At 40.4% G+C, this 124,753-nt stretch overlaps 9 protein-coding genes and 1 long non-coding RNA gene across 18 annotated transcripts; 4 read left to right on the top strand and 6 right to left on the bottom strand.

Annotated features, from left to right (window-relative positions):
* Positions 1-271: 271 nt before the first annotated feature.
* LOC131104639 (heparan-sulfate 6-O-sulfotransferase 3-B-like) lies at positions 272-17,325 on the bottom strand. The gene is made up of 2 exons (XM_058052014.2): positions 16,511-17,325; positions 272-4,472 (listed from the first exon to the last, which is right to left on the bottom strand). Exons 1-2 carry the CDS (start codon positions 17,032-17,034, stop codon positions 3,746-3,748), a joined length of 1,251 nt encoding a protein of 416 aa, XP_057907997.2. The 5' UTR covers positions 17,035-17,325; the 3' UTR covers positions 272-3,745.
* A 7,685-nt stretch (positions 17,326-25,010) lies between these two features.
* dzip1 (DAZ interacting zinc finger protein 1) lies at positions 25,011-33,662 on the top strand. 4 transcript variants are annotated; one of them, XM_058052241.2, is made up of 20 exons: positions 25,011-25,135; positions 25,632-25,763; positions 25,962-26,555; positions 27,416-27,500; positions 27,607-27,722; positions 27,796-27,835; positions 28,326-28,435; positions 28,520-28,636; positions 28,707-28,769; positions 28,844-28,972; positions 29,235-29,283; positions 29,357-29,407; positions 29,604-29,663; positions 29,847-30,010; positions 30,162-30,366; positions 30,579-30,753; positions 31,431-31,798; positions 31,920-32,041; positions 32,106-32,283; positions 32,552-33,662. In XM_058052241.2, the coding sequence occupies exons 2-20, from the start codon at positions 25,761-25,763 to the stop codon at positions 32,638-32,640; spliced, it is 2,718 nt and encodes a 905-aa protein (XP_057908224.2). In that variant the 5' UTR covers positions 25,011-25,135; positions 25,632-25,760; the 3' UTR covers positions 32,641-33,662. The 4 variants fall into 4 exon arrangements, with proteins under 4 accessions (XP_057908224.2, XP_057908227.2, XP_057908226.2 ...); XM_058052244.2 differs by having other exon boundaries at positions 25,632-25,813; XM_058052242.2 differs by lacking the exon at positions 25,011-25,135 and adding an exon at positions 25,169-25,481.
* Positions 33,234-36,406, bottom strand: cldn10d (claudin 10d). Its single transcript, XM_058052246.2, has 5 exons — positions 36,020-36,406; positions 35,766-35,927; positions 35,604-35,685; positions 35,418-35,525; positions 33,234-35,321 (listed from the first exon to the last, which is right to left on the bottom strand). Exons 1-5 carry the CDS (start codon positions 36,249-36,251, stop codon positions 35,135-35,137), a joined length of 771 nt encoding a protein of 256 aa, XP_057908229.1. The 5' UTR covers positions 36,252-36,406; the 3' UTR covers positions 33,234-35,134.
* Positions 36,407-37,787: 1,381 nt separating this feature from the next.
* cldn10e (claudin 10e) lies at positions 37,788-40,376 on the bottom strand. Its single transcript, XM_058051709.2, has 5 exons — positions 40,046-40,376; positions 39,799-39,960; positions 38,588-38,669; positions 38,391-38,504; positions 37,788-38,314 (listed from the first exon to the last, which is right to left on the bottom strand). The coding sequence occupies exons 1-5, from the start codon at positions 40,275-40,277 to the stop codon at positions 37,942-37,944; spliced, it is 963 nt and encodes a 320-aa protein (XP_057907692.2). The 5' UTR covers positions 40,278-40,376; the 3' UTR covers positions 37,788-37,941.
* LOC144901742 (uncharacterized) lies at positions 39,884-40,986 on the top strand. Its single transcript, XR_013629833.1, has 3 exons — positions 39,884-40,009; positions 40,112-40,299; positions 40,817-40,986. It is a non-coding gene; the product is annotated as an uncharacterized LOC144901742 (long non-coding RNA).
* A 1,587-nt stretch (positions 40,987-42,573) lies between these two features.
* On the bottom strand, positions 42,574-44,296 carry cldn10a (claudin 10a). The gene is made up of 5 exons (XM_058051614.2): positions 43,802-44,296; positions 43,513-43,674; positions 43,358-43,439; positions 43,169-43,273; positions 42,574-42,869 (listed from the first exon to the last, which is right to left on the bottom strand). The coding sequence occupies exons 1-5, from the start codon at positions 44,019-44,021 to the stop codon at positions 42,740-42,742; spliced, it is 699 nt and encodes a 232-aa protein (XP_057907597.2). The 5' UTR covers positions 44,022-44,296; the 3' UTR covers positions 42,574-42,739.
* Positions 44,297-49,898: 5,602 nt separating this feature from the next.
* Positions 49,899-68,070, top strand: abcc4 (ATP binding cassette subfamily C member 4 (PEL blood group)). Of its 2 annotated transcripts, XM_058051974.2 has the most exons (31): positions 49,899-50,133; positions 50,523-50,633; positions 52,495-52,615; positions 52,764-52,988; positions 53,343-53,432; positions 54,338-54,501; positions 55,451-55,576; positions 56,386-56,635; positions 56,798-56,905; positions 57,105-57,194; positions 57,267-57,458; positions 57,639-57,733; positions 57,868-57,954; positions 58,280-58,376; positions 58,687-58,887; positions 58,967-59,104; positions 59,964-60,001; positions 60,255-60,370; positions 60,465-60,611; positions 61,784-61,863; positions 62,238-62,388; positions 62,474-62,593; positions 62,682-62,792; positions 62,870-62,970; positions 63,043-63,234; positions 63,319-63,474; positions 66,854-66,943; positions 67,097-67,269; positions 67,475-67,580; positions 67,663-67,797; positions 67,886-68,070. In XM_058051974.2, exons 1-31 carry the CDS (start codon positions 50,063-50,065, stop codon positions 67,970-67,972), a joined length of 3,969 nt encoding a protein of 1,322 aa, XP_057907957.2. In that variant the 5' UTR covers positions 49,899-50,062; the 3' UTR covers positions 67,973-68,070. The 2 variants fall into 2 exon arrangements, with proteins under 2 accessions (XP_057907957.2, XP_057907958.2); XM_058051975.2 differs by lacking the exons at positions 58,687-58,887; positions 58,967-59,104.
* Positions 68,071-69,422: 1,352 nt separating this feature from the next.
* Positions 69,423-75,425, bottom strand: LOC131104281 (troponin C, slow skeletal and cardiac muscles). Its single transcript, XM_058051288.2, has 6 exons — positions 75,305-75,425; positions 74,632-74,662; positions 73,185-73,331; positions 71,632-71,746; positions 71,371-71,507; positions 69,423-69,804 (listed from the first exon to the last, which is right to left on the bottom strand). The coding sequence occupies exons 1-6, from the start codon at positions 75,326-75,328 to the stop codon at positions 69,773-69,775; spliced, it is 486 nt and encodes a 161-aa protein (XP_057907271.1). The 5' UTR covers positions 75,329-75,425; the 3' UTR covers positions 69,423-69,772.
* Positions 75,426-78,323: 2,898 nt separating this feature from the next.
* dedd (death effector domain containing) lies at positions 78,324-83,899 on the top strand. 2 transcript variants are annotated; one of them, XM_058051179.2, is made up of 5 exons: positions 78,324-78,460; positions 79,443-80,061; positions 81,629-81,733; positions 81,935-82,039; positions 82,807-83,899. In XM_058051179.2, the coding sequence occupies exons 2-5, from the start codon at positions 79,515-79,517 to the stop codon at positions 83,208-83,210; spliced, it is 1,161 nt and encodes a 386-aa protein (XP_057907162.2). In that variant the 5' UTR covers positions 78,324-78,460; positions 79,443-79,514; the 3' UTR covers positions 83,211-83,899. The 2 variants fall into 2 exon arrangements, with proteins under 2 accessions (XP_057907162.2, XP_057907161.2); XM_058051178.2 differs by having other exon boundaries at positions 78,341-78,483.
* Positions 83,900-84,302: 403 nt separating this feature from the next.
* On the bottom strand, positions 84,303-120,305 carry LOC131104218 (paired box protein Pax-7-like). 4 transcript variants are annotated; one of them, XM_058051177.2, is made up of 10 exons: positions 120,064-120,305; positions 119,920-119,988; positions 119,285-119,520; positions 119,043-119,187; positions 117,994-118,128; positions 103,007-103,206; positions 101,904-102,069; positions 100,714-100,913; positions 94,665-94,932; positions 84,303-86,390 (listed from the first exon to the last, which is right to left on the bottom strand). In XM_058051177.2, the coding sequence occupies exons 2-10, from the start codon at positions 119,972-119,974 to the stop codon at positions 86,275-86,277; spliced, it is 1,521 nt and encodes a 506-aa protein (XP_057907160.2). In that variant the 5' UTR covers positions 119,975-119,988; positions 120,064-120,305; the 3' UTR covers positions 84,303-86,274. The 4 variants fall into 4 exon arrangements, with proteins under 4 accessions (XP_057907160.2, XP_057907158.2, XP_057907159.2 ...); XM_058051175.2 differs by having other exon boundaries at positions 119,920-120,305; XM_058051176.2 differs by having other exon boundaries at positions 84,304-86,390; positions 119,058-119,187; positions 119,920-120,305.
* Positions 120,306-124,753: the final 4,448 nt, after the last annotated feature.

Below are 124,753 nucleotides of genomic sequence, written 5' to 3'. Positions count from 1 at the left end.
CGCTGCCACAAACCCGTTACATGGTTCACTTACGCACCCCCGCTACCCTTACCAATTCATATGTATGTTAACACAAGAAATCTTAATACTCGATTTACAACTTGTTGAGCATATGCGAGGTAGTCTCAGACCGCAACCTTCCCAACGAAATGTATTTTATATTAACTTTTTAGGGACCACCATGTGTGGTACAACAGTACCCCCCCACACACACACTTTGATGTCCTGGTGATGTGTCTCACAATAGATTTCAGCAACATTCAGGGAAGGAAAGACCTTTATTTTTGGCTTTCACATGACAAACAAGGTAGTATTTTCTATTGTAATTTAAGCAGTTTTTGTATGCATCACATGTTTCGTTGCCATATGTGTAATGACATTTATTCACACAATAATGGCACAGTAGATAGCACCATGTTGACCTGTGAAATAGAAGGAAAATTTGGGCTATACACTAAAAAAATAAATAAATAAATAACGCTATGACAATAGCAATGGGGTGTCACGATCCAATATTGATCACAATGTGTCAATCCGATATCAGAGAATAAGTTGATTTTAAATCAATACAGAAACAAATCTACCACTGAAGTACGCAGAGCCAAACCGCTTTATTTTCAAAGCAAAAATTAGCAAAATTTGCTGCTTCCAACCCAAACCCTCTATGGCGAACTATAAAATATTTAACTGGTGAAAATAATTTGTAAAATAACAATACTTTATGAATTTGAGTAATAATGAGTAGTATATCTCATAACAAGAGTTATCCTCAAAATGTACCAATTTACTCCCAATACCAATAATTCATCTCAGCATTTTTGTTTTCTGAGATCTCACAACGTGCCTGCAATATAAACAATATAAATATATATATTTTTGGAAAACCCATGCTTGTACTCTCATAGTACTTTTCCAACACTTACACAGTGAATCTGTGCATTAGATAGTTCTATTATTTGGAAAACTGCTCAGATTACCCCGGTTCATAAATCAGATAATCCAAGTAACGTCCCCAACTATCGACCAATTTCAATTCTCCTCTAAGGTACTTGATAAAATATGATATAATCAAGCAATCCAATACCATAAAGACAATAAACTGCTTGGTTTAGACGGTTTTGGTCAAGCATGTCAGCATTGCTTTCATTCACTGAACAGATGGGACATATTACTGGAGCTAATCATACGTAGTATTTTGTTGAACAAACTCATTTATTTTCATTTGTCTTCTTCTGCAATAGACATATTTTCATCATATCTAAGAAGCAGATCCCAGCTTGTAAAAATTGGTACAACAATATCGCATGGGGGGTGCCTTAGGGGAGTATTTTAGGACCATTACTCTTCCTGATTTACATTAACGACCTTACATTACCTATAACGACCTGTTATACGTTGTGATGATACTGTGCTTTTTGTGTGTGGTGAAAATATAGACACAACAACAAACTAAACACCGATCTTCAGTGCTTACATCAAAGCTTGCAATATTCTTTTCTTTAATCTTTTTCTGTTTAAATCAAAATAATAAATAGAACTCTGATATAAGCAACACACAAAAAAGTAATAACCAAGAGTGATGTCAAAGTCGGAAAAGAACCCCCCCATGGTGACACAGAACCGGTGTTGCATCCGAAGCAATAGACAATAATAACAACAATGGAGGGGCAGCCGAGCTAATTCTCCAACAGACTCCTCCGGTTCCATTCCCACAGTGAACGCTACAGGACTTCATTCCTTCCAAACGCCAACCAGCTCTACAATACCTAAAAGTGTTACTTGTATTTACTATATTTGTACACACAATTTGTAAATGACATTTATATTTTGCTTTGATTATACTTTATAGATATTGCATTGCATTTTATTTCAGCGTTTTTGTCTTTTTTTTCCTCTGCAATGGAGCTACTGTAACCAAGCAATTTCACTTGTGGATCAATAAAGTCTAAGTCTGAGTCTAAAATAAGTCATAAATGAATTGTACCAATATGGTATTGATTTGATATTGGCATCAGATAATACTCAATTTTTAATACTATGAGCGTAAACCTGTTCTAGGTTGTTCCTGTAATTTCACCCTAATACTCCCTCCTATAAAATTCATTTACACGTATTTTTCAATTATCTGAAAATAATTTAGGGCGGCACGGCGGTCTAGTGGTTAGCGCGCAGACCTCACAGCTAGGGTTCAATTCCACTCTCGGCCATCTCTGTGTGGAGTTTGCATGTTCTCTCCGTGCATGCATGGGTTTCCTCCCACATTCCAAAAACATGCTAGGTTAATTGGCGACTCCAAATTGTCCATAGGTATGAATGTGAGTGTGAATGGTTGTTTGTCTATATGTGCCCTGTGATTGGCTGGCGACCAGTCCAGGGTGTACCCCGCCTCTCGCACGAAGACAGCTGGGATAGGCTCCAGCACCCCCCGCGACACTTATGAGAAAAAAGCGGTAGAAAATGAATGAATGAATGAACAATTTAGGGCGGCACGGCGGTCTAGTGGTTAGCACGCAGACCTCACACCTAGGGTTCAATTCCACTCTCGGCCATCTCTGTGTGGAGTTTGCATGTTCTCCCCGTGCATGCGTGGGTTTTCTCCGGGTACTCCGGTTTCCTCCCACATTCCAAAAACATGCTAGGTTAATTAGCGACTCCAAATTGTCCATAGGTATGAATGTGAGTGTGAATGGTTGTTTGTCTATATGTGCCCTGTGATTGGCTGGCGACCAGTCCAGGGTGTACCCCGCCTCTCGCCCGAAGACAGCTGGGATAGGCTCCAGCACCCCCCGCAACCCTCGTGAGTATAAGCGTGAATGAATGAATGAATGAAAATAATTTAGCTCAATGATCTAAAAGTTGAGTTTCGAGCCTTTGAACACTACCTGTAACGTCTTCTTCTCAGCAGTCAGCAAATATGATCAATCTACTCCCCCGCATTTAATATGCAGACAACACTGGTGCTAATTAAAGCTAATGATTTAGCTGTGATGATAACCTGCTGTAAAAGCACACCAGTGTATTGCTGCAAACCTGGTCACAAATAAAACACCATATATGGTATATATAGTACATACATACATTAGAGGATTTGAATTTTTTTTAGTTTAGGTCCGTTATCAGCCTTTCATTTGTGTAACTTGGACTTTCTTCTATCTGTGTACAGAAAGTTATTATACCCGCGGTGCTGTAATCTCGGAGCAATAATGTACAAAAATCAGTGTGCTACATCACATCAATTGTTTTCCTAATGTGTAAATGTGACACAATGTTTCTCACAGCTTTGGAGCTATTTTTCCATCCCCCCCACCCCAGTTTCTTTTTGGCGAAAAAAAAAAACAAAAAAATTAATCAAGAATATAGTTACATCACAGTATGCTGCATATTTTTATAGACGGGATTTCATCCAAGCTTTGATTGTTGGTCGGAGGAAAGAAAACCTGCAGCCAAGTTTGTTCTTTGATTTTTCTGACCGAGCCACAAAGTAAGCACAATATTCTAATGGTCAACACGGTGCTAGAACATGACACGACACGAGATCTTTAATTTAAAAATGGTCCAAAACTGCAAACATTTGGCTGCGCTCAACACATTTCACAACTGCAGTTCCAAAATAGCCATAAGAAACAAATACATAGAAAATGTTACAATCATAAATATTAAGACACTGTTGAGTAGGCCAACAATTAGAGCTGACAGAATTTGGTAGATGGACAGTAGAAGGAGGAGCGTCTGTGCTGTGACCTCCTCACCATCTCACCACCTGACTGCTGTAGTCCTCTGTTGTGGCGACCACCTTCACCTCCTCTTCCTCCTCCTCGCCTCCAAATCTCAGCAGTTCTGCCAGGTAGGTCCTGTGCAGACGCTGCTTCTCTTGCCGCCGCCGAAGACGCTCCTCTTGATGCTGCTTTTGTCGGTTGTATTGGTAGCGCTGCAGGAAGAGATCTTTGGCATACTCGTAGAGCTCCACATCGAGGGCGTTGAGACCCTCGATGCGCCACTGAACCTTCTCGTTAATTCCCACGCTAGCAGCACGTGTGCTGTTGATCTGCGTGAAGGGCCGGATGAAACGCAGACCGAATGTCCGCTCGAATAAGTGTTGCGTCTTTCGCTGGAACTCGGTCAGACCGTAGAACGCCATGTTGCGAAGGTTGGCCTTGGCGCTGGCAAGCAGCACGCGGCCTCTTTCCAGCTCATTCATGGACGACATATTGTAGCAGCCCACCAGGCTGAGGTCCGCCAGCATGCGCACCTGACGATTGTTGGCCAGGTTGGAGGGGCAGTTCATGAAGTCCACCAGGGGCACACCGGTCCAGTCTTCACCGCTGTAGCAGGCGGGGAGTTCATCCTGAGTGGGAGGGCGGCCGTCACACATGTGGAGAGCGGTTTTCCAAGTGGCGCCGCGCTGTACGTGCTTCCATTCACTGAGGTAGCGCGACACCGGGTCACGGAGCATTGTGATGTAGTAGAAATTCCTGTAGGGGAGAAAAATACAAAAACTGAATAATATTTCCCGTAAGAGAACATAAAAATCCAATTCATGTTTTCCAGATAATCAAAAATATTAACACAAACACACTGGACAGAGAATATTTATGGCAGGGGTCTCAAACACAATTTACTTGGGGGCCACTGGAGCTCGGGTCTGGGTGAGACTGGGCCGCATCAGGTTTTCCAAAAAAAAAAAAAAACATTTATTAAAAACAGAAAAAATTCAAAACTTTGCTTTGGTTCCGATTTTCTACAATAAAAGCTCTGATAAAACATTCCACTGTTCTCAAATATCTTAACTTTTATTTTTCTACACAAAATAAGATGAAAAATAAATAAACAAATCAAGAATAAAGAAAATCAATCAATCAGTAATAAATAAATAAATATAATAATAATAATAAAACGGCAAATAATAAAAAACAAAACACGACTATAGTCACATTTATACTCTTTTTATTTACAACATATTACGCAACTGCAGGGTCTTGAGACACATGCTAACTCGCAAACTAGAGAGCTAGCGACCTAAACGGTAGCCTTCAAGTTATTCCCTTTAAACTTAAATAGCCAAAAACTTACCACTTCCACACGGATAGGGAGGATAACTATTAACAGTTATTTAACCTTTAACATGAACATGAATCAAATGTAATAATTTTTTCTGGGTACATGATACCATACAGCATCCATATCAAACTTGCACGGGCCGCACTAACATTAAACTTTCATATCAAGGCGGGGGCCTCAAACTAGTGTCCTGCGGGCCACATTTGGCCCACGGGCCGCGTGTTTGAGACCCCTGATTTATGGTAATGGTAATGACAATGGTTTTATTTCATTTGAACATTACATCAGATTACAATTGAGTGCATCACATGGGTACACCCTGGACTGGTGGCCAGCCAATCACAGGGCACATATAGACAAACAACCATTCACACTCACATTCATACCTATGGACAATTTGGAGTCGCCAATTAATCATAAACCATTAAACATGTTTTTGGAATGTGGGAGGAAACCAGAGTCGGAGAATTGAACTTGGGTCTCCTAGCTGTGAGGCCTGCGCGCTAACCACTCGTCCTCTATCTGTTATGTGTCTCAGTTAAAGAATTCCCCCTGCAACTTCACTTAGGAACCTTTACATTACAATCCTATTGGACCGTCGTATTTAATTGGAAAAAAAGCAAATAGCTTCCTCTGACACTCAGAAATACATACTGCTCTTGAATGCCTCATCAGTGCAGGATAAAGATATGAGTTTTTTGTTGTTTTGTGTGCCTTCTCATCAAACTAAGTTATTTTTCCACGAGTTGGCCTATCATCCACACGAACACGCAGATATTTGATATTAAAAACAAGGACCTCTGGCCAAAATATGGCTTTGGGGGAAAATCTGATTTTGTGTTTGGGTATGAACGCCAAACACATAAATGGATTTGAAAAAAAAATGTCTTCTACAGTATCTGAAGTGAAAGCATGAGCTAGAGTGTCAGGAGCAATGCAACGTGAAGTAATTGTGTTTGTGGAGTTGAATGTCCATGTAGGTTGTTTGTCATTTTCTTCAGCTGATGACACAATCTGCCTCCTCCGGAGTTCATCTCTTTGAAAGATGCACACAGCAAGGCTATTTCGATTTGAAACTCAGCCTCCATTATTCACTTGAGTTCAGTGATTACCAGAGCATTGGTAAGGTGACACAAGGAGTCACCTTTGAGTATTTTTCCAAACAACATCGATAAAAAGGAAATAGAAAGTGTGCCGAGAGATCAGGTAACCTTCTGGTTAGCAAGAGACAGGAAGCAAATAAAAAAGTTGCACATGTTATTCCATGTCATCTTGTATTGATGCAGGTTTCTTCTTGGAAGCATTCCGCCATTTTCTTTTTTATCCGTCTTTCTCTCTTTTAGGGTCATGGTGACTTAGAGCCTATCGCAACTGACTTTGGGGGCGAGTAGGAGTGTACGCCACCGACTGGTTTCTTTCAGGCAATAACAAAAACTCAACACTACGCTGCATAGGACTTAAAAAGCCAGATTAGCTTCCACTTCATTACTTTCTAAAGCTGCACTCTAAGCATTATAGAAAATGTACTTTATAGCCATAAATCAGCTGCATCACTGTACAAGTCCCAGGGTTAAAAGTGTGAGATAAAAGTACTCGTACTCAGACTAGGGTGGGGATTATTCCGATTCTGATTCCATTTTGGATTCTGCTGAATGAGTCAGCTCTTTCTCAATCGTCTTTGGGTCATTTTACTCTTCCATGTCTCTGTGAAAGGAGGTAGATGTAAACTGGAGCGAGTACTGCCAGCCTCTGAGCCTGCCAGACTTTTGTTTCACATCATCATGGTCATCTAAATGTAATGTAACCATAAGGCATTGATTTCATGTGAATAGTTATTCATAAATGGTCTTCACATTTCCAAGTTTGATGATGATGATGCATGATAACCTTACGCAATGTTGGGTTTATTATTGACCTGCAGTATGAACAGCAGTGGACGTGTTAAAGTTGCAGCTGCTGCTGGGTTGAGATTCACTCCAGAGCGGATAGAAGATATTGACAATATTGCCATCAAAATTTGATATCGGGTATCAATATATTTTAGCCAAATCATCACATAATTTCTGCGTTATGAACTGTTTTAATTATTATTCAGGCTGCCAATCGATTAAAACATTTGATCAATTGATTAATCTCACTTTGTCCATGGTTAACTCAAAATTAATCACATTTTATTGCAGATAGAAATACGTTTTTATGTATAATAACTATCTCTTTGTGGTAAACTATTGTATGTGCACACATATTGTATACCTATTGTATACATATAGTATACATATATGTACACATATAGTGCACACATTTTTATGTAAAACATTTGATTAATTGCATTTTTTGCCCACAGTTAACTCAAAATTAATCACATTTAATCACAGATAGAAATACTTTTATCACAATATATTTTTCTGCCAAATCATCAGATCATCTATGCGTTATGAACTGTTTTAATTATGATTTGGGCTGCCCATCGATTAAAACATTTGATCGTGATCAATCACATTTGGGCCACAGTTAACTCAAAATTAATCGCATTTAATCAAGATAGAAATACGTTTTTATCCCTATATATTTTCTGCCAAATCATCAGATCATTTCTGCGTTATGAACTGTTTAAATTATGATGTGGGCTGCCAATCGATTAAAACATTTGATCGTGATTAATCACATTTCGTTCTCAGTTAACTCAAAATTAATCGCATTTAATCGCAGATAGAAATAAGTTTTTATCCCTATATATTTTTCTACCAAATCATCAGACAATTTCTGTGTTATGAACTGTTTTAATTATGATTCGGGCTGCCAATCGATTCAAATTTGATTGCAATTAATCTCATTTTGTCCATGTTAACTCAAGATTAATCACATTGAATTGCAGATAGAAATACGTTTTTATGTATAATAAATATCTCTTTGTAGTAAACTATTGTATGTGCAACGACAACAATCAAATTGAATGTAAAAGGATATCAATACACAATACATTGGCCCTTGTCATCAGCTTCCCGTTCCGACGTCAACCACCCCGCCGACGAATTGCCTCCCTCTCACCCTGCCAACCACCATCAAAAAAAGAGCAGCGGCAACTAACAGCAAAAGATCAATATTTGCCTTGTTAATTCACTCACTAGCATGAAGGACACCATCCATCTCACACTAAAAGCCTAGACCGAAACTCATTTTGCTTATGCTCTTCAAAAAGGGAAATCCAATGTGATGCATCTTGTCAATGTGCTTCTTCACCTGAGCGTAGATGTTTGCAATAATGGGAGATGAACAACAAGACATGTGACAGTGAGGTGATTGATATTCCAATGCAAGCGACACACTTATTAGATAGATAGACAGACAGACAGATAGATACGTTTGGAAAAATAATGTGGTGGAACCTTGGTTAGTGGCCGACTCTAACCAAAACATACACTAACACAAACTAATTTTCCAATAAGAAATAATGTAAATCCATGTTGATCTTGCTGCCACATTGTTTATTTATCTCTTTCATTCATCGTTTATTCATTCATCGGTTATTGACTTTTTGACTTGACTTTATGTACTGTAACCAGAGCACACTCTAACACAATGTTTTCATGATAGTATATCTTCTCAAGGGATAACACTATATAAATAAAACTAGAGTAGTCGATGTACAGCTGTTATTGCAGCATAGATTAATCAATATAGATAGATGTATCAATATTTGGTGCGAGAACTGCCTTAATCCTCTTGGGCATGGACTTCACCAGATTTACACAGGTTGTTACTGGAATCCTTTATGATGACTTCATGGCGGATGGTGGATGTTAGGCACTTCCTCCACCTTGAGAGTGAGAATCCTTCAACTGATCACGTTTGATCTTCAGCTTCCTCGGCAAGACACTTGTCGTTTAGAGGTGAGTTTGGGCTTGTTATCATGCTGTCTTGTATGACAAGGGAGTGGATCATGGTCTGTTTCAAAATAAATGTCACAGTACATGTTGGAATCATGGTTCCTTCAAAGTTCCTCCAGCCCCAGACCAACAATAATAGCTGTGTGTTTGGTCATTTTGTGTGTGTTGTTGTTTATGTGTGTTCACACTTTTCTCTTCTGTGGAACATCACCTAGGTGACCAACATCCCTGAGAGGCATGGAAGCAAAGAGCAAAGCGTCCACTGTCTTCTTCATTCATATCTAATTTGAGGTGCTGTTTTGGACCAGATGGAGAGACCCGCAGAATGACAGAGTCGGCTTCGTGAGGACAGAGTCTGAGCATGTAAGAGTGTGAGGATTTTGCTTTGGTGAAAACGAGGTGACGGACTACATGTGGGAAGGCAGTCAACACAAATTAAATGGTGCCACAGGAAATCTGACAGAATGTGTGCTTAGAGAAAAGGTGTTTTCAAAGTGTTCCCAGAGTTCATCTGCTTTTTGAAATCATTCGACGCATTGCCTTGAGGAAATCTACACTCACACCACACCGGCTTATGTAGCTTGAGAGTCTTAGCCTTAACCTTTGCTTGGAGTTTTAATCTTGCAGCTTTGTGAGGTGTCTGCATATACTGTAGTTATAGGAAGGAGAAATGTCAGGCACTAGTCGGCAAAGGTCTCTTCAGCCTACACAAACTCTAGAGGAATTTCTGAAAGGTTGCAGCAGTGAGGGGGGGGGCTTCCGTGCTGCATCTTCAAAAATCAATTACGGCTCATAACATATCCACAGCTAATACTGTATACTACGATATGCATAGTGTGTGTATATATATAATATATATATAACATTATTTTAAAGAAAGATTGTAAACTTCATTCTACTGCACTGGATTTGTGGATTAATCTCCCTCCCTTGTATAATAAAACCTGTCTTCGAGTGCCCCTAATCCTCCTAAAGAGTGTGGAGATTACTAAGATCTTACATTTCTCACAAGGACTCAAGACGGGGCTCAGTGTCACAAAGCCCGACGGGTATGGTTTGTGTGCGCTTTAATTAGAAATAATGTTTTTAAACTGACCCCATCCATCTTCTTTCGGGTGTTAGTACTTCTTAGTCGGCAACACGTAACCCTAAAATAAAATATTTCATAAGGATTTTTTTACAAGCTCCAATTGCAGACTCATTAGAAGATTCCAGGTTCTTCTTAAGTGTTATTCTATAGGCATCATTGGCAGACTGCTGACAATGAGAAGAGTTCAGTGTACAAAGACATGCATCTATCTAGTATCTATAGGACCTCTCAAAAGTACATGTACTTGTTTGCTCAAAATAACCAGTGGTGTCAGGTACTGTACACCTTTCTACCCACAAAATGTGACTAATAACAACATGAGCTGTAAGCTCCCTCTGAAACTGCAGTGACTAAGAATTAAACTCCAACCTACAGTATATTAGATCGTCCGCCGTTGATGTGAGCCTGTTGGAAAGTAATATTCCATCCAAGTTTAGTTAGACAGGGGGATTCGGTCCATGCATCTCATTTGAAGTTAACACCCTGCACAGTAGTCATATCCTGTTTTGGGATAATTAGTTAAAAATGAGTTGTACTTACTTAGCATCATGAATCCGTTGAGCACCAAAACATACTCTAGTCTAATGCTTCTCAAATAGTGGGACGGGGTCCCCTGGGGGGGACGCAGTGAACTGTCGTGAGGCCGTGAGTACTTTCAATGTTAATGCAGACATTCCAACATGTACACATTTTTAGTACTCAACATGCAATTTGAGTATTTGACTCTTGAATAAATGTGTGTGCTTGTATCATATTGTCCTGGTTTCAGTTTCAAGTACAGTTGTACAGTACAGATAAATCAATAGAGTTTCTTGAGTATTTCAAATCGGGGGGGGGGGGTGCATGAAAACATTTTGGTCCCTTGGAGGGGGTTAGGACGAAATATAATTGAGAACCACTGCTCTGACCTAATCAATTTGTCCCTTAAGAAATTGTGCAAATCCAATGTTACCAACCAAAACTGGGAGAAAAATGACTTACGGTTAAGATCATGCTAACAGGCTGCTAAAAGGGATGTTTTATTCTTAAAAGAAGGTTACAAACACACTTGGACTTATCCTTGTATTAACAACACCAGACATGCACCATATTGTACACTAAGCACAAAATGTAAGATATTTTTTTTTTTTTACATGAACTGAAAAATATGTTAACCAGGGCGTACACTAACCAAGTGCATCCTTGTATTAACAACACCAGACATGCACCATATTGTACACTAAGCACGAAATGTATGATACTTTTTTTTTACATAAACTGAAAAATATGTTAACCAGGGCGTACACTAACCGAGTGCATCCTTGTATTAACAACACCAGACATGCACCATATTGAACACTAAGCACGAAATGTAAGATACCTTTTTTTTTTACATAAACTAAAAAATATGTTAACCAGGGCGTACACTAACCGAGTGCATCCTTGTATTAACAACACCAGACATGCACCATATTGTACACTAAGCACGAAATGTAAGATACATTTTTTTTACATAAACTGAAAAATATGTTAACCAGGGCTTACACTAACCGAGTGCATCCTTGTATTAACAACACCAGACATGCACCATATTGTACACTAAGCACAAAATGTAAGATGCATTTTTTTTACATAAACTGAAAAATATGTTAACCAGGGCGTACACTAACCGAGTGCATCCTTGTATTAACAACACCAGACATGCACCATATTGTACACTAAGCACGAAATGTAAGATGCATTTTTTTTACATAAACTGAAAAATATGTTAACCAGGGCGTACACTAACCGAGTGCTGGGCTTAATACTTTAATGAATGTCAATTTGTCATCTAATGAGGATAGTTTGCCAAAGGTCCTTTTATGCAATGATTGTACATCAACCAGCATACCAGCACACAAGTGAGGACAAGCGGCATAGAAGATGGATGTATGGAAACAACTTGTCTGAACCTTGGCATCAACACCTTCTAACACCTCTGGGTTGAGGTACAACTGTGACCTCTTGAATGACCAAAAAAACCTCCAAACATCCATCTTCTAACACCAAGGACATAAAATTGTGTGAGGTCCGTTTAAGCAATAGTTTTTTACAGCAAAGGTTAATTTGGCCTTAAATTGCATCAAACAGACTAGCTCATTTGTGTCATGATCTTTGTCGTCACCCTGCTACCACTTTGTCTGCTAGTCTGGTGCAAGATCTCTGCAGCAGGAGCATTCCACAACTCTCCCGTCAACGAAGGATGTTGTTGTTTTGCTCCAATAATCCACCCATTTTTAGTGAAGACTCATTTGCATGTTGCTGTGCTGTAAATTAATGAGCTATGACTCTCGTGGATTTGTCATACTGGCCGCTGCAGTTTCTGAGCACATGAGACACTACGGTTTGGCAATGGATTCTGGAAGATATAACATTTTTTTGGTGCGTCCTTTCATTTTTAAATGTTCGGTTTTCTTCTGACTTGTGAGCAAGCTATGGTTCTTATAGGTTATCACATGGTTTGTCTCATATCAGGCCAGGTATCATGCCCCCAAGTGCCAGTATCAGCCCGAGACCAAAGGGGGCATGATACTGGGCCTGATACCAGACAAACCATGTGATGATCTTATTATCACATATTATTTAATCATGAGCTTATTATCACGTACTATTTAATCAAAAGACCATTTTGTTTCCAGAAAATGTTCAGTTTATTACATGTATTATATCTAAACAGTGTAAACACAATAATTGCAAAAATATTTCAACAATAATATTTTATCAACAGTCTTATCTTATCAATGTCTGACAATTAAAGTTCCATTAATCAAGTTTGGGTTTTTTGGTGACTGGAGAAGCACTAGGCACTAAGCACTCATGTGCTGTTCTCTGATTGGTTGTTTCACGGGCACGATACCAGAGCAGCGCGCTCTGAGTGGACAGCTATGGGGGGCTGATACTGGACATAGTTAAACTCTATATTTTATCAGTATCACTGCCCTGGGCTTTGACACAGTATCATTTCGGCCTTTTCCCGTATCATTCATGGGCGGTTTCTAGGGTACAGGGACAATTAATACTGTAGTATGTGATAATATTTGAATATCGTTCCTGGCAAATAAAGAAGCAATTTCATTGGCTTATTTTGAGTGACATCACCGACTTTTCGTAGTAGCTGAAGTAATTACACCTCCAAACTGCCGCTGCGATCGGTCCATGAACATGATTATATTTTATTATTTTGCCCATTCACTTTAATTGGTCCATAAAAGGCTATCACTGGGTCCGTAATCCGAACAGAGGTATAATTTAGTGATGGCTGATATTCAAGATGCAGTAAGTGCATTGCACACTTGTAATAAAAGTGCAGAATCGAGAGTTTTTCTCGAGTAAATCCCAGGCAGGCCACTTAGCGACCTAACCGCCATTTAGAGAACACACAGTACCAGAGCAAATGACTGCTGATTTTGTAGAGTCCATTATGTGAAATTGACAAGTATGACTAATGGGGTGTTGGTTCTTTCTTTATCTAAAAGCGTCAAATTCAATCTAATGGATTGCTGGAAGGTTGGTTAATGGATTCTTGAATGGGAGTATTCCTGAAGACACTGGCTTCCATTGTAGCTCCACTTTAACGCTGAGATAGGAACATATGGAGATTTGCTCTCTGAACCTTTAACACGCAGATGGCACACCTCAAAGCACCCATGCCCTGCTTAAGTGATTTACTTCCTGGGAGTTAGCTCTCTTGCTTCTGTAATTAAAGCAAATTGAAACAGACCTAGGGATGAGCTGGCTTTTCCCAACAGTTTGCTACAAGGCCTGTAGCTCCAGGCGACAATATAAAATGTGGCAAGCGTGTCAACACTGCAGGGTCAGTAGCTCGACACCATGTGTGACATGTCTGGAAGCATGTGCATCTGATAGCAGTGAATTTGATACCAGAATATACATGGACAAAGGGACCCTGTTTTATTGGATTTTTCAGCTAGGGCTACTGATATCGTGTAAAGCAGGGATCTCAAACTCGCGGCTCTACATCATCGGGGGGCTGTTTGTGGATGAGGAGAACAAGGACGTTCCCCTCCAATGTTATTTCTACTTGGTAAGCAACATCTTCTATACCAGGGGTCTCAAACTCGCGACCCATGGGCCAAATGTGGCCCACGAGACGCTAGTTTGAGGCCCCCACCTTGATACCAAAGTTTAATGTAGAAATGACAGCTTAAAGCTGTGTGCACACCGGACACAATTAACATGATTTTGCCCCGCCCATACTGTTACCCTACCCTGTTACCCCGCCCTGTTTTACTTTGGATTAGCAATGAAGCTAAAGGGTTATAACGCTGGGTACAAATAAATGCAGGAAATGATTTGGAATAAATGTTGATAAAGTTACGACGCTGCTCCCAGATGGAACTGAGTACGATGCTAACTTGCTAATTGGGTCAAATTATTAAGTTTCATTAATGTTCATGTTAAAGGTTAAATAACTGTTAATACTGTACATTTGAATCTGAAAAAATAATTTCTCTACCAACTGTGTGTGGTTTCTTACGTTTTTCTTATTTGCTTTTATTATTATTTTACTTATTTATTACTGATTGATTGATTTATTGTCTTTATTCTTAATTTGTTCATTTTTTTTATCTTATTTTGTGCAGGAAAGGGTGGCAAAATTTAAAGATGCCCTGCCATTGGCTGGCGACCAGTCCAGGGTGTACCCCGACAGCTTGGATAGGCTCCAGCATACACACGACCCTAGTGAGAATAAGCGGCATTGAAAATAAAATTAAAAAAATGTTTTTTCAAAATACAATTCCATTGAAAAAAAATAATCGCCTATTAAAATAATCGTTAGTTGCAGCTCTACATGTAAAGAAAATCTTGCACTCACAAAATATCCGTGCCTTTGCTAACAATTGTGATGATTGGACACCACATATTTTTTAGACACTAGTACATAATTAAATGAATAAAGGTTTATTCCCATTGGCCCCATAATTCTTCTTGCTTTACAGCTGGTGTGTGTTTCTAACACATGTCATGGAAGTGGACACAAAAGGTAATGATTGTTATTGTTATTTCCAAAGTTCCTGTACTTTGTCAATATTATCCGTGTAGCACAATTGTGTACGTATTTTGCACCAGCAGGTCAATAATGACATCCACTGAAAATCATTTTAGAGAATGGATTTACAGTTAGGGCCGCACGGTGCTCGAGTGGTTAGCATGCATAGACCACACAGTCAGGATCGGGAAGTTTGAGTCTCTGCTCGGGCGTCTCTGCATCTGTGGGTTTTCTCCTAGTACTTCAGTTTCCTTCCACATTCCGAAACCGTGCATGTTAGGTTAATTGGCAACTCCATATTTTCCATAAGTATGAGTATTTGTCTATATATGTACCTTGCGATTGGCTGGCAACCAGAATACATAAAAATACATAGAATAGAAGGAAAGATGCAGTGAACCTTTCTCTTAAAGGTCAGTCGGGGTTCGCTCCATTTTCACCACGACTGGACACGATAATTGGTGTAGAAAATAGATGGGTGGAGTTCTAGGAACTTTGTGGATAAGTGGGGCATGGATCAAGGAATGACCTATCCATCTAGGACCGAGATCAAATACTGTTTTCAATCATATGAATACATCAGTACTGCATTTTAGAATTTTCTTTACTTTGTCGGTTATTAATGAAAGCATAAATGAAGAATCTAGGCTGTATTTTTACTTGAATTTTAGTGATGAGGTAAGGATGGTGCTATTTAACTTTTGAATTGCTTGTACTTGATGTACTTGAATGCACCTCACCTGTTTCTCTTTTGGGAACTTTTGGGAATCATCACCATTCTCCGCCACAGTGATGTTTTCATTAAAGGCTGCATGGCGATATTTGCATATGGAGGTAGAATGACATAGAGCTCTATCAGGAAGTTTGATTCCCCACTTGGGCATCTCTGTATCTTTATATGTTCTCTCTGTGGGTTTTCTCCTAGTACTTCAGTGTCCTCCCACATTCCGAAACCATGCATGTTAGGTTAACTGGCAACATATATTTGTCTATATATGAATTGAATATGTATTGAATTTTAGTGATGAGGTAAGGATGGTGCTATTTAACTTTTGAATTGCTTGTACTAGGGGCGGCACGGCGGTCCAGTGGTTAGCTAGGAGACCAGGGTTCAATTCCACCCTCGGCCATCTCTGTGTGGAGTTAGCATGTTCTCCCCGTGCATGCGTGGGTTTTCTCCGGGTACTCCGGTTTCCTCCCACATTCCAAAAACATGCTAGGTTAATTGGCGACTCCAAATTGTCCATAGGTATGAATGTGAGTGTGAATGGTTGTTTGTCTATATGTGCCCTATTGGCTGGTGACCAGTCCAGGGTGTACCCCGCCTCTCGCCCAAAGACAGCTGGGATAGGCTCCAGCACCCCCCGCGACCCTCGTGAGGAAAAGCGGTAGAAAATGAATGAATGAATGAATTGCTTGTACTTGATGTACTTGAATGCACCTCACCTCTTTCTCTTTTGGGAACTCTTTTTGTCCCTCTTGTTCATCACCACAGGAACACAGCTCGTAAGTTCGGTCCAGTCCGCGTGCAAGCCGCAACTCCATCCGGTAGAGAATCGTGAGAAGAGCCACGAGTCAGTTTTCCCGGGCCGGTGACACGTGCATTTCCTCTGGCCGGACATGCACTCACATGGCTGCTCTAGCTGGATGTTTTTTACCAAGTGGCGCCCAAACGTGGTTCCTCCGGTCTTTTGGATGTGCAGAAACACCATCACGTCATCTCCTCGGATGTTAAAGTCCACGTGTCTGTCCAGGTCTCGTTCCGTGAAGTTAAACCTGAAGGTGGTCTTTGTGAGGTCCTCGTCCACCTGTCCGGTGTAGTGGGATGACGAGTACTCGAAAAGATCGCTGTCTTCCCGTCGCAAGTAGCAAGTGTTGCTTTCCGCCGGACACACGTACTGGTAGACGATCATGAAGCAGAGCAAGGCTGCGATGGGGATGAAGATGAGTCGACTGAACTTCTCCTCCATGGTGGAACACTCACATCAAGTCGTATTCCGGCTTCCCTGCGTCTCTCATTCCGCAGCTGCGGTTCCGGTTTCGCTGAAGTCCCGCCAGCAGGTGAGTGATGGTCCTGCTCGGCGACAGTTTCACTTGTCAAACTTGACGCCGTCACGCTGAGAGCAAAACGCACACACATCACTCTTCTCCGGGTCAAAGCAGGAAGTGGCGGTGTGCGCGGCCATGTGCGCACCTGACAGCCTGACAGGCGTCCTGCCAAAGTTGACTTGTGGCATTGAGTGCTGCTGGTAGGCAGCGGGTCAGTGTGAGCCGTTGTGAGAGCTGTTGGCAAGCGAAATTGGGTCAACACAAGCTTCCTGTTGGGAACCTTACAAAATAAAATCCCCGCCACTGAAATCGTCCCAGACAGAAAACGAGCTGTTATGTTTAATGTGTTCATTTTGTATTTTTGACATCGCAAACATATGCACTTATGCACGAGTTACGCCCTGTTTTTGCGACAGTTGAATTTGCGACATTTGATCTATTTTTTCCCACTCTCCTTTCCCAACAACTCCTTTCTCCTTTGTTTTTGTTTCACATTTCGACTTCGATCATTTAGAGTGTAATCCATTCTAACGGAAGCACTTTAATCAATATAACCAAATTAGGTCGTTTAAGCTGAAACGCAGCTGTCTACACTTCCTCTCTATGTTAAAGATGACTTGACAATACATCTGTGTCCGTCATCTGTCCTGGCTGCCAAGCTGGTGACGCAACAGCATCTCTAATCACACACAGACACTCTAACACACAACCACAAAGTCTTTTGATTGCCCAAGAATAACTGCAGACATGTGATATCTTGATTTCTATTGTAATGCAAGTAGACGTGTATTCAGGAAATCACAATGAATTCTTTTTTTTTGGGAGGGGGGTGTAATACAGTAAGTGAGAATCATATTTGTTGCTCAGTCACATCCAAGACCTTTTGACCTGTCACTTTTTTTTTTACTTTCAACTTTCTACGTCGTCAGACAAGTAGAAACAAAATCACAGTCAGGCTTGGTGTTTCAGCACCATGGAGAGTTTCCAGCTCTGCGAGTCAATACATTGTGCGTGTGTTGTGGACACAATGGCTCATGAACATGTGACGACTGCACTTATCTACAGCTAGAGTCATTTAGCCTGAGTAATAGCTCAAGTTTAAACCTCTACTGATGAAAAGCTTTTGCTTTTATACCAAAGATTCCTTCCATCAAGTTTTCTGTCATGCACGTTAGACGTACCTAAAAGCACTATATGTCAAATATATTAGTGGGGGATTAAACAAGGGTGCTCTTTGTATTTTTTTCCCATTTTCTACACTGCTGATGCCCCCTGACAATGACTTATCTTTGAATTTTTGCGACATGCCTCATGTGTGTGAGTGAAGTCCACCATCCCTTATAAGAGCAACAGGTTATGAGGAAAATGACAACAATCTGTTAAAGGGAGGATTACTAAAGGTCATGCCCAAGTAACCTATAGGACATCCATTTCTTTTGGCCTTAACACCAGCATGTGCTGTATGTGCTTTATCTCTTCCATGCCATCAAGTCTCATTTGGCAAGAGAATCATTTTCTACAAACATAGCACACACTGCGCCATGCACAATACAACTATTCAATTCAATCCAATTCAAGGGCTGTATCAGAAATGTTGTGTTATGTAGGTACCAGTAACAATGTTCAGTTTTGATTATCACTGCGGAGGCTCCATATTGGCATGTAATGAATACATTATGCTTCTTTTGCATGTCACTGGATGCATTTCACAAATAAACATTGTTTGTGCAAAATGAGACAGATACTGCAATTTGCAGTGTACTGTAAGTTATAGAAAAAGTACCATATTTATAGCAAACAGTTTGTCTAAACAAAATGGCCATTAAAAAGTCAACTAAAATAAAATGGGGGTAGAGTGGTTAGCGCGCATGCCTCACAGCTAGGACACCCAAATTCAATTCCACTCTCCGACATCTCTGTGTGGAGTTTGCATGTTCTCCACGTGCATGCGTGGGTTTTCTCCTGTCTCCTCCCATATTCCAAAAATTGGCGACTCCAAATTGTCCATAGGTATGAATGTGAGTGTGAATGGTTGTTTGTCTATATGTGCCCTGTGATTGGCTGGCGACCAGTCCAGGGTGTGCCCAGCCTCTCACCCAAAAACAGCTGGGATAGGCTCCAGCACCTCCCGCGACCCTTGTGAGGATAAGCGGTAGAAAATGAATGAATGTATGAATAAAATAACATGTTCTCCTTCTATCACAAGCAGCACATTTCTATGTGGCACAAACATGGCGCATATTCAAAGTAAAGTGCAGTGTTACAGTATTCTTGTGTTAAACAATGCCAAAGTATCAGATTTTGAGATATATGAGATGCATGTCCACCCTCGGCCATCTCTGTGTGGAGTTTGCATGTTCTCCCCGTGCATGCGTGGGTTTTCTCCGGGTACTCCGGTTTCCTCCCACATTCCAAAAACATGCTAGGTTAATTGGCGAACTCCAAATTGTCCATAGGTATGAATGTGAGTGTGAATGGTTGTTTGTCTATATGTGCCCTGTGATTGGCTGGCGACCAGTCCAGGGGTGTACCCCGCCTCTTGCCCAAAGACAGCTGGGATAGGCTCCAGCACCCCCGCGACCCTCGTGAGGAAAAAGCGGTAGAAAATGAATGAATGAATGAGCTGCATGTAGCCTCACTAAACATGGGTTTGTGTATCTGGAAGCTGTAAATAATGTAGGCTGTCCTGTAAAATCTACATTTCAAAAACAAATAACTTTGGTCCTATAATGTCACATTTTGTTTGTTCTGCTTCACTTTAGTTAGTTATGTTATGTTTAATTATGTTTTTGAGATATCATCCTGCCATGACGTCAGGGCACACATGAGACACAACCAGGAAGTGTGAGGAAGGCTACGTCAGTAGAGTACTAGCCTTGTTGGTTGCATGCCCTGTGTGTGGAAATAAACCGTAAATGGTAATCAATTATCCAGTGTGTTCCGTACATGTGGAACATTTTATAAATGAATCAATAAATAAAATCAAAAATAAGCTTGTGCAATCTGCAGATGGCAATGCTGTCATAGCAACGACTGCTTCTCGTTTTGGATCCTCCAGCTCCTGTAAAGTCATTTCCCTGTCTATCGTCGCTGTCACGTGCAGACACCTCAATCAGGAACCAGACCAAAGACTCTGTGTGAGTGGGATTCAGTTTAAAGTGTAGAAAAGGTGTAGGAAACATTATTTCGTAAATGGAGTTCATGACACTTGTGGGTTGTCGGTTGGTTTGGAGGAGATTTTAACAATGCATGCGAGCCCCAGTTGTAATGCGTATTACAAACATCTGATCCCAAAAAGCTTGTCCCGTCCATCTAGAGCTCAGCGTGCCCATCCTGTACTATCCTGTACTCTTCAAAATGCACCGTGCATATATGGATTTGATTTCCAAGCATAACAGCAGCACTAATGTAGAGTCTAAGAAGATTGTTCCCTAAGCCTTCAAAGATCATACCTGATAGAAAAGAGATGAATCTGTTTCAGACAGAGCTTAACCGTGAGCCCCTCCTCCCCGCTACAAGACAAGAGGTGCACACCAGAGGTTGGGTTATTCTCTTATCATTGGGGCTAAAGCTCCCTGACAAAGCGCCCCCCTCCCCCTGGCATTTAAAACATATGTCTGCAACACCACCATTGGTTCTGTCCTTTCTCGACCCCCTCCCTCATTGGCCTTCAGAGAGAACATCTGATCATCTCTAAATGTCACGTTAAGTGCTTCTCTTGTCCCACACTGAAAGGAGATGCTTTCTGAATATAAAGAAGGCCCATTCTGGATGACTGCCATGGCTCAGAGAGACAGTTTTCTTTGAGCCCTCCTACATATCTTCATGAGGGATGCCCAAAAGATGGAGGATATTTGGGACATAGCATAACTTATCACCATTTTTAATTATTCTGAAAAATTAGTTAGTACAAAATTGAGAGTATTTAATGAGGAAGGAACATATCAACCATGCATTAGTTCTTTTTTTGTGTCTACTTTATTGTAAAGTGAAACCGGAGAGTAATGACTGACGCAGACATAACAGCTGGTGATGGTGTGTTAACCAGGTATTATTTTTGCTGCCAAGCGTGATTCATAAGTCAGATTTTGCTTCCCATTTGATCATCATCATCACCATTCTCCACCACAGTGATGTTTTCATTAAAGTCTGCATGATGATATTTGCATATGGAGGTAGAATGGCACAGAGCTTGATTCGAGAAGTTTGATTCTCCGCTTGGGCATCTCTGTATCTTTGCATGTTCTCTCTGTGGGTTTTCTCCTAGTACTTCAGTTTCCTTCCACATTCCGAAACCGTGCATGTTAGGTTAATTGGCAACTCCATATTTTCCATAAGTATGAGTATTTGTCTATATATGTACCTTGCGATTGGCTGGCAACCAGAATACATAAAAATACATAGAATAGAAGGAAAGATGCAGAACCTTTCTCTTAAAGGTCAGTCGGGGTTCGCTCCATTTTCACCACGACTGGACACGATAATTGGTATAGAAAATAGATGCGTGGAGTTCTAGGAACTTTGTGGATGAGTGAGGCATGGATCAAGGAATGACCTATCCATCTATGACCGAGATCAAATACTGTTTTCAATCATATGAATACATCAGTACTGCATTTTAGAATTTTCTTTACTTTGTCGGTTATTAATGAAAGCATAAATGAAGAATCTAGGCTGTATTTTTACTTGAATTTTAGTGATGAGGTAAGGATGGTGCTATTTAACTTTTGAATTGCTTGTACTTGATGTACTTGAATGCACCTCACCTGTTTCTCTTTTGGGAACTTTTGGGAATCATCACCATTCTCCGCCACAGTGATGTTTTCATTAAAGGCTGCATGGCGATATTTGCATATGGAGGTAGAATGACATAGAGCTCTATACCAAGACAGGATAATCCTAATTTGGATCAAACCATCACAAGAATTGACTTTAAGAGTCAATATCACGAAAAAAAAAAAAAGATCAGACAATATTTGTGGGTACACCCTGGAATGGTCGCCATCCAATCACTATCGTATATTTTTCATACCGGGCGCTACAGTTTCAGAGCATACGAGACACAGGAAATGAAATGTGGAAATGAAATGTTGAACACCAGACAGCGCTGCATGACCAATCATCTTATTCAGGCCAAATGACAATGTATGCCAATTTTTATGAAGTTAACTTATAATTGAGGAAAATACAGTGGGAAAATGTGGACATTTTTTTTGTACAATCTGTTCTCTTCACCGTCTATAAGCAAACATAAGCTACTTCATCCACATCGACACTCTCCATTAACTACAGTATGTTCAGGCACGTAATTTGCACGGGGGTTGGGGGGGTCATAACCCCCGCAATAATCAGATCCAGCCAATATACCCAACCCCCAACCTCCCCCGCCCCAAATATAAATGATTTAAATGTAAATGATTTGACAAATAAATAAACAGACAAAGATTTTGACCCCCCCCCATGGGTGGACCCAAAGTTCCCATGGCCTATGTTTCCTCTAAAACAAGGGTGTTAAAACTTTTTTACTGAAAAATCATGGATGTTCTTCCCGTGTTCTCCCCGTGCATGCGTGGATTTTTATCCAAGTACTCCGGTTTCCTCCCACATTCCAAAAACATGCTAGGTTAATTAGGTTAATTAGTTAAATTGTCCATAGGTATGAATGTGAGTGTGAATGGTTGTTTGTCTATATGTGCCCTGTGATTGGCTGGCAATCAGTCCAGGGTTTACCTCGCCTCTCGCTCGAAAACAGCTGGGATAGGCTCCAGCATGCTGGAGACCCTCGTGAGGATAAGCGGTATTGAAAATGGATGGAAGTTGCGAGCCCACACTTTGGACACCCCTGCTCTAGATGAACTACTGACCCTTGCAGAAGCTGAGGTAACTCACTCACTCATCTTTTACTTGCCATATTTTATTTCTTCCGTATTATTCACCAGGGACGATGAAAGTATATGTGGGATGGCACTTTTGTCCCACCCCGCCGCCGCTGCACGCTTTCATCACTCCTTCCCACAAAGCTGATTCACCACTTGTGACCCCAGAGACTGCCTTGTTGAAAATAGACAACAAAGAGCCTGAGATGAAACCCAGCAGGCGGTTGTAGGCTTCAACTTGGACCAGCGGTGGCAGGCGAGCCGGCACTTGGCTTTTGTGATATTAGCAAAACTGCATTAGCAAAACCTTTGCTAAATAAGCAGTTGGTGCCTCCAGTCATTTGCTTTACATAAAATCACCCAGAAGTGTCACATTCAATTGATTTGAATGGGTTAAGACTTTTAATTGGAATGTGTCTGATATGTCCTGATGTATACAACTGCGAGTGGCCAGTGGTGGCCATGGCCACCCCACTCACACTCTGGCCACCCCATTGGCCATCCCAATGAAAAAGTTCCATCTCCGCCACTATAGCTGAAGTCTATCCCAGATGACAGTGTGTTACTGGACTGATCAGCAGTAAATCACAGCACTGACAGATGACAATCTTCTATAAATAAAGATAAAATATGCACCTGTAGAACTATGAACTATGATACCAACAAACCCAAAGTGGTGTGAGCTGAAAATGTTGCTACCTGCAGTGTAAAAAAAAAATAGCGTGGGAAATGAACTTGTATATCAAGCAGCAGAGTGGGAGTATGCTTGTGCTTTACCTATTTCAAAGTTCTTTATGTCTTCCTCCTTTTTTCTGTTGTGTGACTAAGTGAGAGAGAGTAAGCATCATCACAGGCCGTTTCCAAAGCTCAAGAAAAACAGATAACTTCCAGACCTGTGCATCAGCATCTTGTCCGATAGCTGAACCTCCTGATATCTCGTTGTGATGCCTCACTTGAGCGCTGCCTGGACACAACCTGGAAGGAGTGTCTCCCTTTTTGCCTCAGGCGACTCTGCTGCTCTTGTCGGCAGGAATTAAAATCCCTATTTATCAACACTCGGTTGAGGCAGTCTGAGGACAGGCTGGGTATAAGACGCACAGTCGGCTTGTTCCAGCTGTGGGAGTCTGATGAAGAGTTCATGTCCTGACAGCATAAGACTTGAAAAGAATAATCTCAGCTTCACTTGTTGTGTTGTGGAGGCTAAATTCTTTTATCTTGTGCTTCTCTATGACCACAGCAAAGCATATGAATTGTCTATTGTATATTGTTTTTGCATGTACATTACATGATACATTTTGCTGAGCATCATTTTGCAGCACTAGACAAAGTATCAAACACAAGCATTAGATTGTACTGACCCCTGCTGGTCATATTTGACATTACAAGTGCTTTTCTCTGACGTGTACTGCAACTTTTTTTTTTAATAATTACATTTATTAATAGAACGATTCTTTACAAAGAGCGAGGGGTAGTTTCTTGCAATGTTCAATGAAAAAGAAACGTCATAAAAAGAAAACAAATGCCAAATTGCATAACATTACACTCTGGGGAAAATGGAGGGAAGTATTCATCATCATCTGGTTTTACTTTGAAGGTACCGGAAGTGCACGAAAATATATACGTCACCCCCAAAATCAGTGGCAAAACTTTGAAAAAAAGGCTATGAATGTAAGTGTAGTGATGCCTGTTGCGTGGCAAACATTAGCAAGCGTTGATACATTTTGAACACTTTCGAAATTGACTTCAGTTTTAGACTTAGACAGTTTAGACAGTTTCGAAACTCACCGCTATTTTGAATTATTATCTACCTAACCGACTTTACCACTCTCTGTTAATGTAATACAAATTTAATACATATTTAAATGTAAATTAGGTTGGTTTTAAGCAAGTACTGACAGTGACTGTCTTAACATAAGTAATAATGAAAAAAATTTACAGCATCTGACTTTAATAAACTTACCGTTTCACGATGTAATTTTTCCCAGTGGTACCTTTAAATGGGTTCGCCTTCAATTAGTATTCTGATTTACTTTGAAGGTACCGGAAGTGACAACGCGAGTCACCCCAAAATTGTTTGGGTCCACAATGGGGGGGAAAACTTTTCCCAAGTCTTTGCATTGATTTATAAACGTCGACTACCACGACTGTAAGTTCTGTCTTTTACTAAGCTTATCGGTGACTGATTAACTCAACTTTTCGTGGTTAGAGGCTTTTTTTAAACATGATGGTCTTCATTGTTGTCCGTGGAAGCGAACTCAAATCTCCGTTATGAAATGGCTGTTTCTCTGTAGTAGCACACAAACAACAAGGCTTGTAATACTTAGCACCTTACGGCTTTGTTGGCGCTCCCTGGGCAAGTTTAAACATGCACTCTATTGTGAATGTGGGAGTCATGCGAGCACTAAACGTAGAATGTAGTATTGTTGTGGAGATTAGCGGTACTTTGAGCAAACTCGACGACCATTTTCGATAAATGTCCTCTGGCATAGCAGGTAAGCTAGCTTTTGTTAACGTGGAATAACGGATGTTATATCTTCACAAAGCTGTGAGATCTGTTCAAAGTCACTCCCACAGGACGCTGTTCAATCGCTGCTGGTGGGGAAACACTGCGGTTGTGTTGTGATAACATTTATCTCCCTTAGGGAAGCTCGTTTCTGTTTCCACGGCAACGCGGCTTCGGCGTTTCTCCTGTTGTCGGCGAGAGGGCGGAACCAGAACGAAACCACGGCTTCTCGATTTATGATCTCCGCGTGGGTCCTCATGATTCGGAGATGGTAAGGAGCACTCGGTTGGACCAGGGAAGCCCCAATAGGTAGATTTAAATGTACGTGCATTATGGCCACGCAAGGCTTTTGTATGCCAGTCGTTAAGATTGTGTGGAGAAAATAGGGCACTTGTGCTATTATGAAGTGTTCGTGTTTGCATGCCTAGCCAGATGTGCCATAAAGGCTGCTGTTTATTGTCTCTTTCAGCCATTTCAGGACGGCGTCTATTACCCCTACAGCAGTGACACCCAGGGGAACCATTCATCCGCGGGGATTCCATCCCTCTTGAATTCCCCTCTTAGCCAATACTCTGCAAGGGGACATCCTGCACCAGGCATGGCTCCATCCAGTGCTACACCCACCATTCTGCCCTTCAGGTTCCGCCAGCGCAGGGAGAGTGTGGACTGGCGGAGGATCCACGCCGTAGATATCGACATGGTGATTAGCCAGCTGGATGTGGATGTCCTACAGGAACACATAAGTACCGTGACCTTCTGCAGTTTGGATGGGGAGCGGTGTCAGCGCTGTCAGAGCCCCGTGGACCGAGCTCTCATCAAGATCCTCCAGTTGGCCCAACTGACGGTGGAATGGCTCCTCCACTGTCAAGAATTTCTGACACTCAACCTGCAAGCTGCAGAGGAGAGGCTAGCGAATGCCAACATGCAGCAGGAGCAGCTAGTGGCTCAGTTAAAGAAGCAGGAGGAGAGCATGAAGGCGATGACTACCGAGCTCAAGAACAGGAAGAAGATCATACGCAATCAGCAAACTCTCTTTGCACCACAACTCACAAACAGTCAAAAGGTACTGTCGACATGCTACATTGTTTCCATAGGTTTCAATTTTTGGCAATGATGGAGGCAAACCGACAGCTACCGCCATTATTAAATCCCTCCCCCTCTCCCTCCTCCTTTTTCCTCTTCAGCACCCCCAGCTTGTCTATTGTTCCTGAGAGCTTTTCACAACCAGGGCTAGTGTAAATAATAGTATTGAACAGAAATAAGAACCCGTCAGCATGTTTTGTTGTGACTATTAATGAATTATTACTGTTGTTTGGGAATGAGTAAAATAAGCTTCATTTCTGAAACGGGTTACATTTACAGCTACTAGCAGATGGTTGGTTTTGGTGACAATTGGGATTTTAATCTACTTAACACAGGGGTGACAAGTGCTATTGAACCTCCCTCCCTTGCTTAAAACCCCCCATAGTCTTCACCTAACAATATAATTTGTCGCCTACATGAAACTTACTTTATATACTTGTTTATTTGCATAACTTTATATAGCACATAACAGCAAGATGTATTCATTTTTATTAGGATATTTATAGCACAGTCCAAAAAATGCTCCCACCTGTTCCTCAAGGGCCGCCTCTGACCCGGGGCAAGCTGTTGGCAAGGCAACAGATAGTGTCTGTCATGACAGCGTGTGGTTGCTAGGTGTGCAGGAGCAGCTCAGCTAGCACTGCCTTGCTGAATAATTAATAGAGGATATGTGTGTCCTTTGGGCACAGCTGGCATTTGTCGTGTTTGACATATTGTTGTACAGTTTATTTCTAGACTGTTGTGGTTTTTGTGGGAAAATGACATCACTGACAAACATCTCATTTCTGAGACTTGATTAACTTGAACCTTTTTTACTTTTGTGCTCAACTTGTGTCTTAGTGTGCGTTTTGCGAAAAAACCTTCCTCAATCCTACGTTCCTCCAGAGTCACATGCAGCGACGCCACCCTGATGAGAATGACATACGTAAGTCAACCAGTCACATTGGTTCCATCAGCAATTTGAAACAGTAAAAAAAAAAAAGATTTGAATGCACTACCTTGATATTGTGTAATGCTGTTTTTTTTATCAGAGTTGCAATCAAACAGTGAGGAAAAATCTCAGATCCAGGCCCTCAAATTGGAGATGAACACTCTTAAGGAGCAGATTGCTCAGCAGCAACAGATGTTGGAGGCCAAAACAACTGAAGTAAGAGTGTATAGCGGCTGTATTTGAAGTCATTTCTGGGCTACATTGTGAAAACGATTATTCTTCTCCACAGAATCAAAAGTTGCAACGACACATAGAAGAGAATGAGCTACGTGAGTCAGCGTTTTGTGAATATGTACACTACTGTGCCAAAGATTTTTTGCAACAATCATTTTGACACAATATACACTCAAAATACAAAACCGATTTCCACCGGCCATTGTCTCGGGCACAATAACACAACAGGCACAATAATCCCTAACACCAGATACTATGTTGGATAATATGGTGACTATAGGGGTGTTATTTCATGTCTAGTGGGCTCTATTTACAAGGGCTTACACAAGGAATCCTACTTTGCGGAAATTCACTTATCACAGTCTGGAAGCAATTAACCGCACTAAACAAGGGATTAGTGTATCAGTGTGTATCTTTATCCAGATCCTCACCAACAATCATGTGACACACACACACACGTTTGGTGGAAATCAGTTTTCCACCAAACTGCTGTTGAGTTGCTGTCTGGCCTAAACATTTTGCACAGTACTGGATGTGTAAATGCCAAACAAAACAAGTACATCATTTTAAATACCTCCTTTTCAGAGATGAGAGAGAATGAAAAGAAATCCCAGATGGAAAGCCTCAAACTGGAGCTGAAAAACCTCAAGGACATGCTTCAACAACATCACATCCGACAAGCCAGAACAGCGGAGGCATGAAAAAAAAAAAACACGACAAAGATCATCTTGTCTCCATTCTACCTCATACCTATCATGTAATGTATTTTGTACTTTCAGGATGAAAAGCAGCAATCCAAGGACAAAAGCCTGCTACAAGAACTTGAGCATTTTAAAGCATTAGAAGTGGTTCAGATACAAGCCATTCAAAAGCTGGAGCAGCAACAAAAGCAGCAGGTATACATAACCTTTGTATCCTGCATGTGAAATCTTTTACACAGAAATATATCTAAACATCCTTTTCTAGGACAAGAAGTGGGAGTCCAGGCTGGGCAAAATAAAGACTCTTCACGAATCAGAAAAGAATGAGGTACAACATTGTCTGCAGCTTTTTAAAACAGTCCTGGGAGAAACATCCTCCTTGAAAATGTATTGTCCTGTCAGTTGCAGACAGAGTTGAACAGATTACACTTGGCCATGTCGGAGCACCAGGAACACAGCCTGGGGCAGCTGCAGGAGATGCATAGGAGGCTGCAGGAGAAGGAGAAAATCATCCAGACTCAGAAGGAACAGGTTAACAATGTTTTGCATTTATCAGTGTACACTAAAGAGTGTGTAGTGAAGGGGAAGCAGAGTGGAAGCTCTGCCCTTGTTCAGGATATCCTGTATTTGCTCCATGAGCTGAGTGATATGATGATTATACTGTATGGTGGCTTAATCCACAGGAAGTTGATCGTTTTCCTGTAATAGTGCCATTAAAAAAATAATAAATCGTGCATTTGTTAATGTCAGCAGATGTATCAATACTTTTTATTGTGTTTTTGTGATCTTACAGATACACAACATACCCTCAAATCCATCAAATAAAGTAGTGAAAGTCCCAGGTAAAGATAAAGAGCTTATCAGGAAAGGGCCAGTGTGATTCTCAATTCAGTGATCTCATTTTCTGTTTTTCAGTTTTGGCCCATACACCGACTCCAGAGCCTAAAGCAAAGAAAGTTGTACTTGGTGAGTTCTCAACCAAAAAAAGTAATGTAGATAATGTTGGTGCTTGATCACTCCCAGAGTGTCTGAGCATGGCTCTGTTGCATGAAGGATCATTGAAGGAATATAGCAACTCCCTTCCCGTCCCTCTCCTCTTATAACCACTATTTTATCTCCCCAACCTCCAATGTTCTTTTGACCTCATGTGCTGCTCTGTTAGAGGAGCCCACCTCTGTTCCTCAGCTGGATCCTATACAGGAGCTGTCAGAAGAGGAGGAAGGTAAAACAGCACCTGAAACTCTAGCAGAGTTGGTCGACTGCATGCTATCTGCATGGACGCTCAAAATCTGTTCAGCAACCGTTTTTTTCAGCTTTGTTGTGACTGCAACCATCTCTTTGTTTTTACTTCCTGGCCACCTCTAGACCTGAACCGTTAATAAATGAGCAATTCAATCTTTTACAGACTTGACCAGCATCCCTGAGAAGAGACCAGTGGAGAAAAAGCCTCAACCTGTTTCAGAAAAGAAACACACAATGCCCATCAAAAGGAACCCCAACAAGAAGGAAATCAGGCGACATCTTGAACATCTTCTAATGAAGGAGCTAGAGAGTCTAGGAGTAACGCAGGTAAGCCATCGCCCACTTTAGCTGGAGTTAGCTAGCATGACACATCCCAGTGGGTTGCACTCAAACAGACTTAACCTTGCTGAAGGTAACGTATCACAATGTCAAACAGAACTTTATGAAAATGTATTTGTTTCTGTACATCCTTTCTCAGGATCAGAGAAAACTGAAGACCAAGGATCTGAGATCCATCCTGGATAATAGGCGTATGAAGCAGCAGATCTTTGCAAGGGAAATGCCTGACTTTTGGCAGCATCGGGACAGCATCAGCACTTCTGTGGATCAGAAATTGGGCCTTCAAGGGAATAGCAGAGATCCTGAACACCAATCTCCTGGCAGATCCAGACACTCTGTTCAGTGTATGATTAAGTTCTTTAAAATGACATCACCTCTTGTAAAAGTCTTTATGTGACTCAACAAGTCGCACACAAAATGACTCAGCAGCAAGCTTAATCCAGCTATCTTATTTAGCAGTCACTGTGATGGTATTAGTCAAATCTCTGAAAGCATCTCCCAAGCTAAAGACGTAAGTTATTGTCAGTATCATTGTTTGCGTTTCTCTTGTTTTTAGTGTTGCAGTCTCGGCCTCGATCCAGCAGCTTGCCCTCCAGGTCAACACAGGGTATCTGTGAAGGTGTCGCTCGGCAGGCCAAAACACCCCAGCCAGCACCAAGAGTTCGAGCCACCACCCAACCAAAGACATCCACTCCCAGCCAGAAAGCGTCTTTAAGAGACATCCCTCTCAAGTAAATCAAATCCCTTTGACAACCAGAAGTGAACATTTCAAATGATTATCATTAGGGGTGTCACAAGACCTCGCAAGATTACGGAGTCACAAGATTTCACGTTCAGAAAGAATTGTCCTATGGATGCTGGCCAGAGATCATAATAAGTAAATTCATTTCATATTCATTCATTAATCACAGAAAAAAAATGAAAATGAACTTAATAATTTTACCAGCATGAATGCCTGTTTTCCTCATCTGTCGCCTCCTAACAGGCAGGAAGAGAGTTCACTCTCTGCACTGGTTTCAGCACCTTGGTGACTTTGTTCCATAGAACAACGGCATGAACGGAGTGATCCCTTTGGTCAGTCAGACGGTCTCTTTGTCCTGGTGGGTGGAGGCTGATCCACTAGCTTGCCCACAGAGTACAGAACAGTAACCTAATCGAAATTAAATGAATAGATTTCAATATATTGTCATATGTTTGTACATTTGTTCATTGTACTTTTCCTAAATGTAATGTTAAGTCCCGTTCTCGAACTGAGTGTTTCTTGACACCCCTAATTGTTATATTTGCACAATAGTATTTAGTAGCCACATTTTTCACATGTCAATCATAAACATTCATATTCATGTAGGTGTGTGTGATTGGTTGTTCTTTCCAAATGGAACAACAGTAATTGTTTCTTGTTTCTTAGGACTCCGCCTTTCAGTTCCTTAGAGAATTCAGAAGACGAGGACGGGGACATGGAGGAGGATGAGCCTCTTCAACTTAATTGGGGCAAAATGCAGGCCAGAATGAATAAGGAGGAAGGAGTCCAAATCAGTGCAATAAAATCCAATGTGATCCAGGCAAGGCCAGCTCCAGCCAGGCTCTTGCCTTCTAACAAACAGTTTGTTGGTGGTGTGACCAAGACAGCAATTACAAAACTGGATGATGATGATGATGATGATGATGAGGAAGAAGAGGTGTCAGATGTCAGTGAGCTGCAGGAAATTGACCCCAGGCGGCTCCAGAATTTTCAAGACCAGAATGGCAATGTAGAAAAGTCAAACTTTGCTAAAGGTAAGCTGCACCTAATAACCTGTACTTTAATATTTATTTTAAAATGAATACAATGCATTTGTTGTTTATTCAAAAATGGTTCTCCACTGATGCCTTAAATGTATTCACTGTGTGATTTTAGACAACAAAATCAGTGACCTGGCAATGAAAATCGAGAGACAGCTTGCAAATAAAGTGTCAAAGAAACCAGCAGGGGGCGTAAACATCTTACCGGAGAGGAAAGATGAGGTTCAGGAATTTGTGGTGAGACTCCCAGTGAACACCGTTGTGTAATGAGTAATGAGTTCATTGTGGAATATGTGGACAGTCCTCAGATCTAGAAGAGAGCAGTGAGGATGCAGATTCCTTTCTTGAGGAGAAAAAAGGAAAACTTAAAGCGCCTCACAACTCCGGAGCTGCTATAAGGAGCCTTGACTCAGCCAGCACCAGTGTGTGGGACACTTCCACGGGAAGAGACACCTCCCCGGGAAAGGATCCCAGATTAGGTTAGTGCCCCTGCTACCATATTTGGTCAAGCGAAGTGACCGCTGTGCGCTTCACTAGAAGGCTGTGGCACACCATGAATCAAAGGTACCATATATCGTCATTGGAAATATGATAGCAAAAGAGCTACAAAACTAAAAAAAAAAAAAAAAGTAGTTATGAAATGAAGTACAATAAACAAAATTGCAATTTTCATAGAAAAAGAATGAACGCATATTCCACTTTCAATTTCTCACTTTTGATGATGCGTTGTTTTCTTGTGCTTGTTAGGTTTGACTGAAGGCGGAACAGGGAGCACCTTGAAAAGCAGCTTGTGTTACCTCAGTGACATCTGTGACTCGGAGGATTTAAACAATTAGCACAAGTTACACCCATCAGACTCAAGCAACTTCGGTCAAAATGCAAGAGCCACAAACAACAAGCAGCCCGTGGTATTGTTCACATCCCTATCACTGAGCAGCCAAAAACCTAGAACCTCAATGAGAGCATACATTTATTTAAAAAAAAATCCATTGAGAAACAAACACATCTTATCTTAGCTTAGTATTTTCAATATTACCTCACCCCCTGTGCCAACTCTCTGCTTTCATCATGAGTGCATAAGTAACTTAACTTTGTTAAATTAACATGTATTTTTCTATTTAGAGATATTTTTACAAGCAATACATAAGGAAGTGATTCACACTTGTTTTACAAATATTAAAAGAAGCAAGATATTTATTTAGATTTGTATCCATGTATCCATCATGTTTTAGTGGTTGAAAGGGAAAGGGTATTAGGAAGCTATAACTGTTTGTTTCTTTTCTAGACTTTTCTTTTCTCCAGTATATCTGTACTGTTGGTCCTCCAACAATCAGCAGTAGTTGAAGGATTTGTTACAAAGTGGGCAGAAAATGCAAAAAACCACATATTTTAAATAAACCCCCATGTGTATTTTTGATAAATGTCATTTATTTTGCAAACATACAAACCTCAACTTTCACTTTCTGTTGTTGTAAGTAGAAAGGAAGGTTTAATACAGCTAGTGCAACACATCAATCCTTAGTCTTTAGTGGATGGAAGGATTTTACAAATACGACTCATTATTCGTAATCGTGATAACATAATCTCATTATGTCTTCACACAAGGCAACCGCCACTCCATAGACATACAATAGATAGACACCGCATCAAGTTAGGTTGTCCACTGCTGCGATAGGTCAACATCGCTGCCATATGGGATGTGTCAAGGCTGCACTATCAATGAATACTCTGTTTTATGAAAGGAAGTACATTTACTTGTATTCATTTACCACATAGCCTTGACAAATCCAACATGCCGGTAATGTTGATATTGAGTTACTCACATTTCATTACTACATGAAAACTTGAAAATAGATATATATTTCTTGCCACAATGTTTCAACAATGTGTTCTAGCCTTCCTTACTTTGGCCACGTCACTGAGACATGACCACCTATTTCTGGACATTCCAGGTATGTAGCAGTTCTGGAATATGACAGCCATGGAAGATAAGAGCTTCATGGAAGCTTAGCATTTGATTTTTACCAAACTGTTGGTAGCCAATTTGCATACATTTTCCTCAGCATGTTTCTATTTCTAACAAAATGTTTCATGTTCTTACGATGATGCCGTAATATCTCAATTTCAAGGTGCTCTATTTGTCTGAGCTTTTACGATTCTTGACTTTTCAAAGTGCATACAACAAAAATAGAAGCTGATATCAAAAGTCTAAAACCTATTCTTCAAACATAAAACGGCCTGTCACTCCCAAATATTCTATCTCTCACAAGTCTGTCAAAATCTGGTTTAGTGAGTGACCATAATCCAGCCATGTCACAGGTGTGACATATCAAAATGATGATCAGACGGCTGATTATTGCACTGGTGAGGCTTAGGTTGAGCACAATAAATGGCCACTCCAAAATATGCACTGTATGAGGGAAATCCTGTATACACCAATCCAGAGCATCCCAAACATGGGTGATATGTCTGGGGAGTCTGCTGGTCATGCAAGAACTTAGATGTTGACATAACAATGGGCCTTGGGATCTTATCACTGCATTCAAAATGCACCTGTAGTCATCCATAACATACGTATATAATACCTCTCCCCCATATAGTAGTTGTACTGCACATATTGGACTAGCCTTTTATTGTGGCCAGCCAAAGGCAAATCTCAGAAATAATCATGCTGACTTATTTTCTCTTTTGTATCTTTAATATGATTTGGTCCTTGTTCTATATTAGCTTTCCGTGTGTGTTTAAAGTAAACAGTACAAGAACACAATGAAATTAATATTTATTCATTTTCTACCGCTTTTTCTCACAAGGGTCATGGGGGGTGCTGGAGCCTATCCCAGCTGTCTTGGGGCGAGAGGCTGGGTACACCCTGGACTGGTCGCCAGCCAATCACAGGGCACATATAGACAAACAACCATTCACACTCACATTCATACCTATTCATACCAATTAACCTAGCATGTTTTTGGAATGTGGGAGGAAACCGGAGTCCCCGGAGAAAACCCACACATGCACGGGGAGAACATGCAAACTCCACACAGAAATGGCCGAGGGTGGAATTGAACCCTGGTCTCCTAGCTGTGAGGTCTGCGCGCTAACCACTCGATCGCCGTGCCGCCCTGAAATTGATATTTTAGGTGAAAATATTTGTATTATCAAAGACTTATTCTACATATGCTTTATAACCTACATGTTACAAAGTAAGTAAACATTCATTTTGAGACCTGACCTGACTTGTAAATGAAGCAGCCCAAGTCCTGTATTCACCAGGGATGATCTGCACCATCTGTACCTGAAAGGTCTTTTAAAAAGTCTGAATGTCTCTTTTGCTCAGACAAAGTCATCCCTGCTGAAGGTGCGAGTCGTCTTTGTTGGCGGTCTGCTCGGTCGACTATTCCTGCTCTGGTAGAACAGCGGTGGCCCCAATGTTACCCTGGATGAGGTTTGTGGCAGCATGTAGGTCCTTCGGGTCCTAGCTGTGGCGTAAGTGGCTGGTCTCCGTGGCCTTTTTGAGGAACTGTATGTGACAAGAAGTTAACCAAAATAATGTGTCAGCGATCTGCAATTTTATTTTTTATTTTTTGTAAACTGTTAATACGTATTTCTTTTTTACCCAGATGGAAGACCTTCTTTTCCAGAGAAAAAACTCAGCACACTCCCCCCAGTGAGCAAAAGGATGGAGCCCCCCCAGCCGATAAAAACTGCAGCTCCAAGCTCAAATCTGAATTATGAGGTAAATTGAATGTCATGGATCTTTTTCATTCCTGATTTATCATCTTTCTTTTCAAACCATACTCACTTCTGTGCCCTGAAATTTGGGTCTACAAACTCTGTGATGACTTTGTTGGCCCACCACGAATATGTGATCATACCACAGAACCCTGACACAAAAACACCTTGTTCATTTTTTTTTTCAAATGCTGATTGTGAAGTTCAATCGTAGCCAAGCAGTCTTTTTTACCTGAGACAAGATAAGTGATGCCACCTGCGAAGGTCACTCTCGCATTTGCGACCTCTGATCCGCCTATTTTAGTGCACTTCATGCCCACAAGAGTAAGAACCCCTCCAAAGAAGCCGGTGATGACTGCACAGACTGCCAACGCTCTGCAGGCATGCAGGAAAACTGAAAGAAACATGTGATTTAGACCGTATGACGCTGTCCATCACTGAGGTGTTTACAAATAAAGGAAATGGGATTATAGGTGAGTGTCATACCAGGCAGGGCCAGCATGGAGGGGTAGTCTTTGCAGTCAGACACCCCAGTGGTGTCGGAGATGCAGTCCCTCCACAGGTTGGAGTAGTAATTAGAGGTCGTCATCACAATGCTGCCCACCTCAGAGAAAGTCCAGTACTCTGTGGGAAGGGTGGAGCACACCAGGATCCAGCCGCAGAGACAAGACACAAAGCAGCCGATCTCCATGTACATCACCACCGTCCTGTACTTCATGGTGAGTGACACTCAAAAAAACTTAATGAACAAGGTTCTTTCTGTGCCTCCTCTTCCTTCTCTGGCACTGAGGATGTGAAACAGTGTTCACAGTTTGTTTGACGTCTTATCTTTTTGGATAGTTTTGCTCAGTAAGCATCCTTTACTCTCCCAGCACTCACATCCACAAACACTGAGTACTGATGTCATCATTGTTTTGCATGTGAGATAAACCGGACAAACCAGAGTGAAGGAGGCCGCTCTTATCAGGGCTAGTGGTTCCCTAAGTGTGATTTTATATTACGTTTTGTGTTATTCAGTAATGGAATAAAAGAAAAAAAAGAAATGAGGGAGTGAAAACTGACAAACACTGTAATACAGACAAATAAAATAAATAAAAATCCATGCCTTGATTAGATAATCCTAGAGAATTCATTAAGACTAAATAAAGGAGTACAAAACTGACAACATTGTGCAATGACTAAATGTCACTAAAGTGACATTAACATTGCTAATGAGTAAGTAAACAGGATATGGATAATGGTAATGGTTTTATTTCATTTGAACATGCATCAGATTACAATTGAATGCATCACATAATCAGTTCACAGTTCCACATGTCCAAAAGGAGTAGGAAGAAGCAAAGCTTATTAAATCCTACCCCTCCATCTCTAGCTCTTCCCTGAGATCATATTTCTCCTCTCTTGTAGAGCAGTATTGGATGACATTTTTAGGTAATTGGTTATTTTTAGCCTTATGCATTATTTTAGCTGTTTGAAGATGAACTATATCAGCAAGTATTTGTGATTTTAGAAATAAGGAGTTTGTATGTGCTCTGTAGGCGGCATTATGAATTATCCTTACTGACCTTTTTTGCAGTACATTTAGCGAGTCAAGATATGTGATGGAAAGTATTCAATAATATGAAATCTCATTCAATAATTCATAATAATAAGCAGCATTCTGCTTGTTTCATATTAGAAAAGAGGCTAAAATATCAATCACTGTTTTCCAAAGTCAAAGCTGATGTGTTTGAATATCGTGTTTTGGGATGGCTCAAAACGCTCGGTTTCAGAAGGCGTGGTAAAACTGCCCCTTTGTGATGTCACAGAGGAGTGGACTTCCTTATATGGGCGTGGCTGTAAGCCAGATACTAAGTTCTCGGCCCTCCCTCAAGCTCTGTTTCCTGCCTTCCCCAAGCTCTCCTTCTGTGTTTACGTTGCTAGCGATGGCTTGGAAGGGAAAGCCACATTTGCCACCATCAGGCACAAGTGCTTGGAATTCCTGGTTCCTGAGATTGACTACTATAAAGTTAGCGGTCCTTCTATACACTCGGCCAACCCCAATGGAGTAGGGGCGTGCCTGGAGGCGGGCCATGGGTGGAATACATTAAAACAGACCGTTTTTGTGGGAAGCACAAAATCCAAAGAAATACAGTTGAATAGGTGCAGATTCTGGAATAACTAGAAAGCTTCCTTTGCTGGTTAACGTGTATTTGGAAGTATTTTAACTTAGTCTTGTCTGTGGTGTTGGTGACTCTGGATTTATTTTCAAGAGCAATCAAGACCAAAACTACAGGAGCAACCATGCTTGATTTATTGCATTGTATGTCTTTTTTATGTAAATACAATGACTGTGATTGGACGCAACAAATACATTGAAACCATCCATGACTCACACAACACTGACAGTGAACCTTTCTGCTGAGACCTCAAATGTACGAGTTTTTCAGAAAGAATGCTTTCTCAGTCCTTGAGCTTCCTGAAAGCGACGACACCCGACTGCTTCCGCTGCTCGACGCTGACAATGCTGACACACTTGACCTGGACAAGAGGCCCGACTCTGAACCTGACGCTGATGCCGCAGAAGCGGCCGTTCTTTTGGTCCTCGATGGGCGCTCGGACTCCACTGAGCTTCCAGATCTTGATGCTGAGGAGATGGCTGACAAGTCTGAGCGTTCTGATGATAACTCAGAAACAGAAGACACTTTGGTTTTGGAGGTGATTCCTGACACTGAGGAGAGCTCTGTGGTAGACTTGGTCTTAGGGTCCTGTTCTGGGTCTGGTAGTGGTCGGATGATTACTCTGGAATAAATATAATTACTCATGAGTGCCACCAGTTAAGATGTGTCCATGAAGTGTTGGTATGGACTTGACTCACGTTTGTTCTTGTCCACAGAGCGGCTTGCAAGCCGACCACATATAGAAGACACCACCGCTCATTTGAAAAGCAGAGCCGACCCACCCAAGGAACAGTGGAGTACCAAGGTCATACCTAAGGTCGATTGGGGATGGTTTAAAAAGTCATATTCTTTTAAAATCACATTTTCTGTCCGCTGCTACAGCTTGTTGACTTACTTTAGTCCATCAAAGTTTGGGTTGAAGTATTCTCCTGACACGTATTGTGCATAAACAGCATATCCACTCGTGGACAGTAAACCTGCGTATGCACAAATAGAGAAGTCACACACTCACTAAACACACTTATGTACACTATACATGTACAATCTTAGGAGAAGAATTGTGTGGAATAGAACATTCTAACTACATTTATAAGTCAGAAAAGTGGGAAAAGCACAATAGGTCCACTTAAACGTTGTGTAAATATTTTCATTATGCTGTTAATATTATATACTGAAGAAGTTAAATACTAAAATGCCTTTTAATACCAGGCAGCCACAAATTGTTTCATATCAAAACTCAGCACTATTATCTTTGTAAATGTATTTTTTTTTTCATGCAGGTCATGTTTTGAATCTCATGTCTTATACCAGGGGTCTCAAACATGCGGCCCGCGGGCCAAATGTGGCCCGCAGGACACTAGTTTGAGGCCCCCGCCTTGATATGAAAGGTTAATGTTAGTGCGGCCCTCGCAAGTTTGATATGGATGCTGTATGGTATCATGTACCCAGAAAACATTATTACGTTTGATTAATCATGTTAAAGGTTAAATAACTGTTAATAGTTATCCTCCCTATCTGTGTGGAAGTGGTAAGTTTTTGGCTATTTAAGTTTAAAGGAAATAACTTGAAGGCTACCGTTTAGGTCGCTAGCTCTCTAGTTTGCGAGTTAGCATGTGTCTCAAGACCCTGCAGTTGCGCAATATGTTGTAAATAAAAAGAGTATAAATGTGACTATAGTCGTGTTTTGTCATGTCTACAGGGCTCTAATAATGCTTTGTTCATTTTAATCTGAAAAAATAATTTGTCTACCCACCAACTATATGTGGTTTCTTAAGTTTTTATTATTTGCCGTTTTATTTATTTATTACTGATTGATTGATTTTTTTGTTCTTGATTTGTTTATTTATTTTTCATCTTATTTTGTGCAGAAAAATAAAAATTAAGATATTTGAGAACAGTGGAATGTTTTATCAGAGCTTTTATTGTAGAAAATTGGAACCAAAGCACTGAAAAAGTTTGTATATTTTTCTGTTTTTAATAAATGTGTTTTTTTTTTGGAAAACCTGATGCGGCCCAGCCTCGCCCAGACCCTAGCTCCAGTGGCCCCCAGGTAAATTGAGTTTGAGACCCCTGTATTATACAGTTTATCTTCAGATAAGGCCTTACCGCTGATTATGTGGCACCAACCGCCAGTGTAAATCTTCTTATATTTTGACCTGTCTTTTCCCCCAATGAAGGTGCACTCCATGCCCATCAGACTGAGCACAAAGCCCAACATCCCCAGAGAGAGAGCAGCCATCAGCAGGCCTCGCACAATCTGGATGTGGCCTGGAGTAACACAGCAAGGCAAACACATGACTGAGCTATCGGGTTCAAGGTGAGTTTGGTCTTTCTCACATGCAGTGGTACCTACCCTCGACGGACCAGAGCACAGGGTAGTCGTAGCAGTTGCTAACAGCAGTCGAATCTGTAAAACAAGATCTCCACAGACTGGACCAGTACCAGGCCACCTTTAAAATGGAGGAGCCTCCCATTCCTCCCACTGAGGTGATCTTCCAGCCTTCCATGGCCATGGTGCAAGCCACGAAGATCCACCCCATCACAGTCATCAAGAAGCCCCAGATCTGGACCATGCGGATCCGCATTCCTGGTCTTCAGGCGCTTCAGGTCTTCACTGTTTCATCCAAATCCCAACAACTGCTCAGTTTAGGAGTCAAATACAGAGGCGTGAAGTTGTCCTGCAGGTGTTTCTGTGTGTACATGTGGGTGGGAGAGGAGGTTCCCTCAGATTCCCATGGTCACAACCCAGGGTTGTCAGTTTGAATCTGGGCTGAGAGTGCTCATCTAAGCATTCATCTCCAATTACGAAAGACTTGTGGCACACGCTGTACTGCCAGCACAGCAGATACAAGAGATTATGTGAATCTTCTGAATATCGGTTTCACTTTTGCCAAGAACCAAGCACATTTCTGCCACAATGACCTTTTGCGTGTTCCATGCACTATGCAATAAAGTTAAGACTGCTTGTGGCATCAATCCCTACTGCGCCCCCAGGCATAAGGGTGCCTATTAGTTATTTCACCAAGACCTCACCGTGCCAGGGCTTTCATAGTTCCAACACACTGCCATGCAATGTCTTAAGCGGAGGTAGTGTAGACGCTGATTAATGTTCTGTCATCAGCAGTGAATTGGTGAGTGTGACTTTCATGAGCTGGAGTCCAGCACAGTCGGACATTTTGAATGTGACCTGAAGTAGATGCAAGGACAGTCAGTAAGTTCACTCCATATTCGTACGCATTGAAGGCATTACTTCAAGAGACAATCTACTTGTTTAGCATTGTTAAGTTTCATCACTTCTGTTATGTTTCACTGTTCTAATGCTGCTCTCTGGTGGCAGGTCTTCGTTGATGCAATTCAAAGGAAACCCTTTGTCAGCTCTCATTGTATGAGATTGCTTCAGCTACATTAAAGGTGACCTATTATGCCTTTTCCACATTTCTGACCTGTAAATGTTATTAGAATATTGTATTATCGTATTATCATAAACTTTCACATAATGAGGTTTGGAAGTGAGACCTGGAAGACATTTGCGATGGTTCTGAACACTCCGTTTCATACTTTTTTTTTTCTGACACGGTTCACTGTTACACAGTGAACCTTGTGAGAATATAAGCGACCCCGGGTACAAGCTGTAGGCCTACCTACCTACTACATTGGACTGGTCACGCCCGGAGGCGGGTCATGGGTGCAATAAATTAAAACAGACCATTTTGGAAATATACGTAGCTGGAATAGGTGCAGATCCTGGAAGCTCCAAAAGTTGTTCTGTAGGAGTCCACAACTCAATACAAAGGGATGAAACTTAATAACATAATAGGTCTCGTTTTAAGAGAAAATAATCATAACCACAACCATCATCACAGTCTTGTCTGTGTCAATCGAAACCAGTGTTTTGTGTTTCAAACCAAATTAATTGGTGTGACTGAGAAATGAATTAGTGCTAATTACTTTTAAAAAGTAGTAATTAATAATGGAATTACTCCTTCATAATTGTAGTTAGTTACCAGGGAAATAAATCAATTAAAGAGAATAAGCTGAAATATGGATACTTTAGTTAAAAAAAACTTAGTTTAAAATATATCAAATGGTGTTTAAGCCCTTTTCACAATATTAAAAAGTACATAAAATATCAAAAATGATTGACAGCATGTCCTGTGACTGCAAGTGTACTCTTAAGAGTTTAAATCACTTAACTTGTTTCTTATCCTTGTTTTTATATAATTTTAAGTGTGTGCATGGTGAGTTTTGGAAACAATACCACCATTCTGCAAAGAGGTGGACACCTGACACTTGTTTACCAATGCAGCGCAGTCGAACGTGTAGGGCACTGATTGAAGTTCCTACTGATGAAGATAATTCAGAGGTGGAGATGGATGGATGATTGGAGGGAAAACCTCCTGTCAAGTCTCTTGCTTTCTCTCTGGCTTCAAATGTGACCCAGTGACCCGTGGAGGTCAGATCATTCTACATGGAGACAACATGAAAGCCCCCTCATGTAGCCCAACTTTCCGCTTTGAAAGTATTAACAGGAGACACTTTCAAAATAAAAGCACTCTCTCCAACCAGAGTAGACTGATGAGCAGGGCTGCCCCTCCCGACATGCAGGACATGTGCGTAGAGCCTAATGATCCATTGGGGGGGCAATTTTGCATTGCAGTACATTGCTTATGCCGGTCCCCAGTGGTGTAATGGTACAGCTGCTGCCTCTTAAAGCGGAACGGGCAGGCTATTTTGCACTAACAATAATTGATTTGGTTTCCCACGTATTCGTATGACTGCAAAACATGCATCTCAAGTGAGGACGTTATTTTCCTCAAATAATCTTTACAAAAACACTTTCTTTTTGAAGTCATATTCCATTTTTAATTAACACCTCGTAATCAGCACTCTGTGTATTAAAATAACCAGAGTTTAAATGCAGATTTGTGGAAAATACATTTTTCTTGCCTAAAAAAAAAAACCAAAAAACTACAGATGGACCTGTAAATGCCTGCATATTTACAACATTTCTCCTCACAGTAATAATAATTTTAAAATGAAGATGATTTCACACATAGGCGTTCCTTCCAAACTGCCTGCATGGCTGTGGCAGATCTTTTTGAAGGCTGCTGGCTGTCTTGCTGTGTTCGCCACGCGTGTGTGCAAATGCTGCAGTGCCGATCGATGAGTGACGGCCTCTGTAAAAAGCAACAAGTCATCATGATTCATCCTCTATGTACACTTTACCTACTTTAATGCTGGTTTTAAGCTGGAGCCACCAATGAAGAAAAGACATGTCTGTTTTATCATACTCTGTCAAAATTGTCCAGTAAGATCAGGCATATGAATGATAAGTTTTATAGCAATTTCTAACCTGACAGGAACCTTTCTCGTGTCTTTCAAGTGTACACAAATACATTTTCATACAATGGAAAGGCGTGTAAGAAGGATTTAAAGACTAATTTGTTACCTAGAACCGGGTCATATTGTTACTCGCCTGACTCTGGAGCCCTCTGACAGGGAGAGACAGAAAATCAAACCTCCTAGGATGCAAAGCACAGACCCTGACCAGCCAATGAAAAGTGCTGCTCCCAGTTCAAACCTGCCAGGGTGAAATTCAGACGGTCGGAAGTCATGATTGGGCTTAAGGTGACTTACAGTACTTGTGGTTGCCGTGATGACCTACTTCTGGGCAACAAAGAGAGGGTCAAAGAAGTTTGTAGTGATTCTGTGAGCATATATGGAGCAGGCGGTCATGCAGCACAGGCCTGTAGAGGAAAGAGGAAATCCCTTCAACAATTACACCTCATGTTTTTTTTTTTTTCTCAGAAAAAAAATTACCACTGAGGATGAAGTGAAAGCCTGCAAGGACTGCCAGACGAGCCTTGGTGGTCTCCGAGCCTCCGACTTTTGTGCACTTCATTCCGAGGAGGGCAAGTATGGCACCAAAGAATCCAAGACATACTGATGTTATCATCAAGCCCCGGCATACCTGGATGTAAGCTTGCAGCCATAGAGACAGAGGACGGACGTGATGGACGTGACAGACTCGTGCTTATCACCAAATCACCTTCTGCTGTCATAGTGTAAAGATTTTCTTGAAAAAGGTCCTGACAGAATATGAACTCACCATCCAGAGCCAGCATGGAAGGAAAGTCCTTGCAGTTGGACACGCCTGTGGAATCAGTCACGCATGTTTTCCACAGATTGGACCAGAAAGTAGCAGTCGTGATGACTGTCCCGTCCACTGAGGATACCTTCCAGTAGTCAGTAGGCAGGGTGGATGACACCAGAATCCATCCAGAGACAGTCAAGAGAAAGGCAACAATTTCTGTTGCCATATTGCTCATTGCTCCACAGGCTTTGGATGCATAGATCAGATCCGAATGTGAAATTTTTGGAGCTTCTTACAAGTGAGACACTCTTGAAGTGACTGAGCAGCTTCGGGTGGGTTGATCCAGGATGAGGTGCATCAGGGGTTGGCGGACACTTGATGTGGAATGACTTTGAGCCTCTATTGAGGTTGGCTGCGATACAATAAGTAGTCTTATGTCATCGCCGCCAGGCTGCAGGCTTGCCCACGTCTCATCACTCCACACAGCATGCATGGGGTGCGCGAGGGAGAAGGAAGTCATTAACTGACAGGATGTGAGGGGGTCTCTAAGACAGAAAGAGCGCATGATGGCGAAGACAGATAGTTAGCTTTTAGGTCAGTCGTTAACAGCGGTCTCTTCTCAGTATACAGCATAGTAGCACCATCAAGTGGCACTCAAATGATGTGCTCATATACGTAGGCCCAGCTTCCATATAGCTGTGATCAGGATGAAAGAATGATAATACAATACCTGAAGCTATAACATGTGCTGGGGATTTGGAGAATCGCCACAGGAAAATGTCGCCTCAACACTTGTTAAACTTGTTTAAATGACTATTTTAATCTGAACAAATAAGTGCTGAGATTGTATGATGATGGACACATGACTGAATATGTTACGTGTGGAAGTATGGAGTGATGTGGGTTGGACAAACATGAGTTTAGAGTGTTATGGCCTCCAGGGGGCGCCAAAGATCACATTGACTGATGTCTTGTTTTTTTTGCATGTTTGTCACACTTCAATGTTTCAGATTATCAAACAATATTAACCAATAACTAACTAATAATAATGATTAAATACATATTTTTATTATTACAGAAAAAATCTACATTGCCCTGTGTGAAAAAGTGATTGCCTGTGTATATTTACTTATTTGTTCTTTTCTAGGGCTGCACGGCGGACGAGTGGTTAGCGCGCAGACCTCACAGCTAGGAGACCAGGGTTCAATTCCACCCTCGGCCATCTCTGTGTGGAGTTTGCATGTTCTCCCCGTGCATGCGTGGGTTTTCTCCAGGTACTCCGGTTTTCCTCCCACATTCCAAAAACATGCTAGGTTAATTGGCGACTCCAAATTGTCCATAGGTATGAATGTGAGTGTAAATGGTTGTTTGTCTATATGTGCCCTGTGATTGGCTGGTGACCAGTGCACTGGTGTACCCCGCCTCTCGCCCGAAGACAGCTGGGATAGGCTCCAGCAACCCCCGCGAACCTTGTGAGGAAAAAGCGGTAGACAATGAATGAATGAATAAAAATATTATTTTCTATTTGTCTGACACCATTAGAGAACCATAGTTTGTTCTCTGCAGTCTGGAGTATGAAGGAGCCTACTCCAGTAGGCTTTGAACGAAAAATGGCTTCTCCATTCCATTCAACCATTGCCCTTAATCAGGGACCTCGGGATTTGGTTTTAGGACCTCCAGATTACAAGTCAAGCTCTACTATAGCTGAACTATACAGCTTCTACAAGACTTAGTATAATGTGTGTACTAAGTGTACCATATAAAATCTCTACGGTGCTATATTGGACCGGTTCTATGTGAGAATTCAGTGCGGTACAGAACTGAAAAGCAGGAGGGGGTTCTAGTTCAGCTGGGTGTTATCTGCATAGCACTGAAATTTGATCATGAATGTATGTTATGGAGGTGAAGAATGTAGCTCATGAAGAAAAGGTACCCCATGAGAAATAGTAGCGATGGCAGCCGGAGAGCTATGATGTGTGTGTTTGATGCCAGTGCAGGAAAAAAGGGCCAAACTGATAATAATGTGCAAACCAGTCTGGTCCCCAGAGGAGGTTATTTGGGAGTTTTAGTGCTGTTTCTGCACATTGAAGGAGGCCGAAACAGATTGACCCATGTTAATAAATTATTGTAAGGTGGAAAGCAATGATAGTTGGAGGAAAACAATATTAAATATTGGAACAAGGTTGCTGTTAGTTAGCATATACAGGGCATCTGTCTCTCTCACACCAACTACCCTCATGTCCTCCTTCACTACATCCATAAACCTCCTCTTTGGTCCTTCTTTACGCCTCCTACCTGGTAGCTCTAAACGCAGCATTCTTCTATAAATATATTTACTATCTCTCCTCTGGACATGTCCGAACCATCTCAGTCTGGCCTCTCTGACTTTATCTCCAAGGCCTCTAACATGTAATGTCCTTTTGATGTACTTGTTCCTGATCCTATCCATCCTGGTCACTCCCAATGAGAACCTCAGCATCCACATCTGTGTCAGGAAGGGAATCCGATGTAAACATTTTGCCAACACAAATATGAAAATCAAAGAAGGTGACAAAAACAGGAATATGGTGTCAGTGTGGTCTTTCGTTGCCACAGTGTCTCTTTGGGAACAATCAGAGATATGAATATAACATATATACATATATGTGTATATATGAATATATGTATATAACAATAAGATATCCAATTTTTCCCATGTGTGGCAACATTTTCATTATAACTTTTCATTACAGCATGTGGATTGGCTGGCCACCAGTCCAGGGTGTACCCCGCCTCTCGCCCGAAGACAGCTGGGATAGGCTCCAGCATCCCCCGCGACCCTCATGAGGAAAAAGCGGTAGAAAATGAATGAATGAATTATAGCATGTGACCACTTAAGACAAATCGCTTGATGTACGTATTCCTCTTGCTATTTGTGTCACAGATACTGGGATCAAGTCCCGGAGGCCACCAAAGAATTACGGAAAATAATATTGGAACAAGGTTGCTGTTAGTTAGCATATACAGTATTTCTGCTTGGTTCTTTTCACTTGTTGTCTTGCTCGTCCTGCGATTGCCCAGTTCTCGTGTTTCCTCCAAATCCGCTTTCACTCTGCCTCATTGTCCTATTAGTCAGTACCGATAGTTTGCTGCTTTGTGTTCAGTCTAAGATTTAACCCAAAAGCTTTTCCCCATATGAGCGTGAATGCACTTAGTCACATTCACAAAATGACTTTACTTTGCTCCATTCTTATGTTTATTTGAACATTTCCGTATGATTTGGCTTTTGTCAAACATTTCCTACAGAATTTCACCTAAATTTTGCACACTGTATTACTCAGTTGATACATAGGAGCATGACAGCCTTTCATGTGCTGTGTTTTTCAGAGAACCTGTCTGACCTAATTTAACAAGGCCAGAAAACATCTAATCAGCATTCCTGAAGAAGAAAATCCGCAGTTTTACTGCCTGTGAAAAGGTTCTGCCGGTTTGGTAAATCTCTCCCTAGCTCAAGCCTTGTTGGTGCCTACACTTGCCGTTGCTAATCAAGTTTTCCAATTGCTAATCAGTTTTCCTTTGTTTGTTTCTTATATTATTTGTTCTGGAAATAATCTTTTTTTTTTAACTCATTCAATCTGAGTCATTATTTAAAAGCCATCCCTCTCAGTAATGGCCCTTTTTGACCATTTTGATTGATTTTTCAAGGCTGTGTTCTAGGGCTATATGTAGTAAACGTACATTTGGTACACAATGTACCAAAAGAAAGATTAGACTCTCATCTTTCATCAGAAAAACTTTGTTTCTACTTTGTTCTTTAGTAATCTGCAATATAAATAGATAAGCTTTTTGTGAAAAGATACATTTCAAGCATGTTGATACAAACTTAGCCATATACAGTATATTTAGACAAAATATCTAAACAACCATGCCACAACATAACACACGAAAAATGTTGTTTTACATGAAACTAACCATTTTGTTACAAATACAACACCATGAATTATACACAATGTTCACACGCTACAGGCTTTTTGACTATTATATGTATTATTATATGTATTTTCCTAATAATTTGAGGACTTTATTCTCATAAAATTTACAACTTTTCTCTTTGGCCGTAATATTAATGACAATCTCCTAATATTTCATCTTTCATCTATTTTTTTGGCCATAAATGGCGCCTGGGCCACACTTTGGATAACCCTGGTTTGATTTCTGAAGCAACTGCACCCTTTAAAAGCGACCTCAGTTCAATATCTTGATGGAGCCAAGAATCTGGTTGATTTGAGAGTGCAGATAGATGAGTTCCTCGTTGCTCTGTGGAGTGTCACGGTGATTTCCAAAACATCAGGGTCACAGCGCTCCACGAGGCTGAAGGAACACGTTGCCATAGCTGCCTTAACATTGATTGGAGGAGCTTGCTATAATGGTGCCGAGATTCTCTTAACAGTTAACACGCCTGGGAGAGAGAAAAAAAAAATGTCACACCACCGGGCATGCAAAAAGCCTCATGAGAAGAACACTGTCCTTGACATGTAAAAGTGGATGTGATCCAGCTCCAATGTTTATAACTTGGCCCAAGAAGGGAAAAATACCACATTTAGTTAGCTTTTATATTGTGACAATATTGCAAATGGTGGATGGCCTTTCTTCAGCTGCGGCTTGATGTGGCTCTGCTGAACACCCATTTATGCTGAACACTGAAATGTGATCCAACACGACGGAGGCGCCCAGCTAAGAAGTGGGTTACACAGAGCATGTGAGCGTTGTTGGCATTGCAACCAAAACACTTCCCCTTGAAGCCTCTCACATGTTTTCAACCACAGATGGTTCACATTATTTCATCCTTAAACAGAACAAAAAGATTATATAGATGGAGTTAGTGTATATATATATATATATATATGGAAGGTGGCTGTAGTGACAAAGAAGAAATCCAAAGGAGTTCTGGTTATGACCGGTTGGTTCACATGAAAGCACTTATAACTTTATGTAACCACATGCTGGCTTTTCCCCTCCAGTTCTTTCCCCAAGATGTCTTAGCTAAAAATCAACACGTGGGTGTCAGGATAATATTTTACCCCAGTTGCACATGCATTGATTTATCATAAAGTCTCCCATAGAGTGAAGGCAGAGTTTACATTACAAGGTTATGTAATGTCGTGAGACTTTGTCACAGACAACTCACGCTTTACTCACATCGCGGGTGCATGGCACATTTCCTCCTATGGATTGTGACACATTTTGTTATCACGAGACAAGGTTTATAGCTGTTCATAAAAGGAAGTGAAGATTTTGTTGAGTAATTTTGATAAAATTATAACTCGTCGCATCCTGAAATCAGGTCAATTTAACACCTTTAATTAAAATGAGTTTGCCTTTGTCATATTTTGCCTATATATATATATATAATTTAAATAGTAATTTAAATTTAAATAATTTAAATAAACAATAATAATCCACTATATATATATAGTGGATTATTATTGTTTATTCAAAATTATTTAAACTATTTGTACAAATTACTGTTTACGCTGTACATTGTTGTCCATATTTGATGTCATCTATTTATTCTCCACATTATTATTATTATTTATTATTATGCGGGAGCCAGGCAACGACATTTCGTTGGCATTTCACTGCTGTGATATAGTGCAATGACAATAAAGAAAGTCTATCTATCTATCTATCTATCTCGTGAATATTATTATATATATTTAGGAATATTGTAAAATGCATGATACTGCTAATCATGTAGAATGCAGGCCTGTATGAGTCATTTATAATCTTACGAAAGAAAAAAAAGAGTCACATCTTGTCGTCTCCAGTCCTCTTTTCACTGCAATTTTATTTATTTTAATTCGTAATTGTAGAAAATAGACATTTTTGGGGTGTTTCTGGTGTTTTTAATCAACATTTTTTGTACAGTGTGGTACACCATATTGTAATATTTAGCCAGTCGCATACAGTCACTTTAAAATGACTTTTATCAATGACTTTTCAAATGTCCCTGTCATTGAATTTGCTGTTTGTTGGCAGCCAATGACGTGCAAACAGAGTTAAAAGAGTGAGCCAATAGGCGGTCGCTCCTTTCCACCAATCAGGTGCCATTGTGGGCGGAACTAAAAAGACGTCACTTTAGTACAGTAATGATGTAAAAGCAAGGTTTAGTTTACCCTCGCGTACGTAACACACGCAGGGATCAGAGATTATCACAAAACATGTGCCGACATCAACTCTAGCTTTAAATCTTCAGGGCGCGAAGTCGCTGGAAACGCTGATTCCGGGTCGGACACGATGGAAAAAGGCAATAATGTCAAGACGAACCCGGCAGCGTCGGCGAATATCCTGTCCAAGATATTTTTCTGGTAAGAAGGCGAAACACACCGGAGGGCAGACTGGGGGGGTTAATCAGTGTCTCCAACACACTGAAAATCACTTTTAAGTATCTTTAGGTCTTTATGAGTCATATGCAGGTTGGCACCCAAACGTGACGGAAAGTTTCGTAACAATAGGGCGAGTAAACATTTTGGAAACCTTGAGTTTGGTTTCCTGTTGCTGTTGCTGATACACCTACCATACATGCTAACTTTATTTATAAATCCGTAACAGTGCCGCACAACAACGAATATATAAAGTAATAAAATATATAGTTATAAAAGACAAGAAACAATTGTTCTTAAATGTAATAAAACAAACATTTAACCAGTGGTGTTGGTGTCAAAGTCCATTTGTTAAGACATATTGTGATCCTCAGGTGGCTGAATCCTCTCTTCCGTATTGGATACAAGCGCAGGCTGGAGGAGGATGATATGTACCCGGTGTTGGTGGAGGACAGCTCGGAGACATTGGGCCAGGAGCTGCAGAGGTACAATCACAACCACGTTGTTCGTTCATTTTCGACCGCTTTTCCTCACGAGGGTCGCGGAGGGTGCTGGAGCCTATCCCAGCTGTCTTTGGGCGAGAGGCGGGGTACACCCTGGACTGGTCGCCAGCCAATCACAGGGCACATATAGACAAACAACCATTCACACTCACATTCATACCTATGGACAATTTGGAGTCGCTAATTAACCTAGCATGTTTTTGGAATGTGGGAGGAAACCGGAGTACCCGGAGAAAACACACGCATGCACGGGGAGAACATGCAAACTCCACACAGACAGGGTGGAATTGAACCCTGGTCTCTTAGCTGTGAGATCTGCACGCTAACCACTAGACCACCACTTTGTGTTCCAATAAAATAGTAGAAATTGGTTGCAATAACAGTTTAACATTAGTTATTTTCAGAGACTACTATTGAAGCCTACTATTCCATTATCAAAACACATCCATCCAACACATGGCTATTTGCAGTCATGTGAATGCAATATTATTTTGCCACAATCAAATGCATATGCATTCTTTTTAGAGAGTACTGCAATTGCATTGTCTAAGGCAAATTAACAACCCATGTGAGGGTGCAAAGATTGCTACCATGACTGTGCAAATACAGTGTGGTGTAAAATGTGATGTTAAATAGTAAACAGTGTTTGGTTAATGACTCACTTTTAGTCTTGACCATCCCTATTGGAGAACTGTGTTTTATTTCATTCCAGGACACTTTCTAAGTAAAGCCTGTGCACTGTGTGAAGCATTTGATTGCCGTTGTAATGTAATTAGATGTGAAGCTGTTAACCGTGAAGAGCCAGTGCCATAATGTTTATAATTGCAATTCCTCGCCATGTCATAATGACACAAGGCTGCTTGTGTTCTGGTGGCTGTGCAAAAGGGGATTTCTCCACCAATTCATTGTTTGCAGGCGCATTTTAAATGCGTATAAAAGTGTGGTGTCTTGGCTTGCATCAACTGATACTGTAATGTTATTCCACTGCAGATAACCTGAGGGAAAATATGGATTCCGGGTTGTCCGCCTTTGCCACTAGCGTATAGATGTTTTGAGCATACAACACAGGTCACAGTAACAGTATTTTCATTTTCAACATGACCAAAAATCGCTAAAACCCCAATAATAATACAATGGAAAATCCTGTATTTAATAGAGACAAAGAAAGTGGTCAGCATTTTGATAAAGAAGATGACAAAACTCTTTATCTTTCGGGTTTTCCCTTCAGGGGTCGCCACAGCAAATCAATCTCCTCCATTCAACCCTGTCATCTGCACCAACTACCCTCATGTCCTCCTTCAGTACATCCATAAACCTCCTACCTGGCAGCTCTAAACGCATCATTCTTCTACCAATATATTCACTATCTCTCCTCTGGACATGTCCGAACCATCTCAGTCTGGCCTCTCTAACTTTATCTCCAAGGCCTCTAACATGTAATGTCCCTCTGATGTACTCGTTCCTGATCCTATCCATCCTGGTCACTCCCAATGAGAACCTCAGCATCCACATTTCTGTGTCAGGAAGGGCATCCGACGTAAACATTTTGCCAACACAAATATGAAAGTCAAAGGCGGTGACAAAAGACATGACAAAAACAGGAAGATGGTGTCAGTGTGGTGTTTCGTTGCCACATTGTGTCTTTGGGAACAATCAGAGATATGAATATAACATATATACATATATATGAATATATGTATATAACAATATGATATCCTACCTGCCTGGTAGTGTCTCCAGTTCTTCCCATGTGTGGCAATGTTTTCATTATAAATTTTCATTATAGCATGTGACCACATAAGACGAATCGCTTGATTTACCCCTCTTGCTATTTGTGTCACAGATACTGGGATCATGAAGTCCAGGAGGCCACCAAACAGTTACGGAAGCCACAACTCAGTCAGGTCATCATTAGGTGTTACTGGAAGCCATACGCAGTGCTGGGAATCTTCACCCTAATTGAGGTCAGTATTGACTGTTATCCAGCTAAAACTGCTGTAAAATTATTCAGGAAGTATAACTATTGTGAGAAAATAACACCTTTTTACATGTTAAGTAAAGTAAGAGAAAGTTACTGCCTTCACTTTATCTTCATTTCCTTCTCCATGTCAGGAGGTGATAAAAGTGATCCAGCCGGTCATCCTCGGGAAGATGATCCACTACTTTGAGGATTATGACCCAAACGATCAAACAGCCCTTAACAATTCCCTCGGCTACGCAGCCGGGTTGTCGATCTGCACCATCGGCCTGGCGTTGCTGCACCACTTATATTTCTTCCACGTCCAGCGAGTGGGAATGAAGATCAGAGTGGCCATGTGTCACATGATCTATAAAAAAGTGGGTAGGCGCTGTTATGAGAGAATGATGTTTCTAAGCCTGTATGCACAAAGCTCTCAGAAAGCTCCTCACTTTCTGAAAGCAACTCTGAGCAATGAGGGGACAGAATTTGTTTATCTTAGTGAGGAGGTGTGGTTGACCCGGTTGCTAGGTATGACGCAGTCTTCTAAGAGCTGTGATTGGTTGTTACAAAAAGAAGGAAATACACTGAAAGAAAGGAAAAATGTGCTCCACACTCCTTGTAATAAATGGACTGTAAAATCAATATATTATTGATGATATTATTATATTATATATTGTGCTTTGTTATTTTTTTCCTAATCTCAAACGTTTGATCTGTGTTTTTTTCACTAGGCTTTGTGCCTCAGTAGTTCCGCCATGGGAAAGACCACCACAGGCCAGATTGTGAATCTGCTCTCAAATGACGTCAATAAGTTTGATGAGGTATACAAGTCATGAGTTATTAATAGTTACAGGTGTTGACCGTGTGAAAAAGTTTTTGCCCCCTTCCGCATTTTATTTTTGCATGTTTGTCACACTACAATATTGAACTCAAAATGCATATTTTAAAATCAAACTTGTTATTATTAAGGGTGAAAAAAAAATCCAAAGGAGCAGATGGCTACGCGATTGAGACTTAAGCCCGTTTCATACTTGCGGCATCCGCGAGGTCCACACAGTTTCGTGCAGCAAATATTAAGGACCTTGCGGATGCGGCAAGTATGAAACAGGCTTAACAGGCTTAATACAGCCTTACACACATAGAACATTCGATTCCACCCTTCTGCAGTCTGCGCGCCAATTGAGAGACTGATTTATGGTTTATAATAGTTTATTTATTTATAGTAAGAGATTCTGCTCTGACACCAAAGCAGCTGAACTTTTACCTGTAAGTATTGTGTACTTTCTTAAATATTGTGGTCTCTTACTTTGTTGTTGTTCTCTTACTGCTCGTTTGTTTTGGTGAGTTGAATGCTCTCGCTAATTCAAATTAAGGCAGAGATGTCAGCAAATTTGTCCGCACACTCCTCTAGAGTTATGATCACAAGCTATGCTCAGGAATATTCCCGAAAGCATCCTTTCCTTGTGTTCAGTTGTGTCGTCATTGACTAATATTTAAATTTGCTTGCTGATCTGAAGCATTTATGTGTGGCAAACGTGCAATAAAAAAATTCAGGAAGGGGGCAAACAATTTTTCACACCCCTTGTATTATGTAGAGAGATGCTCGTGTGCAGTAACTTTGTTGTTGATACCTAGTATTGTTGTTTGGAACAAAGCCTATGACTAATTGTTTGACTTCACACTGTCTGGATACCTGCATTTTGATCTAATTGGTTGTCTGCAACAGGTGACAATCTTCTTACACTTCCTGTGGGTGGGGCCCCTGCAGGCAGCAGCGGTGGTGGGGCTTCTTTGGCAGGAGATCGGGCCGTCGTGCCTGGCAGGCATGGTGGTCCTCATGTTCCTGATGCCTATGCAGACCTTGTTTGGCAGGCTCTTTTCCAAATTCAGGTAGCAGCTGGGATTTCTTGTTAATTCCACAAAAATACATATATATACAATATACACAATATTGATCAAATTTAAATAAATACACATTTTAAATAATGCAAAAAAATAATACAATAAAATGTTTAAACATAATACTTAAAAGACTAGGGGATTTGGTGAAGATTATTGTGTAGAAGTTATTCTACACAAGATTAAAGGGCAACTCCATATTATAGGAATAAATATAAAATAACAGAATAAAAGGGAACAACAGGAAGTGTATATTATGTTTATTTCTTTTATTTGGTAATTAAATACAAGCTGTCAATTGAGGTCAAGTATCCACTACGCAGTCCAGCAGGAGTGGCGCTCCACCTCCGTACCGCTGTGCAATATAGATCTGAAAGCTGTAAAAACCCCTCCACAGTGCAATCTGAGCAGCAACACAGGCAAGAAAGCAAAGCTTAGCCACACCCCTTCATTGCCTTGCAACACATCGCCTTCCTGGCAAAAGACGCATGGCTGTCCAGGGGGTCCATCTGTGGACCGTGGCTCATTGCAGAATTAAACCAAAACCCAAACATTGTTTTTATTATTATATTATATAATATTATTAGATTATTTTATATTCATATATTATTTTATCATATTTTTTTTATTACAGTATATTATTGTACTTTTTAAGTCCTTCTTTATGCAACCCTGGAGCAGTGACATAGCGACAGCATGACACTGAAACTGATTAAAGGGACTGTCAAAATTGCTTTTTTGTTAAAAACAAAACAAACTAAAAAATATATATATAATAAAATAAATATTTACCACCTTTAACTGTCTGAAAACCAAAAAACTATTTTGTTCACATCTGCACTGGAATTTGCCTTGCTATTTATTCTCACATTATTGTGTGTGTGTGTTTCTGTTTTTTTGATCGTATTTCATTCATTTTCATTCTCCCTCTCATCTGCAGGAGTAAGACGGCCATTCTAACTGACAGCAGGATCCGAACAATGAACGAGGTGGTGTCTGGGATAAGGATAATAAAGATGTATGCCTGGGAGAAACCCTTTGCTGCTCTGGTGTCGGATGTCAGAAGGTAAAGAGAAAAGAACGGTACCTTACAGTTGCTTCTTGCCCAAAGTCAGCTGGAGGCTCCAGCCTACTCCCGTGACCCTAGTGGGGGACAAGCGGCAGAAAACCGGGTTTCGGTAGACAACCCTATCCCTTTGTGTACTCAACCACTACATTCATTACATTTGCACACTCACATGTGATCTAATACAAGAGCTGCATCAAAAAACATCTATGCTAAAACAATAATGTAATATTAAGTGTTATTTTAACAATGTTTATTGCTGTAGGCTTCGCATATTTTGGTTACCAAATGACAATAATGTAATTGCCCGTGACCCTAATAAAGACACGGAGTATAGACAATGGGTGGAATTTCACTTATAGTTCAGTGTAGGCTTCTGTGTGCATTGTGCGAATAACATTGACTTGTCTCAGACCTCGCTAGCCGCATTACAGTCATTTTTCATAGTTTATTATTTTTACCTAAAGTAAACAAAAGGGATTGTTAGACACTCACCACAATTCAATGGCCTGCTTGTATTAAAAAAAAAAAAAAGCAGTTATCGGTCATTGCACGGAACAAAAACAATTAACCACCAAAACAAAACCTTACCACAGATAGCCAACGTCATTTATTATTATTTTAGTAAAGACAGATTTTGTATACAGCTTTTGTATTGGATGAAATTGTGCAAATGTACCCTTCCTTATACAGTCATCCTGTCTCATTACCGTCTTTCAGTTTGAGTCATGTGGCTTTTCATTTCTTTGTTCCTCTTTCCCATCACCATTTTCATTATCATCAGTATCATATTCCTCCATTCTCTGTAGGAAGGAGATCTCCCAGATCATGATGAGCTCGTACTTGCGTGGCCTCAACATGGCCTCCTTCTTCTGTGCCAGCAAGATAATTGTCTTCATCACCTTCACCCTCTATGTCCTGCTGGGGAACAAAATCACAGCCAGTCGTGTCTTTGTGACCGTGTCCCTGTACACAGCAGTGCGTCTCACCGTCTCACTCTTCTTTCCCAATGCCATTGAGAAGCTGTTTGAGGGCCGTGTGAGCATCCGCAGGATCCAGGTCCGTCACTGTTTAACCCTGAATATGTGAATTGTACCCCCAGCCCCAATTTGAGCAGTAAAGTCATTCATGGAGTTCTGTCTGAATTTTAGTTGATAGTGAGAAATTTCAACTGTAACCCTCTACAATATTTGTCTCATATGATTCATCTTTATGGTCTAGGAGTTCTTGTTGCTGGAGGAGATGACAAAGATTAGCACTACTTTACCCATGGCCGAGAAGAAAGATTGCGCCATTGAGATCCAAGACCTGACGTGCTACTGGGAGAAGGTTAGAATTCTCAGCCAGAACGTTTGAACCGCGGCATTGACTCAAATTGTGTGGTTCTACAAACTTGACTACTTCTATTAATGAAATTTATGTAATGAACTATATTTAGGTTTCAAGTGTATTGTTATTGTAAGTTTGAATCTTGGTTTTAGTTTCCATCCACTGTGTACATGATTTCATATTATTCTGTATGCCACAGAGTCTGGATGCTCCATGTCTGCAAAACGTCTCACTCACACTGACTGAAAATCAGCTGTTGGCAGTCATTGGACCAGTAGGAGCAGGAAAGGTAAAGGAATCCACTGGTTGGGTGCAAGGAGGTGTCGTTTTGGTGTAATGGGTGACTTCTCTATCCACCCAGTCCTCTCTACTGAGCTCGATCCTGGGAGAGCTTCCACCTGAAAAGGGGGCGATGAAGGTCAAAGGTCAGCTGACCTACGCTGCCCAGCAGCCCTGGGTGTTTCCCGGAACCATCCGCAGCAACATCCTATTTGGGAAGGAGATGGACCCGCTCATGTACGAGCGAGTCATCAGGGCTTGTGCCCTAAAGCGGGTAAGCAAGTGAAGAGGCTTGTAAACATGTTGAGACACGTTAGAAGGAGCCTCAAAATAGTCTTCCCAACTATGAGAAAAACATTGCGTGTTTGCATTAGTGCACATTTCCTGTGTTTTGCGGCTTTGAGTCAAACACTAAAATACATAATGACTATGTTGATGCTACTTGCTTGTGAAGGATCTCGAGTTGCTCCCAGATGGTGACCTAACGCTCATTGGGGATCGAGGCGCCACACTCAGCGGGGGTCAGAAGGCTCGTGTCAACCTGGCCAGGTATTATTTGTCAAACACAGAAATAATCATTTGTCGTGATTCCCATTGTTACCGCTTCAGAATTCCCTTCAAGTTAAAAAATGTCTACCTATTGTCACCAAAGCTGCAATTCAATGCAATTTGTGCATCTCCAGGGCTGTGTATCAGGATGCTGATATTTACCTCCTGGATGATCCTCTTAGTGCTGTGGATGCTGAAGTTGGAAGGCACCTCTTTGAACAGTAAGAGAGTAAATCAAATGACATGAATTCATGAAATGAATTAACAGCATTAATTAAGTAATGGCATTAATACCCAAATGAGGGATTGTTCAGTCTGTCCCGCTAGTGCTGTCAGGTTTATTTTCATCCACATACTCAGGCCAGTGTGAATATGAAAATGTCGCACTAAAGATGAAAAGCTGATGGAATGTGGTTCAAGTATGACAGGAAGAGGTGCGGCGCTGGCCATGAACCCGCTAACAATAGCTTTTCCTGTCATAAAACAAGTAGAGTTGATTTTGGTGCTGCAGATAAATTAGGTTTTGATCATTACTTGTTGACCCAGGTGCATCTGTGGACTGCTGAAGCGCAAACCTCGCATCCTGGTTACCCACCAACTACAGTACCTGAAGGCAGCAAACCAGATAGTGGTCCTCAAGGAGGTGGGTGCATTCAAATGTAAACAAGAAGTCACAAGTTACACATTGGGAAAGGCTAACTGCTGAAATTTGGTACATTTTGTACTTGTGGATGTACTCCGATACATTGTGTTAACAGGTTAATAAGTCAAGGCAGTAAGTTACCGATAAACTGGGAGGAAAGGCCAGAAAAATATAAGCAAAAGCATAGCGAAGAGTGTAAAACAGATATTAGCGGTCGCCACACTGGCCTTTTTTTTTCCTGTCCTGACATGTATTTGTATGTACAAGTAAATACCTGACACGACACACATACTATATATGTTTATTTAAGGGTCACATGGTGGCCCAGGGGACATATGCAGAGCTACAGCAGTCCGGGGTGGATTTCACCTCACTGCTGAAAAAGGACGAAGAAGAGGAGGCCCAGCATTCTCCCAAAGACCTTTCATCCCGCAAGCGGACTTTGTCCCAGAACTCGGTGTGGTCTCAGACCTCCTCCGTGCACTCACTCCAGGATGGAGAACATTTAGCGGTTTGTACATTGATTGTGTTTGCAGTAAAAGATAAATCTGTGAAATTCTTCATTGGGATGCTGCTCCTTCCCTTCCTAGCCTGAGCCGGTCCAGACACTTGTAGAGGAGAGTCGTGCAGAGGGATCCATTGGAATGAAACTGTACATGAAGTACTTGCGAGCCGGTGCCAGCATTTTCATTCTGCTTGTTCTGTTGCTCCTGAACATTCTAGCTCAGGTAAGCCAACCAATAATTGAATATAATTCATGTGGCCTGCCCATCTACATTTACTAAGTTCAATTATTCTGACTTGGATATAATATGTTTGTTTTCCTGTCCTTGTATTTAACACCAAGCATATTTTCTTTTATGTTATGCTGAGCTGCTGCTATCTTCTTCTCACAGTTGCTTGTCAATACCCTGGTCGCTGCTCCACTTTTTTTTTTTCCAGAGTCAATGCTATGATCTTAACTCAGTTTCCCATCTTGACGCCAGTCCAGTTTCTCCTCTTTAGCTCCTCTTTTCCTTTCGGCAGAATCTCCCAGGTAAATGTATTCATTGATTTCCTCAATCTTGTTACATTTCACAATTAGAGACTCCTGGGGTGCAGGTGGGTTCATCTCTGCGCAACGTACTTTGCTAGCTTCTGCAAGGACGGTCTTTGAACTTCTTTTCCACTTCACTGAGCCATTCTCCAATGACCGCAATGTCATCTGCATCTGTACATTGTCTTGACAGTCTTTTCTTGAAGAAAGTATTTGATTATCAGCTTGTTATTAATTGCAAATCCTTTTTCACCCATTTCATTCCTGAATCCTGATCCAAAGTTTCCAGTGACTTCCTCCTTTCTACCCTTCTTGGATCCAGTCTGTGTGTTGAAGTTACCTATTGCCATGTTGTACTGAGTTCCTTGTATAGTTTGTCTACTTCTTCACCATCAGAAGTTGGCATTGGAGCATAGACCTGGATTATATAAAGGGGTATTTGGGGTTTATTGACATGAAATTGTGTATGACATCCCCATCAGCAGTGTAGTGCATAAACAGTGACTGACCTCCCAGAGTTCTAAAAAATACACTGACTTTGTATTTTGCAGGTGGCATACATTGTGCAGGACTGGTGGCTGGCTTACTGGTAGGTGGGCTCATGTGTGAAGACTTTAAACATTGTGACAAAAAAAGCTTGTCATTTTCATTTACAAAATATTAAATAATAAGTAGTGTTGCAATTAGTAGCTCTGTAATTAGTCACAGAATGTTAGACACTCAACATTGACATAAATTATCAGTTGGAATTTGGCATCTATAAGAGCTCAGTCATTCCAAAACAATGTATACAATGTGCAACATTAGTTATACAACATGTTTACCTGAGATGACTTCATCAGGGCTGATGAGCAAGTCAAACTGGAAACCACTGGCCAGAATGCCACTGGGCAAAATGTTACTGACAAACTGGAGGCAAAAGAACTGGACCTTAACTTCTACTTGGGCATTTACGGAGGTGACGTGGACATTATTTTTACTTCTTGCACATGTGGCCACTCTGCTTTTTGCAATACTACAAAGTGTGACATGTCTCTGCTGATGTTTTGCAGGATTGACAGCAGCCACTGTAATTTTTGGCTTTATGAGGACTTTGCTCATGTTCAACGTGCTGGTGAGATGTACACAGGCACTGCACAACAGCATGTTCACAGCCATCATCCGCACCCATGTGCGCTTCTTTGACGTCAACCCCATTGGTGAGAGTCAATGAAGGAGAGAATGTTTGTCTTGTTTGTGGATGCTATGGAAAGTTTAACATGTTCGTAGCTTTCCTTGACGCTTGAGACATTGGTGGAAATTAGGGGTGAAAGGTATGGATAAATAGCAAAATTGTTGCTGCGATTACTGTATTTTCTGGACTATAGGTCGCCCTGTGACTATATATATAAAAAATATATATATAAATTATATATTATATCATTTTTATTATATTATTATTATATATAAATTATAAATTGTTCTAAATTATATAAATTGTTGCTGTGATTACCGTATTTTCCGGACTATAAGTCGCCCTGTGACTATATATATATAAAAAATATATATATAAATTATATATTATATTATTTTTATTATATTATTATTAGAAATTATAAATAAATTATATATAAATTATAAATTGTTATAAATTATATAAATTGTTGCTGCGATTACCGTATTTTCCGGACTATGAGTCGCCCTGTGACTATATATATAAAATATATATATTATTAAATATAATATATAAATATATATATATATTTATTTATAAATATATATATATATATTGTAAATATATATATATATATATATATATATATATATATATATATAGTCTAGAGGGCTAAAAAAATACAAATAAAAAAAAATATATATATATGTATATATATTTTATTTTTATTTTTTTTGATGAGAGGCGCTCTAGACGTGTTCCAGTTTCTGCTACTCCCATCACTCAAGTTTATTTATAGAGCACTATTCGTACACAAGGTACGGTTATAGTCATAGTAAAAGACATTATTCCCGTGATTTTGGCAATGTTTTCAAGGTAGGAAAAAGCTGATGATGTTATTGATTTTGAAAAATGTGGTAATCGGTTTCGGTAATTGATATGAACCAAATGAGAAACAGTTGGCGGTTTGGTCCACAACATATCATAAAAGTGTCCAAAATGTTGATGATTGTTTCCCAAAGCAGATGTGTGTGAATATCTTGTTTTGCCTAAAACACAAACAGGCCTGCTTTCATTGATGTTGAAGGAAATAAAGAGAGGCTGAATCAGAGGATATTTACATTTTTTTAAAGATGAATACCACAATACTTGCAGAATATTTGGATAATCAATTGTATTTCTTGGTGTAAATATTTTTTTTGCCCTGTTTGACCCCAGGCAGAGTTTTAAACCGGTTTTCCAAGGACATTGGCCAGCTGGATTCCAGCATGCCTTGGACCATTGTGGACTTCATTCAGGTATCATTATTTTCATAGTCTTTTTGTTTTTTTGCGTGTGTAGGTGTGGGGGTTTGTTGTGAATGTTGTCAGGCTGCTCTATCATGCTGATCTACTTTGTTTATCAGTGGTATGTGAGCAATGCTCTCATTTTTGTCAAATGTTTTTGCACACTGTGAATCAGAGCCAAGTGCTGTTGTGTCTACTCGTCGCTAAGTGTTGGTCCGTTTTTTTTTTTCTTTGTCTTTCATTTACTTCTCTATTTTTATTTGCATGTGTTTGATTGTCCAACCCACTGTTTACTGGAATACAAACACCTTAATTTCATTGTTAGGCAACAATGCACAAACTGTTTAAGTAGTTTTTCTAAATATATCGGTGTTTGCGCTTCTCAGGTCTTTCTACAAATCGTTGGTGTGATTGCCGTGGCGGCGGGCGTGATCCCCTGGATCCTCGTCCCTGTGTTTCCGCTCCTCATCGTCTTCCTCTTCCTGCGCCGCTACTTCCTTCAGACCTCCAGAGACATCAAACGACTCGAATCCACGAGTGAGTGTCCACCGTATCTAGTATCCTGGTGGCGTGTGTGCGCTTCTTTGCAAGTTTAAAGTTGTTCTCTCTTCCTGCCTTATAGCTCGGAGTCCAGTTTTCTCGCACCTGTCTTCCTCTCTCCAGGGCCTGTGGACGATCCGAGCTTTTGGGGCGGAGGGTCGCTTCCAAAAGGCCTTCGATGCACATCAAGATCTGCACTCAGGTTGTTAAATGAGTCTGTTTTTGTGTTTCAGTTTGCGTACAGAGCACAAATAATGGCAATTATTACCTACTGTATGTGTCTCAAAAAGCCGCCTGGTTCCTGTTCCTGACCACGTCTCGCTGGTTTGCCGTACGTCTTGACGGCATGTGTTCCATCTTTGTGACAATCACCACATTTGGATGCCTCCTGCTCCGAGACCGTAAGATTAGTTTTGTTTGTTCTGGATCTTTGAGTAGATTAGATGATGGTATTGGTAACATGCGTTTATCCTGTCAGAGCTGGATGCCGGCTCTGTGGGTTTGGCGTTGAGCTATGCGATCACTCTGATGGGCATGTTCCAGTGGGGGGTCCGACAGAGTGCTGAGGTGGAGAACATGGTATGCAAATATTTCAGTAAACACAACCAGTAATGTTGAGCTGGCTCAGACACACTGATATGATATCAACAGATGACGTCAGTGGAGAGGGTGGTGGAGTACACTCAACTGGAAAGTGAAGCCCCTTGGTATACCCAAAAACGTCCTCCCCCCGAGTGGCCCAGAAAAGGACTCGTGACCTTTGACGGAGTCAGCTTCTCCTACAGCAATAATGGTCCCAAAGTTCTGCATAACTTAAAAGTGACTTTCCTACCCAGGGAGAAGGTCAGATGGGTTTCTGGTCATGTATGCCATGATACAAGGTCACTGTTCCTCCAAACATCTTATGTGGAATTTTACTGACATCAGGTGGGCATTGTTGGTCGAACGGGTGCTGGGAAGAGCTCCTTGGTGTCAACACTATTCCGCCTGGCTGAGCCTCAAGGAAACGTCTACATTGACGGAGTGTTGACCTCTGAACTAGGCCTCCATGACGTGCGTCAGAGGATGTCTATCATTCCCCAGGTAAATAACAGATGGCCTCCATGCTGGAACTGTCATGAAGAAGTGATGACCTTAGGTCTTGATTAGCTCTCCGTTTGGAGAATAATCCCATAGAGCAGAGAGAGAGACTTGGAAAGAATACCTTTTAATTCTTCATTAGTAAAGAAAATGATAGCACAACTCTGCCATCTGGTGGACCTTTTGACTCAATTGGGCGGTTCAAGCAATTAAATATAGTAAATATTTGTTCTCATTTTCCTTCCTTTTTCCTTGACACAGCCTTCGAAGCTTGAGGGTTCTTTGATTTGGATAACATTTTCAGGAATTGTCGGAAATGGGATATGGAAGACCTGATTCAATTTAGGGTGTGACCCAATGTTTCTACATTTTCCACTATTACCTACCACTACTTCCACATTTCTCAACCGATACAGACCGTTTCAAAGTCCAAATTCTCAACTCATTATGGACATTTAGCCTTCCCAGTGCATTGCAATATAATGCTTGATGTTAGCATGTTAATATTAACATTGCTGGCATGCTAACACCAGCATTGCTAACATTCGCATACCAGCATTTTTAGCAGTGATCATGGGTAGACACTTAGCACAATCATGTTAGGTGTTAGTATGCTAACATTAGCATGTTAACATTGCTAGCATGTTAACATTGACATTGTATCATTTTTATATTTAGACACAAATATAAAAACTTTACTATCATGCTAGGTGTTAGCATGTTAATATTAACATTGCTGGCATGTTAACACCAGCATTGCTAACATTCGCATACCAGCATTTTTAGCAATGATCATGGGTAGACACTTAGCACAATCATGTTAGGTGTTAGTATGCTAACATTAGCATGTTAACATTGCTAGCATGTTAACATTGACATTGTATCATTTTTATATTTAGACACAAATATAAAAACTACTATCATGCTAGGTGTTAGCATGTTAATATTAACATTGCTGGCATGTTAACACCAGCATTGCTAACATTCGCATACCAGCATTTTTAGCAATGATCATGGGTAGACACTTAGCACAATCATCTTAGGTGTTAGTATGCTAACATTAGCATGTTAACATTGCTAGCATGTTAACATTGACATTGTATCATTTTTATATTTAGACACAAATATAAAAACTTTACTATCATGCTAGGTGTTAGCATGTTAATATTAACATTGCTGGCATGTTAACACCAGCATTGCTAACATTCGCATACCAGCATTTTTTGCGATGGTCATGGGTAGACACTTAGCACAATCATCTTAGGTGTTAGTATGCTAACATTAGCATGTTAACATTGCTAGCATGTTAACATTGACATTGTATCATTTTTATATTTAGACACAAATATAAAAAGTTTACTATCATGCTAAGTGTTAGCATGTTAATATTAACATTGCTGGCATGCTAACACCAGCATTGCTAACATTCGCATACCAGCATTTTTAGCAGTGATCATGGGTAGACACTTAGCACAATCATGTTAGGTGTTAGTATGCTAACATTAGCATGTTAACATTGCTAGCATGTTAACATTGACATTGTATCATTTTTATATTTAGACACAAATATAAAAACTTTACTATCATGCTAGGTGTTAGCATGTTAATATTAACATTGCTGGCATGTTAACACCAGCATTGCTAACATTCGCATACCAGCATTTTTAGCAATGATCATGGGTAGACACTTAGCACAATCATGTTAGGTGTTAGTATGCTAACATTAGCATGTTAACATTGCTAGCATGTTAACATTGACATTGTATCATTTTTATATTTAGACACAAATATAAAAACTACTATCATGCTAGGTGTTAGCATGTTAATATTAACATTGCTGGCATGTTAACACCAGCATTGCTAACATTCGCATACCAGCATTTTTAGCAATGATCATGGGTAGACACTTAGCACAATCATCTTAGGTGTTAGTATGCTAACATTAGCATGTTAACATTGCTAGCATGTTAACATTGACATTGTATCATTTTTATATTTAGACACAAATATAAAAACTTTACTATCATGCTAGGTGTTAGCATGTTAATATTAACATTGCTGGCATGTTAACACCAGCATTGCTAACATTCGCATACCAGCATTTTTTGCGATGGTCATGGGTAGACACTTAGCACAATCATCTTAGGTGTTAGTATGCTAACATTAGCATGTTAACATTGCTAGCATGTTAACATTGACATTGTATCATTTTTATATTTAGACACAAATATAAAAAGTTTACTATCATGCTAAGTGTTAGCATGTTAATATTAACATTGCTGGCATGCTAACACCAGCATTGCTAACATTCGCATACCAGCATTTTTAGCGATGACCATAGGTAGACACTTAGCACAATCATGTTAGGTGTTAGTATGCTAACATTAGCATGTTAACATTGCTAGCATGTTAACATTGACATTGTATCATTTTTATATTTAGACACAAATATAAAAACTTTACTATCATGCTAGGTGTTAGCATGTTAATATTAACATTGCTGGCATGTTAACACCAGCATTGCTAACATTCGCATACCAGCATTTTTTGCGATGGTCATGGGTAGACACTTAGCACAATCATCTTAGGTGTTAGTATGCTAACATTAGCATGTTAACATTGCTGGCATGTTAACATTGACATTTTATCATTTTTATATTTAGACACAAATATAAAAAGTTTACTATCATGCTAGGTGTTAGCATGTTAATATTAACATTGCTGGCATGCTAACACCAGCATTGCTAACATTCGCATACCAGCATTTTTAGCGATGACCATGGGTAGACACTTAGCACAATCATGTTAGGTGTTAGTATGCTAACATTAGCATGTTAACATTGCTAGCATGTTAACATTGCTAGCATGTTAACATTGACATTGTATCATTTTTATATTTAGACACAAATATAAAAACTTTACTATCATGCTAGGTGTTAGCATGTTAATATTAACATTGCTGGCATGTTAACACCAGCATTGCTAACATTCGCATACCAGCATTTTTAGCAATGATCATGGGTAGACACTTAGCACAATCATGTTAGGTGTTAGTATGCTAACATTAGCATGTTAACATTGCTAGCATGTTAACATTGACATTGTATCATTTTTATATTTAGACACAAATATAAAAAGTTTACTATCATGCTAGGTGTTAGCATGCTACCATTAGCATAGTAAATTTTTTTACCAATTTTCATAGGTAGACACAAACGTTTATGCTACCTATTAGCGTGCTAATGTTAAAATTGTTAAGTGATGACCTTAGGTCTTGATTAGCTCTCCGTTGCCAACATGCGCATTTTTATGTGTTGATTAACAAACAAGTGTGAATACATTTGTGTGTGGTGACTTTGTTGTTTGTCACTCTGTTCCACAGGACCCAGTTCTCTTTACAGGCTCCATGAGAAAGAACCTAGACCCTTTCAACCAGCATACAGACGAGGAACTGTGGAACTCTCTGCAAGAGGTAGAAGCAGACACAGTTGTGTAGCATGTCACATTCCAAAGACTGGGCACGTCTTTGGAGAATAATCCCATAGTGTTAAAGTCACAACTGTGGACACATGTGACTGCACAGTGAAGAATTTATTTAAGAATGTTTTGCCCATGTGACCCGCAGGTCCAACTGAAGGGCCTAGTGGAAGAGCTTCCTGGAAAACTGGAAACTGTTCTGGCAGAGTCGGGCTCCAACTTCAGCGTGGGCCAAAGACAGCTGGTGTGTCTGGCCAGAGCTATCCTGAGGAAGAACCGCATCCTCATTATTGACGAGGCCACTGCCAACGTGGACCCAAGGTGCTGGCAAAGCTCGAGTAATGTTCAGTTCAGCTTTGGAGTAAATCTGAAGTTACGATGTTTACTTAGCATCGTCAAGCGTAGCGAAGCATACAACAAAGGGGAGCCATTTTTAGACTCATGACAATGTCAATGCAATGAAATGTTTATCTGAATGACCCACTTTAATAAGCTATGGCATCACGGCCATTGAACATGTTTACAGGACTGACGAGTTGATCCAGAGAACTATTCGAGAAAAGTTCAAGGAATGCACTGTGCTCACCATCGCTCATCGTCTCAACACCATCATCGACAGCGACCGCATACTGGTGCTCCCTTTTTCCACATTCATTCAACTCATATCTACCCATGGTTACATTCAGCACTCATTACTAATTCCATTGCCTGCAGGTCCTAGATGCAGGGCGAATCCATGCCTATGACGAGCCGTACACGTTGCTCCAGGAACCTACGTCAATCTTCTATAAAATGGTGCAACAGACTGGTAAGCAGGAGGCGGCGGCCCTGCTGGACGCTGCTAAAAAGGCAAGTCTGTGTTCATTGTCCATGGCGGGTGCCAGTCCAGTTCCTCTTCATTACAAGGAAAACCTAACACTGCATACTTGCATTGCAGGCTTATGACACCAGAAGTCGACCCAATATTGGTAATGGGCTGATGGAAGGGGACGGAAATGTAGTCGTCTTTGAGACGGCTCTATGAGCTGTTCACTACGTTGCTGTACAAACTATATGATATGCATGTATTTATTTTGCATACTTGTTGATTTTTCACACATTAAATTGTTGCCTTATTTTCAATTTACTGTCACTCTGAATTATTTGTCATTTGTGAGCCAATGGTCAAGGGTATAAGAGTTGCAGAATGAATGCAGGCAGTTGTTGAGCTAGTTTTACAGTAAGTGAACCCGCCACAGATGAACAAAGTGTTAGTGCTTTTGCAGAATAAATGCAGGTAGTTAAACTAGTTTTAAAGTAAGTGAGCGTGTCACACATGAACACACTGGAAACCAGATCCAAACTGGCAATCATTGAATGGCTCATTGCTGGTTGAGCAGAGAGAGAGACTTGGAAAGAATACCTTTTAATTCTTCATTAGTAAAGAAAATGATAGCACAACTCTGCCATCTGGTGGACTTTTTGGGCGGTTCAAGCAATTAAATATAGTAAATATTTGTTCTCCTTTTCCTTCCTTTTTCCTCTACACAGCCTTGGAAGCTTGATGGTTCTTTGATTTGGATAACATTTTCAGGAATTGTTGGAAATGGCATATGGAAGACCTGATTCAATTTGGGGTGTGACCCAAGTTTCTTCCACATTTCTCAACCGATACAGACGGTTTCAAAGTCCAAATTCTCAACTCATTGTGGACATTTAGTGCATTGTGCTATAATTCTTGATGCTAGCATGTTAATTTTAACATTGCTGGCATGCTAACACCAGCATTGCTAACATGCTAACATTCGCATACCAGCATTTTTAGCGATGATCCTGGGTAGATACACTTAGCACGATCATGTTAGGTGTTATTATGCTAACATTAGCATGTTAACATTGTAGTATTTTTATATTTAGACACAAATATAAAAACTTCACTATCATGCTAGGTGTTAGCATGCTAACATTAGCATAGTAAATTTTTTACCAATTTTCATAGGTAGACACAAACGCTTATGCAACCTGTTAGCGTGCTAATGTTAAAATTGTTAACATGCTAACGTTGGCAGGTGTTACATGTTAACATGTTAATGTTAGCATAGCAGCGTTTCTAGCCGTTTTCATAGGTCGACACTTAGCATTATTATGCTATGTGGTAGCATTGCTAGTTTGCTAACATTGGCATAGTAGTATTTTGAACTATTTTCATAGGTAGACTATTATATAAACGTTTAGCACTATCGTCCTAGGTGTTAGCATGCTAATATTAGCTTGTATGGCAGAGGTCTGCACTCTACAATGCTTTTCTAGTTGCAACATATACTGTATTATCTCTGTCCTTAATTGTGTCATATTCTGCTATTATAACATCTAAAAAGGAAAGTGCGCAAAGAGCAGACGTCCTCACAAAGTAGTGTACAAAAATATGGAAATAAAAAGGCTTGCTATAGAGTCCAGCTCATCTCACCATGAGGTAACAAACAATAAAAGAGTCATAACTTTTATTTCACTTTCGGATGAGACTGTATTTACGGTAGTTAGTGCAAGCTACACAGTCATTTCATGAATGTTGATGAGATGTTTGGGAACCCTTTAATCGCACCTTTTGTAGCAGGGCTACAATTCCATTACACAAAGAGTTCAGAAAATTATTAAAAAATTGTGTTCACGGATTGTGAATTTGTCAAATATTGGATCCTCTCTGTGGTTGTGTTAAGAAAACATGAGTGGGAGTTTGGGTGCCTGTTGGAGATATGCATGGCAGGAGGCATACAGTATTTTAAGGACTAAATGCAGCAGGCTGAAGACGGGCATTCAGTATTTGTGCATCCTCCATCACAAGCCTTTACTCCACACCTTTCATGAACTCCAGGAACTCTGTGAACAGAGAGAACACAGGAAATCAAACACTTCATTTCATATTGGTGTGTAATTACTGTACAGTTAAAATAAAGCATTAGTAACTACCAGCGACTGTTCACTTTAAAGCTTTTTGTTCAATATCAATTTTAATACAAAAATGTACACAATTGTGCTCCAAAAAGTCACTTTAAGAATATGTAACAGTAACACAATTAAGCCAAACGTGAATTTAAAAAAAAGAAAAACAATTAGCGACTAACACTCAAAATTACAAGTGCGCCTGAACGCCTCGTAGTGCAAGGAGACAGGGGCAAGTTGGTCCTTGCTCTGTGTGCATCATATCCACAAATAAGTAAGTTTGAATAATTACTTTGTGTATTTCATCGTGAAGATTCCTTTTCTATTGGCGTTCCAGTTAATCCCCGCACGATGTAGAAGTAAGAACCTGTCACTGTGGAGATGTTTTAGATCAGGGGTTTCAAACACGCAGCCCGCACACTAGTTTGAGGCCCCCGCCTTGATATGAAATGTTAATGTTAGTGCGGCCCGCGCAAGTTTGATTAATTTGAAAATTATTATGTTTAATGTTCATGTTAAAGGTTAAATAACTGTTAATAGTTATCCTCCCTATCTGTGTGGAAGTGGTAAGTTTTGGGCTATTTAAGTTTAAAGGAAATAACTTGAAGGCTACCGTTTAGGTCGCTAGCTCTCTAGTTTGCGAGTTAGCATGTGTCTCAAGACCCTGCAGTTGCGCAATATGTTGTAAATAAAAAGAGTATAAATGTGACTATAGTCGTGTTTTGTCATGTCTACAGGGCTCTAATAATGCTTTGTTCATTTTAATCTGAAAAAAATAATTTGTCTACCCACCAACTATATGTGGTTTCTTAAGTTTTTATTATTTTCCGTTTTATTATTATTATTATATTTATTTATTACTGATTGATTGATTTTTTTATTCTTGATTTGTTTATTTATTTTTCATCTTATTTTGTGTAGAAAAATAAAAAGTAAGATATTTGAGAACAGTGGAATGTTTTATCAGAGCTTTTATTGTAGAAAATTGGAACCAAAGCAAAGTTTTTTTTATTTTTTTGTTTTTAATAAATGCGTTTTGGGTTTTTTTTTGGAAAACCTGATGCGGCCCAGTCTCACCCAGACCCGAGCTCCAGTGGCCCCCAAGTAAATTGAGTTTGAGACCCCTGTTTTAGATACTATTAAGAAGGGGGATCACAACGAGCAAACTGCGGTCGGTGCTGCTCAAACTTTTTCTAAAATGGTGCATTCAGGTGCATCACATAACTCCCAGAACACAAAGCACAAGTTGCATTCAGGGATACTTGTAAATCACATCAAACAGTAGGTGATATTTACAAAACCAACCTTTTGCATAGGTGTGTCTTAGGCTGGCCACAATTAAAGGCCACAGTAAAATACAGTTTTACATGTGCAGTGAGTATGAGGGCGAAGCAAGAACTGGGATGTTTTCAACTTCCGGGGAATATATTTTTTTAGATTTCTGACTTTTGAATACAATTTTTGGAAAAGGCCCAAAAATAAAGCATCCATTAAATACTGTACCGTCATAATCTATTTTGCCGTCATTGTTTTTGTCTCCATCTTTCATCAGCTCCTCGATGTCGTCTTCAGTGATGGATTCTCCAGTGGACTCCAGCATGGACTTCAGCTCCTCCAGGTCTATGTAGCCATCTCCATTCCTTAACAGAACATAAACAACTCATATCAGTAACTTTTAATTCCAGATGAGCTACACTGAGGTATATGGTAGTATTTTCTATGGTATTCGTATTTCCTGTTTGTTAAGATCATTTGAAAACATACTTATCAAACATGCGGAAAAGTTCAGCCAACTCCTCTTCTGATTTTCCTTTGCTCTCCTCCTTCATGCAGCGGACCATCATCACCAAGAACTCATCAAAGTCCACTGTACCGCTGCCTGTGATAGACGTATTACATTTAATTTTCATCATCCGAAGAAACTGCAGTATCATCAAAGATACTATTTATACTATACATTAGCATAGTACATTTTTTACCAATTTTCATAGGTAGACACAAACGCTTATGCTACCTATTAGCGGGCCAATGTTAAAATTGTTAACATGCTAACGTTGGCATGGTAGCATTTTTAACCATTTTCAGAGCTAGACACTTGTATAAACACTAAACACACAGGTGTTACATGTTAACATGTTAATGTTAGCATAGCAGCGTTTCTAGAAGTTTTCATAGGTCGACACTTAGCATTATTATGCTATGTGGTAGCATTGCTAGTTTGCTAACATTGGCATAGTAGTGTTTTGAGCTGTTTTCATAGGTAGACTATTATATAAACGTTATAGTCTTTGCAGTATCATGCAAAAACTTTATGTACTATTTGCACTACTATATATGAAGAGCTTGCAACCAAAAGGCGCTAAATCCAATTTTCACTAAGTTGCATGTTTTTCATGAGTTTAATAGACCTCTGTCATGTGTATCCAAATTACATATTTTGGTCTTGAAATCATTTTTAAAAATATGAAAAAAGTGATATGAAATTTATGCTTTCAACCAAAAGGAGCTAAATCCCTTTCTTTATTCTTTATTCTGATTGGCCCAAGTTTCCCATCTATTGATAATCTGACCAATCAGAGAGAAGAATACAATTGGCACTGCACATACAGAAAGCCAGTATCAGTGCGCATCCTGTTTTGTTTGTGTACATTAAGTACACGTATGATAGTTACAGTATGTTATGCAATTCAGGAGAACACAAATTGTGTTTTTACAGTATTCTGTAACATGGAAGTTTTTTTTTTGCCATAAAAGGCATGTCTCTACCTTGACACCTCCAACTTTCATGAGAAACATTATTTTACTTGTACTAAAAAACATACAATGTAAAGAGTTTGTAATGAGATGACTTTTGTCACTGTCACCTTCATGGTGCAGTCAAATATGAAATTTTTATTAATTTAATTAATAATAATTATTCTGTATTGTATGTTGAGAATGGCTTCTGTGTTGTAATTATTTTATTAGCATAGCACATTAAAGCACCTTACATTCTTTTACAACAACGCCATTGAAGAAGTTAAAGGTGACTTCAAATTTATTTCAGCCAAAAGGCGCTAAATCCATCATTTCAGCCAAAAGGCGCTAAATCCGAAAAAAAATAATTAAAAAAAATATATAAAATACACGGTGTGTGCAGGATTTTTATAGCATGCATTTTTATGACCTATATTGATAGCTCTTTCATTTGAAATATAGACTTGATGGCCAAATAGATTAATATGTGCGTAGTTAAAAATCATTGATTTTCTTGAAATCAGTCAAAATGGATTTAGCGCCTTTTGGTTGAAAGCTCTTCATATATATTGTGTACATACCATCTTCATCCACCTCATCAATCATCTCCTGCAGTTCTTCAGGGGTGGGATTTTGCCCCAGCATCCTCATCACCTTCCCCAACTCCTTGGTGCTGATGCAGCCATCCTCTGCATCTTGGATGAAGATGTCGAAGGCAGCTTTGAATTCTGGAAGAAGGGTGCTGATAAGTAGGTGGCAAGTAATTAAGATGATTTTTTTTGTGCAGGAAGAACTTTTGTTGTGTAATTTGAGAGCTTGGCATGTTATTGCAAAGTTACTGCAATACTCATGTTACTTCTATTGTGCACAAACAAGTTTTAATCTGCGATAATCAGAGGGTGCAGGGAGCCACTTTGGGCCTCGGGGCAATAGCAAAAAAAATCAGCCAAGACCCACAAATATCCCCCAGGCCGCACTTTGGACACCCATTCATGTCAGTGGACTGTGTCCTGTGATTTACAGAAAATATTGAATAATTGTCCTAGCATCCGCAAGGCGGACGAGTGGTTAGCGTGCAGACCTCACAGCTAGGAGACCTGAGTTCAATCCCACCCTCGGCCATCTCTGTATGGGGTTTGAATGCGTGGGTTTTCTCCGGGTACTCCGGTTTCCTCCCACATTCCAAAAACATGCTAGGTTAATTGGCGACTCCAAATTGTCCATAGATATGAATGTGAGTGTGAATGGTTGTTTGTCTATATGTGCCCTGTGATTGGCTGGCGACCAGTCCAGGGGTGTACCCCGCCTCTCGCCCGAAGACAGCTGGGATAGGCTCCAGCACCCCCTGCGACACTCGTGAGGATAAGCGGTAGAAAATGAATGAATGAATGAATAATCAGAGGGTGCAGGATCATCAGCCAAGACCCACAAATATCCCCTAGGCCGCACTTTGGACACCCATTCATGTCAGTGGACTGTGTCCTGTGATTGACAGAAAATATTGAATAATTGTCCTAACATCCGCAAGGCGGTCGAGTGGTTAGCGTGCAGACCTCACAGCTAGGAGACCTGAGTTCAATCCCACCCTCGGCCATCTTTGTGTGGAGTTTGCATGTTGCATGCGTGGGTTTTCTCCGGTTTCCTCCCGCATTCCAAAAACATGCTAGGTTAATTGGCAACTCCAAATTGTCCATAGGTATGAATGTGAGTGTGAATGGTTGTTTGTCTATATGTGCCCTGTGATTGGCTGGCAATCAGGCGGGGTGTACCTCACCCGAAGACAGCTGTGATAGGCTCCAGCACCCCTGCGACCCTCGTGAGGATAAGCGGTAGAAAATGAATGAATGAATGTCCTAGCATGCATTATTCTGGCTATAAACCAGTTACTGTTGACACATGCTGTATGCATGCATATGTCTCTCATATGATTGTGGATTTTTTTTTTCAATTATTCACATTTAGTAGGTGTGTGTAGTGATTTTAAACCCACTACTTGTGTACTCCAATGAAAAAGTGTTAGTTGCTTACCATTCTTTTGCTCCTCCGTCAAGTTTTCAACCTAAAGGGAAGAATAATGCAGAAGATCAAACCGTACCGCTACACAATAGACGCTAAGCATTATGAGTGATACTGTATATCACGTAGCTGTCGCCACTTACTATTCCTGTTGTTGGGTGAGTGTGCTGGATTGATTGTTATGGAGTTATGTGTATGTGTATGTATGTGCAAGGGTTAGGAGCGCCATCAGCTGTTCCTTTTATATCTATTGTTGCACAGGGGGGTTTAACCCTGGCTGCCATTTATGTGGTGGCACATATTATAAGGGAAGCAATATTTCTGCAGAAACATCCTTATTTATTCATCTGTAAATCAAATACAGGCACAGCTGGAGTGTCATAAATGTACAGTATGTAAATGTATATCTAAGTATCTCCAACTAATCCAGTATGTGTACTTTTTAACCTATGGCTGTCCACTGACTTGACATTGAAAGGGCCAAACGGTCACAATGGCTCCATGCACTGTACACATAAGATATACACATACACATACACATACACATTCAGTTCAATGCATGCATCACAGGTTTGACTCTCAATGATATACACATACACATACACATACACATTCAGTTCAATGCATGCATCACAGGTTTGACTCTCAATGTGAAGTATTCACAGTATTACCAGTGTGTACTTACGGCTGCTTTATATACGTCATCCATTGCTTCTGGTCCTTGCTGCTGCCTCTGACAAAATGCAGGACTGGTGCAGCCTTCAGCACTTGGACTTCAGGACTATGGCATTAAAAAAAGCGTATGAGCCATCCCACAAAACTGAAGAGTGGTGGGGGGGAGGGGCTGATTGACAGAAACAGAGAGTAAAATAAGGGCCCTATAAATAGGAAACAAAAGAAGCCACCTATCAAAAGGGGGACATTGCAGCCTTGGTGGATTTACATACTGTCTTTGGGTTTGGCTGACATGGTTTTAAGGGTCATATTTACATACTATGCCTGCAAGGGCCATGAGAGAAAATAATATTGTATCTAGGTAATGTCAAGCTAGGGTAGGGGGGGGATTTCAACATCATGGCTGTTACTATATAAATGATAATTACAGTTGAAATTTGAACCCGCTAAAATAGTTTGGAAGTTTAAACTTAATACATCCTTTTTCTATTACTCCTCCCCTTTCACAGGACACATTCATTCATTCATTTTCTACCGTTTTTTCCTCACGAGGGTCGCAGGGGTGCTGGAGCCTATCCCAGCTGTCTTCGGGCGAGAGGCGGGGTACACCCTGGACTGGTCGCCAGCCAATCACAGGACAAACAACCATTCACACTCACATTCATACCTATGGACAATTTGGAGTTGCTAATTAACCTAGCATGTTTTTGGAATGTGGGAGGAAACCGGAGTACCCGGAGAAAACCCACGCATGCACGGGGAGAACATGCAAACTCCACACAGAGATGGCCGAGGGTGGAATTGAACCCTAGTCTCCTAGCTGTGACTTGACCGCCTCGACCGCCGTGCCGCCCAGGACACATTCATTCATTCATTTTCTACCGCTTTTTCCTCATGAGGGTCGCAGGGAGTGCTGGAGCCCATCCCAGCTGTCTGGTCGCCAGCCAATCACAGGGCACATACAGACAAACAACCATTCACACTCACATTCATACCTATGGACAATTTGGAGTCGCCAATTAACCTAGCATGTTTTTGGAATGTGGGAGGAAACCGGAGTACCCGGAGAAAACCCACACATGCACGGGGAGAACATGCAAACTCCACACAGAGATGGTGGAATTGAACCCTGGTGTAGCTGTGAGGTCTGCGCGCTTACCACCCGACCGCCGTCCCGCCCAGGACACATTCATACTCACATAATTAAGAGCAGGGGTTTCAAGGTATCTTTTGTGGCCCCTGACTTGACATCCAAGTTTAGTGAGGCCCAAGCACCCTTTATGACACTGTGAGCTCTGTTGAGTAACGACCCCCTGCCGTTTCCGAGGTGTTTACAAGCTCATTTGGCTGCTGTTTGCCCAAATACCGCAAAGAGCAACTTCCTGTAAAGAAGCTCAAGTGCCTATGCTCACCATTTCTAGCATTTATAACAACACTCGGTGCTAGGAAACTCCCTCAATTTTAAAATCAATAAAGGATGAATTTAAAATTGTAATTCACCAGAATCCCCAGTGAGTGGAGCAACTGTGCTTTTTATCCACTCGCATCAACACATGGACACACTTACTACTAAAACTTTTCATACAGTGAATAGCATAATTAGTGCTGTCAAGAGATTTTTTTTAATGAGAAATTAATTAATCATAATCTGTAGTTAATTAATGTAATTAATCTGTTGTTTTATCCTCCCCTAAAAATTGCAGAGTGAAGCCCTCACTTTGAGATGTTTTCATTTAAATTCATTACTTATTGTGGTGGAACAATATCATAATAATAACCCCCCAAAAAGTGGACTTTTAAAGGCATTTATTGTTTTTAACAGATTTGAACAGATGCATACTATTTACATTGTATTTGAGACGAGTCCAAAGTGCCATTCATTGGACCAACAACTCTCACATTTTTATGTTTCCTCTCCGCTACTCACCGCGCCCTCCCAACTGCAATGCACCTATGACGTGATGCTAAACAAGCCCAAAGACAATGACAGCCAATCAATGTTCACTTCAGAGAGTGACTGTTATATATATGACAAATTTTCTTAGTTCTTATTTTCTTAATCCTGTATATTATTAATATGTCCAAATGCTGGCATTAAAAATAGATCCACAGATGCAGAGAGCTATTTTAAATGTGTCATGTCCTTGACTGGAAATAGTAGTCCTCTGACAGTAGGGTGTAGTAATGTAATCTACATTTAGCCCTGTTTTCGGTGGAAGGATGGTAATGGTTTTATAAATAGTTTAGTCCCATTACACAATTCATGTTCTGCCCTGGTGTTGCATGGGTAGCCCTGTGTCAGCTGAGATATAGGCTCCAGTTCCATCAAGCAATAGAAAATGGATGGATGGATGGTATAAGCCAATGTTATCAATGCATTTACCAAACTACTTCATTATGAAAATGATTAATATACTTGTTATTGATAGTCTTCGATCTTTTGAACATATACCTTTAGGACTCAGGGGAAATGCGGCGGAAAGAAAGGTAATTACACCCTTAAAAGTAAAATATTCCTTAATAATTTGTAATATAGAGTCGTATTATGTACCTGAAAATGTGGTTATTTAAATAAAAAAATCTTCATAGTACCCATTAATAATATTTGATTAAAAATTTCAGTAATATAATCATTAATAGCGGCAGCTTTTTGTTCTAGATCCTGATATTCCCCTGATGTCCAATAGATGGCAGTAATCTTCTTTTAAACTATTTGTTGACAGCCAATTGAATCTGAGGAATGAGAATAGGGGCCAGAAAGAGATAAGTAGTAATAAAGAAAAACATTTTTTAAAGCAAAATTAACAATTCTGAAGCGCTCTTCACGTTCCAAAGCCTTAAAGCTCGTCACAACTTTAAATAGTGTAACAATTGATTTTTAATGTTCACTTTGATTTGGTTTTACTTGTGTATATAAAATAATTGATTTACAAATTATAATGTGTTATTCTTTACATATATTTTTTTCGATATTGTAGGCCTATTGTTTTTGTGAATGTCAATAAAGTTGTATTACTCAAAGAAGAGGCGGAGGATGAGAGCAAAGAATGCAAAGGCTAGGGAGGAAATGAACGTACTGTAAACAGGAAGTACTTTCATTTTATCCTAAAGTCCAGGTGGTGTCTGCTGAAGGGCCTAAAAAGCAGCGAACCAAGCTTCATTCCTGGTAAATAGGCGCCGTACCACAAAGTAAGAGTCTTGCAACGTTTATAATTATTCATCATTATGTAGTAACCCAAAAAGCATTCCTCTGTCCACGAAGAAACCTCGCAAGATGACGTGTCTCGCTAGTTTAGCGTTAGCCGTGTCGGTGTATTTACGGTGTTATAACTCCCTTCGAGCTGCAAAGATGGTTAAATACAATGTTTAGTCAAAGAAGCGAACACAATGCATTCCGGCTATCCACTTGACGTGAAATAACTATTTGCTAGCTTAGTAGCAACGGCTATGTTAGCTTGGATCCGCAACAAACCAACACGCAGGTCACCAGCATGACCAATAAATGCACGATTTTGTATTTTATTCCACTTATTCCACTTTAAAGTGTCTTTTCCGTGAGGTCAGTTGTTGAGTGTTTGTTACATAAAAGCAACTATACTACAACTTTTTTTGCGAACTATATTGTTAGGCCAATTCTGTTAATTGTCTCGGTGCCGTTTATTGCCAGTGCAGTAACACGTATGCATGCTTTACGTTGTGTTATAAAGGTTCTACTTACTGAAAATGTCTTCAGCATTAGGCGAAGGACGTTGGTTGGGTGATGTCGTTGTTGTATGCAGTGATGATTGATTTGATGATTACAGATTGTAACAAAACCCCATATTAAACTGTAATCTGAAAATAAACTGCTAAAACCCCCGTAGACTTTTACTGGTCTCTTAGTTCAACTCCTGAATCACAAAAACTTATGCACAACATTCTGATTCAATGTGGGGGAAACAATAAAGAGGCTAATACCACTCCATTTGTTGTGTTTATTGGTCTAAAGTCCATTACATTAGGGCCCAAACCTCCATTGCCATCACAAGCATTTAAATACAGCAAACGCAAACGTGGAAAGGTGACTATTGTAATAACTCCATTGGTACTGTTGTGTATTGTCACGTGATAATGTGTGTAAAATAAATGTGTATGTGTTCCACTCCTAGTCATAAGGTGGAGCAGAAGACAGCAGGAGTTGCCGTTTTTTGACCTCTTCCTTGTACCATTTGGTCCCTGAGATGACATCACAGCAGCCTCAACTCCACGGTGGGGCTCTTCATCACCAGGTTGCCCACAATGACTCAGCACAGCAAGCCCAGCCTCATTTTCAGGCTCATCCACTTGACTCAAACCAGAGCAGCGCCACGGCTGGCCGTACGGACAACAGAGCTCTTCCACGCCGGCCGGGATGTTCCAATTTGGCGACAACTAGTGGAGTTTCTGCCTGTTTTGTGAACTCCAACGTATCCAGAGGATCAAGGAGTTTTGAGCCTTGGCCTGAGGAGGCGGTGGACAGGTCACATGGTCTGAACTCTCTACACCGCATGTTTGACATAGTTGGAGCCCAACTCACACATCGGGACGTTAGAGTACTGTCTTTTTTGTTTGTGGATGTGATTGATGAGTATGAGCGTGGCGGCATCCGGAGTGGAAGGGATTTCTTGTTGGCCCTGGAGCGCCAGGGTCGCTGTGACGAGACCAACTTTCAACACGTGCTCCAGCTTCTGAGGATTATCACTCGCCATGACCTGTTGCCTTATGTCACGCTTAAGAAACGCCAGGCCGGTGAGTGTACTTTAGTGGTCTTATTTCGCAAATAATCTTGAACAATACCTTTGTGTAATCTTGCTGTGGCGTTGGGGGGTGCTAACTCACATAAACGTATTGATTTATAGGTGTTTGTTCCATTCCATGCAGCTTTAGACGTAAGAATGTGCTAGAGATGAGTGTAATAGTACAGGGAATCCACGATACAGTCCGTGCCAAGGTCATGTTTATTTTATTTTTAGTACAGTTTCTTACCTGAAGTGCAGTCGTGCAAAGAACTCTTCTCATCGCTACTGATGAGGGAGGTAAAGCGATCAAAAACAGATGATCCGCACCTTGACGTCATGGCCACTATGCATGGGTTCCAGCAGGCACTGTAGCTGAAGAAATCCACAGCCGCAGCCAACACATATGGGTGGAGCCGTGCAGCTGTTGTTGCCTATACTGTCTGATATACATTTTGTCCTATGCTCACATTACGTCTAAGGGGGGGGGCTTTTTGCCAGCCTGGGGAGACACCCGCGTGCACACACAAGCTGCACAATGTATTGCAAAAGCGCTACCCATAAAGGTGCTTTGTCCCAAATAGCACACAGTTTTACTGCAACCCGAGTAAGTGCGCCTTAGAACACGCACTGGCGCTTTAAACACATATTCATTGTGCATCTAATATCACACTATTGTGATGAGATGGTGCCTTATAATTACATAATCGATGATTAATCGATCACCCAATTAATTCACTAATATTTTGGTCATCAATTCATTCATTCATTTTCTACCGCTTTTTCCTCACAAGGGTTCCGGGGGCTGCTGGAGCCTATCCCAGCTGTCTTGGGGCAAGAGGCGGGGTACACCCTGGACTGGTCGCCAGCCAATCACAGGGCACATATAGACAAACAACCATTCACACTCACATTCATACCTATGGACAATTTGGTGTCCCCAATTAACCTAGCATGTTTTTGGAATGTGGGAGGAAACCGGAGTACCCGGAGAAAACCCACACATGCACGGGGAGAACATGCAAACTCCACACAGAGATGGCCGAGGGTGGAATTGAACACAGGTCTCCTAGCTGTGAGGTCTGCGCGCTAACCACCATTGATGACCAGGGTGATCAATTAATGATTTAAATATGTAAATATCTTCTGATTTCGGCCTGTGAAATGTGAATATTCTTTAATCCCCTTACTCATCCATGAAAGCAGACCTATTATGTTTGTGTTTTAATCAAAATAATACATTCACACACATCAGCTTTGACTGGAAAAGAGTGATGAGCATTCACATATTTTGAAAGAAAAATCCTTGCATCGGTTAAACTTTTACTTTGGCTTCTTGGGTGAGGTATCCTGCCTAAAAAGCTTATGCACTGTACAAACTAGAGACCACTGGTGGAATGGTAATGGTGGAAAAGAAGCTGAAGAGGGCAGTAGTGACAGATGTAGCAACCCCATGTCGTTCAGTAGTGGAAGCTGGGATTACATTGCTTTATCCCTTCCTTCAATATGACATATTGAGCTTGTATAAATGTAAATGTTGTAGTGTAATGAAACTATTATCAACACCAGTTGTTTGTCAGTGTGCCCAGATCCTGTTGACAAGTACCTGGAAGAGACATCGGTGCGCTACATTTCACCTAGAGGAGCCATGAAGAGCAGGGATAGTGCTCCTCACAGAATGGCAGGTAGGTCTCCGTGTGCACGCACCGCAAGGTTCTGTTTCCATCATCCTCCGAAGAAAAAGAGGCGATTGTGTTCTGTCAGAGACATATTTATTAAGATAAGACATGCCTTTATTAGTCCCACAAGGGGACATTCTCGATTTCAGATGGGTTGGTTTGGTTGTTGTCACAGCCCCCAGTTAGGTCTTTGTTCTGTCCCATCAGGACCCTATGTTGGCCCATCCCGGGTGAAACCAGCTCCTCCTGCACCTAACGGCATGTGGAAGAGAAGCCAGTCTTCGGCCGACTTCAGAGAGAAGCAAACTTGTGGTATGAAGGATCTTTCGCTGTCATTTTTGAAGATGTACAGTTGGTCCCATAGGACATACAGTAGACCTGATCTGTTCCAGGATCAAACCATAGCCATTGTAAGGCCTTCTGGGCCTGCCAGGAGGTAGGCCGTGTGTGGAATAAATTAAAACAGACCGTTTTGGAAATACATCTGGAATAGGTGCAGATTCCGGAAGTTGTAGAAAGAGTTCTATGTGCGTTATTGTGTGTAGCTGCTCTGTAGGAGTCCACAACTCAATACAAAGGGCCAAAAATGAGTATAATAGGTCCCCTTCAACTGTACAAGGTTTTAAGTCACTTCACGATGTGGTGTTGGTGTCCATGGAAGTGAGGAGAAGGCAGCTGACTTCACGCACTATGCTTTTAAACATTCTAATTGTTGCACAACCATTCGGATTTGAAAGCATCGTCTTGTGCGATGTCACAGGACACATCAGCAGATATCATGAGGCTTCAGATTTTTATATGGCATTGTTGAGACTCGACCACAGGACGATACAAGGGATGGAGAAGTGAGGAGAAAGGATGAAAACCATAGAAGTAGAACTACACATACAGTAGCTACATGTAGCATCTGGTCTTGCTGCTCAGCACAATACATGCAATTGATAAAATAATATATGTTTATATTTATACAGTGCAAATGGACTGGCAAATGTTATGTGCAATATTGTCCAAAAACCTAGGTCAAATTTTGGTGAACATTTGAAGAATTGTAATTGGAACTTTGTAACTATCTTCTTCAGATATCCGCTTGCGTGTTCGCGCCGAATACTGCCAGCACGACTCGGCCCTCCAGGGCAACATCTTTTCCAACAAACAAGAAGCGGTGGAGCGACAGTTTGAGCGCTTCAACCAAGCCAACACCATCCTCAAATCTCGTGACTTGGGCTCCATCATCTGTGACATCAAGTTCTCTGAGCTCACCTACCTGGATGCTTTCTGGAGAGACTACATCAATGGATCATTGTTAGAGGCCCTGAAGGGAGTTTTCATCACAGATTCTCTTAAGCAGGCTGTAGGCCACGAGGCGATAAAACTGTTGGTCAACGTGGATGAGGAGGATTACCAGGCGGGCCGACGCAGACTTCTTTGTAATTTAGTGACAAGTGGAGATCCTCCCGGAGGTAGTAAAGTCTGTGTGTCTTAGACATTATCCCAAAGTGGAAGGAATAAAACTGTGCCTCCCCATGGGGAATAGATTTGAGATGAGGACGTTGCACATGAGATGCTTGTCTGAAATGTGTGTATGTGTCTGGAAGTGAAGAAAATGTCCAACAATCCCATTGATTCCTTTAGAGCAATGGCTGGAGGATAGTTGGCACCCCGACGTATAGCATGCAAGGTGACGGGGGACTGCGCCAGCGAGAAGAAGTACAGTAAGTGATGCAAACACTTTAACATTCAATTTAATAGGAATGGGTTCATTTTCTTTGAAAGAAGGAAAATGCATTGTGGTTTTATTCCTGCACAGAAAAAAAGGCTCAATGCTGTCAACTTTTTGCTTTTTTTTCATTTAATTTATTTTTCCAGCTCATATTGGTTGTATTAACCCATTAAGAGCGTGTTTTTGTATGTTCTGTAAAGCACCCATTTTAGTAGCCCCCCAACCCGGCCCCCTTGTTTCCCGTGTGTTTTTATCGCACCTCATCTGTTTATGACCATGTTGTAGTGGATCGTATTTGGCCACTGACCTGTCAATGTCCTTTTTAGATCTTTTATCCTACATAGCAGTCATTCATGACCAGTGTTTTAAATGCATAGAGCCTCGTTTCCAGTAGGACAAAGGATAAGGCCCTTGTTATTAATGCTTGTGATGCAATACAAACAATTGTCAAAGATTCCTTGATCTAATTTGCCATCTAAAATCATTGGACCAGTGCATTAGTCCGCCAAGGTATTTAGTTGGACAGTGGTCCGTTAACCTTTTATGTTTTCCAGTTGAATAAAGTTATTTGATATTATTTGTCATTAGAGTCAAATAGATTCAAAGTTCATTCAAATTGGACTGAAACTAGTAGTGGAAGTGAACATGGTTTCATTAAAATCACAGAATTTTGACAAAGGCATGTGCAGTCATTGGGAATCACCCGAAAGATGGATGCACATGACGGCAAAAGAAATTATGATGTGCAGCGCTAGAAGGCAGGAGACCCCCATCAGTCTTCATTGAGGGAAATATTTAATGTACCGTATTGACTGAGGTTACGTTTTCCCCGTAGTACCGTGTGTGTGACTATTGTTTCAATTCAGGACAAAAAGATAGGAAAATTCCAAGGACCCGAAAAATACAGATGTGGTGACAACTTACCAGGGAGGCTCAGTGTCATTTCTTTTGTTATTTAATTATCTCATAATTTTAAGTAGTGATAATCATTGTGGAGACATATGCACACATGAATGCATTTAGTGAAATTCAGTTTTTATTAAATAATCAAAGCCAAGTATAATTAAAATGTGTACAAAACGTCATTCATTGCTGTTCAAGAAAAAGCATGTATTTCCAAAAACACACTAAAAATATTTTGCCAGGGCTTTATATAGATAAAATATGAACATACATGCTTTTTGTTGGACAGTGACATGACATAATGAAACAACATCAGGATGAATAAAAAAAAAAAAGCCACAGATGAGATGATTTGTCCATCCTAATCCTCATTTATATGACTCTTTGTTCCTTGGCCTGAATAGAAACATTGCAATAGTGCCGTACGTTTGACTCAAATGACAACATTTGATGAATCTTATTTAAAAACACCTGACTTTTCTTGTCAAGTTGACAATATGTTACAAAGATATACAATTTTTCTTACATTAATCAGTGAGTTGTATGAAAATGGAACGGCCTGAAAAAAAATGGTGTGTTTGTATCACACTCGCAATCATAGTTGATTTTTGTTATGAGATGACGATAATTCAAAAGGTGTTTATAAAACATGCATAACTGACACCACATTCATTTGCACTTTTAGTGGCAGATTCCAAATTCCAGTTTTGTTAAACTAATTCATTTGAAGAATAAAAATAAACCAACCTATTCAGTGAATAAATTAAAACATGATTGAAAACATACTTCATTTTTAAATGATCCCATTGGGCATCTTAATAAGAATTCCCCTCAATACAGGTGGTTCTCAGTTTATTGTGTTTTTGTGGTTATGAACGTGCACTCCTAAGAATGAAATCAATATTCTCGCTGGAGAACATGAACTTTTTGCACCAAAGAAAAAGCAAGCCATAAACATAAAAAAGCTGGGAGAGGAAGGAAACTCCAAATAATATTGACCAATCTTTTGGTTACAACTGCTCGACTGTCATGACCATCATTCAGGATAAAGATTATTTAATTTTAGATGGGTAGGCCTGCTTAACCACAAGATAAATTTTGCCGGCATCGATATATTGACGTGCATGCATGTTAGCTTCCTCCACTCCCTCAAACAGGCTGGATGACAAGAGGGTTCACTATGGATGTTTCCCTGAACACCTGGGCGTGTTGGTTTTATAGCAGAAAGAGCAGTGTGAGCGAACGCTCCCGTCAGTCATTCAGTCTCTTTGTCCCAGTGGGTTTAGGTGGCGCTACACGCGAGAGAGTGCACTACTTGCTAGCTGTGTGAGTCATGTGCCAAGCGCTCTAAAATTTATTTATTAATTTCTAATAAATATATTGCCTGTTTGAAAATCAATTTTCGCCTGTTTGCGCATCAACAAAGGCATGGATTAGTCTCTCAATCTTTTTTTATGTGTTAAAAAACTCATGATGTTATTGATATAATTTTATTCAGTTCTAAGTCCATTATTACTTCAAGATTTCTAACCTGTTTCTTAGGTTTCAGAGAAAGAGTCTCTTGAGAAATTACAGTTTATTGCTTTTGATACGGTGTACTTGCATTATTATACCATTAATTATCAATACATTAATGAAAAACAGTCTGAAAATAATGTTGACAAAAAAATCTTTTTGTAGGAAAATAATCAGTCTATCAAAGTTTGTTATCGTGACAGGCCTAAGGAGAGGTCATGGATTCCATGCGCTGTTACAAGGAGCTATGGAAGTAACCTGAGGACCACCTGTATCCGAATATCACGGTAAATGATTGTGAATCTGTAGCGCTTTGGGTACTCCAGTTATTGTGTCGAAATTGTGTAATGCATGGTAGCGGTGGGAGGTGTATGTTGTCCTGTTCACTCAGTGAGGTCACTGAGTAGTACTAATACGCCTGACCAGTCTCCACTTGCAGCAGTCCCAAAACACCTGAGTGGTCGGAGAGCTTCATCCTGCGCTGGCTGGACAGACCCACGTTCTTGGTCAGGCAGTTCATAGCCGCTGGGGGGGGACAAGAGTAGGCAGGGAGTTGAATACTATTCATGACGAAAAATGACCTGTGTTGGAATTCAGTTGGTCATGCAGACTGATTTTTTGACATGAAGTTGTTAACATCAGAAGTGTAGTACATCAACGGTGATTCTGTGAGCCCAGTAAAGAGGTTGGATTCTCAAAACAATATGGATTCAAAAGAGCATCACAAAAACACCTCCTCGAGAAGACCTCACACATGACCAAATACAAATATAAGGCATTCGGAAGACACAGTCAAACACGTAATGATGTATGTAATATGTTATTTTATGCCTTGAGTGCTTTAATAATGTTAAAAGGTTTTAAACTCTTCTGCACTGTGTGTATGCTTCTGGCCCCGCCTCCACCCACTGAGACAAAACCTGTATGATTGACCAAAAGGGCTCACTCCGTTCATGCTGTTGTTCTAGGTGATGAAACCAATGCACAAAATGAACGTGGCAATATATTGAGGCCGGCAAAATTATTTATTATGGTCCCATTCTCGTGCCCACAAGACTTTATAAAAATTAATAAAATATCTGAGGTTTTAATATAGATATCTTATGGCACCCCTATAACTATGAAAATATTCCAATCATAAATAAGGAATCCTACTTGGCGGAAATTCACTTATCACTGTCTGGTCTGAAACCAATTACCCCAAGTAAAAGAGGGATTACGGTATCTCGCTGCACTTTTATCACCAACAACTTCAACGTTTTGGTTTTCACATAAATGACATCAAAGGATGAGTGATTTGATATTCTAGTTCATTTTACCGTACCGTGTTTAGCTTAATATATTAGCTAAAAACAACTAGCTAAACAACGTAATTATTATTTGTTTGCGTCAAGCCTTTTTGCAGGACGTCCGAAACAAAAACCTCCTGAAAGTTGTGACGTAACCAACCAGACATGGAAACGGTAAGTTTAATTAATCATTTTGTTTTTCTTCAACAAACCTAGGCTCACTTAGCATATGTTAGCATTGTGGAAGCTGTAAGTTTAATTAATCATTTTGTTTTTCTTCAACAAACCTAGGCTAACCTAGCATGATGCGATGTAATGTTAGCATTGTAGCTCACATAGTATAGTTTGTATCCTTCTGTCCCACTTCTTAGTGTATTGTTTTATGTGATATATGGCATTTATTACGTTGGCCAAGTGCAGCGTTACATTGTACAGTACAGTTTATGTTAAAAAAAAAAGTGTAAATAGAGTTTATTGGTAGTGACTTATGAATCGATACCGAAATAGCAATTCCACCGAAACCCGTAGCGGTGTGTCTGTCATGAACGAACGGGTCAAAAGAACTAGTTCTTTTTTGTGAACGGAATGAACACACCACTAGTCGTCACGTGTTGTTGTGCTGTTGAGTCGGAACGAACGTGAACATGAGTGAACGGACTGACTCAACACGGCTGACCGAAATGAACAAAATCTTTTTACTGAATGATTCGGTTCACTGAAATGAACGGTTTCTTTATGCTTGATCCACGCGTCAAACGACATATACATGAATACAGACACACAAAGAATGTTCTCAGTCAGGCTTATTAAAACAATAATTCGGTCAGGAGAAGACGACAGCACAATGACGTGAAGACAAGAGGAGAAAATTGACATGAGGAAGAATAATATGAAAGTCAACACTTGTTTGTTTGGAGTGTAAATGAGTCGGAGGTGTTGTTGAGTTGTCTTATTTTGATGTCTGTGAGCGATAGGAAGACACAGCAAAGAGTTACTAACACAGACAGACAGCCCATAATAAGCGAGGGTTTTAGAGAGCTGACACTAATACTCAGCATATTTCTCACATGTTGCTCCTCCCTTGTTTAGCTGCTGATAGCTCACCTTCTTTAACGAAGAGAGGGAGAGCGGCGTTGACAGCAGATGACATGACATGGTGTGTTTGTGTGTGGATAAGAAATGCGCCTCGTTTAGGATGCTTCTGAGCATCTGGTACACAAAAAGGAAAGTGTCACTCAGCACAGAGGAACTCGGAGGAAGAAGAGCATCTATGGGCGGGCGAGTCTGTCAGCCGAGGAGCACTTTGTCAACCTCTGAGGTTTTAGTGAGGCCTTCTAAATGAAGCTTTCCTTTCGCTGTCAGACAGATTTACACCTTAAACCCCTGCTGAGCACTCACACTGAGACTCCTCTGTGTCCACGATGCCGACTCCCAAACACACACACACACACACACACACAGAGCATAGCTATTTTGACAGTATGTTCTTTAATCTGTCAGGTGCTCCTTGAATTAGAAAAAGAGTGAAATGCCTGAAGTAAAGTTAGTTTGCAGGAGGAGAAAGCGGGGGCGGGTGGTCTGAACCCAATATCTTCTAGCAATACAAATATGTAGAGCAGAATGAGTGAATATTAAAGACATCTGGTTATTGGACATGACCTACTTTTTATCAATTGCCCCTATTTTAATTAATAGGGGTCATAGGGTATTAAAAGAAAGCCTCAAAGCTTCATGAAGCATCACACACCCATCTCCATTGTGTTGAGTAAAATGTATCCTGTGCTGCTCGCGAGTCAGTGAGGAAACGGTAGGTCTTTCTTTTTTTTAGAGCACTCAAAACAAGCTTGGCAACCAAGTAGAAAACACAGGAGAAGGTCATTACATACAGTATGAAACAGGAAACATCACACACACTCAACGGGGGCCTGAGAAGCATCCAAAAATGGCAGAAAATGGCAGTGTTTGAGGGCGGGGGTTTTTGACAAAAATCAAAAGTATGTCGTTCTTTTTTCATTTTTTCATTTTTTTCAACTTGCTTCTAACGCATATTTCTGGTCAAAAAACAGAGGAAACCTCACACACACTCAACAGGGGCCCCAGAGACACCCAAAAAGGGCATAAAATGTCAATGTTTGAGGGTGGTAATTTTTGACAAAAAACGTAAGGGGTTAGTATGTTGTTTTTTTTCCCCGTTTTTTTTTAACTTGCTTCTAAAAAAAAACAGAGGAAACCTCAAACACGCTGAACAGGGAACTGAGAAGCATCCAAAAACGGCATAAAATGCCAGTGTTTGAATTTGGTGATTTTTGACAAAAAAACGTAAGGGGTTAGTATGTCGTTTTTTTTAACTTGCTTCTAATGCATATTTCTGGTCAAAAAACAGGGGAAACCTCACACACACTCAACAGGGTCCCCAGATGCACCCAAAAAGGGCATAAAATGCCAATGTTTGAGGGCGGTGATTTTTGACAAAAAAACATACGGGGTTAAGTATGTCGTTTTTTTTCGTTTTTTTTTCAACTTGCTTCTAATGAATATTTCTGGTCAAAAAATAGAGGAAACCTCAAACACGCGGATCAGGGAACTGAGAAGCATCCAAAAACGGCATAAAATGCCAGTGTTTGAATTTGGTGATTTTTGACAAAAAACGTAAGGGGTTAGTATACCGTTTTTTTTCTGTTTTTTTCAACTTGCTTCTATTGCATATTTCTGGTAAAAAAAAAAACAAAACAGAGGAAACCTCAAACACGCTCAGCAGGGAACTGAGAAGCATCCAAAAATGGCATAAAATGCCAGTGTTTGAATTTGGTCATTTTTGAGAAAAAACGTAAGGGGTTAGCATGTCGTTTTTTTCAGTTTTTTTTCAACTTGCTTCTAATGCATGTTTCTGGTCAAAAAACAGGGGAAACCACACACACACTCAACAGGGGCCCCAGATGCATCCAAAAAGGGCATAAAATGCCAATGTTTGAGGGCGGTGATTTTTGACAAAAAAACATACGGGGTTAAGTATGTCGTTTTTTTTCATTTTTTTTTCAACTTGCTTCTAATGAATATTTCTGGTCAAAAAATAGAGGAAACCTCAAACACGCGGATCAGGGAACTGAGAAGCATCCAAAAACGGCATAAAATGCCAGTGTTTGAATTTGGTGATTTTTGACAAAAAACGTAAGGGGTTAGTATGCCGGTTTTTTTTCTGTTTTTTTCAACTTGCTTCTATTGCATATTTCTGGTAAAAAAAAAAAAAACAAAACAGAGGAAACCTCAAACACGCTCAGCAGGGAACTGAGAAGCATCCAAAAATGGCATAAAATGCCAGTGTTTGAATTTGGTCATTTTTGAAAAAAAACGTAAGGGGTTAGCATGTCGTTTTTTTCAGTTTTTTTCAACTTGCTTCTAATGCATGTTTCTGGTCAAAAAACAGGGGAAACCACACACACACTCAACAGGGGCCCCAGAAGTACCCAAAAAGGGCATAAAATGCCAATGTTTAAGGGCGGTGATTTTTGATAAAAAAACGTATGTCGTTTTTTTCATGTTTTTCAACTTGCTTCTAATGCATATTGCTGGTCAAAAAACAGAGTAAACCTCAAACACGCTGAACAGGGAACTGAGAAGCATCCAAAAACGGCATAAAATGCCATTGTTTGAATTTGGTGATTTTTGACAAAAAACGTAAGGGGTTAGTATGTCGTTTTTTTCATTTTTTTTTTTCAACTTGCTTCTAATGCATATTTCTGGTCAAAAAACAGGGGAAACCTCAAACACATTGATTGAACAGGGAACTGAGAAGCATCCAAAAACGGTATAAAATTCCAGTGTTTGAATTTGGTGATTTTTGACAAAAAACGTAAGGGGTTAGTATGTCGTTGTTTTCAGTTTTTTTCAACTTGCTTCTAATGCATATTTCTGGTCAAAAAACAGGGGAAACCTCACACACACTCAACAGGGGCCCCAGAAGCACCCAAAAAGGGCATAAAATGCCAATGTTTGAGGTCGGTGATTTTTGACAAAAACCGTCAGGGGTTAGTGTGTCGTTTTTTTTTTTCATTTTTTTCCGTTTTTTTTAACTTGCTTCTAATGCACTTTTCTGGTCAAAAAACAGAGGAACCCTCAAACACAGGGGTTAGTATGTCGTTTTCATACACAGCTAGTTCACATTGAAAAGGCGTGCCTCCAAAATATACAAACATGTACCAATATGAGTTTTAAATGAAAAATGTTCTTCCAGGATGCATTGCGTCTTAACAATGCATTCATTGGGGAGCTGCAATTATGTCAGCCTCCCTCTGCGCTATGGGTCATCTGGCTCTCTCTGGTGGACAGGGGCAGCACCATCTTCAAATGAAATGCTTTTCTCAAAGGAAATGTCTGAGGTATATCTTTTGCGTGTTAAGTTGCTGTGTGGTGAGCTTAATGTTGTTTGTAAGATGACACCGTGAGTGAAACTGCCAGACTCACAGAATCTGCCTCATTGCGCCAATGAGGGTAGCGACCTACTGGACTACTATAATCGACATGTTGGTGACCCCTGCACTAAACAGGGCTTATGGCCTGTAAGAACTTATGGGCTTGCTCGACCTGTTTTGTCTTAACTTGACTTGGACTTTTATGTCTTGTATGACTGGAGACTGACTGTAAAAAACACAGATCTGGTAATGGTGAAGGTTCTTGCTCTTCTTTTCTTTTACATCACAAAAGCCAGGCACTTTATAGATGTGTCAACTTCCCACTGAAAAAGACGATTCAAATTTGTGACTTAGATTAAACAAAAATCTATTGCCTGTGTGGTAAGTTAATTGCAGTTTATTATTATTACTATTTTATGTTATGTTTTATTATATCATTATTATAATAAAAAAACTTGACAGGGTAAAATTACAGAAAAATCGTGATGTTTAATTCATAAAACCTTAAGTATTCCCAGATATCTTAAATCGTGCAAATAAAACACTACATCGAAGGCAGAAATAAAGTGTCTACGTCGATTATATTGGGTGTCTTGGTTCCTTCTTGCCACTAGATGGCAGTGTATGCTGCGATCTGTTGAAAGCACGTCAATCACAAGGGGTGTCTGACAGTTTGGGCATCATTCACAACAGTCTGAAGATTTCCCGGCACATTAACTTTGAAATAAGCAATGTAAGATGAATATTTAATAATATAAATAATTCAAGAATAATATAAAAACAATCAGTATAATAGTTTCTAGATACATCACTGTATTTCCATGATTGTGTATATAAATGTCTCATTATATAATACAACTACAGGGAATATAAAAATTGTTGACACACCCTTGGAGAAATGCCATAGTTTTTGTAGTGTAAAAAAAAGGAGACCAAAGTAAGCCCTTATAGTACTTTATCAATTTATTGTGTAAATATATATGGATATATGAACAATTTCATGTAAAAGTAAACAAATTTATAGCTTCATGTGTTTGACTACTGATTTCAAGGCTTCATTCCTGCAACAACAGTACTGTATAACTGTACACCAACGCAACACAACGTACAGTGAGAGCATCAGATATGTTTGGTTTGTGTGTCCCTGAGAAATATGATTTACACAAGTCGGGAATGTTTTACACAGTAGAATTATGCTGTGAGAACACATGGAAATGACAACAAAAATGACTAATTAAAGAAAAATGTCTGTTTTTAACACACGGCTTGACTGTTATCCCTCCACGTCTCTCTTCAATTGCCATTGTTCGCCATGAAGGACACTAACAAGCTAAATGCAGACTTGAATCCAGGTTTAAGCTCTCAATATACCTCAGACACTTATTAACGCATTTTAAATGATAAAATATATGCGTACTCGCTGATAGAACAGATGGAATTGGAATCACAGTCTAGACTTGAGCCGGGTCGGCAGGCTAGCGTAGCGCATTACGTCGATCGGGTTGATCATCGAGGATGGAAGGAAACTTTCGTCTTGCTTCAGGCAAGCTTTTATTTATAATGTTGTTGGGCATTTAGCATGTAGATTAGCATGTCTAGCGCTTTTCACTACTGCCTTCCTTACCCACCATAATTCATGACAATTGTCATAAATTTACGACTATATTTTCGAAATCTCAGATTTTTTTCCAATGTGGCCGTAATACTCTGTTGTATATTTAAAAATGTTACATCTTTCATCCGGCGGCACGGCGGACGAGTGGTTAGCGCATAGACCTCACAGCTAGGAGACCAGGGTTCAATTCCGCCCTCGGCCATCTCTGTGTGGAGTTTGCATGTTCTCCCCGTGCATGCGTGGGTTTTCTCCGGGTACTCCGGTTTCCTCCCATATTCCAAAAAACATGCTAGGTTAATTAGCGAGTGTGAGTGAGTGTGAATGGTTGTTTGTCTAAATGTGCCCTGTGATTGGCTGGCGACCAGTCCAGGGTGTACCCCGCCTCTCGCCCGAAGACAGCTGGGATAGGCTCCAGCACAAAAGCTTATCCGAGGTCGGGTTGTGGACTTCCTCCTGGCAGATCCCGAGGTGTCCGCAGGCTAGTTGGGAGACATAGTCTCTCCAACGGGTCCTGGGTCTTCCCCGAGACCTTCTTCCGGTTGGATGTGCCTCCCCAGGGAGGCGTCCGGGAGGCATCTTAATCAGATTCACAAACATCTGGCTCCCCTCAACATCTTTCATTCATTCATACATGTTCAACATACATAAATACGTTAATATGTATAAACAGAGTAAATATATATATTTTCTATGTTTATAGTAGGAGGTAGATCTTCGGGATCACCGCTGGCCTCGCTCTGTCAGGGGTGTTTTTAGTTTTTATAAGCCGAGTCGACATAATCCACACTGCTTGCCTGTCGTAATTCCAGTAACGAGTTACATATATTAACTTGTGTGAGTTCTGAAGCCGTATTGGAAGAAACTTGACCGTAGAAGCTATAGCGCTTAAGATTTATGATCAACTATTTATGTATTTTCTGTGGGAAAACCTGCCTTTATCTAAAATGTGTAAAGTTTGTAAAAACAAACAGACTCAGTAAAGAGGTGTGTCCATTCCACAGAGTCCTGCAAAAACACTCCCTCAACACAGAAGAAATGAAGAAAGAACAAGCCAGAAAACGTCCAAGGATCCAGGATCCCATGGGCATGCACATAAGAAGGCTGCACATCCTTGTGCACAAACGCAACATGAAGAAATGTGAGTGATTACGCACACACACATTATGATACTCCACTACTTATTGTGCCTTCCGTGTCGTGGTGTGTATTTAAGCCCACACATTCAGATGGGTTGAATATTTGCAAACCAGGCTCACACAGACGGCATCACAATGACAAGAGGACGATTAAAAATGAAATAAATACATCTATAGTACATATATAGGAGGAAAAGATGCTTAACCAACGACACTTCCTAAATAGCTAAATGCCCGACTGCATTTTGCCCAAAGCTGGCCCCATCCATCCAACCTAATACTCTTAGAGATCCTGTCAGCAAACACGCGTGTCAAGTTTCATGCTTAGCCAGGACACCAGCAGGACTTACTCTGGCCATACTGGGTGTACTGGTAGCCGACAGCCGCCACAGCCGGATCCACGCTGTAGTTGGTGGTGCTGTACGTCGGGGGACAGTAGGACTGGGAGGACGCCAGGCTGTCCGCCGTCTTAATGGAGGTGTCTGTTGAACGTTGGCTGCTGGGGGCTGACACGGAATTAGACTGAGGGGTTTCCAACATGCCGTGTAGCGGTGACACGGAGAAGTCGTGTTGCGGTTGTGAGGAAACACCGCTGGGGTTACTCAGGATGCTCATCACCTGTGGACGTGAAGAAGAAGGGAAGTTCATTCATTCATTCATTTTCTACTGCTTTTTCCTCACAAGTGGAAAAAGGGGGTGCTGGAGTCTATCCCAGCTGTCTTTTGGGCGAGAGGCGAGGTACACCCTGGACTGGTCGCCAGCCAATCACAGGGCACATATAGACACACAACCATTCACCCAGAGAAAACCCACGCATGTACAGGGAGAACATGCAAACTCCACACAGAGATGGCCGAAGGTGGAAACGCATTTTTCCGTATTTTTCTGCGGAAAAAATGTCTACACCTCTTACTTAGTATTACATGTATGTGACATTGTATTTTAAAAGTGGCTGCACGGTGGATAAGTGGTTAGCCTCACAACTAGGAGACCCGTGTTCAATTCCTCCCTTCGCACTCACATTCATACCTATGGACAATTTGGAGTCACCAATTAACCTAGCATGTTTTTGGAATGTGGGAGGAAACTCTGAGGTCTGTGCGCTAACCACTCGACCACCGTGCCGCCCCAGAAGGGAAGTTCAAGTTCTTTAAATATGGCACTTTTTAACTCACATTGGGTATTGGGTAATATCCTCTTCCATGACTCCTACTATCATATTTTTCTTCATTCATTCATTCATTTTCTACCACTTTTTCCTCACAAGGGTCGCGGGGGTGCTGGAGCCTACCCCAGCTGTCTGCGGGCAAGAGGCGGGGTACACCCTGGACTGGTGGCCAGCCAATCACAGGGCACATATAGACAAACAACCATTCACACTCACATTCATACCTATGGACAATTTGGAGTCGCCAATTAACCTAGCATGTTTTTGGAATGTGGGAGGAAACCGGAGTACCCGGAGAACATGCAAAGAGTGAGATAACCGATGGTGGAATTGAACCCTGCTTTCCTAGCTGTGAGGTCTGCACGCTAACCACTCGTCCGCCGTGCCGGCCCAGAATAGAAGTTCAAGTTCTTTAAATATGGCACTTTTTAACTCACATTGGGTATTGGGTAATATCCTCATCCACGACTCCTACTATCATATTTTTCTTCTTCTTTTGAAAACATCTTACACCAAAGGTGACAACTGTCCTCAAATTCCGAGTTGATTCTTGTGTGTTTCTATTATGGTTTTTCTGAGTTGTGTTATTTTCTGGCACCTAAGCTTGCAGGCATCATGTGTTTGCCATCAACAACCTCTCTCATCTGTCTCAGTACGATGGTCTAAATATATACACTCATCCTTTTTGATTTGTTGACATTGGAGTCTGCCAGTTGACAGTCTGCCCAGTCAAAGGGCTTAAACGCTGCAAATTTTAATAGCAGCTGAGACTAATATTGACACACAGCTTCCCAACACACACTGGAAATGGGGGCTGGAAGAGGATGCGTGCGGAGGGGAAGGAATATTGTATTTTAGTAGGTTCCTTTTTGGGTTAGGATAGGCTCCACCTCTGCAAAAATATAATTTAACATGAAAAAAAATAAACAGTGAAAATATTAAGAGAAAAAATGTAATCTAACAAGAAAGAAATAGCGTTGTAATATTATGAGGGAAAATAACATCATTTTTGTGGCATGAAGTTGAAATACTGAAGAAATAAATGACGATTAAACTTTAAAGAAAAAACAATTTAAATTTAACTAAAAAAATTAAATTAAATAATTTAATTTTAAAACTTAATTTTTTTTAAGTTACAATGTGACAAGAATAAAGTCAAAATATTATGCGAGTGCAGTCACACTATTATGAAAAGAAAACTTAAAAAGAACCTTGTAACTTATAAAATAAAAAAATCAAGTCTTAACATTATTAGGGAAAATAATGTCATTTTAGTAGTATGAATTTGAAATATAAAAAAATCTGTTTTATGTAAGTCAACAAAACAAAATAAAGTTGTAATTGCAGAAAAAGTCATAATTATATGGAAGTAAAATCAAAATATTATGAAAACAAAGTCATAATATAACGAAATGAACATTTACAAAACTTATTTAAGTAGAAAGTTGAAATATTTGGAAAAAGAACAACAAAAATGCGGGAAAAAAGACCAAAGTTCACACTAACAATATACCTTTTTGTCTATAACACAAAGCAGAGATGCAGTTTATGAAAATTGCCCTTGCATCCTTTTATTTACCCTTGGTGGAAAACATTTGGACAACTATTTTCTGCATGCTAGGTTAATTGGCGACTCCAAATTGTCCATAGGTATGAATGTGAGTGTGAATGGTTGTTTGTCTATATGTTCCCTGTGATGGATAATGAGGATAAGCGGTATAGAAAATGGATGGATGGATGTGGAGCAAATTTCCTATGACCAAAATTACCTTGTTTTTTTCTACGTTTGCTTGTTTGTCAGACCGTTTGGAACAAATTAACATTAAAAACCGAGGTAACAATGTTTGTGTTGCTGATTAGTATATTTATACAGTTACTTTCATTGTTGGCAGGTGTACTGACTACTATTTTACAACATTCTTTCTTCAACAGCTAAATCCCAAAATGATAAGAGGAGTTTTCTAATCCTCAAACTTAGCTCAATTAAATGTATTTCATATGATTTTTGCATCGCCCCCCCCCCCCACCCAAAAAAAAAATATATCAAGTTCCTGTTTGGCCATCTTGTATACACTATATAAATATGTGTGGGTGAGCGAGAGAGAGAGAGAGAGACATTTGGGGGAGGGGGGTAATATGTGTGAAGAGGCACCCCCGCACCCCCCCAGCCCACCTTATCTCAGGCCGACAGTTGTCTGGAAACACGAGCAGAGGCCTGAGCTAGCGAGGCAGGCAGGCCTGGGGATATGGATCAAAGAGACAGAACGAGAGAACCAAAGCAGCTCTGATCCCCCAACACTGAAACCAACCCTATTCTAGCCTCACTCGCCTCCTCTCTCGCTCTCCCTCACATCAAATAGCAAGCCAGGGAGCTCTATACCATTCCAATGCAGGCTACTAAATCTTTCTCTCACAACAAACCGGAGAGGAAATGCTCTCTTTTTACTTGCGTAATGCACTGACGTTTTGGGGTCACTGTAGGAAGTCATTGCACCTGCAGTGGCCTGATTTGAAAAAAACCACTCTTATATATAATACTTGTGAAATCCACTTCGAAAGACAAAAAATCACATATGTTTTTTTGTTTGTTCTGATTCTGAAGCTTACTCGTAAAAGATCGCATCGTGTGTTTTTCTTTCCATAAATCTCACAATTGGCAGCGCTCTCCATCTCCACATGAAAGCAAAGCTCCATTTTCCTCTCCGCCAATTCAATTTGTGAAGAGGAAGCTCAAAAATGGACTGTGAAACGCATTTCAGATACGCTGTAGCAGGTTGTATAGACACGTATGTTGCCGCTGTGCCATTCAGAAACGCAGCCCGTCGTGTGACACCATCTCGTGTAAACGCCGAAGAACAAGCGGTGAAAGAGTGGAAATTCCACTGGCAGATGAATAGAACGGGAATGCGTGCAGCCGCATCACACGTTTCAATCCTACGAATAAGCGAATCCCTTTTGAAATTGCTGGCGCTATAGTATGCTGATTTTCACACAGGCACGAGTATGACGCTTCACATGTCGTTTCAGTCCTATTAAACTAAGAAAAATACTAACAATAACCCAGGCATTGCAAATCCTAAGCTATAATTATCTTCACATCACCATATATAAAATATGTGGCAGATATTGTAATAACATTGACGTATATGTTGCAACCTTAGCATTAGCATCAGAAGGTCCAACTATAACCGAAATGTACTCAAACTGAAATAATGAAAATCCAATTAATCCATTCCAGAAAGCCACTAATGTTAACTTAAAATACATTTTTATAATTTTTATAACTTTTATCATTTTTATAACTTATCATTTATAGAATTTTTATAATTTTTTATAATTTTTATAATTTTTATAATTTTACACTTAACACTTCGGAATGAATATAAGTGCATATAAATGATGAATGAAAGGTATAAACAATCATTTAACGGAACTTGATTGGTGACAAAGATGGCAGTGGGAGCAACTTGAATGTGGACTTTATGTTTCGCTGAGGTATTTATTGAAATAAATTTCTAAAAATGCGGGCATTTGCAACTTTCTTTGGCTCCATCTTGGCTTATTCTGCAGCCGTAATCAAAAGAAAAGTAGAGACTTGTGGCATAACTGTAATAGTTAGCAAAGAACTACAGACTCAACTGCTGATGACATCATAGCTGGTTGACAGCGCTGACTGACAGTTCCAGTTTTTATGTATTAGCCCGCTGCTAATAAGGACTTTTTGTGGTAAAAAAAAACATTACGAACAGATTTTGAAGAAACCACTGGATATGCTAACCAGAAAATCTATGCTAAATTTGACATAAACAGGTAGGTATAGCAACTGAGGTTCCACTGTGTAGTCCACTCTATCGTCAAACCTTTTAACCAAAACTCAGGTATTGGACACTTTATCTGTTTTTGTACAATATTGCAATTAACAGATGGGCTTTTTAATAAAAAACTATTTTGAAGAAACCACTTGATATGCTAACCGGAACATGTATGCTAATTTTGACATAAACAGGTATAGCAACTGAGGTTCCACTGTGTAGTCCAACCTTTTTACCAAAACTCTATAAAGGTATTGGACACTTTATCTGTTTTTGTACAATATTGCAATTAATAGATGGGCTTTTTATTGTTTTTTTTTACTGCATGTGATTGCTAAATAACCTGCCAGGGGGCCAAAAAAAGTTGTGAGTGTGTCAGAAGGATGCATCAACAATACGTCCATTTTTGCATTGTTTTCTGCACATAAAACAATAATTATTCTCTATAAAATTTATTTTTTTGTTCAAATTTTGGGTTAAATGAAAGTAATTAATTGCATCCTATGGGAAATGTATCATTTATGTACACATTAAGACAGTTATATAGATCATTTAATGCCATTATGCTGTGAAATCGCAAAAACACACTAAGCCACGGCAGAAATATGAATAAAAACAAATATCCGAAGCAAAAAACTCACCTCTGAAAATTTCAGCAATTACTCCAACGCTCCATTTATTTGATTTACAGTTGTTATCTCGTTTTTTTTTTTTAAAGCCGCTTGACTCGCATTCGTCCTGTTTCCGTTGACAAGACAGGCGACGTGAGGATTTCTGACAAAAAAGGGATTTGCTGTTGTTGTAGGAGAGTTGGGGATAACAGAGGTGTCTCTACAGCACGTGTTTAATCGTTTTGTAGGGGCTTAATACGACAAAAAGAACCCCGCATGTATATCAAGAGACACAGCTCCCTTCGTTTAGTAAAATCTCTATCCCTGAAGAACGCAGCCTTGCTTTACACTAGGGATTACCATACAGAGGGGGTGCACTGAATATTGTTATGGTTATTGCTTTACTTCTGAATGCATTGGACTTTTTTGCATTATGGTTGGCTATTAGCGGCTTCACGTGATAAAATGTAACGATTGAACTGCTTGTCAGTCCACCAGGGAATGATCATTAGAATGGATCAAATGATAATTTGGTTATTATATACAAAACGACAGGCCATTCAGATATTTGGACAATTATTTCATTCAAATTTTTGATTTTTTATTAGGTGTCATTACATTAATTGAGCATTTTGATTTATATTTGTTCTGTTTTCCTTATGAATTCATTCCGAACAATATTCCAAACAACAGCACACACTAGACAGGCCTTCAAAGTCATGCTTTATGAACAGTATTTCAGTATATTCAATAGCTGATCATGAATACATATTGACTGTATGAAACAATATAGACATGCTTTATTTACCTGGGGAGAAAGCCCAGCACTGACTGGGTTCACGTGGCTGCTCGGCGCTGCAGATGTCATGAAGGTGTCCGAGTAGCCAGAAAACCCATGTCGATTAGAAGCCAGACCATAGGTGGAGGTGCTGTCATTGCTGGACAGACCACTCTGGTGCATAGTGGATGGAGGTAGCGGTTGGGGGCGGTGAACAGTACCCCCACCATCTGAAGAGAAACAACAGCGGATTGCTGAGTATGTACTTGAATTACTGTATTTTCTTTATTGATGGTGATGCATAGACATGAAACAACCTGTAGTCACCTTTACACTCATATTAGCCAATATGGTAGACATAATAATTGAAAATAATATACATTAGGCATGAAAAAAAAGACATAACGTAGGCTATTGTCTCATCAAATGTTGCTGAAACCTAGTGACCAGTGTAGAAACTGCCACTGTTTTTGGTTAAATAGAGACTTCAACCGCTTTATTACCAAGCAGAGAAGTCATATACAATACAGTGAACATTCACACAGGAGTTGCTGTCAGCCACAACTCAGGCAAGGCACTGCACTCTCCACATTAGCCATGTTTGTTGTCAGCTAATAAAGTTTAGCTATCATTTAATGTATAGCCTATGCTACTCCATCAGTATTTAAACAGCTAAAATAATGCATAAGGCTAAAAACAACTAATTACATAAAAATGTAATTCAATACTTCTCTACAAGAGAGGAGAAATATGATCTCAGGGAAGAACTACATTTGAAACACTGATATGCTAGGACTACGTTAGCGTTAGCATAGCATTTCAGTATGTGGAATCAAACTATGGAATGGATTGAGTAAGGACCTCAAACAATGCACAACGATGAGCCAATTCAAGAAACAATACAAGCAGTTGATGTTTGCTAAATACAAGGATGAAGAGTCTTGAACCAGTCATGATGTGCTATATATATCACTATATTGACGGTTACTATGGTAACCATTATGTCATTGTATGGTCATATCACCTTGTACTTTGGTACGAGGTGCATTATAAAAAAAAAACAAAAAAAAAAAACTTACTGTATTATGGAAAGCAGGAAGTGAACAAATGTAACAGTTACATGTCCTTTTGGACATGTGGAACTGTGAACTGATTATGGGATGCATTCAATTGTAAAATGATTTCTTAGAGGCCTCTCAACAAAACATATTTTGCTCTACCTTGTGACAAAATGTTGGTTGGGTAGCTGGAGTCTGGTAGCTGATACGTAGGAAGCGTTGGCATCCCTGTAGGGGGAAACCCGCTAGGCAACAGGTGGTTGAAAGCAGTGAGCTGATTGGCTCCCGCTTGTTTCCGCCACCTGGCCCTGCGATTGCTGAACCACACCTGTAAATCAAAATAGAAAAGCCACACAGTAGTTTAATTCCTCACCTTTTCCACGCATGCACGGGGAGAATATGCAAACTCCACACAGAGATGGCCGAGGGTGGACTTGAACCCTGGTCTCCTACCTATCATATATACTCCTGATCCAAATTTTAAAACCAGTTTAAAAAATCGCAAGAATTTACTTTTTGCACAGTTGGATCTTAAGGAGGTTCTAAGAAGAGCTTCAAATGGGGGGCCTTCAGTCATGAGCTATAGCCATCTGCCGATTGACGCCCCTGCACAATCTGAAGCTCCATTGTTCCATTGAAGGAAAAAGCACCTCAGATCATTCATTCATTCATTTTCTCCCACTTATCCTCACAAGGGGTGCTGGAGCCTATCCCAGCTGTCTTCGGGTGATGGGCGGGGTACACCCTGGACTGGTGGCCAGCCAATCACAGGGCACATATAGACAAACAACCATTCACACTCACATTCATACCTATGGACAATTTGGAGTCGCCAATTAACCTAGCCTGTTTTTGGAATGTGGGAGAAAACCGGAGTCCCTGAAGAAAACCCACGCATGCACGGGGAGAACATGAGGGTGGAATTTAACTAGGGTCTCCTAGCTGTGAGGCCTGCGTGCTAACCACTCGGCTACCGTGCAGCCCACCTCAGATCATGATGAGTTTTTTTCTCATCAGTGACTAAAACTTTCTGGCATTGAAGGAGGTGAGTTTTTTTGTTCTTAAAACCCTTATCTCGTAGATGCCGTCTGATGATTACTGGTTGCATTCAACACCAGTAAGAACCTTCATTCAGGCCAAGGATGGTCCCGTGTCTTGTTTGCAATTAATTGTTTACTCAAATGTTTGGTTTATTTCGCTCTGCATTTTGATGCTCTCCTTAGTATCACACATTCATTGTCTTAGCTCTACTCCCATTGTCTTACCTGAACCCGGGCCTCAGTGAGTTTGGTCATCTGGGCCAGCTCCTCCCTGGTGTAGATATCAGGGTAGTGGGTTCTTTCGAAAGCCTTCTCCAGTTCTTCCAGTTGCTCGGCTGTAAATGTGGTGCGACTCCTGCGCTGCTTCCTCTTTAAGGGGAGATCAGGCTCCGACTCCACGTCGGACACTTCGTCCATTCGACTTCCTGTTCAAACAATACATTGTATACATTATCTTAAGCAGGGAATATACACTGCTTACAAAAATTAAAGAATTATTTTTATTGGGCCTGGCATGAATTGAATTAAACCTGTCTGATCTTTTTCTGGTTGGTTAAGCAGCTGAGGGCCTCGTTAATCAATTTCAGCTGTATTGGTGTTCATGGAATTAACAACAGGTGCACTTCAGGGGCAACAATTAGAAAACCCTCAAAACAGGACTGGTTTTACATGTGGAGGTCATTTCCAGTTTCTCCCAGTATGAGGCCATTCCTTAACCCTACAGAAGTTGCACAGGTGGTCCAACTTCTCCAGGATGGCACATCCACACGTGCTGCAGCAAGAAGGTTTAATGCAGGGGTCTCAAACATGCGGCCCGTGGGCCAAATGTGGCCCGCAGGACACTAGTTTGAGGCCCCCGCCTTGATATGAAAGTTTAATGTTAGTGCGGCCTGCGCAAGTTTGATATGGATGCTGTATGGTATCATGTACCCAGAAAAAATTATTACGTTTGATTAATGTTCATGTTAAAGGTTAAATGTTAATAGTTATCCTCCCTATCCGTGTGGAAGTGGTAAGTTTTTGGCTATTTAAGTTTAAAGGAAATAACTTGAAGGCTACCGTTTAGGTCGCTAGCTCTCTAGTTTGCGAGTTAGCATGTGTCTCAAGACCCTGCAGTTGCGCAATATGTTGTCAATAAAAAGAGTATAAATGTGACTATAGTCGTGTTTTGTCATGTCTACAGGGCTCTAATAATGCTTTGTTCATTTTAATCTGAAAAAAATAATTTGTGGTTTCTTAAGTTTTTATTATTTGCCGTTTTATTATTATTATTATTATTATATTTATTTATTACTGATTGATTGATTTTCTTTATTCTTGATTTGTTTATTTATTTTTCATCTTATTTTGTGTAGAAAAATAAAAAGTAAGATATTTGAGAACAGTGGAATGTTTTATCAGAGCTTTTATTGTAGAAAATCGGAACCAAAGCGAAATTTATTCATTTTTCTGTTTTTAATAAATGCGTTTTTTGGGGGAGGTTTTAGAAAACCTGATGCGGCCCAGTCTCACCCAGATCGTAGCTCCAGTGGCCCCCAAGTAAATTGAGTTTGAGACCCCTGGTTTAATGTGTCTCCCAGCACAATCTCCAGAACATGGAGTAGATTTCAGGAGACTGGTAGTTATTCTCGGACAGCTGGCCAGGGCCGTAGAAGGTCCTAAACCCCACAGCAGGACCGATACCTGCTCCTTTGTGCAAGGCGGAACAGGCTGAGCACTGCTCGTGCCCTACAGAATGACCTCCAGAGGACCACTGGTGTGAATGTGTTTTTCTTCATTTCTTTTTACTTTTACTGGATGTTACTATACTATTTGTCATTAAACAACATCCTGAGACGGGGAAGTCATTCCTTAAGACAGTGAGACCCAAAAAAACAAAGAAGCATGAGAATTGGACATACAGATGAAAATGGTAAGCATTGTTTTCTTAGATTTGACTGCAGTGTTCAGGCAGCATCAAGAGCATCTCCGTGCTGCATTGTCATGGATCAGCAATGGATCCCTAGCATGAAGTTTGACAGCCCGGTGGATGGGGAGGGGCCTCTGTCTTTTCAAATGATAATAAGAAGCAGAGATTATAGGGAGAATGACGCTTAGAGCAGATAGATAGGCTGAACCTATGATGGGCATGATACGTCTTATCGGGGAAAATGGGAGCACCATGTAGCTTTGCACATTTTTTGCAAATATGCTGGTGCGTAATAATGAACGGTACACACGTGGTGTAAACAACAACAACGAGAATATGATTAGTATAGGAGCACATCCGTGCTTCCTTTCTCTTTATTCAAATCCCTGGCATTGTGTGCAGCTACAAAAACTTGCAAAGCAAATCCAATTCATTTAGAGTTAAGCCATGTATTATACTCTTGTTGTAAAATGGAATATTCCGATTACCTAAAAATGATAATAAATCAATTCCTTCAATTTTGCTGCTACAGTTAACATCGCCAAATCAATTTGCAGTTATGTAATGAGATTCAGAACGAGCACTAAGACAGAGAGAGTCTGTCCCACTGTGGATATAGCTTTTCTTTTCTTTTAATCTCTCCTCATATGGGAGGGCCGAAAGAAACGACACAATATTTGCCAAACTAATGAGGGTGTTTGAGACTTTTTGAGCATATGAAAATGGCGTCATATCAGGATTTCGTCAAGGAGGAATATTAAAACCTATCTTAACTGACGTTAATTGAAATCTATCAATCTGGAAAAGCTAAAAGCCATTTCTAAGGCTTTAGGACACCAGCAAACCACAGTGAGAGCCTTTATTGACAAATGGCGAAAACATGGAACAGTGGTGAACCGTCCAACCAAAATTACCCCAAGAGCGCAGCAACAAATTAATACAAAAGGTCACAAAAGACCCCACAACAACATCCAAAGAACTGCAGGCCTCACTTTCCTCAATTAATTATGTTGTATTTTAACGTATCTTTTACTCTGTTTACTTGTTTTTATTCAACTCCATTTTTCTGTAAAGTGTCTTTGAGTATTTTGAAAAGCGCTATACAAATAAAATGTATTATTATTATTATTATTAATTAAGGCCAGTGTTCATGCCTCCACCATAAGAAAAACACTGGGCAAACACGGCCTGCATGGCAAGTTCTTTTGAGTTCCAAGAACATTTTGCCAGAAAACATCTACAGTACTCTGTGGTCTGACGAGATTAATAAAATAAAAGTTAATAAAAGTTTAACTTTTTGGAGGCTGTTTTTCCCATTACATCTGGCGTAAAAGTAAGATTGCATATGAAAAATATAACTTCATACTAACAGTAAAATATAGTGGTGGCAGTGTGATGGTCTGGGGAGCTGTTTGTTTTTTTTCCAGGACCTGGAAATGTAACCATGAATTCTGCTGTCTACCAAAAACTCCTGAAGGAGAATGTCCGGTCATCTGTTGGTGAACTCAAGCTGAAAGGAACTTGGGTTCTACAGCAGGACAATGATCCAAAACACACCCGAATGCTAGTAAGATGCTGTGGCATGACCTTAAAAAGGTGCTTCATGCTAGAAAACCCTCCAACGAGGCTGAATTACAACAATTCTGCAAAGATGAGTGAGATGCTCCATTGCATAATCAGTGCAGTTGTTAGTCAATCGCCTTTTAACCTCGAAGTTCTGCTTCGTTATCCATTTCATGACTCAAGAGAGGCTGACAAGATTAGGTCTGAGGCCAGGGAAAAGATGGGGGACAATAATGAAGAGGAGCCAAGCTGCGGTGCTTCTGAGGGCTCCTTGGATGCCTCTTGTGGGTCAGTCGCCACAGTTCCACTTAAAAAGAGGGCAGTGAGTGTCCCCCCCAAGCTCCAAGTATTAATAGCAGACACACCTCAGGGGGTTGTCGGACACAAAGACCACAAGCGGCCCTGCAAAACGCTCTGCAGGACCTCAGCAAACGCTTCACTGCCGACTTGCTTGAAGAGGAATGGGGTCACATAATGCCAAGGAATTACATGATGCAAATCGGAATTCAAATTCTTTTTTTTTTTTCATAACTAACACCAGAAACAGTAACCAGGTACATTTTCACTTAGTTCATTTACCTTTTCATATACTTTGTTTACTTCCTTTATGTACAATATCACTGTGACAAACTGCTGTGAAAAAGGTTCTTGAACTCTAACAATAAATGCAGGTTCTTTTTCATCAAGGAGGAATATTACAACATAACCTAACTGAGATAAATGTAAATTTATCAGTCTGGAAAAGGTAAAAAAAAAAAAAAATTTCTAAAGCTTTGGGACACCAGCAAACCACAGCGAGAGCTGTGAGAGCCTCTATGCCATATTGATATTTGCCTCACAAATTTTTCCAAGCTTTCAAATGAGGCCAAAGTTGTCTTATTTATTCACACAAAGCAACTCTCAAGCAACACTTGGCACCAAAAGTCCCTCAGTCAACAAAACCTGCGCCACGTCGCTCTCATTGTTTCTCATCAGCATTGTTCCCGCCTTTGTGTCTGTGCGCCTCTATTTACTCTCAACATATGAAGCAAAAGTGTACACTAAGCAGCACTGTGCAGATTTACACTGATGAGTTCATACTTGCCAACAGATTTAGGAACTTTGTACTGTATTACGGTGATTTGGAAAATCACAACTTTTGTGGGCCTAACTCGTTCAGCGAGCACACAGCTCCTTGAAAAAAGATATGTGTTAAGGCAAATATGAGCACGAAGGATATATATATTATGTTGGAGTGGCATTGAACTAAATCCAGCCCACACAAAGATGCCGGCTTGTTGTGGGCATTATGTCTTAGCAAACTGCTAGTCAATGCAAAGTCTTGATCTCCTTTCCTCCTTGGGCTCTTGCAAGCTCACGTCTTTATTTAGTCGATAAAAATAGCCGTAAACAAAAAAATCGCAGACTATTAATAAATAGTGATATGTATTAAAAGCGTGCCGCAAATATGATAAGAAGAGTACTGCTGAAGATATGCTTGACAAAGCTGCGGGCTTAAAGAAAGCAATTGGAGAAAGTTTTTTAAGAGATATGTTTTCTTTCAATGTGAAAGATTTACAATCACCGATTGGGAATTCAATGATGTGTGCCTGCTGGATTAAACGCTTTGGGATGCGCTTGCTGATACACTAGGAAGGCCACTAAGCCAAAGAAATACATCACGCCAGTCAAGGCAAGAATATATGAGACATTTCATATGCCAAGGGTGGGCAAACTGCGGCCCGCTGGCTACACCAAGCCTGCCGAGCGTCTTAATGGAGCCCGTCGTGCTTTTCCAAATTCCTATTTCTAAAAGGGACCTTTTATGCTTATTTTTGGGGCCCTTTGTATCGAGCTGTGGACTCCTGTAGAAAAGCTACAGCACAGAAAACATTCTAGATCTTCCAGAATCTGCACCTATTCCAGTTGGATTTCCTTTGGATTTCCAAAAAGGTCTGTTTTAATTTACTCCGAGCACACACACTACCCTGTGATTGGTGACACTCTGAAGCGCTCCTAAGTACTGTACTTCCGGACTACTACCGATCCTCACTTTCTAAATTTGTATTTTTTGTTACCTACAATATTGTATGAAAACTAAGGCAAAGTCTTCAAAGAAAACTAAGTAATACCAAAACTGGGGCGTATGAAAACCGAGGTTTGACTGTTAAATTATTTTAGCATTTCCGCATACACCTATCTGGCTCCAACCTTGCCTACCCGAGGAGGAGCACTCATTGTCGGACACACTTTGTCAGGGGAACCATTGGTGCTGTGGAGTTCAGAAGCCGGAAGTGAGGACGCCGCGTAGACGCACACGGTGCTTTAAGTTCTCCCTGATCTTGTTTCGTAAACAGAGTAGCAGAACTTGCGGGAGGGCAGAGAGCTTATCTGGCTTATAACCATGCCCATATAAGGAAGTCTACTCCTCTGTGACATCACAAAGGGGCCGTTTTACCACGCCTTCTACATCCAAATGTTTTGAGCCATCCCAAACTTCTTTAAGCTAAGTGAACCACTGCGCTAAATACAGTACCGTCTTTGAACGAGAGGCGGGGTATACCATGGACTGATCGCCAGCCAATCACAGGGCACATATAGACAAACAACCATTCACACTCACATTTATCCTTATGGACAATTTGGAGTCGCCAATTAACCTAGCATGTTTTGGAATGTGGGAGGAAGCCGGAGAACATGCAAACTCCACACAAAGATGGTTGAGGGTGGAATTGAACACGGGTCTCCTAGCTGTGAGGATAACCACTTGGCCACCGTGCAGCCACTTTCAAAATACAATGTCACATACATGTAATGGACATTCCTCTAAGATGTAGACATTTTTTCCGTAGAAAAATACGGAAATGCGTTTCCACCCTCGGCCATCTCTGTGTGGAGTTTGCATGATCTCCCTGTGCATGTGTGGGTTTTCTCCTGTTGAATGGTTGCTTGTCTATATGTAACCACATGCAATGTGATTGGCTGGTGACCAGTCAAGGGTGTACCACAGCTGGGATAGGCTCCAGCACCACTGCAACCCTCATGAGGATAAGCGGTAGAAACAAGAAAACAGAAAACAAAACTAGTGGTGGCCTTCTACGTTAGTAATTCAACACACACGCACACTAGAAACCACTTTTATTTGATTGATTGATTTTTATATGCTAAAACCACTTGAGTGTAGGCCAAGATCCCCTACTATGTTAAATATAGTTCAATATTGTTGATGTGATATCTTGTTCACACATTCATTATTTCAACTTTTTTCCCTTTTGTGTCAAGCCACTAGCATCTTTGCAGCGGCAATGGAAACCCAAGACATGTACTTGCGTCCAAACAATAAAAGGAGTAGCGAGTGGACACAGCAGGCCCTCCCACTGCAGATGTACATTAATTCCAAGGGGGGGCATTAGAAATGCTGATCAGCTTGGCAGCACCCGGTCTAAGCTTTCCTTTCAGCGTTTTTGCTGTTGTCTACTTCAATCGTGTCAATGTGAGGGTGTCTTTTCAGAGGTATTCATGCATCTGCCTTCAGGCCACAATGCTTGCCACTTTATAAACTGTCAGCCTGCATGCCTCAAGTACGCCTGCCGTATTCTCTTTGCATTGTTTCCTCTTCTTGAATCAACTCCCTCCCGACGGCTAAAGCACACACATAATGCAGCCTGCTATAAGTTGGGATGTACACAATATGTGTCCTCTTGGACATAGAGCAATCTCAACACGCTTGCTTGCCATCGTGCACATCGTCGCAATATATACAGAAAATCACAGATTTCCGAGACCACCAGGGAGTGACAATACACTCATAAAAATATATATTTTTGATACACAATTCACTCGGTCGATGAATAGATGGAATCGGAGTTACTGTAGCCTTTCGCCCGGTTCGTTAGACTAGAACTAGAGGCTAGCATGGTAATATTATAATAACAACATAATATAACAATATAACATAACAATATTATATAATAATATCATTCACATGGTTGGTCGGTTGTAATTCCAGTAGTAATACGAACTTGTGTTCACCTGATTGCAAAGTTTTGAGACCAGATTGACCATCATAGCTAGCGCTTTCTTAGCTAAACAAACTTTTGCATCACACAGCACACAAGTATGGTGCATTCAGGGATCACTGAACAAAGTGCAAAATCTTAACACTTGGCAAAAAAAAAAAAAAAAACATTATCAGTGAAGCATAATGACATTCATTCATTTTCTACCGCTTTTTCCTCACGAGGGTCGCGGGGGGGTGCTGGAGCCTATCTTGGCTGTCTTTGGGCGAGAGGCGGGGTACACCCTGGACTGGTGGCCAGCCAATCACAGGGCACATATAGACAAACAACCATTCACACTCACATTCATACCTATGGACAATTTGGAGTTGCCAATTAACCTAGCATGTTTTTGGAATGTGGGAGGAAACCGGAGAAAACCCACGCATGCACGGGGAGAACATGCAAACTCCACATAGAGGGTGGAATTGAACCCTGGTCTCCTAGCTGGGAGGTCTGCGCGCTAACCACTAGACCGCCGTGCCGCCCGCATAATGACATAAACATGTAAAAAGTGTGGGCTTTCTAACAGTGCAATGTATGCAGTACATTTTATCTGTATTACCACATACAGAGGTACAGTGGAATACGTTCCAAAGGGTCTAAAACTGAAACCAAAGCAATTTTTCCTACATGGAATTATGTAAAACTAGTTCATCCATTCCAAACACCCGAAAGTATCAGTACCAAAACAATACATTTTGTAGAGAATAATTATAGTTTTACATACAGAAAACAATGCGAATATTTTGAGAGTGCACCAACTTTGTACTTTGCCCCATGGCAGATTATTTTGCAGTGACACTCAACAACGTCAACTACTAGTTTGTTACTGGGACATTCCAAAACAAGTTGGATTTCTAAATTCTGACATTCTGACTTATGATGAATTAGATGTGTTTTCTACTGACAAAAAAATGACAAATTTGACAAAAAAATCAGCAAATTTTTCGGGGCTATAAATGCAGAATGGCAAATGTACTGTATATACTCCATATACGTATATAATGTATGCTGTACATTTCATGTACATTTATTCATTGATTATTTCATTTTTAAATGAATTAATCCAGTATTTTTTATGGAGGCTGCGTAGTGATAAGCGTGCAGGCCACACAGCTAGGAGACCCAAGTTCGATTCCACCCTCGGTCATCTCTGTGTGGAGTTTGCATGTTCTCCCCGTGCATGCGTGGGTTTTCTCCGAGTACTCCAGTTTCCTCCCACATTCCAAAAACATGCTAGGTTAATTAGCGACTCCAAATTGTCCATAGGTATGAATGTGAGTGTGAATGGTTGTTTGTCTATATGTGGCCTGTGATTGGCTGGCGACCAGTCCAGGGTGTACCCCGCCTCTTGCCCAAAGACAGCTGGGATAGGCTCCAGCACCCCCCCCACGACCCTCGTGTGGATAAGCGGTAGAAAACAAAACTAGTGGTGGCCTTCTGCGTTAGTAATTCAACACACACACACACTAGAAACATTGTGAAATATATTTAAAGGAAGCTGATGAAAAGACTGAAATGCTTTTTTTTCCGTGGGGAGGAAGTCATTTTGTTGGGAAATGTGTCCTTACATCTCTTATCCTGCAGCTATAGCAATAGAGTTGATGAGCGAGAACAAAAAAAGTGTGTGAATATTGTCTTGCAGGCTCACTGAAGGTAATTTAGCTGGATGAAAGTGGCTCTCTCCATTCCCCCCCCACCCCACATTTGAAGCGGATATTTGAGTCAAGTCACCTCTTTGAAGCTTGATCTTTCTTCACGTATTTTAAAACACTTTCAAACTTTGCGACATTTCCGTGGCACTAAACTCGCATTATGTCCCGTAAGGCCAAGTACACACGAACACGGATATTTTTTCCACCCGGTGTCAACAAAAATGAAATGTGTTTATTAAAATGTAACAGATGCTGTGAAGTGTAGTTCAATTTATCGGGTAGCGTTCAATGTCTCAGTCAAATGCAATCACTATCGTACCGCCATGTAAACATTCCTATGCCATTCTTCCAAAATAACCTTAATAAGCTTGTGAAAGGGCGGCACGGCAGTCTAGTGGTTAGCGCGCAGACCTCACAGCTAGGAGACCAGGGTTCAATTCTACCCTCGGCCGTCTCTGTGTGGAGTTTGCATGTTCTCCCCGTGCATGCGTGGGTTTTCTCCGGGTACTCCGGTTTCCTCCCACATTCCAAAAACATGCTAGGTTAATTGGTGACTCCAAATTGTCCATAGGTATGAATGTGAGTGTGAATGGTTGTTTGTTTATATGTGCCCTGTGATTGGCTGGCGACCAGTCTAGGGTGTACCTCGCCTCTCGCCCAAAGACAGCTGGGATAGGCTCCAGCACCCCCCGCGATCCTCGTGAGGAAAAGCGGAAGAAAATGAATGAATGAATGAAGCTTGTGAAAGTTGGTCAGGTCTTTTCCCGACATTGCTTTTGTTGCCCATAAAGGCACCATTTGTTGGTCAATGTAAAGTGAGAGACAGCGTACGTTTACTCTTATACACACAAAAAGTCATTTCAGTAATGCAGTAATGTCATGTAAAACCGATGTAATGTGGAAATAATAGCAAATAATTGTTACGTCATATGTCAGCCACAAGCGAAAAGCTCTGTTTTGGCCGTCTACATGAATACGTTTTAAAAAATCTAATTTTTTAAGAACAAAAACATCAGTTTGAGTGTCGATGAGAGGCCGAAAATATGAATAAATAAAAAAATCTGTATTCTTTTGGACAGAGCCTAAGATAGGCAGGGCTCGACAATAACGATGTACCGATGGCCGGGGGCAAGTTAAAACAATATTGGGGCAAGTAAATCCAATCAGTGATATTCCCGTCGGGAATAACTGCACTTTGCCATGCCGTACTGCCAAGAGTTTTTTTTTTAAAGCGGTTCTTGTTGGGTGTTGGTAAAACACAGACTGCGTAATTCCGGTGGTAATTTGCAAACCAATCCTTGCAAATCTTGAAATGGACCAATCAGAATCGTTTATTTAGACCGCGGTCCGCATTTTGCCCACACCCGTTCTTGTTCGCGATCAACCAATCAGCGATCGTTTGACTACGAAAACATCTATCATGGCGTCCCTGCCAACATGGTCTAATTCTTCAACAACTCATTTATGACTCATGTCATTTATTATTTAATAAGCACAATGTTTATTCAATCATGAATGTACTTTTATTTATCAAGGCAAAAAGTGCCTAGAAGTCTCTTGACAATCCAGATTTCCATGCAACGTCATGATCTATGTAGGAAAACAACCACAAGAAATGATAATCATTTCATCTTTATTTGAGATTCTCATGTGATGCCACAAAAATGAGATGATATCATTATGGCAGTCTTTTCATTCTACATGGGGCAAGTAGTTCTCACCTTAAGGATTCCCCATAGGCAAGTCATTTTTGTTTTTAATGTAGAGCCCTGATAGGATTTCTGTAAATACACGCATCAAAAGCGTCACACTTGATCTCAGCACTCAGGGACTTCAAGACTCATCGAGGGCTCAATTAATGGCCGACCAAAGTGTTAACTTTTCATTCAGTTAGTCTTGCTATATTGTTGTGTGATTTCTCTCATCGCCATTGTGCTGTGGGCTGTTAATGGGATCCCCGAGGCTGGTGACACCCCTCAAGCCCACTTTGCCTGTCTGCTCTTTGTTCACTGCTCCTCTTTTGTTGTCCGATCAGCCTCCCACCGGGTCTCCGGACAAGATTCATGGCATTTGTCGGCCAAATGAAAGGAGGATTACGGCCGAGCTTGTGAACAGACCCTTCGGCAGGGGTAGATTTTCCGAAACAAGCCCTCTTCCCTCAAGCTCAGCAGCGCCCTTTTTACAAATATTTGTTTTCTAAAAGACATCCCAGATAAGTCCAGTGCATGACCGAAGGGCCATCAACAAGTGGCTCAACCAGACTGCTCATTTCTAGTCAATTGGTCATGTCCAACCATGCATCCATCCATTTCCTGTCCCAGCTGATTTGGGGTAAAAGGGTGGACGACTCCCACCAGTCAAGAACAGGGCACATGCAGAGACAGCCATTGTCACCTTCACTGTGCGCTACATTTCCGCATTGTCACAACAACTGTTTTGTATATCACGTTAAACATCACAGCCGCTTGGAAAAATGCTGTAATTTTTATTTATTTATTCATTTCATCAATCTGGCACATACAATGCAAATTACGAGTGATGTTGCAAAATTCTGTCTCTACTGTACAGCACATATTTTCAGCTTTCAACATGATATATGAAGTATTTACTTTAAACAACACAGCACTGTACGGAACACAACATATGGGTCCTCAAGAGTGTGCACAAAACACCACAGGAGTGGTGCATAAACATGCACAGAACAACATATAGGCACAAAAACCCACATACGGGTTCTCGGGATTGTGTGCACAAAATACCATTTATGCCTTAAGAGTATGCACAAAAACACCACCTAAGTACTAAGCAGTATGCACAAAATAACATATAAGCTTCACAAGACATATGTTCTCGAGAGTGTTCACAAAATAACACATAGATTCTCAAAAGTGGTGCACAAAACAACGTATAGGCCTTAGGAATGTATACATAAGATCTCTCATGGGGGGTGCACAAAATGGAGTGCATGCCGGCCTTAGGATTGTGCACAAAACAACTAAAATCTTGAGTGACTATAGGATTCAAATTGTCTGATTAGTCTAAAGCAAGGGTCTCAAACTCGCAGCCTGCGGGCCAAATGCGGCCCGCGAGACGCTACTTTGAGGCCCCCCACCTTGATACCAAAGTTTAATGTAGAAATGACAGCTTAAAGCTGTGTGCACACCGGACACAATTAACATGATTTTGCCCCGCCCTTCCCTGTTACCCCGCCCTGTTTTGCTTTGGATTAGCAATGAAGCTAAAGGCTTATGACGCTGGGTACAAATAAATGCAGGAAATGATTTGGAATAAAAACAGAAAATCCACGTCAAGATAAAGCATCTCATCAAACATGTTGTTAAAGTTACGACGCTGCTCCCAGATGGAACTGAGTACGATGCTAACTTGCTAATTGAGTCAAATTATTAAGTTTCATTAATGTTCATGTTAAAGGTTAAATAACTGTTAATACTGTACATTTGAATCTGAAAAAAATAATTTCTCTACCAACTGTATGTGGTTTCTTACGGTTTTCTTATTTGCTGTTTTATTATTATTTTACTTATTTATTACTGATTGATTGATTTGTTGTCTTTATTCTTAATTTGTTTATTTATTTTTTTATCTTATTTTGTGTATAGAAAAATAAAAATTAAGATATTTGAGAACAGTGGAATGTTTTATCAGATATTTTGGTGTGGAAAACCGGAACCAAAGTACTGAAAAAGTGTAGGGTATAGCAGAAGCAAAAGCATTAAAATAGTTTTTTTATTTTTTATTTTTTCAGTTTTTAATAAATGCGTTTTATAAATGCAACCTAGCTCCGGTGGCCCCCCAGGTAAATTGAGTTTGAGACCCCTGGTCTATAGTATATAGTATAGTAGCCTATTGTCAAGGGACTAGGCTTGGTGGATGGTCATAAACCGATAAAAGACAAACTACAGGGTGAGGAGCTCAGAGTGGAGACGCTGGTAGCTTGAGCATCTAGTCCGAAAACCTCCTGACCTCCCTGGTGAGGTGTTCCGTGCATGCCCAGTCGGGAGGAGGGCCCCGGAGCAGACCGAAGACACGCTGTAGGGATTATGTCTCACAGCCGGCCTGCATGAAAAAGGCCTCTCTGTCCTGAAAATGTAACATGGGCTCTTCCAAGCCCCAAAGCTGGCCAATTTTAGGATGGAGAATACCTTGGAAAAGTCTACATTTCACAATTGTGTATTTTAAATGCCTTATTCAGCATTTGGTGTGTGTGTGTGTGTGTGTGTTTAAATGTCCCTGTTCTTTGGTGCAAGCCTGTAAGGGGGTTGGGGGGGGGGACAGAGGAGGTTAATCCTAGTTCAATACACTGATGCACAGCCCAGGATGGAGCCTGTGACAATTGTGTTATCTCCAGCCAACATTTGGGTTCCCCCACAATTCCAATCCAGAAGAATAGCTGCAAGTGAGTGCCGTACGAAGTGGAGGAAGCGCATACGCCCGAGGAAACGTGCTATCAATATCTGCAATACTGCCTTTTGCCACCACGGTCATTATATTTGTTTCACGTCTTCATAATATACACAGACTGGCCACATCTTTACGCCTAAATAACTCTAATAGAATTGTGAAAAATGCTGCCTCGTCGGTGACAAGGAAATTTTCAATCGAATATCTGAGCACCTTTGACGTTAGATGTTGTATTCAGAGTGACGCCCAAATGATGCCAGTCACACAAACTGTCGCAGTTGCCTTCAAAAGCCTCAACCACAACCAGCATCAAATATGTATCTTGTTTTTTCCTTGGCCTTTACTGTATTCCAAACTATAAGAAATAGTCATTAAGAGTCTTGCATTATTACTAACATTATTTTTCACTTAGCTGCATAAAACGGTATTGCATATTTGCGATAAAATAACTATTAATACAATTAATAATAATTCATAATTTCATTTATTTATGTTTTTTTTAAGCAATTTTTGACTCACTTACCATCTGATCATGCATCAGCTACATTATTATTTGGTGAATGTTTTTATCAAATGTGTTAGGTATATTTCTGTGGAGTCACTTTTATTGCAAATGTTGATCCCACAAGTTCACTGTTACTCGCCCCTTCATAAGAGGGACAAAAAAAAACATCAATTTTGATTGCTTATAGGGGACATATAGGGATTTCTATGGTAAGTTGTGATGCATAAACCAGTGTTTCAGTCCTTACATCAACTAACAGAATTACACTGCATCCTATATAAACCTGACCCATGGACCAAAACACAAAAAAAACTGAAATAACCATTATAATAATAATAGTTTTAACATTGGAGTATGCAAAATAAAATAATTTCTACACATTTGAGTAAACACCATATGCTCCTCTTCCAACAAACCATTTAAAAACTGGATTTAATATTTGAAAATGCAATCTAAACCTTAAACCCTCATGAATTTTCGCCGCAGGCTTCGCACCATGAAGTGAGCTGCCCAAAGATGAAAGCGAAAAGAAATAAAAAAGCTCAATTTAATCTGCTTTGGAGTCCTGGAAGGGAGCATATGTGCCTGGAAGTGTAAGAGTGAGGGCTGATAGGGGATAAATATATTTCTTACTATGCCTTTGAGCTATTACATCCTTCTCCAACACTGTTGCCTATTCAACACACAACAGTTTCATTAGCAGCTGTAGTCCTACAAATCTTCCAATTATTACAAGACAGGCCTGCATGACACAGAGACGCACAGCCGGGGCTCATCGTTTAACATCTCCATATGTGGAATGGAGATTAGGCTCTATTGTCTGATGAATTCAGAGCAAAGCCGTACATTATTTGTTTTTTATTTCTACTATTTGCATGGAAAAAGTACATTATATACATTAAATCATAGAATTATTAAGGCATTAAAATATATATTGATACTGGCATTGAATGGAAGCTGGGCCTCATGGGCCTGACTCTCATAAATAAGAAATAATGTGCAGTCTGCTGGGAGAGCCAAGCTACAAAAAGGCCACTGGGGTCCAATTTGTTGTAGGAAATGATCCCCCCCCCCACACACACACACCCCACTCACCCCCAATTCAAAGTGGGGCCTACCTTTGTCTCTTAAGATGCCATCGATGCTGTGTTTGGTTTTCTTGTCTTCTTCTTCATCCTTTTTAAAGCAATCCTCCTCCTCTTCGTCATCCTTTTTCCCAAAACGAGCTCTGAGTATTCGACTGATTGAACTCACTGCAAGAACGAGGACATTATTATTATTATTATTATTATTATTATTATTATTATTATTATTATTATTATTATTATTATTATTATTATTATTATTATTATTATTGTTGTTGTTGTTGTTGTTGTTTGCCCAATATTGATACACAATGTATATTTATTTATTTAGGCATTTGTTATTGAGACAGCTTTGCAGGAAATTAGTTAAAATAAGTTTAATTAATTAATTAATTAATTAAATTCATCCCTGTGTGGAGTTTGCATGTTCTCCCCGTGCATGCGTGGGTTTTCTCCGGGTACTCCGGTTTCCTCCCACATTCCAAAAACATGCTAGGTTAATTGGCGACTCCAAATTGTCCATAGGTATGAATGTGAGTGTGAATGGTTGTTTGTCTATATGTGCCCTGTGATTGGCTGGCGACCAGTCCAGGGTGTACCCCGCCTCTCGCCCGAAGACAGCTGGGATAGGCTCCAGCACCCCCCCGCGACCCTCGTGAGGAAAAGCGGTAGAAAATGAATGAATGAATGAATGAATTTAATTAATTAAAAAAATTAAAGAACAATTTAAAAAATGTGACTAAATCACATACATTTGGAAAACATAGCCTCCTGTGTGTATTATTTACATACAAAGCACTCAAAACACTCATTTTTCCTAATACACTTAATTCATAACCTTGCACACACACAGTATATTTAATATACATGGCCCCAAATATATTTATTCCCATGTATAATTAACATTAAGCAGCAATAACGTATTTATTCTCAACGCATTCATAATTGTTTTATCGGATTATTAAAAATTGTTGTGTTTTTTTGTGATGATGTAAAAGCAGCATCCACTAGGCCTATATTATGTTGCAGTCAAATAGTAGTTCTTTTGAGAAGTAAAGGGGTAAAGAATAGAGGCATCTTACCAGAAAGTGTCTCACCTGAAGGGACGGTGCTTCTGTCACAGACGCCGTCTTTGAGTAATTTATCTCGGATTTCCCAGCTGAATATTCCCGGGCTGTCGTTCTTGTATTGTTCGATCCTTTTCTCCACGTCCGGCGTAGCTATTTGCTGCATTGAGCACCGGGATGAAAACATCACGTTTGTTAGGTTTATTTATTTAAAAATATATATTTATATACATACATTATTTTTTAATAAGGCTCACCCTGGGCTTACTGCCTCCTATCGCTCCGGGCCGGATGGAGCCGGTCTCTTGGTAGCGGCACAAGATTTTGGACACGCATCCGTGTGAGACCCGCAGTTGGCGGGAGATGACGCACGGTCGGATGCCGTGGTGGGCCATCTCCACGATCTTGTGCCGGATGTGGTTGGGCAGAGGCCGGCCGTTGATGAAGACTCCCCCCAGCTGATTGACACGTCCCTGGCCTAGAGGAGTGGACACTGGCCAGCACCAGGGAACACTTCATTTATTTCTACGGTAAATCCACGCTTTATTTTTTTATCATCATCCGTATTTTATTTTAGTTTTGGGCCTTCTGGACTTCCATTTGGACACTGTTGTATATTTAACACAAGTTACTTGTTAAAAAACAGTAAACAATTAACCAAAAATATGATTTTATATGAATATTCTATTTGGAAACCCATTGCCTTGCATGTATAAATAAATCAGTGATGTCAAAAGTGCGGCCCGGGGGCCATGAGCAGCCCATGACACATTGTAGAAACATGGAAATGTGGAAAAATAAAGCAGAAAAAATAAAATGTTGATATTAATTTAAAAAAAAATGATACACCCTTGAAATAAATACTGCCGCAGTAGGGACTGAACCCACTTACCTTCCAGAGGGAAGCCGGTCCGTGGGTAGTTCTGTCCAGAAGCTGGGCGCATCATTCGCGGCACCGTTCCTGGTAATGATGTCATTTTTTTTAGCTCCTGTTATTTATGCTTATAAAGAAGTAAAAAAAAAAAAAATCACACACAATAGAAGCAAGAAACCCGTTGGAGGCCAAAGAAAGGTAGAAGCCACTTTGAGAGGTCCAGTGTTGCAGAAGACAGAAGATCATTCAAGGACGCGGAAAGTTGTGGTGGTGATCACAATGGGGTCATGTGTCACACACGCTGTGCAGGATGGGCGACTTTGGGCGGCATGGGTGAACTTGTGGAGGGCGGGCTGGGCTGGTGGAGACCACCGATAGGGTCTTGGAGCCTGTTCTTTTTCAAGAGAAGCTCCAACAAGTTCCGGCAACCAATGGGAGAGAAGGTCTCTTTCTTTTCTCTCTCTCTCTCTCCTCTCTCTCGCTCTATCTTCTAAACACACACAGTTCTACTCCAACCAACAACATCTAGCATGATACAAATAGTCTGATTAAACATTGAAAGTAAGTAATGGTCAGAGGATCGATCCAAATATTGATAATATGGATATCAATATTGTTGAATCGCTATGTGTCGGTCATAATGGTACATTACTCATATTGTTTATAAACACAATACATTCTTAGATACATGATCGGCTTTGGGGGCTTTTGTTTAGATATTTTTGCAGTAACGGTCACTATCTAACAAGAGTTTATGCTTTTTACAAATTTCTGACCTATAAATGTATTTACAATGTAGTATTGTGGTGTTAAATGATGCCAAAGTTTCAGATAATGAGCTTTGTGCATTCGCGGGAACCACAAAATCCGAAGAAATACAGCTGAATAGGTGCAGGTTCTGGAAGATCTATAAAGCTTCATGTGCTGGTTATCGTGTGTAGCTGCTCCACAACTCAATACAAAGGGCTGAAAAATTAACATAATAGGTCAATTTTCATAAGGGGATAATTCTATTTATTTGTTGATATTGTATTATTTGTTGATATTGATATTGTAAATGATAATGGTTTTATTTCAGTTGAACATGCATCAGATTACAATTGAATGCATCACATAATCAGTTCACAGTTCCACATGTCCAAAAGGAGTAGGAAGAAGCAAAGCTTATTAAATCCTACCCCTCCATCTGGTACTTTTACAATCAGTAACTGTTACATTTGTTCACTTCCTGCTTTCCATAATACAGTTTAAGGTTGTTTTTTTTAAATAATGCACCTCGTACCGAAGTACAAGGTGATATGACCATCCAATGACATAATGGGTACCATAGTAAGTGTCAATATAGTGATATATATAGCACATCATGACTGGTTCAAGACTCTTCATCCTTGTATTTAGCAAACATCAACTGCTTGTATTGTTTCTTGAATTGGCTCATCGTTGTGCATTGTTTGAGGTCCTTACTCAATCCATTCCATAGTTTGATTCCACATACTGAAATGCTATGGCTTTTTAACGTAGTCCTAGCATATAAGTGTTTCAAATGTACTTCTTCCCTGAGATCATATTTCTCCTCTCTTGTAGAGAAGTATTGGATGACATTTTTAGGTAATTGGTTGTTTTTAGCCTTATGCATTATTTTAGCTGTTTGAAGATGAACTATATCAGCAAGTTTAAGTATTTGTGATTTTAGAAATGAGGCGTTAGTATGTTCTCTGGCGGCATTATGAATTATCCTTACTTACCTTTTTTGCAGTACATTTAGCGAGTGAAGATTGCTTTTATAGTTTTTATTACCCCATATTTCCACACAATAAGTAAGATATGGTAAGTAACAAATATGTTTGTTGACACTAGGGTTGAGATAGGATATGGACCTTGGCATATATCACAATATGATGATATAAAATTAGAATTCAGCAGAGTCTTGTATAAAAAGCTACATACCTTAATCATATTTTCTGTGCATTATAACACCAGAAAACAAGTTAATATGAGCTAGTTAACAAAGGACGTCATTGGGACACACACCTATTTCGACTATGAAGCCCTCTAAAATAAACTCTCTAACAAAGTTTTATTGTTTTATATACATGCTGGGATTAGTGGTGGGCAAAACCATTCATTTCAGTGAACCGGATCATTCTGGTTCATTCAGTAAAAAGGTCTGTTCATTTCAGTCAATTGGTGGTTAGCCTGTGATCTACATAGACCCGGTCAGCCGTGTCGAGTCAGTCCGTTCACTCATGTTCACGTTCGTTCCGACTCAACAGCACAACAACACGTGATGACTAGTGGTGTGTCGGTCATCAACAAACGGGTCAAAAGAACTAGTTCTTTTTTGTGAACGGAATGAACGAGGTCACCGACAGTGTCGGTCAATCTCTCGGTCTCGGTCTTTCAGTCAGCTAACCCCACCCACCCACAGAGCGAGGCGCGACAATAGGATAAGACAAGCAAGCACGGAGATAGTCCCGCCCTGCAAAAGGAATGGTGAACTGACTCTCGTTGGTGGTGACCTCGTTCACAAAAAAGACCTAGTTCTTTTGACCCGTTCGTTCATGACTGACACACCACTAGCTGGGATCATGCATGAACATTTTAATTTCAGCAATATTTTCTACCGCTTATCCTCACGAGGGTCGCTGGGGGGTGCTGGAGCCTATCCCAGCTGTTTTTGGGCCAGAGGTGGGGTACACCCTGGACTGGTCGCCAGCCAATCACAAGGCACATATAGACAAACAACCATTCACACTCACATTCATACCTATGGACAATTTGGAGTCGCCAATTAACCTAGCATGTTTTTGGAATGTGGGAGGAAACCGGAGTACCCGGAGGAAATGCAAACTCCACTCAGGAATTGAACTCGGGTCTCATAGATGTGAGGCCTGCGCTAACCACTCCACTGCACGGTGGTGCAGCCCCCTTAATATATATTTGTTATTCATTCATTCATTTTCTACCACTTTTTCCTCATGAGGGTTGCGGGGGTGCTGGAGCCTATCCCAGCTGTCTTTGGGCGAGAGGCGGGGTACACCCTGGACTGGTTGGCAGCCAATCACAGGGCACATATAGACAAACAACCATTCACACTCACATTTATACTTATGGACAAACTTACTTAAGTCCATACTTATGGACTTATGCAAACTCCACTCAGGAATTGAACTCGGGTCTCCTAAATGTGAGGCCTGCGCTAACCACTCTTCCACCGTGCAGCCCCCTTATTATATACGTATTTGTGATTATTATTATTACGACTGTTAAATAATTTACTTGACTCCTTTTGTACCACATTGTTATATTTGGAACTGCAATTTGGAATAGCGGCTGTAGTCTGTGTAGTCCGCCTCGCATAGGCTGGATTTGAGTGTGAGTATGGGTTTTATTTTAGTCTGTGCAACACTGACTGTTTTTTTTTCTATCATCTCAAATACATTTTTTTAAACAACAAATACTATAACCAAGTGGCTACACAAACATGAATTAAGCCATATAATGAAGGTACAAAAAAGCTTGTGCCACTATATACTATACATTCAGACCATTAATCTTTGTGTCAGCATTGAAAGCAGCGTAGTGATGAGCCTTTTTCAAATGATTGGACTCATGACTGGAGTCAAAGCAGCTTAGAAGTCTTACTTATTAGCCCTGCTCATGGAAATTACCGTCTAAAAAGTTCTACAATGGAGAAAAAAATACCCTTAATTGAGGGTGAACACACAAACAAATATTACTGTAAATACAAATACTCGCGCATTCATAGATTTCTATAAATGTTACTTGACACCCCAAAGCTGCTTCTGCTTAGTCGCCAGGTCAGTGTGTTTTTCCACTGGCAGTAAACAAGCAAGAAATGACAATCCAGGACGTCCTCAAGTGTCATGCAAATCATGTGAGAGACTCTTTCTGATAATCGGTTAGCTCAGGCTCGCCTTGACGAATGCCTAAAAGAAAACAGTCTGCTTGAACTACATGAAAGCCAGAGGCTTCTTGTCACCGTGCAAATTTTGATTGGTATCACTTAATTGGTGCAAGCCAAGCCATGAAAAGGGGGTCTGATGACCCTATCCCCGCCTCCCAAAAAGACAAGAGTTCCCCACATTGGTCAAGTCTGAGGCCAAAGATGAGACACACACAGATAGACAGTAATGTTGTGTTAGAGGACAAGGATAATTCTATGATTGTTGACACCTCATTGATGGCGGAGTAGTGTCATATAAGTATCTCCAACTCACAAAACTCTAGTCTCTAGTCCTCCTCAGTACGACACTTCGTCATTGTCACGGGACCGGCCACGAGATGCATTCATGGACGCTCTGAAAATCACAATAGCTTTGACTCATGGCTCATAACAACATGGTTAAAGTGTGATTCAGATGAAAGAGACTAATGCTATAGGCAAATACATCTTTTAGCTTGAGTTCATTGGGAGGTGTTATAGTTAATACATATAAATGTGTATGTTATTGGATGCTGTCGTTTTTTTTCATAAAATACGGTAAAAATAGCCATATTTCACACTAGTTGTAAATGGTGATTAATCATGATTAATTACATGGAAAACTGTAATTAATGTGATTTAACCATTGGACCACCCCAATGCAATATGTTTGTTTAGTTTTTTTTTTACTGATATTGGATGGGGTGACCCTGTTTACAGGTTTATTTCAGTGTTTATTCATTCATTCATTTTCTACCGCTTTTCCTCACAAGGGTCGCAGGGGTGCTGGAGCCTATCCCAGCTGTCTTCGGGCGAGAGGCGTGGTACACCCTGGACTGGTCGCCAGCCAATCACAGGGCACATATAGACAAACAACCATTCACACTCACATTCATACCTATGGAC

The sequence above is a fragment of the Doryrhamphus excisus genome, linkage group LG15 (genome assembly GCF_037039965.1).
Source record: "Doryrhamphus excisus strain RoL-2023G ecotype Guam linkage group LG15, RoL_Dexc_Guam_v1.1, whole genome shotgun sequence".
Taxonomy (NCBI): Eukaryota; Metazoa; Chordata; class Actinopteri; order Syngnathiformes; family Syngnathidae; genus Doryrhamphus; species Doryrhamphus excisus.
The sequence above is the reverse complement of the archived record's forward strand: the minus strand, read 5'-3'. Positions and strand labels throughout refer to the sequence as shown.

Bases quoted from the DNA above. Each gene is read 5' to 3' on its own strand.
- cldn10e (XM_058051709.2), bottom strand. From the start codon at position 40,277: ATGCGGATCCGCATGGTCCAGATCTGGGGCTTCTTGATGACTGTGATG. The intron at 39,961-40,045 runs GTAGGTACCACT...GTGTTACTCCAG, and splicing joins TGTGCTCTGGTCCGTCGAGG to GCCACATCCAGATTGTGCGA. The intron at 38,315-38,390 runs GTGAGTCAAGTC...TATTTATTCCAG, and splicing joins CTCTGTGGACAAGAACAAAC to AGTAATCATCCGACCACTAC.
- cldn10d (XM_058052246.2), bottom strand. From the start codon at position 36,251: ATGAAGTACAGGACGGTGGTGATGTACATGGAGATCGGCTGCTTTGTG. The intron at 35,928-36,019 runs GTATGACACTCA...TGTTTCTTTCAG, and splicing joins CTCCATGCTGGCCCTGCCTG to TTTTCCTGCATGCCTGCAGA. The intron at 35,526-35,603 runs GTGAGTATGGTT...CTCATAATTCAG, and splicing joins CCAAATTTCAGGGCACAGAA to ATTTGAGCTTGGAGCTGCAG.
- LOC131104218 (XM_058051175.2), bottom strand. From the start codon at position 120,004: ATGACATCATTACCAGGAACGGTGCCGCGAATGATGCGCCCAGCTTCT. The intron at 119,521-119,919 runs GTAAGTGGGTTC...GGTGCTGGCCAG, and splicing joins GACCGGCTTCCCTCTGGAAG to TGTCCACTCCTCTAGGCCAG. The intron at 86,391-94,664 runs GTAAGTCCTGCT...GTCCCCCCCCAG, and splicing joins GTACACCCAGTATGGCCAGA to CGGCTATGAACTGCCTGACC.
- abcc4 (XM_058051974.2), top strand. From the start codon at position 50,063: ATGGAAAAAGGCAATAATGTCAAGACGAACCCGGCAGCGTCGGCGAAT. The intron at 56,636-56,797 runs GTCCGTCACTGT...TTTATGGTCTAG, and splicing joins TGAGCATCCGCAGGATCCAG to GAGTTCTTGTTGCTGGAGGA. The intron at 63,235-63,318 runs GTCAGATGGGTT...TACTGACATCAG, and splicing joins CTTTCCTACCCAGGGAGAAG to GTGGGCATTGTTGGTCGAAC.
- dzip1 (XM_058052241.2), top strand. The intron at 27,723-27,795 runs GTAAGAGTGTAT...TCTTCTCCACAG, and splicing joins TGGAGGCCAAAACAACTGAA to AATCAAAAGTTGCAACGACA. The intron at 28,436-28,519 runs GCATGAAAAAAA...TTGTACTTTCAG, and splicing joins GACAAGCCAGAACAGCGGAG to GATGAAAAGCAGCAATCCAA.
- dedd (XM_058051179.2), top strand. From the start codon at position 79,515: ATGACATCACAGCAGCCTCAACTCCACGGTGGGGCTCTTCATCACCAG. The intron at 80,062-81,628 runs GTGAGTGTACTT...GTTGTTTGTCAG, and splicing joins GCTTAAGAAACGCCAGGCCG to TGTGCCCAGATCCTGTTGAC. The intron at 82,040-82,806 runs GTATGAAGGATC...TATCTTCTTCAG, and splicing joins CAGAGAGAAGCAAACTTGTG to ATATCCGCTTGCGTGTTCGC.
- LOC131104639 (XM_058052014.2), bottom strand. From the start codon at position 17,034: ATGGAGGAGAAGTTCAGTCGACTCATCTTCATCCCCATCGCAGCCTTG. The intron at 4,473-16,510 runs GTGAGGTGCATT...TCTCCCCTACAG, and splicing joins AGTTCCCAAAAGAGAAAGAG to GAATTTCTACTACATCACAA.
- cldn10a (XM_058051614.2), bottom strand. From the start codon at position 44,021: ATGAGCAATATGGCAACAGAAATTGTTGCCTTTCTCTTGACTGTCTCT. The intron at 43,675-43,801 runs GTGAGTTCATAT...TATGGCTGCAAG, and splicing joins TTCCATGCTGGCTCTGGATG to CTTACATCCAGGTATGCCGG. The intron at 43,440-43,512 runs GTAATTTTTTTT...TTTCCTCTACAG, and splicing joins CTTTCACTTCATCCTCAGTG to GCCTGTGCTGCATGACCGCC.
- LOC131104281 (XM_058051288.2), bottom strand. From the start codon at position 75,328: ATGGATGACGTATATAAAGCAGCC. The intron at 71,508-71,631 runs GTATGTTTTCAA...TGTTCTGTTAAG, and splicing joins CTTTTCCGCATGTTTGATAA to GAATGGAGATGGCTACATAG. The intron at 69,805-71,370 runs GTACAGTATTTA...CTCTGTTCACAG, and splicing joins CGGCAAAATAGATTATGACG to AGTTCCTGGAGTTCATGAAA.